Source organism: Cryptomeria japonica, chromosome 7 (assembly GCF_030272615.1).
Source record: "Cryptomeria japonica chromosome 7, Sugi_1.0, whole genome shotgun sequence".
NCBI lineage: Eukaryota > Viridiplantae > Streptophyta > Pinopsida > Cupressales > Cupressaceae > Cryptomeria > Cryptomeria japonica.
The window spans coordinates 757,260,038-757,404,216 of NC_081411.1; the positions used below are offsets into that span (position 1 = coordinate 757,260,038).

Sequence of the window (144,179 nt, forward strand, 5' to 3'; positions counted from 1 at the left end):
AGAGAGGGAGAGAGAGAGAGGAGGGAGGGAAGGTAGAGAGAGGGAGAGAGGTAGAGGGAGGGAGAGAGGGAGAGAAGAGGGGGGAGGGTGGGAGAGAAGAAGGGGTATGGACGAAGGGAGGGAGAAAGAGAGAGGGAGAGGGGGGAGAGCAAGGGGAGGGAGAGAGGAGGGCGGCAGAAGGGAAGGAGGGGGGAGGGTGGGAGAGAAGAAGGGGTGTGGAGGAAGGGAGAGGGAGAGTAGGGGGAGGGAGGGAGATGAGAGGGGAGAGGGAGAGAGAGAGGGGGAGGGAGATGGAGAGAGAAGGAGGGAGACAAAGAGAGAGAAGGATGGAGGGAGAGGGAGAGAGAGGGAGAGAGAGAGGGGGGGAGGGAAGGTAGAGAGAGAGGGAGGGAAGGTAGAGAGAGAGGGGGAGGGAAGGTAGAGAGGGAGAGAGTAGAGGGTGGGAGAGGGAGAGAGATGGGGAGTGGGTAGAGAAGGGGTGAGGGGATGTAGAGAGAGAGAGAGAGGAGAGAGAGAGAGGAGTGAGAGAGAGGAGAGTGAGAGAGGAGAGAGAGTGAGAGAGATGAGAGAGGAGGTAGGAGGAGAGAGGGGAGGAGGAGGAGGGTGGGAGAGAGGGTGAGGAGAGAGAGGGGGTTGGGAGAGAGGTAGGAGAGAGAGAGAGAGGAGAGAGAGAGGAGAGAGAGAGGAGAGAGGAGAGAGAGAGAGAGAGAGTGAGGAGAGAGAGGAGGAGAGAGAGGGGGGAGAGTAGAAGGAGAGGGAGAGAGGAGGGAGAGGGAGAGGAGAGAGGAAGGGAGGGAGAGATGAGAGAGAGAGAGTGGAGAGAGTGGAGAGAAGGTGTAGAGGAGGAGAGTGAGAGATGGACGAGAAGGACTAAGAAGAGGGGGAGGAAAGGAGGGAGAGGGAGAGAGAAAGGACAGCCTGACCCACCTTAAGCTGCTCCCTCCGATTGTGATCTAGTGCACTAGAAGAAATCGATAAAACAGGGAGGGAGAGAAGAAGAGAAAGAAGATGGGTAGGGATGGAGTGGAGGGCGAAGGGACAAGAAGAGAGAGGGACTAGGGTATGAAAGAAGGAAGAAGTGGAGCAGAGCGAGAGGGAGAGGAAGATAGGGGAAGAGAAGCAGGTAGGGGGGGATAGAGGGAGAGGTAGAGATATCAAATCCGGGACACAATATGACACTATATTATCCCTATATTATCCCTATAGCACACCATAGGACCTATAACAACACCAAATGGTGTCCTAAGGGGTCATAGAACACCATAAGACCCTTTAGAACACGATATGGTGTTGTTATGGGTCATTGGTGTCCCAAGAGGTCTTAAGGGGTCACAAGACACCATATGACCTCTTAGGAAACAATACAACCTCTAATGACACCTAAGGGGTCATATGGTGGGCTAATAAAATGATATATTAAATTTAAAGTTATGAATAAAACATCATACAACGAGACTCCAAGCTAACAAACAACGAGGCTTCACTAAAAAGGAAGTGTAAGAGCTGGACCTAACCCTAAGACTACTGCCTAAGTTCTAAAATATATGATGCTATTAAATTTACAAGGTTATAAGACTGATCTCAATTGTGACTATAGGAATTACACACTTGATTTCTTTCATGGGTATGTACCATTCCAAGATGTCTGATAAGTGATCATCATCATATACTACCACTGCCATGCATACAACAAACTTTAATTTCTTTAGGTGACAGGCATTGTGTAACAACATGGGAACTCTCGCATACCCACCACTGTCATTCTACTAGACATCATCTTGGTTACTCTCCCTCTTTCTCTTCCTACCTGTTGTTTCCTTCTCAAAAACATATTGTAGGTACTTTGATTCATCATGTTGCTTTGTTGACACTATTATCCATATCTGCTCTGCTCATTAAAAACACATTCAAGAATAATATTGCTGCAAGTTTCCTTGTTTGTCATGGTAATACACTCATGGTTCAATTTCAAACCTTATTCCTCCTATTCAATATACACACACAAATCCATCAATCAATTTTATTAAGAGAGCATACATGATAAAAATCAAAGAGGAAGTTGTAGACAAGAAATAAATTCACTTACTTCTATAGAAGTCCAGACACAGTTGAAGTGGGGTATGGAGGGAGGGATGGAGAGAAGAAGAGAAAGAGGGATGGGGTATGGAGGAAGGGATAAGGGGAGAGATCGAGAGAGAGAGGGATGGGGTATGGAGGAAGGGATAAGGGGGGAGAGGGAGGGATGGGGTATGGAGAAAGGGAGAAGGGGAGAGAGCAAGGGAGAGAGAGAGGGATGGGGTATGGAAGAAGGGAGGAGGGGAGAGACAGAGAGAGAGAGGCACCTTGTATGTGTTTGAGAGGGGGAGACAATACACTTACATGTGTATATATATGTTTAATATATTATATATTATATGTATATACACATATTATATATACAATATCATATTATACATATATTATATGTATATACACACATATTATACATAGAATATCATATTATAAAAGAGCGCGTATGCACTGTTTATAGGAAAACAAGTGCGTACGCGCTGCTTACACCATAAGTATCCCGTACGCATTTTTTAAACTTATACTATCCCATATGCGCTTTTGACTTTTTAGGATTGGAAATAGGCCTGGATGACAAAGCTACGGTTTGCAAGTTTGATTTCCCTCCATTTCTCTCATTTTTGACATGTTTTATTTTATCAACTTTGTCATCATCAGGTTTACACTTCATCAAGTGGGTTTTTCTAAAATTCCCACCATATTTTTACCCATCTTCTGAGCTTTCTAACCATATACTTTTTTTTCAATTTGAACAACAATAACATATTATTATTGAATTTCTTTTACTAGTGTCTCCATAGTTCTCATAGACATAGGTGCACCATTTGTTGGTATTTTGGTATGGTTTTTTCATTGATGTCAACACCTACTAATACACCTACTTTGGAGATCCAACAAGATTCACCGGCAAGCAGTAAACTATGCAACAGTTACTGGTATATGGTTCACCGGCAAGATATATTGTTCACTGGTACTTGGAATGATATGGAAGACACTTGGCAATGTCAAAGACATCACGTGGACACTTTATTTTGAAGAAATAATCATTGGTATATTCATATTTGCTTTTACTGGCAAATAGGTCCAGGTTATCTAGGGTTACACCGATAGGTTTATCTTTTCCAGATCAGCATGGCACACTATGGAGATGATTTATTATTGATGTAAATACATTAAGCCGACATGTTCAATCGGTTATTGCATCGGATATTATATTGTTTGTAAAATAATTTTATTGTAAAATCCTTTAGAGCTGACCTACTAAAATTGGTTTTAGGGTATGGTATAAATGTAAGATCTTATTTGTAAGATCAAGTGTGGAATGCGAAAAAGAATTGTGTGAAGGTATATGCGAGATCAAGCAGAGGAATACACGAAGATATCATTTGAAGGTGAAGTTAGGTTTTTATAGAAGCATATCAGCATTACACCGGTACTGAATCCAACATATGAAGATGCTATTTTGTGTAGTACATTCTTATTGGATATAACCATCCAACTGTAGTCAGTGTGACTCCCATTTTGTGATTGAGCAGTGAGCTTTCCCACTGTGGTTTTTCCCCTTATAGGGTTTCCATGTACAAATATTGGTGTCGTGTGTTGTGGATGACTTTATGTTTATGTTTCATGCATTAATCCTTACCGGTATAGCAATTTACTGTTAACACTGTCTACTGACATACTTAACTAGTTTACCGGTATTAAGCATTAAGTTGGTTAATAAGTTTTTGGTTCAAATTTATTTGACAATTGATTCACACCCCCCCCCCCCCTCTCAGTTGTCTCCGGGACCTAACAATTGGTATCAGAGCCTAGTCCTCTTTTGCAGAAGTTTAACAACTTGAGGAGATCCAATGTCTACTAATCATTTCAAGAAGGACAGTCCTATACTTGATGGAACCAACTATGGGATATGGAAGATCAAAATGGAGACATATCTGAATTGCAATGACAAAGACATCTGGGAAGTTACTAAGAATGGTTATACTGCTCCAACTACTTTAGCCAAAGATGAAGAGAATGATTGCAAAGCAAGAGAAGCACTTTTGAGTGCATTATCAGATAGGTCTACTGCTAAAGCTATTTGGGATCATTTGGAAACACTGAATGAAGGAGATTCCACAGGTAAGATTGCAAAACTTGAAAGCTTCCGAGTTAGGTATGAACATCTGAAAATGGAAGAAGATGAAAGGATTTATGCTTTTATGGAAAGAGTAAATGAAATTGTTTTGGGTATTAAATGTTGTGGAGGAACCTTGAGTGAGGATGAAATTGTTTCAAAAATCTTAAGAGGTTTACCACTGGCATATAAAATGAAGGTTACTGCTATAAATGAGTTAAGAAAAATGCCTAATACATCAGTAACTAGGGATACATTGATTGGAAAACTTTTATCTTTTGAAATTGAGGAATTTGGTCATGTTGCTACTATAAAGACTAATTTGGCCTTTAAAGCATCAACATCATCTGCTCCATTTGACAACTCAGATTGGACATCCTTTTATGCAAGAGAACTTGAAGAATCCAGAAGGGAGAATGAAGAGCTTGAAGAACTTGAAGCACTATTTGCAAGGAAAATGCCAAAAGGTCCAATTGGAAGTAAGTATGAAGGTAAAGCACCTTTTAAATGTTTTAACTGCAATAAGATTGGTCATATGGCTTCAAGATGCCCTGATAGACATGCTAGACTAAGAGAAGAAGCTAGAAGAACATACAAGCCTAATCCTAAATATCAGAGATACAAATTTAAGAAGAACAAAGATAAATCTTGTTACATTATTTATGAAGGTGTGACTAATGATTCTGATGAGGATCCAGCAGACAATGGATGGGTTTTTGTTGCTATAACAGAAGATCAACCGGCACCTACTGCTCAACCGGTAGAACAAGCCCTAGTAGCTAAAGTTGAATCAAAAGATGAATGGATTATTGACTCAGAATGCTCACATCATATGATTGGAGACAAAGGTAAATTCTTGAACTTTCAAGAATACAATGGAGGTTTAGTAAGATTTGGAGATGACAAAGCCTGTTCAATCAAAGGTAAGGGTTCAATATCTCTTGATGGCAAACATAACACTGACAATGTCTACTATGTTGAAGGATTAAAGAATAATCTTTTAAGTGTTGGTCAATTAGTTGAGAAGGGATTTCAGTTACAATTTAAAAATGGAAAATGCAAAATCATGAATAGAACTGGTTTGGAAATTGCAACTAGTAATCAGACTAGAGGCAATATCTTTCATTTGAATAGCAGTGAAAAGGCATGCTTAATTGCACATATAGATGAAAGTTGGTTATGGCATAAGAGACTATGTCATGTAAATTTTGATTGCATGGTAAAAATCAGCACTTCTAAGGTAGTTAGAGATCCACCTAAAATTGTGAAACCTCAGAATACAATTTGTAAGGAATGTCAATTTGGAAAACAAGTTAGAGCTAGTTTCAAAAGTATTCCAGAAAAATCCAATAATGCTCTTGATTTAATTTACACTGATTTATGTGGTCCAACTAGAACTAGAAGCTTACAAGGTGATAGATATTTCATGCTAATTATTGATGATTATTCTAGAATGTGTTGGGTTACTTTTCTCAGAGAGAAATTTGAAGAACTTGGTAAGTTCAAACTATTCAAAGTAATGGTTGAAAATGAAACCAGTAAGAAAATCAAATGTTTAAGATCAGATCAAGGAGGAGAATTCACATCTAAGGACTTTAATACATTTTGTGAAATGAATGGAATCAAAAGACAGTTATCAGCACCTCAGACACCACAGTAGAATGGAGTTGTTGAAAGGAAAAATAGAACTATCTTGGATGCAGCTAGAAGTATGTTATCTGAAGCAAATCTACCACATGTGTATTGGAGAGAGGCAGTAAGAACTGCTATCTATACATTCAACAAAGATCACATCAAAGGTGAAACTAGTAAGATCCCTCATGAACTATGGTTTGGTAATACTCCTACTCTTAAGTATTTCAAAATTTTTGGAAGTAAATGTTATATTAGAAGAGATGAGTATATTGACAAATTTGATCCTAGAAATGATGAAGGAATATTTCTTGGTTATTCATCTAAAAGAAAGGCATATAGATGTTTTAGTAAAGGATTGCAAAAAATTGTTGAAAGTACAAATGTAAAGATTGATGAACAATTCAGAAGAACTTCAAGGTATATAGACTCTGAATTGGCAACAAAAATTGTGACAAGTGAACCTATATTAAATCCACCAGTACAAAATGAAGATCCAGGTACCCCGGTATCATCAGAAGATTCCACAATAATTAAAGAACAACAACAAACTAACACACCCCGATATGTAAGATTGAATCATTCTGAAGATCAAATAATTGGAAACAAATTCAAAGGAGTTATGCCAAGAGGAAGATTGGAAAATGAAGAGGTATGTCTTATTTCTCAAATTTAACCATCATCTATCAATGAGGCATGTGAAGATAGATTTTGGATTAAAGCTATGGAAGAAGAATTAGGACAAATTGAGAAGAATAATACTTGGACATTAGTACCCCAGCCTAAAGATAAAAATGTAATTGGAACTAAATGGGTATTTAGAAATAAAATTAATGAAGATGGTAAGGTTGTCAGAAACAAAGCAAGACTAGTGTGTAAGGGATATTCTCAGAAAGAAGGAGTTGATTACAATGAAACCTTTGCATCGGTAGCCAGAATTGAGGCAGTTAGATTATTCTTGGCCTTTGCAGCTCACAAGGATTACAAAGTTTATCAAATGGATATTAAATGTGCATTTTTGAATGGAGATCTTGAAGAAGAAGTATATATTGAACAACCTAATGGATTTTCTTTGATAGATGACAATGATATGGTTTGCAGGTTAAGAAAAGCTCTGTATGGATCAAAACAAGCCCCAAGTGCTTGGTATGCAAGGCTGGATAAGTATCTTTTAAAGATTGGTTTTACTAAAGGAAATGCAGATAGCAATTTATACTACAAAGTAACTAATGATGACATCTTTATTATTGAAGTATTTGTTGATGATATAATCTTTGGAGGAGAAGATGGATTGTGTAAGGAATTTTCACTTGAAATGCAGCAAGAATTTGAAATGTCTATGATTGGAGAAATAAAATTCTTTTTAGGTTTGCAGATTTCTCAAACTGATAAAGGTATATTTTTGAGTCAATCCAAGTACTTGAAAGAATTACTAAAGAAATTCGGGATGGAGAACTCTAAACTGGTAAGCACACCTATGACTACAAATGACAAATTATCTCAAAGGGATGAATCTACACCTGTTAATCCAACTAGATACAAATCTATGATAGGAGGTTTACTGTATATGACACAAACTAGGCCTGATATTATGAATGCAGTATGTATTGTTTCTAGCTTTCAAAGTAATCCTAGGGAAAATCATGAATTAGTAGTAAAAAGGATTTTTTGATACTTACAAGGCATAACAAATATTGGATTATGGTATCCTAAAGATGAAAATTTTGATCTATGTGCATACACAGATGCAAATTGGGTAGGAGATATAGATGATAGAAAAAGCACCACTGGAGGAGCATTCTTTCTTGGAAAGAGATTAGTTTCTTGGTTAAGTAAGAAACAGAGTTGTACATCTTTATTAATAGCAGAATCAGAATATGTTGCACTAGCAACTAATTGTACACAGGTATTATGGCTTAAGCAAATGTTGAAAGATATAAAGGTAAAATGCAAGGAGCCTATTACTATATACTGTGATAACACTACAGCAATTGATATATCTAAGAATCCGGTATTACATTCTAAAACAAAACATGTTTCTATCAAACTAAATTTTCTAAGGGAAAAAGTTGAAGAAAAAGGGATAAAACTGGTTTATGTGAATACTAAAGAACAACTTGTAGATATTTTCACAAAACCTTTGCCTAAGGAGACTTTTGAATATCTTAGAGATCAGCTTGGAGTCATACCTCCACCGGTAGAGACTTAGACAGTTGATGATTTTCATCAACCGATAGAACTAAAGAGAAAAATCTTTTATTCTGGTATTTGATGAGGAAGCTACTTCTTAGGGGGAGTAGTTGGTATTTTGTATGAACTTGACTTTTGTGACTTTTTGTGACTTCGGCATTTGATGTCAAAGGGGGAGAAATATCTATGGAAAAACACATTATCCTTTTTGGGAGAGATTTTGTAAAATACATTTAAGGAGAGACTAGTATTAAAAATAATCTTTGGATAAGCACATGTTACTCCCAAGGGGAGAAATGGAGATTGTTGGTTTTTGTATTTGGCATTTCTATTTTGGCACTTTGATGGTTTTTCCATCTTGTGTTGCCAAAAATTCCAAAGGGGGAGATTGTTGGTATTTTGGTATGGTTTTTTCATTGATGTCAACACCTACTAATACACCTACTTTGGAGATCCAACAATATTCATCGGCAAGCAGTAAACTGTGCAACAGTTACTGGTATATGGTTCACTGGCAAGATATATTGTTCACTAGTACTTGGAATGATATGGAAGACACTTGGAAATGTCGAAGACATCATGTGGACACTTTATTTTGAAGAAATAATCATTGGTATATTCATATTTGCATATTTGCTTTTACCGGCAAATAGGTCCAAGTTATCTAGGGTTACACCGATAGGTTTATCTTTTCCAAATCAGCATGGCACGCTATGGAGATGATTTATTATTGATGTAAATGCATTAAGCCGACATGTTCAATCGGTTATTGCATCGGATATTATATTGTTTGTAAAATAATTTTATTGTAAAATCCTGTAGAGCTGACCTACTAAAATTGGTCTTAGGGTATGGTATAAATGTAAGATCTTATTTGTAAGATCAAGTGTGGAATGCGAAAAAGAATTGTGTGAAGGTATATGTGAGATCAAGTAGAGGAATACACAAAGACATCATTTGAAGGTGAAGTTAGGTTTTTGTAGAAGCATATCAGCATTACACCAGTACTGAATCTAGCATTGAAGATGCTATTTTGTGCAGTACATTCTTATTGGATTTAAACATCCAACTGTAGTCAGTGTGACTCCCATTTTGTGATTGAGCAGTGAGCTCTATGTTGGCATGTGGACACTCCAATGAGACATTGTGTGTGATTGAAGGTTTTGTCATTGATGGCAACCTTGCAATCCTATGGCACCGGCAAGACATTTTACCGGCAAAGCATTATTCAAGCAAGACAGTGCACCGGCATCAGCAAGACCACTTTACACTGGCACCGACACCGGCACAGAAGAAAAGATGTATACCGACACAAAGGCCGACAGGATTTTTGATATGTAATATTTTGTTTATTATTATAAGCCGACTTGGAAAGTAAAATGACTCTTGTATATAAAGGAGATCATTATAGACATTTGTAGGGATAGGTAAGCGAGCATAAAGAAAATTGTTAGACAGACCTAATGTGCGAATTATAGGTCAAGGGTATATGTAAAGAACAGAGCAAGAACCGGTACTGAATCTGGCATTGGAGATGCTATTATAAAGTAGTACAGATCATTGGATTAGTATAATCCTTATTGTAAGTCACTGTGACTTCTCACTGAGCAGTGTGCTCTAGGCAATTGGCCTTCCTGCATGTGCAGGCCCCTATTGTAAGTAATATTCTCTTATTGGCCAGTAAGTGAATATTGTGGGTCACAAATCCCACCAAGTTTTTCCCACACTGGGTTTCCTCATTAAACATCTTGTGTTATAGTGTTCTTTTCATGTGGATGTTTTTTATTCTATTTATTACATTAATTCTTGCATACCGGTACACTGTTACTTTATGTTCTGCATGTTTTATCTTAAGAAAATTTATTACTAGTCAGATACTGATTCACCCCCACCCCCTCTTAGTATCTGTGGGAACCCTAACAATTGGTATCAGAGCTTGGTCCTCTATTTTTAGTAGCCTAATAGCTTGAGGAAGATATTGACACCGATAAAGATGGAAAATCTGATGAAGCAACTTGAAGGAGCTCTTACTGACTATGATGCAAAGAAGTTGAAAAATATCAAATTAGAAGATGATTTAAAAGCAGCTCAGGATATCATTCAAGCACTTCAAGAAAATCTTATTGTTACAAGAAATAAGAGAAGAGAACTTTGTGAAAAATTGCAAAATGAGAATGATGAAAAGGAATCACTTAATGATATGATAAGCAAGTTGAAACAAGAGATCATGACAACAAAAAATGAAATGCAGGATATGACTATGAGATTTTGCAAAGAGATTGAGGACAGAAAGAAGAATGAAGAAGAATTGACCAGAAGACTAAGTTATGTAGCAAATGATAACACAAGACTTAGCTATGAAAATGACATGTTGAAGACAGATCTGATGCATACTTAGAATGACTCTAATGAACTAATGAGACAAAAAGAAATCTTGGAAAGGGAATTGGAAACTGCAAATCAACACAAAGAAAACTTCAAGAAAAGCTTAGAAGAACTTGGCACCTTATTGAAGAATCAAAAACCCAAAGGTGACACTTCTGGAATTGGATTTGAAGTTGGAGAAAGCTCTAGTACTGCAAATACTCAGGATCATAGCAAACCAGTAAGACCTCCTAATACTTATAAATTCAATGGAAAATACTTTAACTGTAATAAATATGGTCATAGGGCAAATGAATGTAGATCTAGGAATTATCAGAATATCAATCCTACCACCGGTCAATGCTCCAAATGCAACAAAGTTGGTCATAACTCTGAAAACTGCAGAATGAATGTAAGATGTTATGTTTGTGGAAGATTTGGACATCTATCAAATCAATGCAGAACACAAACCGGCATAGGTTATGGGAAAGCTATTCAGAAAAATAATGTAACTTGTTATGCATGTTACAAGATTGGGCATATTGCTAAATTTTGTAGAAGTAAAGGTACACCGGTAGACAACAAAAGTACTAGCTTGAAAGGTAAAGAAAAGGTTGAAGAGGTTAAGCAAGAATTCTCAAAGCAATGGATTAGAAAAGCTGATCTAAATATTGGGAATACTCCTCCACGGGTAGAACCAACAAATGCTCCACTGGCAGGACAATGTGATGCTCCACCGGCAAGATAGAGCAGTGCTCCACCGGCAGGAAGTTCTTCATCTAATTGAAGAAAATTATCTTGAGGGTTTGGCAATCTAATGACACATGTGCTATTATTCCCTCAGTTAGAGAAAAGAAGTTGAAAATCACTTATTACCGGCAAATAAAGTTAAGTGAATACATTACCGACAAGCAATTAATGTGGTAGGTAGCAAAAAAGACTTTATAAAATAAGGTTTTGGCTCCATTTCATTTCACCGCGATTTCAAACTTTCAGAGAGCGCGAAGATTTCCGAGCTAAGGCATTTCGAGCAAGAAGCAAGCACACTCCAAGCAATCATTCATCCAAGACAGAAAATGGTTTTTTATCATGGCATCCACCTCTACAATTGAATACATAGTGAATCCTACTATTGTGGAAGTAATTAAAAGAGCTAGGCCCGTATTTCAAATGGTCCCCGAAATAGCAAAGAAAGATGATACCTTAGGTGCATTCTCTCAAATCCCTAAAGGTATTGTATATGTTGAAGACCCTAGAATGTATATTCACTGTAATATTGAAGAGCTAGGAGATGAGGAAATCAAAACCATGTACAAAACCGAGATATGTGATGATACCGACAATATCAAAGCTGAACAAAAAATCATTGAAACCCTAGGATTCACAGAAATCCTTAGTATTCCTGAATTTCCTAAGGATGTGATTAGGATAGTATTAAGCATAGTTCATGGGGAATTTTTCTGGTTAGATACAATTCATAAGATCACCAAGCAAGCGGTAAAGGTTGTCACAAGGTTACCAGCCACCAATAAAAGATCAGATAAAAACAAGAAAGTTTCAAATGATTTAGTCATTGACCTAACAGGTGCAACATCTGATAAAAGATCTTTAAGGGTTAATGATGTAAAGGATACAAATGTGAGATTCATAAGTATGATATTAGGTTACAAAGCCACTCATGCCAATAGACTCAACTCAGTTTCAAGTTTATGCATTAAGAGTGCTTATGACTTAATAACCAACAATGCAAAAATTGACATCTGTGAATGGCTAAAGGATGAACTGATAGACAACCTTGGAAACATAAAGAAGGATAAGAAAGGAACCTTCAGATTTGGAAATCTGTTAGTGTGTCTAATGCTTCATTTAACAAAACAAGTTCCCGGTATAGGATATAAAGAATTCGGATATGACCTACCGGTAGGAAAGCAATTGACAGAACTGTTCAATAACATGGGTGAGAATAAGGAAAACAACATTCATGACTTTTTCCAAGCACTAAAGACGAAAATGAAGAAAAGGACAAGGTTATCACAGAAGATTGTAGACAAATACAAAGATGATATATGCTTTGTTATCAAAAAGGATGAAATATGGATGGAAGCAGTCATCCCTAGGACAATCTGGGTAACAGAAATTGGCTATGAAACAGATGACCACTTAGTTGAAACTTATGCCAAAGCACTTTTGGAAGCCCCCAATGAACCTAATGAAGAAATATTTGGTAGTGCTGAAACCATAGAAAGCCAAATTCAATCAAAGAAAAGAGTGAAAAAGGTTGAGGCAGTTGTGAGGAAAGGATCCAGACAAGCAAAAGCCATTAAGGAAGATGTATTAAAGAAAACCGGCATAACTGAAGATGAGTTGGCAGCCCCACAACCTGAAGCTCATCTATCACCAGTAGGTACTTCCTCAGAAGGAGATATGCCAGCAACTTTTAAAAGAGTTGTTAGGAAAAGAGATCCCTCATCGGCAACCACTCCTTCACCTAGAAGGACAAGGTAGAAGCAACAAGCAGTGAGATCTCCGGTCAAAAAGGTCACACCTAAAAGGAAGCCGAATCCTAAGAAAAAGAAAAAGGCAAAAACTGACTTGGCACCTCTAGACATTTTGTTAAATGAGATCACAGAGGAAGGAAAACTGAAGAACATAAGGAAAATTTCTGACACTCTATCGGCTGATGAGAAAGGGCAAGTTGAGGAGAGTGTAATACTACACATGGACATGTTTAAAAAGGTTTTGATGGAAGTCATAAATGAAATTCCTGATGACTTATACAAAAGACTTGAGGCCAGAAGGCAAGGAGTAATTGAACTGGAAAAAAAAATAAAAGTAGAAAAACTAATTGCTGTATATCTGGTAAATTCCCCAAAAGAAATTGATGATCTAATAGCTCAGGCCAACTAGATAGTTTTTTCCATTGCACACCGACATATTTCACTAATGGCAGGTACAGTTACAGAGGTTTCAAAGGAAACAGAAGATGGCTGGGACATATTTTTGGTTGAAAAAGAAAAACAAGAAGAATATAGGAATCCCAAGCCTATTAAGGTTTATCAGAAGGATAAGGACAAAGGGAAAGGGAAAATTGGTGGACCTCCAAGCATAAAGGTTAAAGATAACCTACCTCCACCTGTAAAAATTACAATCCTTGAAAACCAACCGGTAGCTGAAAGCATGGATGCAGAGGATAGCAAAACAAATCCTGAAGTCCTATTCACTGTAAATGTTGATACCCAAAAGATCAACATAATAGTTGATAAAGACCAAAGTGAAAAATCAGATATGGCCAAAGAGCCTCCGGTAATAGGAAATACAGAGCAACTGGCAGCGGATACAGGGAAAAAGATGGAATCTGAAGCACAAACAGAGAAACCGACAGAGCTAAAGGCTCCAGAACAGATGCCACCGGTAGGCAATGCAGCAGGAAAACCAGTACTAAAGGAAATGCAGACACAAAATGACCTACCAGAGGTCAATACAAGCATGGTCACTTCCACCGGTACTCAATTTGTTGGGTCACCATCAAAGTCAACAAATGTGACTGAGGTATTACTTGAATCCATCAAGAAAATAACTGACTATAGCTCACAAGCTTACAAAGCAATAGATGATTCAATACCAATTTTGAAAACAATAGCTCCTAATTGTAATATAGATAATAAAGATTCTTTAGGACAGTTGGATACACTATGTAAATACATTTTTGGAAATATTGAGCAAATAAAGGTAGAATCTATAAAGGACATTATAGAAAAGGAGAAACAAAAATTCTTTGAGGAAGAAATTAAGAAGTGTAACAAAGATTTTGACACACTTCTATCGGAACTATGTAGTTTGTTAAAAGAGTACAAAAACCTATACAAAGACACATGCAAAACAAACTTCTTGACTATAGATATAGACAAGAAAATAAGCAAGACACAGGAAGAGATAAACAAGCTTGCAGACAATTTTGTCAACTCACCAGATTCATTATCTAGTTTTGAAGATAAGTTAGCAATTTTTGAGACAGAATTACTTAAACAGGAGAAAGAGAAAGAGACAATAATAACTAAGGCAAAATACTTGAGATCTAAACTGAGTCCAAGATTGGATTATCTAGCATCTTTACGGAAAGAAATCTCAGAGGCATTAACACTGGGAAGTAAAACACCGGCAAAGCAATTGCAGCATCTCACCAACACTGTGAAGAGAACTAAAACGGTAATAAAAGATAGCAAAAAGTTTATGGATAGTATAAACTTAATTTTGGGCAATCTTTTTCAGATAATAACTACCCAACTACAAGGTTGAGGTTATGGACTGGTATAACTACAAACTCTACTAACATCTTAACAACCTTTGTCATTGATGCCAAAGGTGGAGTAGTAGGATGAGAAAATTCAAAACACAGGGATCATATGCTCAGGGGGAGTCCCTCTATTATAAAGTAGTACAGATCATTGGATTAGTTTAATCCTTATTGTAAGTCAGTGTGACTTCTCATTGAGCAGTGTGCTCTAGGCAATTGGCCTTCCTGCATGTGTAGGCCCCTATTGTAAGTAATATTCTCTTATTGGCCAGTAAGTGAATATTGTGGGTCATAAACCCCACCGAGGTTTTTCCCACACCGGGTTTCCTCATTAAACATCTTGTGTTATGGTGTTCTTTTCATGTGGATGTTTTTGATTCTGTTTATTACATTAATTCTTGCATACCGGTACACTGTTACTTTATGTTTTGCATGTTTTATCTTAAGAAAATTTATTACCGGTCAGATACTGATTCACCCCCCCACCTCTCAGTATCTGTGGGAACCCTAACACTCTAGGCTATTGGCCTTTTTGCATGTGCAGACCCCATTTATGTACACTTACTATCTGCAGTAGTATCATCTAATTGTGGGTAAGGCTTCCCACCATGGTTTTTCCCCTTACAGGGTTTGCACATACAAATATTGGTGTCATGTGTTGTGGATGACTTTATGTTTATGTTTCATGCATTAATCCTTACCGATATAGCAATTTACTGTTAACACTGTCTACCGACATACTTAACTGGTTTACCGGTATTAAGCATTAAGTTGGTTAATAATTTTTTGGTTCAAATTTATTTGACAACTGATTCACCCCCCCCCCCTCTCAGTTGTCTCCAGGACCTAACACCATTTTTTGAATAACTTTTGATAGACTTATCGAAATTTTAAAAAATTTAAATATTATTGTAGTGCACTTGATTCTTTACAATTTAAAATAAAAATTGTATTATCAATTTGTTTAGTGCAACTTATGCTTCGCGCACGAACATGTACCTAATTTTCAAAATGTGCTCGATTGGAAAAATCATAAAAAAAAAAATACTCAACAAAAAATTACAAAAAAATACACATCTTCTAGCGCTTTCTCTTAACTATCTTTATGCCAAAGGATTTTTCAAAATACTAAATCTAATTATGACTTTTCTGATGTGCACGTCGGACACTATGTTATGTTTTTCAAAAAAAATCAGGGTCAGTTTTTCGTGCGCGAATGATTTGACCCCTTTAACCTTATCCAATTCGGAAAATGTTTAGTAGTTTGGAAACTAGATTCAGAGTACTACAATATTTGTTCTTTGATTATCTTCATATCTTGAGTGGATGACTTTCAAATTTTGCCTCCAAGTTCCGGTTCACCTAATTTTAGAAGAAAAGTTTCCACTTATACCCCCCTTTTTTACCACCATCTTTGTGCACTTACCCCTTACTTCTATAAAATTTTGCAATATGTCCAATTTTTTTCCAAGCATAACATGTCACATTGTTCTTCTGAATAGCCTTTCCATATCCTATGCCGGTATGTGTTCTGCACTGATTAGATAGGTGTCCAAATCTTCCACAAACATAACATCTTACATTCATTCTACAATTCTCAGAATTATGACCAATTTTGTTGCATTTGTAACATTGATGGTGGGTGTATTAGTGTTCTAATAGTTTCTATATCTACATTGATTTTCTCTATGACCATACTTGTTATAGTTAAAGCATTTCCCATTAAATTTGTAGGCATTAGGTTGTCTTACTGGTTTACTATGATCATGATTGTTTGTAGTACCAGAGCTTTCACCAACTTCAAATCCAAGTCCATTAGTGTCTCCATCAGGTCTCTAATTTTTGAGCATGTTATCAAGTTCTTCTGAACTTTTGTTGAATTTCTCTTTGTGTTGATTTGCAGTAGCCAACTTAGTTTCCAATATTCCCTTCTGTCTCATAAGTTTAGTTTTATCATTTTGTGTTTGCATCAAATCTATCTTCAACATATCATTTTCATGACTAAGTCTTGTATTTTCAATTCCAGCATCATTGAGTCTCCTATTCAAGTCATCTTCTTTCTTCTTTATTTCTTTCTTCAATGTCCTTACAAAACCTCATAGTCATATCTTGCATCTCATTCCTCATAGTATTGTTTTCTTGTCTCAATTTGTTCATAAGGTCCTTAAGAGTTTCCTTTTCATCATCATCACTCTATATCTTCTCATGAAGTTCTCTTCTTTTGTTTGTAGCAATAGAGAGATTCTCTTGAAGTCCTTGAATGAATTCTTGTGCAGTCTTAAGATCATCTTCAAGTTTGATATTCTTCAACTTTTCTGTATCATAATCTATGAGAGTTGTTTCCAATTGCTTTCTCAAGTTTTCCATCTGTACTGGTGTCAGAATCTCCCTCAAGCTATTAGGCTTTTGAAAATAGAGGAATAGGCTCTGATACCAATTGTTAGGATTCCCAAAGATACAGAGGGGGGGGGGGGTGAATCAGTATCTAACCGGTTTACACATTTTCTTACCTTATTAATTAATTTGCATTCCAAAACAGTGTACTGGTAAATAAAAATTAATGCAGTAAATATGAACAATAAACACAACATAAAAATAACACCATTACACAATATTTTTGGCGAAGAAACCCGGTGTGGGAAAAATCTCGGTGGGATTTGTGACCCACAATATTCACTCATTGGCCAATGAATGGATATTACTTACAATGATGTGTGCTTGCACATGCAGGAAGGCCAACTGCCTAGAGCTCACTGCTCAAATACCAAAGGAAGTCTCACTGACTTACAAAAATGGATTATGGAAATCCAATGTGATGTATTGCTACAAAAATCATCTTCTATGCCAGGTTTAGTAGCGGTTGAAGCTCATACGATAACCATTAACCTTACTTCAAAATCTGCCTTAGTATTTGCTCTACATATTCATCATATCATGTCCTTCTTTTTCTCAAATGATCTACAAGATCTCATACTTATATATGAGTCTTATTATAATATGCCATGCCGGCTTACAAAAAGATATTACAATTAAATACAATATGCAATAACCAAAATCCTATCGTCCAGTGTGCTGGTAAACATTCTTATTGCTACTGGTGAACTATTTGCCAGTGTAGAGTCTGTCGGTATCGGTGCCTGTCGGTGCCATAAGATTGCAAGGTTCCCATCAATGATAATACCTTCAATCACCTACAATTCTCATTGGAGTGTGCAATGCCAATAGTATTCTTGTAGGAGGAATTGGTGTTTCTTAGATTTGTTGTTTCCAAAGGTAATCTGAGAATGGATCCATCAAAGGTGGAGGCAATCCTCAATTGGTGCACACCTATATTTTCAAGTGACGTAAAAAGTTTCCATGGATTAGCAAGTTTTTATTGGAAGTTTATAAGAAATTTCATTGGAGTTAGTACTCCTATGATAGATACCATTAAGGGTGGAAGAAAGTGTCAATTTGATTGGAATGATGAAGCCAACAAGTCTTTTGAGTATTTGAAAACAAAGATTGCAGATTAGCCCATCTTAGTCCTTCCTGATTTTCATAAGGTATTCACTATTCAATGTGATTAATCTTAGAAAGCTATAGGAGGATTCTTGAGCTAGGAGGGTAGGTCTGTGGCCTTTTTCAGTGAGAAATTAAATGAAGCAAAAAATAAGTATTCAATCTATGATCTAGAGATGTATGCTTTGGTACAATCTCTTAGGAAATGGAGGCATTATATATTACCAATGGAATTTGTTGTTTACACTGACAACCATGCTTCAAGTTTTTTGAACCGGCATTAGAAGCTCTATCACCGGCACATGAAATGGATGGAGTACCTTCAAGATGTCACATTCACTATCAAGCATAAGAAGTGAGTGGCCAACAAAGTGGCAGATGCCCTTAGCAGGAGGAACTTGGTAATCCAAGAGATTCAATTACAAAGCATAGGAATCACTGCTATGAAGGACATGTATCAAGAAGATGCAGATTTCAAGGAGGATTATGAGGTTTGTCAAGATATGAATGAAAGGTATCATACTGATCTTTTCTGAGTATATGCTTCAAGAAATTTACTTTTCAAGGGTAGTCAACTTTGTATTCCTAATTTCTAAATGAATAAAAATATTTTCAAAGAAAAACATTGTGGGAGTTTGTCAGGACATTTTGGACTTGATAAGACACTTGAGTTGGTTAGAAGGTTTTATTTTTGGCCTAGAATGCAAACAGATGTGAGGAAATTTGTTTTAGAATGTGTGGTGTGTCAAAAGGAAAAAGGTATAAGTTCAAATATAGGCCTTTATACTCCTTTACCAATCCCTACAAAATCTTGGGATTCGGTTAGTATGGATTTTGTCTTAGGCCTTCCTAGGACTAAATCGGGTTATGATAGTGTCTATGTTGTGGTAGACCGGTTTTAAAAGATGGCACATTTTTTACCATGCAAGTTTACACATGATGCTTCAAATATCGTAGGTTTATTCTTTAAGGAAATTGTCAGACTTCATGGGTTACTCTTGTGCATTATCTCAGACGGGGATTCTAAGTTTTTAGGACACTTTTGGAGAACTTTATGGTATAAGTTGGGAACTAACTTGTGTTTCTCTTCTTCTTATCACCCTCAATTTGATGGGCAGACCGAGGTAATAAATAGGTCCCTTGGAAACTTGTTATGGTGCTTGACCAAGGAACATGGAACTACTTGGGATACCATTCTTCCACAGACAAAACTTTCCTATAATGACTTTGTGAATAGAAGTACAAGGTTAAGTCCTTTCCAAATTGTGTATGGTACACATCTCAGGGGTATTCTTGAACTTAGAGATGTGAAGAATATTGATAGAAGAAGTGCTCAAGCAGATGAATTTTCTGACATAATGAAGGATATACACCAACAAGTCAGAGATAAACTTATTCATACCTCTACAAAATCCAAGAAAGCAGTAGACCTCAAAAGGAGAGATGTTCAATTTACAATAGGAGATTTGGTAATTATCCATCTCAATAAAGAAAAAATCCCTAAGGAGAAGTCAATCAAGTTGCACATGAAGAAGATAGGTCCTTTTAAGGTCCTCAAATGATGTGGGAACAATGCATACAAAATAGACCTACCCCCTAAACTGGGGCTGTCACCTATATTTAACGTTTTTGATATATATGCATATAAGGGTGTTGTTGATGATGTTTGTGATGTAGGTCAATTTCATTCCTCTATTGTAGACATGATAGAGGGACTTCCCCCACAACCCAAACCAGAAATTGAATGTATTTTGGATCAAAGGATCAACAAGCAAACCAGGAGGAAGACTTACTTGGAGTACCTAGTCAAATGGAAGAATCAACCTTTATAAGATGCTACATGGATGAATTTTGGGGCCATTGAGAAGACTGGAACCCGCTTTACAGACATCCCAACTCAAGGGACTTGAGTTTCTTTTGGGCCCGGGAGTATGGTGCAGAGCACATTTCATTTCACAGCTAATTTTCAGGCACATGGTGTTGTCTACAGGTTCATTTATGTTGTAATTGTGGGTTGGATCAATGATCAACCTTGATGTAATTGAATGCCTATTTTGTATGGTCAATAATCTCTCAGGTGAGCATATAAACCTAGAGGTCTATTAGGTCATCAAGGCTTGGAATTTGGATTTTGTCAAAGTTAGTATGTCTAGGATGTTGTCTTAGGTGTTGGAGTAAATAATGACCGGTCTAGGTAGTTAATAATCGGTGTTGTTCTAAATTGCAAAATGTTGCATTTGTTGTCAAGCAACTTTTCAAAGTTGCTGGTAGGATGACAACTACTTCTCCAACGGTCCTAACTATTCAAAAGTTGGTTATGGATGTTGGGAGAGGTTTATATATATGTGGACAACTATAGGAAGGCATGTTGAAGGTTTTTGTAAAATTTGGTGGAGAAAGTAAATAAGACAAATTTGATTTCACCATACAAAGATTTTTTTGTACGATTCATACAGAGTGTGAGAATTTCTGATGAAGTTTTGAATTAGTTAGGAGTAAATTTGGAACACCTTTCTAATGCACCAAGTTTGACCTCTCAAAGTAAAGTTTAGTAGAAGTTACAAACGTTTATTTTCTACAGGTTGAAACCCTCAATTTTCAAGGGTTATAATGCAAGTAAGACCCTAACTTGCAGTCTACTCATTGGGATCTGATGGCCATGGGTAGAATGCTAGTTAGGGATGTATATTTTGATATTTCAGAGGAGTGAGGTTAGAGGATTTGGTTGGTATAGTGCCACCAATCCCTAGTCTAAATTAGTGGAGCGTTTAGATTTGATTACATGAGTTTCTTTGAATAGATAATGAACAATGATGAGAAGATGAGTTGAAGTGTTGAAACTGGGTATTTGACCATAGGAGAAACTTCCTGAAAAGTTGGAACCTTCCTGTGATCCCATTTTCCACACCTCTTTTGTGTGACCAGTCTAACTTGATCAATTAGGCCTTTAACCAAGTAGGTGTTGAAGAGTGCGGGAATAGGGTGGAAAATCCAATCTTTTCGAATCTGATAGTGGTCCCAAAAGGGTGTTTGAAACCTAAATTTGGGTAAAGTGTTGTTTGGTGTTATTTAGAGAAAAGACCCAAAAGACAGTGAAATAGGGCTAATAATCGATGTACCTGTACCGGTAAGTCTAGGAAACCAGTATCGGTAAAACTGTGAAAGTTGTATTGGTAGACCTATACCGGTGGGCTTGTCTAGTCCTCAAAAAACTAATACTTGTCTTGTATTTCAAATGAGCATTGTGGAAGATCTTGATAGGTCTTAGGAAGTGGATAGTAGTGTGTGTCAACCCGGTTAGTGGTGAGAAGTTGATTTCACCGTTGAGGTGTGAAACATAACCATAAAGAGAAGACTAGAGGTGTGTGTTTGTGGGTTTATCACCCTACTGCTGCTGACCTCTACATCAATTTTGCGTATCTTGCAATAATAGCATTCTATCAAATAGTTTGTGTGTCTTGTCAATGCTTACACACTTTGGATACATGGGAAAAAATTACTCTATCTTCTATCATGCGATGAATAACCATACCTTTTTCCAAAGCTACCATTTTAGTGCAGCCTAAAAGGATGCTAAAAGAAGTTGCAAAGCCTTGATTTTCTCTTGCCAGTCCCATTTGGCTAAAAGTTTCTAATCCTTTTCAAAAATAGCATATTATCTATATAGCTTGTACTCATTTATTCCATGAGCTCACATTTATTAGACACATCTAGTTCAATAGTCACACATCATGCCTATGCTTAAACATTTTGCATGCATTCCTTTCAAAGTATTTCAATATACAATATCTAATGAGTATCCCCTTTCCATTGTGCTTTAATGGATGTCCATACCCTATTCCAAAGCTACCATTTTGGCACATAGTAGGAGTATGTTGGCAAATGATGGGGGTACCCTATTCCTTTTTTACTTATGACCTCCACAAAAGTCATGCACAAAAACATAATTTGTATGGAAACATTAGTTCATGGTAGTTTGAATGAGAGAAATGATTGTTTGCTAATAGAAACCAAAAATGGGAAGGGAGACGAGTAGGGAGGGGCTCACACCAACCACTTAAGCAGTCAATGCATAGTGTGTATTGGTTAAGTTTTGTCAAATTAAGGTGTCCCAATACTAAAATCCTATCATCTTGATGATTTATTATTTTTTGCACTCACTTTCGAATTCCTAAAATTTAGGGGACTATAGTCATAGGTTGCTATGTTGGGACAATGACAGTTTGTTTATGATTACTAGTTTAGTGGAAGAGTCATGAAGAGATTTTTTTAGCAACTAGTATTTATCATGGAGTTTGTTTGTGACAAATAGTGTAAAGTAAAGAATATGCTAAAAACGGATGTGGCAATTTCTATGTAATAGTTGTAGTACATATGGCATGATGACCATTATGGGAGAGTCATGAGTGAGGGCTTTGGAAAGTTGCAATGTGTCGTGGAAATGACTTCTTGTTTTTACAGCACTTGCCTATTGAGCATGTGAGTTGGTTTTGGAAACCATGGCGGCTTTCCGCTCAAGTGTTGAGCTCTATAAATATGTGGCTTGTTAGTGTATTTTGTATGATGAGGTTGAATATTTTGTGGCAAGCTAGTATATGTTAGAATTTGTGTTATTTTGATTACTCCCAAAGAGCATTGACTTTGTGCATTGTATTATAACTGTTGTTGTTGTTAATAATTCAAATCAAACTCTGACTTTTGAAGCATGAATTTTTTTTCAAAAACATTTTCCCATATTTATTTGTTTAAATTATATCTCATACTAGATTTAACATTTAAAAGCATTATTTATCAAATTTGGTTTCTTTCATAAATGCGACTTTGTGAAATGACTAGCATCTAAGGTGCCTTGTAGCAGTGCCTGACTTAATTTATATGTATAAAATACTGGAAAAGATCCCTTGTAAGGCAAGACAAAAGGTAGTCCATTTCCTACTGTCTTTGAGAAACATTTTATAAACACCTTCGAATACAAATCTTGGAACATAACTGTTTTCAAATAATTACCATGTAATCTGAAGTGTAGTGAATGAAATAGCAGTTGTCAGAAATCATCATCTCCTCGTGATCCTCTGCGAATCATAAGCAATTGAATCTTCCAAAAGATAGACCTGATTGGAATTTCCAGGTAAATCGAGAACACAAAATATAGATAAAGGATAAGGTCACTTCCAAAAAATCTGCTAATTCTTAAGATACACAGATCTACAAATAGCAAATTAGCAATAAGAGGGATCAGCATCAATCAACCAATTAGTTGGGTTCCGGGCTCCTGCTCTCCTATACATGTTCACATCGAAGTTGAAAACCATTGTTTAGAATGTGGTTAAAAGGCTTGCATAAAATGGAGAACCCATTGAGATCCTATCCATGTCTCTGTCTCTGCATCTTCCTAACCATGGCGTCTCTCTGCGCTGCAGGTGAATCAAAAGTTTGTTACCACAAGAATCAGAATTCTCATTATTAATGGTTTCTCCTGTCTTATATGGGATGCGTCTATTCTGGCTTCAAAATGGTAAATGTGAGTTAGTCGCGCGTTTTACACCATCCATTTTGTAATAAACAGTTGCGATTGACTAACACGTCACTATCACACTGTACAAAAAATCTATTTGGAAACCAGAATAGCTTCACCCTCTTATATATACTTATTCAATAGTTTGCAGATGAATCGTACAAAAAGACCATTAAAGTGGAGAACAACTGCACGTTCCCTGTGTGGCCTGCGATACTTTCAGGGAACGTACCAGATGGGTTTCGGAATATTCTACAACCCGGCGAAAAGTACTCCCTGAAAGTTCCTCAGGACTGGGAGGCAACCGTATGGGGAAGGTTTGGATGTTCTTCCGAAGGGAACGAATCAACCCGATTAGTTTGTGAATCTGGTGATTGTGGAAATTTGCTACGGTGTGAGAAAGCTCCGGATCAGAATTTGCAGCCGTATACACGGACCATATTTGATAACCGCAGTCTTAGTGTTGATGTCCAGATGGGTTATAACCTCCCAATGTATGTGGGTTTTGTTAACGCTTCCTGGGAACGTTTCACGTGCGGTTCGTTCCACTGCACAGGATTAGTTGCTGACCTTTGCCCGAAAATTTCACAGGTGAAAGTGAATAATAAGGTGATCGGGTGTAAATGTTCTGACTGCGATACATATTCGGGGCATTGCAATCCGGAAGAGTACAATGCAGCTTTCTACGCAGCCTGCCCAAGTGCTGTTCCTTTCAACCCAGACTTTTGGTGCCCAGATTCCAAAAATTACTTGTTTACTTTCTGTCCAGCATAGTCACCCAAATTCCATGCTTCTGGGATTTTTCTGCAATTGCATGGTTCTGTTTGCTGCGTTTTTTTAAGTGATGTAATAAAAACTAGACCATCTAGTTGGATCGTGGTTTTAAGAATAAAAATGAAAATAAAAATTTATGTATTTTGTATTTTTCCAAATGTTGTGTTTGCATAATCCGTCGAACAAGAAACTTCTCAACGACTTAAACGTGTCGGTTTCCATGACCTTCAAGAGGGGTGATGAATGATGAAAGTAATGTTGAGATTATAAAACGAAAGAAATATGTGAAATCATAAATATGTAGTTTGCAACAAAATAGTAAATACTACAAGACAATTTCATTGTCATGTATCTATTCTAATATTAAGATTGGTAGTTAATGATGAATAGGTGAGTGTTGAATATTAGAAACCAACGTCCTTTAATGGTGGTAGTTGTATGTCATGTGTTATTGTGCTAATTTTTTCTATATTAAATTCTGATGCTTATAAATAATGTCAGATAAATTTTGGGCGAATAATATTGTTTTTATCTCAGTGATGATAATATTCTAAACCTGTTTAGATATCCATGAAACAGTGGAGGTTGAAATTAAAATATATTTTGTGGGGGTTGAACTTAAAATATATATATATTTTTTTGGTATTCAATACATTTAAGAGAGGTATGAGCTGGTAAAGCAAATTAAATTTTTTATTTTTCTATTCCACATCATTTTGTGTAAATTTTGATGATATTAACATTTAGTATATTTTTTTGTTTCATGCTCTTTATAAGTGATTACAACTTCAATTTTTACACATACCTTTAGGTGGATTATCAACTTGTGGTTAGCGAATTCACTTGTTCTTGTATATTTCCTATTTTAAAAATTAATGTGCATATTGTTTGAGTGTATTAATATGTTCGACATAAAAAAAATTGCTAAAGGTCTAGTCAATGGGCTTGAAAGAATAAACAATCAATCATCTCTACATATTTGCAATGGATAAATACTCATTGACTCTTCCAATCTAGTCGATCAGAATAGTTCTATGCCTACAGAAATTTGTTTCATGAATATTTTTCATTTTACCAAAATTTAACATTGTATTCCTACATGAATTATTTGGAGATACATATGTATTTTATTAATGTATATCATTAAATTACTTTATGCCTTTTCTTTAATGTCCATGTACTAAATATTTAACATATACACCATATGGTATTATCATAAAATTCACATGGAAACTTACATTACATATATTAATTTTTTCTCATATTTATTATTGCTATATGCGGAGATATTATATTTATTTGTGGTTTGATGTGTATAATGAGTGCATATGAAACATGTATTAGCCAATGTGAATTAGTTCAAAGAAATTAATCTTAAATTTATGTATTTATTAGTTTACAAAGTTTAAACTTCGTTCTCCTTTAAGCTAATAATATTTATCATGTGTTAAGGGAATATAAGGATCCAATGAAAGGTCACCTAAAGCATTGATAGCATAGATACGAATTGTGATAAGGCAACATATATTGGTTTAAGATACCTTAAATATAAGTAGATAGTCTTGTTTAGCCAACTCATGAGTGCCCTATCTTGGTCATAAATCTATATGTATATAGTTTAATTTTATTTCATCAACCTCTACCATTTTGCTAGTGTTTTATAATGAGCTATAATGAGCCATCTCAATAATATTTATCATTCATATTTTTATCTTTTGGGTAATTCAATATTATGATAGCATCAAGGCATTTAAAAAAAAAATCTCAAATCTCATGGTCCAATGTAACCAAGGAGGATATAGAAACCTAATAATTGACCAAAACATCTAGTCGAATTTACCCACCAACTCTATAATGTGCTAGCATAGTCAATTCAATATTATAAGCTATGAAAGATAGAGAAATGACTATTACAACCTTTGGACTATGATGAATTAAGATATTCTATAAAAAAAATTATTTATCATTTGTATAGCGGGAAGGTTTGAAGTTGAATAACTCAAGGGATGGTATTGTAGAGGGGGCCAAGATCACCAATCAAATTTAAAATTTACATATTAATAATTATTAGGATTTAGGTGTCATCATCATTGTAAATATTTTTTAATTATTTGTTCTACTAGTGTTATCTATAATTTAACCATAGGAGGTGAAACAGTTTAACCAACAATGGCAAAGGAACTCATGTAAAGACAAAGTTGGCATTACCATTTGCACTTTTGGAAAAATGATAAAAAGTCTAAGTGTCCCCTATGGAATATTCTATTTTGAGTTTGTTGGGCACATGTAAGGAGTTATAAGTGCATGCACAACAACTATGACAAATATTGTAGATTATCATGAGTCACCATGGATGCAATTATGAAAGAAGAGTGCAATATTGGGCTATTTTGGTGGGTTGCATTTGATATCTATAAGAACATCGATTAGTGGATAATTTAGGGTTAATTCTTGATTCCAATAAGGTAGGCATTGATTTTTTTGAAGCATTTTTTCTTCTTGTTGTATTTTGATACCACAATGATATTTCACTCTAAATAGATTTTCTCTAAAATGAAGCCATCAGCTAGTTCTTTGTATCAAGCTTTTCATATATGTAGGTAAAAGGGTGTTGTTGCATTCTATAGAGTTCTTTTGAGAGATATATTATTTTTGTTGTTTATCTTTGGATTAGTAATATACTTGTCTCTTTTTCTATGGTTTAGTATTTTCCCTTAGATATTTCTCCACATATATATGGTGTTAAATGTTTATGATTCTTGTTGCAATTTGATGCTCCCATCAATTCTAACTGATCATAACCAATTTGATAAAACCTTGGTGATCCCTCCCTTAATGCTAAACCTTGGTTAATACCTTAAACCCTAAACCCTGATTCCATCTTTCTAGGCATCCATTCTATTTCATCATTGATCTCTAATGGAAGGGCACTGGTATTTGAAGCCATAGCCTATGCACCCCTTGCATCAAATCAAATAGAATCATTCCTAATACATTACCTCTTAATTAGTTGTCATATGTTTTTCCCTTAGTCTAAGGCTCACCATTCCTAACACATTACCTCTTAATTAGTTGTCATATGTTTGGCACTTAGCATAAGGCTTCAAATTATCATTTAGCTTTCCACATGCTCACATGTGCTGTGTTTCCTTCCTTTGTCAACACTATAGAACCACGAGAGAGAACCACATAGAAAAATAGGCTATAGTTCTATCAAGGACTATATTTAATGATCAATATCTATCTCCAATATGTTAGTAGTATATGGTAATTTCTACCACCTATTAGAATTAAAAACACTATCTAGAAATATGGATCAATAGACAATTCTAAGTGAGCTTAAGAAAAATATACAATATACTCTACCTTTCTGAATACCTCTATAAAATGACGCAAGTATAAATTATTCCAAGCAAGTAAATAAAGTGTCTTTATGTAGCAACATAGTTGCATAAAAAAATTGGTTTCTACATATGTGTTTCTTATGCATTGTCAATTCATGTCGATCCACCACCAACAAGTGGTATTAGAGTAGGTTGATCATGGTAAATCTAGAGGGTATGCAATTTGATGATGGAGTAGCTTTGTGGAAATTTTGAAGAATAAATCGTATGATTGAAGGGTTGCAATAATGCTAGGTAAATTTTGTGCAAACAATATTGTTCTATCTTAGACCGATGATATTAATATTTCAAACCTATCTTGATATCCATGAAATAGTGGAGGTCAAAATTGCCACTTTTTTTTTGTATTTGGTACCTTTTGGAGAGGTACGAGCTAGTAATGAAAATACATTTTTTTATTTTCTTTATTCCTCATCATTTTGTGTAAATTTTAATGCTATTAATATTGAGAATGTGATTTTGTTTCATACTCATTACAAGTAGTTACAAATTCAATTTTTACACATCCCTTAGATAGATGATAAGAACTAGAGAATGATTGAGCTTGAATATCAACTTGTGCTAAGTGAATTCACTTCTCATTGTATATTTCCTATTTTCCATATTAATGTGCATATTGCTTGACTATATTTATGTGGACATCAAAAAACATGTTAGAGAGGAGGTCTAGTCAACGGGTTTGAAAAAATAAACCATCAATCATCTCTGCATATTTGCAATAGATAAAGACTCATTGAATCTTCTATTCTAGTCCATAAGAATAGTTATATGCCTAGATCAATTTGTTGTATATACATTTTTTTAACCAGCATTTAACATTGTATTCCTATATGAAATATTTGGACAGACATATTAATTTTATTAATGTATAACATTACATTACAATATGTATTTGTTTAAATGTCCATGTACTAAAGATATAATGTATGCACCATATGGTATTATCATGACATTATCCATATGAAAACTTATATTACATATATAAAGGTTTTATCATATTTATTATTTTTATATGAGGAGATATTAGATTTATATGTGGTTTTATGTGTATAAGGAGTGCATAAGAAACCTGTATTAGCCAATGTGAATTAGTTCAAAGAAATTAATCTTAAATTTATGTATAAATTATTTAAAAATATAGATTAAGGTTAAATCTTCTTTTCTCTTTGAAGCTAATAATATCTAATTGTGATGCTAGAAATGTGGTATATAGAAGGCATACGCATATGATGAGACAATAAAATGTAACTGAAAAGCTTAATTAAAAACTAGATTAGAAATGCAAACCATAAGCCTTCCTTGAAATGTCCCATTTTCCTCTATTCTTGAGGACCTTGAAGGTGTTGGATTTATTGGTTCTCTGTGGAGCAACGACCTCCAAAGTGGCAACTCAAGAGTTGAGTAGCTATTTGATCATGATTGACTATGGAGACGATATAAAATGCATGATTTAATAAACTAGATTAACATGCTATGATTAATCCAAAAGCTAATTGCTACATAATTGATATGAAAACTAACTATATTAATGATGCTAAGAATATGAATGCAAGGGATCCTTATTGCTAAAAAATGGGGAATATTAATAGGAATTCCAAGGCCAAAGCTGAGGTGGCAGGAATCGACGGTCCAAATCTGATTTGAAGATATCAAGGGCCAAGATTGAGGAAGTTGGAGAAGAGGTTGGAGGATGGGACACTTGTCATCTCTGTGGTGACAAGTGTCAAGGAGCCTTGCTCATGAGAGGGCAAGTGTCCAAGGGAGGAGACATGTGGCAAAAGTGCCATGTGTCTCAAGGGGAGAATATCCACACCATAGAAGGTTAGGATAAGGAGGTTAGGATGTGCAAGATAGGATAGGGTTAGTTAAGATAGGATAGGGTTAGGTTAGGGGATGGTTAGGTTAGGTGGTTAAAAGCTAGGAGCCATGTGCTCATTTGAATTTAGAAATTCAAATAATTGGAAAATGATAATTAATCTCAACAAACTTGAGTTTGTTAATCTTATTAAGGGATTAGAAGAATTCATTTATATGGGGGGACATTAATTAATTTAGAATTAATTAATCAAAGGGGGATATGAAATGAACTATATAAATAAATCATGTAGATTTATTTACTAGTAGATGAATAGAGATATTAATTAAATTGCTTGTGAATTCAATTAATTGGGAAGGGGAATTAATCAAATAACTGCGTATTTAATTAACTATTTTCAAACCATTTTTAGGTGTATACATTTTTCCCATCTTTAAAGCGATGTGTGACGATGCACTGGTTCAAAGAAAACTTGATTGATGATGTTGCTAATATTAATTTCGAAAGGATGCAAATTTGATCTTGATCTGATGTGGATTTGGTTTCGATATGATACTAATTTGATTTTGAGATGATAAATCTCAATATGATATAGATTTGGTGTGGTTTTGATCTTTGAGATGATAAATCTTGATATGATGCCCCAGATGCTGATTGATATATATTTATGTGAGGATGCCCCCTCAGGAGATGAATCAAATAAATTTTAAATATTTTTGAATTTTTTGCGATATTTGATTTTTTTGAAATTTTTGAAATTTTTTTTATTTTTTTATTTGTAGATTATTATTGATTTCTCGATTTTTAGAGATTTTCAGAGTCAATCTGATTCATTTCCTGATACAAAAAATTGAAAACGTTGCCTTGCCAGGTTGATTAGGTGATTAGATGATTTAAAAATAGTGGAATAAAAATCTCACTTAAATGCCCCAGTGTGAGTTTAAAAATGTGAATTCCTTTTACCACTCCTCATTTGTGCACTTCAATATTTTTGAGAAAATTGTTCTAGAGGAAGAAATGGCGATCCCATACCCCCAACATAGGTTCGAGCGAGTTCGATGATACGAGCATCCTCCGACATATGATCCACCAATACCTACTTCGAGAAAACCTAACTTTGTTAATTTTTAGTTTGTTTTTGAAAAATTTAGCTGTTTGCATAAAAAATCATTTTTTAGTGTTTTCGCTAGATGGCTTGGGAAAAAAATTATATTTTTGAGATGGGTTTTTTGATTTATGAAATGGGTTCGTAAGATTTTTTTGAAAATTTTCAATTCATATTCCAAATTTTTTTATTTATGCATGCATTTTTAAAAAAAATACATCAAGTTTTAAAAAAATTAAAAATGCCACATTTTTTATTTTTTGATTTTTCTTTGATTTTTTATTTTTGGCGATTTGTTGAAATTTTATTATTATTATTATTGATGGGTTGATTTGGTAAATATTTTTTTATTTTTTGTTGTCCATTTGATTCGATTTTTTATTTTGATAGTGTAAGATTTTATTAGCTATCTAATTGATAAAATTAGATGCTCTTGATTGATGAATTTGATGATCAGTTCTGATTATCTTGATGTACACACAAGATGAGATAGGATTGATAATGACCTCATAATAGATGAGCATCATTGATAGCGGCCCAATGAGATTTGATAAAAATCACAATTAAGCAAGATAGACTGATAGATAGATTGATTTTATAGATAGATAAATCAAGAAACTGATATGATGAAATTATTTTATTGCAGGAGCACTTTACTATTCTCCAATCTCGAGAGTGCTTCCCGAAGACATGGATACTGATACCCCACCTTAGCCAGGCAAAGCAAGACCACATTGATAGGTGTTGTTTATCTTCCCTTCTTGACATGCCCTGACCCTTGATAAACCGAGGATTATTGACAATCTTAGCAAAGCATTGGCATAGCGAGCACAACACTTTTCATTTGCCGAGTTAGTGTATTACTATCTCAGCGAGTAGGCTGGGACAGATGCACTTTGTCGAGTGTTCGAGGATGATGAGATAGGTGGATATGATATTGTGTGGCAGGAGATGTTAGACCTAGGATATGCCACATTACCTATTATGTTGGCCAGATTCATTGGAGGTTTCCTTTATCTTGATCATAGGTCAAAGGGATTATCTATTGGATGGGGTCATCTCCTTGACAAGATGGTGACATAGGGGACCTGATTTGCATGGGGGTCATGCATGTTGGCGCACTTGTATCATGACCTACACTGAGTTGTGTACCAGAGATCAGTTGTGTTATCAGTAGGGGTGACTGTGCTTCAGATATGGGCCTGGGAGCACCTGCCTATATGTTGACAAGTATCCAGATATCATTGTCCAGCAAAAGCTTGGCAAATTGGAGTACTAGTGATGGACTTTGGATGATCCGGATACTATGATATGGAGACCATACAGGGATTGTGAGGTTTGGCCTGAGGATGCAGTGGATATGCCATATGTATTCATGATGCAATATTTGATTGGATCAACACCCTATGTCATCAAGTGATTCATTTGTACGAGGGTGTTGAGACAGTATGGCAGGATATAGGGGATACCATAGGATACGACTCATTATGCTCGTAGGAGATTGGATGTGGCTACTTGGGGGCCTTCTATTTCATATGACCATGCATGTGCAGAGTATCGATCATTGGGTCCACTGGATTGGGATTATCTTCCAGGTGTGATGGATAGCAGGATGACACATGAATACATTGTGCATTGTACTGTACACAAGTTTCTGAGGTTGACATGTCCGGATGAGCCATAGCTAGTTTTAGATGAGGATGATGAGAGGCTACCACACAGAGCTCCTAGATGACAGAGGGATGGTGGGGGGGAGGAGGTGGAGGCAAAGATGATGGTGGAGATGGAGATGGATATGGAAGAGATGCAGGAGATCATGGTGTTGGAGATGACAATGGAGAAGATGATGATGGAGGGATGGGGAGATGGTCGAGCAATGGCAGTGGCAGTACCAGGCACACCAGGAGCTAGATCAGGTTAGACGAAGATGAGATCAGGTCAGACAGGGATGACCAACATGGTTAGATGGAGGAGATCAGGTCCAGGGGATCAGGGGCATCAAATTCCAGAGCAGGTACCTATGACAGTATCACAGGATGAGAAACCATAGGTAGAGGTGCCTCAATAGATCTTCATTAGGATGTTGTCTCATCAACAACAATCTTAGATTATGGACTTACAGGCTCAGGTTCAGCAGCTAGAGAGTCAACTAATAGAGAGGGATTCTTAGATGGCCCATTTGGAGACTCAGATGACTTCTCTCATAGTCGAGAGAGATGCATTTAGGGATAGGTATCGACAGGTCGAGGTACAAGTATCATTGTCAGGAGACTTTATTTCAAGGAAGACTTCCCTGAAGATGTTGCGCCAGGGGATCTGAGAGGCTGAGTATTACAGGACCTTATAGTTTATTGTTGTTCCTGCTGATCAAAGGGCTCTAGGATTTTCATAGATGAGCAGGAGATCAGGATAGATCCAAACCGAGAGTTGAGGAGTGATAGGGTCACTTCAAAGAGATCCGGAAGGTGGGGACTAAGGTATAGGGGTACAAACTAGTGTTACTATACCTGCCGCATCAGGATAGAGTTTCGCTCCACATCCTAGTGGTCAAATTGATATGGGTCATTGATCCATTCATGTACACACCTTTTTGTGATGAGATACTGATGATTACTATGATGTATATTTGTGATGTATCTCATATATTTTGTGATATAATTATACCTTGGACATTGATCTTGTTTTGAGGATATCATATGTAGTCGATCCTATTCGCTCTACATGACCTATGAGATGATGGATGCATTCTATTTGATATATGATTATGTTGTGTAGTTTACTTTCATGATGTATGCTTTAATTTCTACATTCTTATGGATTCTAGATGATGGATATGATGTGGCAATATTTACATGATGTATGCAAATACAAATATGTATAGTGATGCTTATAAGTACTATGTGATGTATGTGCAATGCAATGTTTTCTATGTTAATGATATTTTTATGATTTTCTCATGCATGCTAATATGAGATGGATGAAATGCAATGCGATGGTGCTACCTTTACATGATTTGAGATTATATTAATGCTATGCATGATCTAACTAAATGAATGAATGATTGGATGCTTTATATAAATGACGTCTTAGTATGCAATGGTTACATGAGATGAACTAACTTATCATATAATATGAATGAATTGATTATTTTTGTTATTGTCCAATGTACTTAATCACGTAATAAGAGAGATAACACCATGTTAGGCTTTGGCCTTGGAAAATATGAGCATTGCGATCCCATGCAAAATGAAATGCAAATCTACTTTAAAATGCAAATGCAAAAATGAAATGCAATGTAGTGATTGGATAGGTCATGGAGTCATTGATTTGTTTCTTCATTAAGCCTTTAAAATGTGGGAAGTGAATGCAAACATCAATGGTATAATTAAACCATGATGACCTGAGCACTACTTTCCTAGGTTTTGATATTGCAAGTTAGCACAAGCATCGAGGTATAATTAAACCAAGATGACCTGAGTGTTGCTTGTGTAAAATAGGTAGTAATAACCATTCATATATGCAAGTCTAAAATGTCTTCTATGATACTCTGATGATCATGTCCCGAGACAACTTTGCACATATTAACTATCAATTTACAGAAAGTAGACAAGAAAAATATCATGTTCCTTCCTTGTTCCTCTAGTCAAAGACATCTTGGAGTTTTTTCTTTTTCACTATTTTTGGATTTTTTCTTCTTTTTCACTATTTTTGTATTTTTTTTCTTTTTCACTATTTTTGGATTTTTTCCTTCTTTTTCACTGTTTTTGTACTTTTTTGCTTTTTCACTATTTTTTATTTTTCTGCTTTTTGAGACATAAAAATTCTTTAGATGAATGCTATTGATAGGTTCCTCAAGTTGATCCCCGTCCTATGCTAATATTTGATAGGCTCCTGACCCAAATACTGTTGTGACCACAAACGAACCTAACCAGTTTGGTTCAAACTTTCCTTTCTTTTCTCGATCTGGTTGGTTTCGTGGATTTTCCTTTAGTACTAGTTCTCCAACTTGAAGGACTCATGGTTTGACCTTGTGGTTATAAATTCGGCACATTCTTTGTTGATATACCTTCAAATGATCAAAGACATTTTGTCTTCATTCATGGATCAATTCTAACTCTTGCAATCTAGATACTCATTGGTCTTTATCTTGGATAAGACCTTTTAATGATACTCGTAGAGAAGTTATTTCTACTTCTATTGGCAGTATTGCTTCTAATCCATAAACAAGAGAGAAAGGTGTGGCACTTGTTTGTGTGCGGATACTAGTACGGTAGACCCATAGAGCAGGGTTCAATTGAATATGCCAATCTCTGCTAGCATCATTCACTATCTTTTTAAGGATTTTCAAAATAGTTTTGTTTGATGCTTCTGCTTTCTCATTCCCTTGTGGATAGTAGGGTGTTGAAAATATATGTTGGATCTTGAAATTCTCACATGGCTCTTGTACATCCTGATTCTTGAATGGTTACCCATTATCAGTGATAATGGTCATGGGTATTCCATAGCCACAGATGATGTAGTTCAAGATAAATGCAGCAATTTGTTTTCTTGTAATATTTGTGAGAGGTACTACCTCAATCCATTTTGTGAAATATTCTGTAGCTATAAGGATGAATTTTGTCACCATTGGATGAAGAAGGATTTATCTTTCTTACTAGATCAAGACCCCATTGGTAGAAAGGCCAAGATCTTGCCAAAGCATGAAGTTCTTATGTTTGTGCATGAATCAAATTCCCATGGATCTGACATTGTTTGCATGTTCTAGCCATCTGAAAAGAATCTCGTTCCATAGTTGGCCAATAATAGCCCAAGCATATGAAGTTTTTTGAAAAGGTAAGACCACTTAAATGAGTGCCACAAATGCCATTATGGACTTCATGTAAGGTCTTCTCAGATTATTCTTGTTCGAGACATCTGAAAAGAGTACCATCTAGACCTCGTTTAAATAGGGCATCCATGACAAGAGTAAAATGTGAGGATTGGCGAATAAAGTTGGTCTTTTGGTTCTTTGATAAATCGGGAGGGAGGGTATTATCTTTCAGGTATGTATAAGTTTTTCTATAGCGGGAGGAATCATGCCCAAGAAGGTGACATATAGTTTGGGAATCAGGATAATTATAATCGGGGTAAAACAACTCTTCCACCAGGAATTCATAACGCTCTTGATTTTCCTATATCTGACGTAGAGAAGCAAGTGTTGCCATGGCATCTGCTGCTTTGTTGTCATTCCTTGGAATTTTCTCAAAAGTTATTTCTACAAAATAATTCTTGAAATCATCTACCATGTTTTTGTAAGGCATTAATTTATCATCCTTTATTTGGTAATCATCATTAATTTGATTGATGACAACCTGAGAGTCTCCAAAGACTTGAAGTTGTGTAATCTTCCATTCTACAGCCATTTTGATACCTATAACCAAAGCTTCATATTCTGTTGTGTTGTTGGTGCATGGGAAGCTTAATTTGTATGCTTTCAAAAATGTATGACCTTGTGGTGTGATGAATAGAATACTTGCTCCTGATCCATGTTCTGTATATGAACCATCAAAGTATAATTGTCATATTTTTTTGGTGACTATTATGATATCAGCATCGGGAAACTCAATGTGTAAAGACGATCTTCTTGAAGTGGTGCCTTAGCTAGTTGGTCTGCAATGACTTGTCCCTTGATAGATTTTCTGTCTACATACTCAATATCAAACTCACATAGAATCATGATCCATTTTTCTAGTCGTCCTATTAATGTTTCCTTGTTGAGCAAATACTTTAATGGGTCAATTTTAGCTATCAACCTGATGGAGTGAGATAGTAGATAGTGTCTTAATATTTGACAAGCAAAAACTACTGCCAAGCATTCTTTTTCTATTGGGAAATAGTTGAGCTCGTATCCCACTAGTGTTCTGCTAATGTAGTAGATGGCCCGCTCTTTTCCTTCATTATCTTGTTGTGCGAGCAAAAATCCTAATGATACTTCAGTGGTTGATACATAGAGTAATAATGTCTTTCCTAGAATTGGTGACATTAGAATGGGTGGTTGCATAAGATATGCCTTGATCTTGTTGAATGCGTCCTCACATTGATGGTCCCACTTGAAATGAACATTTTTATGCAATAGATGAGTAAATAGTTGACATTTATCTACTAATTGAGCAACAAATCTTCTGATTGATTGGAGTCTTCTTTGGAGTGATATGAGTTGACTTATATTCTTTGGAGATGCCATTTCCATTATTGCTTTGACCTTAGCAGGATCTACTTCGATACCTCTAGCTGAAACAATGTATCCCAATAGCTTTCCAGAAGTGACACAAAAGGCACATTTCTTAGGATTTAGCTGTAGCTTGTACTGTTCTAACTGGTCAAAGATCTTTTCCAGTATCTCTATATGTTCTTCTCTGTTGTATGATTTGGCCAATATGTCATCTACATAGTCTTCCATGAATATATGCATCATGTCATGGAATATCATTGTCATAGCTCTCTGATATGTGGTACATGTGTTCTTTAGTCCAAAAGGCATGATGTTCTGGAGCAAAAAGTACCCCACGGCATGTGAAAATTGTCTTCTCTTGATCTTCAGGTGCTATTTTGATTTGATTGTATCCAAAAAAACCATCCATTAGAGAAAACATGGAGTGCCCAACCGTTAAATATATAATGATGTCAATGTTAGGCAAAGGAATGTCATCCTTTGGACATGCATTATTTAGATCTTTGAAGTCTATGCATACTCTGATACTTTTGTCTGGTTTTGAAATAGGAACAATGTTTGATACCCATTGAGGATATGCTACAGGTCTGATGAATCCTACATCCAGTAATTTCTTTAGTTCTACTTTGACCAGGAGAGCGATATGTGGATGCATCTTCCTTAATTTCTGTTTGACCGGTTTGGATCTTGCACTAAAATTTAAGTGATGCATAATAAGATCTGGATCCAATCTTGGCATGTCTACATACGACCTGGCGAAATTGATTTGCTGTCATTTGAAGAATTTTATATATTGTTTCCTTTCTTCTTCTGACAAAGAAGTTGTTGGATGTAGAATCTTTGGTTGCTCTATTGTCCCAATGTTATCTGCCTCTGTTGGTTAAATTAAAATTGATGACTTTTCTTGATAGTACTCTGGTAAAGTGTCAAATCTCCCATCTTTTTACGCCTCAAGGAGGTTTTCACTATTAGATGCATCCTTTCTTTTTACTTTTTCCTGATCTAAGGTTGCCAAGAAATGGTTTTCAGCATTAGACCTGATATTGTTTTCTTTATTTTCCTTTTTGCGACTAGGAGATTTGGCACCCACTTGACTGGAAGATGCGTTGGTGAAATTCCTGGTGAAAGTTGTTGCGGGTTTGATTGTATTAAGATATATGGATATGGAATGGTCATTTGGAAATGTATCAATGGTAGTATGTCCTTCATTTTCCCAATCAATAATTTCAAGGTGGATTAGAGGCAAGGGTCATCTGGTTGAGATGTTTCAGGAGTATTTAGGGTCATGATTAAGTTATCAAAGTTTTCGATATGTATGTCCATGTCTAGAACAACATCCTCATCAGAATGATTTCTCTCAAGGAGCTCTTGATCATCCTCAATTAAATCCAAGTCAGCCGGATGTCATTCTAATTCAAGTGGAGTAGTTCCTAACATTTTCCTTGCATACATGTGAACTACATCAACTCCTACATTTTCTTCAAAGAATTTTTCTTCAGCTGATTCTTCAGAAGATAGGAATCCCATTCACATTCATTAGAATCTATCTCACTAATAGCTTGCAATCTACAAATTTGTTCATATAGCTTCTGATGTGTTTTTTTTTTGTTTGTCTTGCTATATCTTTTCTTCTTTCATATTCAACTTCTTTCAGATTGAGATTGAGTTTTATCAACTTTACGATCAACTCGCCTTGATTAGTACTAGGTTCATGCTTGTTTTGATTGAGAGTTAGTGTTTCTTGGGAGGTATCATTAGTTTGTTTCTCTTGTTGATTTGAGGATTGCTTCTTTTCCCATTTCATGTTTGTTTGTGCTTGTTGCTTAGCAGATGCTTCTTCCCTTTCAATTGCAAGTTGTTTTTTTTTTTTTTATATTCCTCTTGGTGTTGGTTAGAGGATGTGTTCTCTAGTAGAGTAACTTGTCCATACCCTAAGCCTATTTTGTTTGTAGCCTGTTGAGTATTAGGTTGGATAGGTTTTGAGATACCTTCTTGTTGTTTTCCTACCAAACCTGTTCCAGTGTATCCCATTTTTTGAAGAATGTAAAACTCTTTTCCATACTTTTCAGTGGGTATTCTAACATTGTTGATCTTTTATTGGACTTCTTCATCCTTATATAGCCACTATAGCACATATTTGTCTTTTGTTTCCTCTGATAAGGTCCCACCACTAACAAATGCTCCATCAAATATTGGAAGATATTTCACAATTGGTTGTTGTTTAGAGTTTGATGGTTTTCCATAGGATTTAGGAGAAAGTGGCAATTGGGATATTGAATATTCTCCATTCCCTTGATCTCTTAGCTACATTTGTTTTTCCATACTTGACAAAATTGAGGCAAATGATTTTTCTTTGGTTTGTGTGTTTCAAGATGATTCCTCCCTATTATGAGGAATAATGACTTCTTGATCTGGTTTGAGATTACTACAATACTGAAATGGATTTGAATATGCCGAGATGGAGATTTCCTACCCATTGTAGGGAAACTTTAGGCATTGATGATATGTGGATGGAACAACTTGTATGCCATGTATCCAAGGTCTTCCCAAGAGTATGTTCTATGATAAGTCCAAGTCTAGAACTTGGCATGTTGTGTATTTTTGCAAAGGTTCCACTCTGATGGGTAATATCACAATTCCTTTAGAGGAACGATCTTCTTCATCATATGCTTTGATGGTGATCTTTTTTCGGGGATCAACTGCATCTTCTGAATAACCTAGAGCATGAACAAGACTCAATGAACAAATATTTAAGCCATCTCCACCATCTATTAGGACACGTTTAACACGCATCTTGTGAATAAGGAATTCAATATGCAAGGGAATGTTATGGAGATGTTGCAAGGACATGTCATCTTCTTTGGTAAATGATAAGAAGTGAGGGGTTGTGATGTGTCCCACCATGGTTTGGAATTGATCTATATCAAGATCTTTGGATATTGTTGTATTGATTAATGCTCTTTCTAGAATTTCTTTGTGTGCAGGTGAAAGCTTTAAAAGTTCTAAGATGGATATTTATGCGGGTGTTTTCTGTAATTGATCCACTAGATTGTATTGTTAGGTAGTGGATGATGTGTTAGTTGTAGGACCCAGAAAAACCACTTTGGCTTTTCTTCGTGTGATGACATGAGCGGGTTCTTGATGTTGTTTCTCTTTAACGACAATTACATTTACCACATTGTCATATGCATGAGCATAGTTTACCTTTTCTTTACCTTTACCATTTTGCCCTGTTGATGATTCACCCTTCTCATAGTTAGGAAGCAGAGTTTTGAAAGTCGTGTGAGATTCATTTGTTGTATGTCCATCCACAGTTATTACTCTATTATCAATCAAATCTTGGATGACATGTTTTAATCATTGACAAGCATCTATTTGGTGTCCTTTGTTTTGATGGAAACCACAATAATGGTTGTCATTCCACCAAGCAGGTTTTACGTTGGGTTCAAAGTTTCTTTCTTCAAGTAAAGTAATCAAATTGTTTGTGATAAGAGTTTTTAATGCAGATCTAAGGGGTTCACCAATGTTTGTAAATTGCCTCTGATTTTTTTTTCATAAATGCTTTTTGGTGATTGTTGTTTTGCTGAGCCGTTGCTGAGCGATTGGATAAATTAAAAACTGGTTGCTTTGGTTTCACATTGTGGTTATCCACTATCCCATCATTGAAGACATTATGATTTTTGTTCCAAAACTTTGGCTTATCATTGTGATTATTGTTGTTAGTGTTGTTAGGAGTGTGAACTCCTTCTTTGTATATTTTCAACTCACCTTACTTTATCATGGCTTCCTCCATTCTGATTCCATTATCAATCATTTTTTTGAAACTTTGTTTTCCTTGCAGTTTTAGATAATAACTCATTTGATCATTTAGGTTGTCGATGAATATGTCCATTTTTTTATATTTTGGCACTGTATGAGGATATCATCAAGCTAACTGTCTCCATTTGTAAAATTTCATGAAAGGTTCTCCACTCTTTTGTTTTGCATTACATAGGTCTATAATTGTTACTTCATGTTGTATGTTGTAAGAGTATTGTGAAACAAACTTAACCACCAATTCTGAGAATGATCTAATTCCAGGTGTAAGTTTGGAGAACCATTCCATAGCTAGTCCAGTTAAGCATTTTGGAAATAATCTCATCAAGTAGGTATCCTAATGTGAAAACTCCATACTCATTGTGCAAAATTCCCGTATATGATCTTGGGGGTCAGTGCTTCCATCATATTTTTTGTATCTAGGAGTTTCAAAACCTATAGGAAATGGTCTCATGTCCATAAGGATAGATTTCTTGAAGTGAGTATCTTCTAACATTTCCTCTCTGCATATCTTGAATTTGTGTTTGCAGTGTTTGTATTTGTTGTGCGAGAGTTGTGATAGGATTATCAACATGAATTTTTCTTGTATAACCATTATTTTGTATTCTAGGAGGATCTTGATCTCTTCTTATAGCATCTCTACCCCCTCTTGTATCCTCATTGGATTGAACATTATTTACAATTTCTACGTCATCCCTTTTGGGAATGTAAGTTTCCTCATTGGTTCTGGTGTTACTAAGAATTGAAGTGTCATTGATTTTAATACAAAAAATGTCCTCGTATTGTTCGTTATTAAGGGGGGGGTCACTTCTCTTTTGTGTCAATTTGTTCACATCAAAATCTTGGGGGAGTTTAGCACCAGATTTTGATAACATTAGGAAATATTTTTCTTTTTCTCCCTCCAATATTTTCTCCATAAATTTATTGAATTGAGGATCTTTTTTTGTGTCTCTGACATGTTGTTATGTTATTTCCCCTTCATCTTGTATTTCATCTTCGTGCTCCATGTTTCTACAGTCTTCAGTTATTTCAAATGTTTCTGTTTCTGTTTCTGCAATCTTTCATCTCTGAGCCTTGGTTAGAATGAGCATACACGTGTTTTGAATGTTTTACAAGATTTAAGTCTTGAGTAATGTGTGGCAATAAGTGATCAATTGTTGAGGAAAAGATATTTTCAAGTATTTTTTTGTTGGCAAGTTTTTTGATCTTAGTTTTGGAGTGCAAATTTTGTGATTTTTGATATGACCAAGTTCAATAAGAATGATATATCCTATGATTAAGAATGAGGTTATTTTGATCAAGCATTGTTGTTTCGTAATTAAAGGATGATAGATCCCGATGAGAAACTATGTTTGCACGATCATTTTATCAAAGAAAATGTGTTGTTGCAAATTAAGGTGTTAGATCTTTAAACTTGTTTGAGGTGAATAAATTGAGACCTTCAGCATGTCTAGCTCTTGAATCTTCTTTTGACAAAAAATAACCTGATTGAATGACTCAAGAAGATAACCTAGTCTCTATGTTTGAGTGTTTGAAAAATGGGTTGTTTTTTGTTTTCTGATTTTGATGTATTTTACCATAAACACTGACAAAATGACTAGGAACTCTGCTATACTGACCAGAAATGCTGCTATATGGACTAGAAATGCTGACAAACTAACCAGAAACACTGAGCAACAGACCACAAATGCTGAGCAATAGACTAGAAACACTGACAAACTGACCAGAAATGTTGAGCAATAGACGAGAAACGTTGACAAACTTACCAGGAATGTTGAGCAATAGATTAGGAATGCTATTCTGCAATGCAGTGACTCTAAAGTTCAAAATAATGATGTGTAGACTTAGAAAATTAAGTGTTTGAACTTAGGAGATTGCAATTTTGACCCAACTTTATGATTTTCAAACTTAGAGAATGGATATTTAGATCTAAAAATTACAAACTAGGAGATCTAATGCTGCACCATGAGCAATTTGACATTCAACTTAAAAGAGTGGTTGATTAGACCAAGAGAGCTGACCTTTAGACCAAGAGAGCTATTTTTTGGATCAGGAACTCATCTGTTTAGACCAGAAACTCTAATGTTTAGACCGGGAACTCTAATGTTTAGACCAAAAACTCTAATGTGCTAAAGCTTGGAAAGTTAATGTTGAAATATGAGAAAGTTAATATTCATACCAAGAGAGTTGATGTTTGGACTGAAAATGCAACTATTTGGACCGTAGGTGTGACTATTTGGACTGACAGAGCTAATGTTTGGACTATGAATGCAACTATTTGGACCGTAGGTGTGACTGTTTGGAGTGAAAGAGCTAATATGCTATGAAACTTGTGAATTTGACAATTTGAGGTTTGAGTTTTCAATGTTTGTTGTATTTCAATGGATGAGATCTTGACTTGACTTACAAACACAGAATTCAGATTGTATTTTTGTCCCAAAGGACACATAAAGTGTATGTTCAAGAAGATTTAAAGAAAGCCCAAGTTTTCACAGGTTTTAAACAATTGAAAACACATCAATCGGTCTATCCTAAGGAGATTGGCTTCATTATTAGTCCTTAGCCCACAACTTGGTACCTTGTCAGCTCACACAACCTTTTCACCCCCTAAAGGGTGCCCATATTTTTGCCTTTGCAAGAGCTAGAGGAGTCCCATTATGAGCCTACCAATAATGTGTCAAAAGGGGAGTTCGCACATACGCTCAAAGGAAAAATAGTGAGTATCTTAACGAGAGATTCATCCCCCTCCATGCACTAAGAATTTAATAATGTTTAGAGGTAAACCGGGTAGCTTCTAATTTAATTGGAACTAGTAAGGGATCCATTTGGCGCGTCAGGGTATAAACTCAATTACGTGGTCTCCCAACCTTGAAAACCAAGGTTTGATATACCCGAAGGTATGAAGGAGAGCCATTCCCGAGCACTATCATTGACTTAATTTTCATCAAATCATATTTATTTTATAGTGGGTTGGAGTACTTGGTGTTAGCCATTCCCACTTGGGTTGTTCCCCTCTCACCAGCCTTAATGGCTTAGAGTTATTAGCTCCTTGGGAGGGTAGGCCCGCTAAAGATATTCACTATTGAAATAAAAATATGAGTCGGGCTTTCTGATCACCTAAGAAAGGTGAGAGCATACTCGCCTATCACCAGCACACATAAGACATGTTTGTTTATTTCCATTGTAATTAGTCTATGTGCCTAATTTAACAAAAATAAGTGCAAAATCCTACGGCTGCAAACAAAGTTAGTAGTTTATATTGCATTCTTTGACAGTGAAATAGTTGATGCCTCCAGTCTCTCACAATGAAATGAGTACCTGCAAAACCAACAATCTGCAAATTAGGTTTAGGAAATTGACAATCGAGAAGCAGAAATAAGGAATGCAACATACAATATTTACAAAATCAATAAAAAACTAAAAACACTATCAAATTGACCAAGAAAACTATCATATGTGCCAAGAATGCTATCAAATAGACCCAAAATGCTACTCTACACACCAAAAACACTGCTTTGCACACCAGAAATGTTGTTCTGCATACTAGAAACGTTGTCAAATAGACTGAAAATGGCAACAAATATGCCAAAAATGCCACAATATATACCAAAAATACTAAAGTATAGACTGAAAGAGCTAAAGAAGAGAAAAAATAAAAACAGAGTTGAGGAATCTCCCATAAATGCCATTTGAGGTGTCAGAACGCTACAAAAGAGGCCAAGAACATGATTTGGGAGTCCAAGAGAGCTAATCAACCTATCAATGAAATTTCCTTCAAGCAAACTTGTTAAAGATCAAAGGGGCTAGGCCCCACAGTGGGCTCCAATTAATGTGATGCTAGAAATGTGGTATATAAAAGGCATACACATATAATGAGACAATAAAATGTAATTGAAATCTTAATTAAAAATTAGATTAGAAATGCAAACCATAAGCCTTCCTTGAAATGTCCCATTTTCCTCTATTCTTGAGGACCTTGAAGGTGTTGGATTTATTGGCTCTCAGTGGAGCAATGACCTCCAAAGTGGCAACTCAAAGAGTTGAGTAGCTATTTGATCATGATTGACTATGGAGATGATATGAAATGAATGCTTTAAGAAACTAGATTAACATGCTATGTTTAATCCAAAAGCTAACTGCTAGATAATTGATATGCAAATTGACTATAGTAATGATGCTAAGAATATGAATCCAAGGGATCCTTATTACTCAAAAATGGGGGATATTAATAGGAATTCCAAGGCCAAAGATGAGGTGGTAGGAATTGATGGTCTAGATTTGATCTGATGATATAAAGGGCCAAGATTGAGGAAGCTGGAGAAGAGGTTAGAGGAAGGGACACTTGTCAACTCTGTGGTGACAAGTGTCAAGGAGCCTTTCTTATGAGATGGCAAGTATCCAAGGGAGGATACATGTATAAAAAGTGCCATGTATCTCAAGGGGAGAATATCCACACAATAAGAGGTTAGGATAAGGAGGTTAGGATGTGCAAGGTAGGATAGGGTTAGTTAAAACCCAAGGTTAGACGGAATGGGTTAGGCTAGGGGATGATTCGGTTAGGTGGTTAAAAGTTAGGAACCATGTGCTCATTTGAATTTAGAAATTCAAATAATTGGAAAATGATAATTAATTTCAACAAAATCGAGTTTGTTAATCTTAATTAGGGATTAGCAGAACTCATTTATATGGGGGGACATTAATTAATTTAGAATTAATTAATCAAAGGGGGATATGAAATGAACTATATAAATAAATCATGTAGATTTATTTACTAGTAGATGAATAAAAAAATTAATTAAATTGCTTGTGAGTTCAATTAATTGGGAAGGGGAATTAAGCAAATAACTACGTATTTAATTAACTATCTTCAGACCATTTTTAGCTGTATACACTAACAATGTTTAAGGGAACATAAGGTGTTGGTATTCTACACTCTAATGAGAATATTTGATGTTGTCATTGATCGAAACCAACTAGCAACCCACCAACAATAGATTTCTACATGCCCGACATCACATATATTATACATAGGCAGGCTTCGGCACCAACAGGCACTTCACTGGCATTTAGATTACATTGGCAACAAAGCATACCGATACTCCAGCCGACATGGGATGAAATTTTGTTTATTGTAATATAATTATCTTTTGTAAGATGACATGGTATATTGTAAAAGACTCATATATATATGAGATCTTATAAGTCATTTTTGTAATGTAATAGATAGGCGAATATTGTATAAGGTGATTTAGTGACAGTGAAGGCTTTTTATTAAGGTATCTATCTGACCTTAAACTGGTACTAAACTTGGCATTGGAGATGCTATTTTGAGAATTATATTGTATTGGATTTAATTATCCATTTTGTAGTCAGTGTGACTCTTCATTGAGCAGTGAGCTCTAGGTTGTTGGCCTCCTTGCATGTGCAGGCCCCTATTGTAAGTAGTATTTATTCATTGGCCAGTGAGTAAATATTGTGGGTTACAAATCCCACAGAGGTTTTTCCCACACCGGGTTTTCTCATTAAAATATCTTGTGTTATGGTATGTTTCTATGTTGTCTCTGTTATTTGTGTTTACTACAATAATTCTTATTTACCGCTACACTGTTTTGGGTTGTAAAATTATCAATAAGTTCAAATATTCTATTAGCCAGTTAGACACTAATTCATCCCCCCCTCTTAGTGTCTTTGGGATTATCATTGAATCTAACAATTGGTATCAGAGCCTAGTCATCTATTTGCAAAATCTTAACAGCTTGAGGAAGATTGTGACACTGGTATAGATGGAGAACTTAAGAAAACAACTGGAAGGACCTCTTGAAGATTTTGATGCAGAAAAATAGAAGAATATCAAACTTGAAGATGATCTGAGGACTGCGCAAGAATTCATTAAAGGACTTTAGGAAAACTTTGTTATAGCACAAAATAAAAGAAAATAATTTCATGAGAAAATGTAGAATGATGATGATGATGAAAAGGAAACTCTTAGAGACATTGCAAATAAGTTAAGGCAAGATAACACTAATATAAAAAGTGAAATGCAAGATATGACTATGAGGTTATGTAAGGATATTGAAGAGAGAAAGAAGAATCAAGAAGACTTGGCTAGGAGACTTAATGATGCTGGAAATGAAAAATCTAAGGCTTAGTCATGAAAATGATATGCTAAAGATTGATCTGATTCACATGAAACATGATAAAGATGAGCTTGTGAGACAAGTCAGAATTCTGGAAAACAAGTTGGTCACTGTAAATGAACACAAAGATAAATTCAAGAAAAGTTTAGAACAACTTGATGACTATTGGTAAATAGATTTGTCCCTTTCTTGAAACCTTAACAATTATCTTCTTTAAGAAAAATGTGAGTCCATTTTATCCTTTAGAAAGAAACAAATATACCAACAGTTGGAAGAATTAATGAAAATTCAACCTCTGCATTAGAGGGAAGCTCCTCATATGATTTGCAATGAATTTATTATATAGTTGATATGCTAACACTTTTAACCAGAAAGCATCGAAAGGCTTCAACATTTATCCATCAACACAAATAAATGCTTTCAAAACTGCACACATAGGAAATTTCTGAAAAGAATATTCAAAGGAGAGTTCGCAAACTCTGATTCATAACATTCTTGTTATATAAATTCAAAGCAAAATAAGGACTCAGCAATGACTAATGGCTCGATCAATACTCTCTCATGCTTCATAGAGCAAGGGGGATCAAGCAAATCAATACAATGTGAGTTGTCCAACAACCAATAATAAACATGAATTGAAAAGGATTACAGTGGTAACTGATCATCAAATTATATTGTGTCCATAATCAGCTTAAGAAAGATTGCAAATCTAAGAACACACAGATTCAAAGATAACACAACATTTCATTAATAACCAGTCATTCTATCATCCAATTCATATCAAAATTTTATCTACTACTCCCAAACTCACAGTTTTCGGAACCCGCATCTGATGAGTCTTTTAATTCTGAATTTGAACTTTTGAAATCGAACCTTGAACCTGTGCACTTGAACCTGTGGGCTTGAACCAAAGAAGGTTCAAAGTTCAAGTTCAAAGACCAAAAATTACAATGAACCCGAAATTTAAACTTTGAACCTTTTGAACGTTTTGAACCGCTTGAACCTTTTGAACTTGCGGGGTTCAATCAGAAGGTTCAAAAACACAAATTGCACCCACATTATATTTGATTTATCACTTTCTTTTCATATTTGGCTGCGTGTTGAACCTTTTGAACTTTAGTAGGTTCAAGGTTCAAGTTCAATGATAATTGTTCCTTTGGGCTGCCATAGAAAAACCTGTATAACTTTTTACTGAAAGCTTCGTTTCTTGTGAAATTTTAACTGTAGAATAAATAAGCTAAGTAGAGCATAACCCACAAATCGTATTTGCATGAGACAGATAAAAATTGGGATTTAATTGTTTGGGTATATGGGTAACCCAAAAATAAAACAATTAAAATTTCCCAACCGACATGAAGTTTGGCTATAAAAACTTCAGCATTAAAACATTAACAATAACTAGTTTTTAGTTGATTATTTGGCTTTAGGCATGAGCAAAAATATAGGGCTAACAATGACATGCTGAAAAGACAGAAACCCGATGGAGGCACAAATGGACTTGGATTTCAAATTGGAGAAAGTTCCGGTACTGCAAATAATCAAGATCAAAACTAATCAGTAAGACAACCTAATGCTTATAAATTTAATGGGAAATGTTTTAATTGCAACAAATATGGTCACATAGAAAATCAATGTAGATTTAGATATAATTAGAATACAAACTCACCCAACAGTCAATGTTCCAAATGCAACAAAGTTGGTCATAATTCAAAAAATTACAGAATGAATGTCAAATTCTTTGTTTGTGGAAGATTTGGACATTTATCTAATCAATGCGGATCACAAACCGATCAAGGATATGGAAAGGCTATTCAGAGGAATAATGTAACTTGTTATGCATGTAACAAGATTGGACATATTGCAAAATTCTGTAGAAGCAAGAATACACCGGCGAACAATAAAGGATCTAGTTTCAAGGGGAAATAAAAGGTAGATGAAGTAAAGGAATAATTTTCAAAACAATGGATTAAGAAAAGTGATCAGAGAACTGATGAAACTATCTCTGCACCAGTAGAACAGAGTAATCCTCCACTGGCAGGAGATTCTTCATCTAACTGAGGAATAAACCTTAGGGGGTTTTGCAGCAAGTTGAAAATCATACATTCTACCCTCGGTTGATGGTGAGAAGATAAATTTCTTCTTTACCAGTAGGTGTGCTCAGTTTTCACTTAACTGACAAGAATTTAATGCAGTTTTAAAGAACCCTTTTGGCTATAAAGCACCAGAAACACTCATTTCAACTCACTGAACATTCAAACAAATCAAAGAGTGTGAAACTGAGCAATGACATTCTAAGGCAAAGCTGTGAAATGATTTTTAAGCATTCAAAATTTCAGTTAAGAGGTATTTATCTTTTGAAATGGCATCCTCATCTTTAGTTCTTGAGTTTATTTTGAACCCTACCATTGTGGAAAATGTCAAATTCCCTAGACCCATGTTTAAGATTATCCCCAAGATTACAAAATAGGATGATTCTGTTGGATCTTTCTCAAAAATTCCCAAGGGTGTGGCATTTGTAGAAGACCCTATAATCTACATATATTGCAACATAGAAAACCTACGGACTGAGGATTTGAAGAAAATATTTAATGAGGTCATTACTGATAAACATGGTGTGATGAAATGTGAACATAGGATTATGGAAGACTTAGGTTTTGTAGAGATTCTGAACATTGTTGAATTTCCAAAGGATGTTGTAAGACTTGTATTGAGCAGATACCATGAAGAGTTCATCTGGTTAGAATCAGTTTTCAAGAGAACCAGGGAAGCAATTAAGGTAGTTACTGGTTTACCTTCAATCGATAGTAGGCCTGAGAAAATGAAGAAAATACCTAACAAGGGAGTTATGGATTTAACCAGAGCCACATATGATAGAAGGTCACTTAGCGTGAATGATGTTAAGGATATAAATGTGAGATATGTGAGTATGGTACTAGGATACAAAGCTACTTATGCAAATAGACTGAATTATGTTTCTAGTCTTTGTATTCACAGTGCATATGAGATGGTGAACAATAATACTAAGATAGATGTGTGTGAATGACTTAAAGATGAATTAATTGACAATTTGAAGAAGATTAAGGGAGACAAGAAAGGTACTTTCCATTTTGGAAACCTACTAGTATACCTAATGCTATACTTTACCAGAGAGATACCTGACATAGGTAACAAGGATTTTGGTTATGACATCCCAGTAGGAATGCAGATTCAGGAAGCTCTTTCACCGGTATGGGCACTGATAGTGTTAAAAAATCATAGACTACTTCAAAATATTTCAAACTAAGATGAGAGAAAGAGAGAGACACTGCAAATTTTTTTTGTCATTAAGCGAGATGAAACTTGGATGGAAGCAGTAAACCCTAGATCATAATTGATAAGTATGACAAGCAATTTTTTTTTGTCATTAAGCGAGATGAAACTTGGATGGAAGCAGTAAACCCTAGAACTATTTGGGTTACTGAGATGGGTTATGAGGTAGGCCTACCCTTTCTGGAAACATATGCTAAAGCTCTACTTGATGCACCAAGGGAACCATCTAACAAATTCTTTGGTAATGCAGAAACTATTGAGAGTAATGTATCTATGCAGAAAAGGGAAAAAAAAGAGAAAATTTTATCAGAGATCCCTCCAAGAAGGTGAAAGAAATCAAAGAAAATTTCATGAATATCAGTGGTATATCAGCACATGAGCTTGAAGGACTGCAACTTGAAGCATGTGTTTCACCGGTTGTAACATCTTCTGATGTTGACAGTGGGAAGGTTGTTGAGTTTAAGAGAGTGGAAAGGAAAAGGAAAACCTCACCGGTACCTTCTCCTACTCCTAAGAAAACTAGGAGACTAAGGAATAAACAACAAGCAGTTAGGGAACCAAAGAAGAAGCTTACACCAAAGAAGAAACAGACACTAATGCAAGGTAATCTATCTAATGCAAGTAAATGGTATAATTTTTTTAATGATTTCGACAAAAACATAATGGACGAAATCATTATTCTACATTTGGATATATACAAGAAAGTTTTGATATAAATGATTGATGAGTTACCCAATGATTTATAGTTAGATTGAAAGCTAAAAGGCTATCTATGATGGAACTGGACAAGAAGTTGAAAGTTGAAGCACTCTTGGCTATACATCCGGTAAATTCTAAGGAAGAAATAGATGAGCTTATCTCTAAAGCTAACTGGTCAGTATTTGTCAGTGGACATCAATAAGTAAGCCTAATGGATGGAAGAGTTAAGGAGATTATTGATGAGACTGGAGATAAATGGGACATATTCTTTGTGGAGAAGGAAAAGCAAGAAGAAAGAAGTAGACCAAAAATGGAAAATACATTCAATGTATATTAGAAAGACAAGGGAAAAGGTAAAATAGGTGGTGTACCTTCTATAAAAGTAATAGATAACATCCCTCCACCAGCTCAGGACACCCCTCCTACAACATCACCAGTTCATACAACTAATCCATTGTACATGGCTATTGTTGGTATAAATCATGATGATACTAATCCAGAGTCTGAGATACTCTTTACAATGAATATGGATACTCAAGATATAAGCATTGTTGTGGACAAAGAAAATACATAGGTTAAGGCAAATAGTGTTGAGGACAACAAGATTTCAGAAAAATCGGTACAAACTGTTGACTCTCAAGAAACTGAGATACCAGCTCAAGCAGAGCAACCAGAGACTAAGAAACATACAAAGGACAAGACAACTAGCATAGGGCCACCAGAATCCAAGAAACTAGCAGTGGAATAGACAAAGAAATAATCAGAGGTAGACGTTCATGTTGAGACTAAGACACCGATAGTTATAGAGACACTTAATCAATCTGAGAAACCATAAAAGTTATACATACACACACAAATCCACCAGAATAAAAAATAAGTAATGTGGATACATTTGATAGAAATAAAGAGGATATAGTGAAGGTGATTGGTCAAACATCTATTGAGATGAAATCTACAGCTGAACCGAGCACATCTACAAGTGAATTCAGACCCACTAACATAACTAAGGTTCTATTAGATTCTATTAAAAGGATAATTTATTATAATGCATTATCATTTAAGGCAATTGATAACACATTACCTATTCTAAAGATGATTGCACCTACATGTCAGATAGATCACATTAAGGATTCTATAGGTAAATTGGACACATTGTCCAAATTCATTGCTGATAATGTTATAACTATAGACAAGGTGAATAAGGATATCATTAAGGAGAGAGTTGAAAAAGAGAAAAACACATTCTTTGAGAACACCATAAAGAAACGTATCAATCACTTGGATACACTTTTACCGGTACTTAATTCTATAATTTTGGAGTATAAGGAGTTATATAGACAAGCATGTAAACCTCACTCTTTGACTAAGGACATTGATGAGAAAATAAAAAAGACATAGAAAGAAATTGATGACATTGCAGACAACATGATAGGTTCATCTGGACTTATATCAGTTTTTGAGTAGGAAATGACAGTCTTTGAGGAGAAGTTGGAAAATTTTGAGAAAGAGAAGGCAAGGATAAGGTCTAATGCTCGGGAACTAAAGGGTAAACTTGGTCCAAAGTTGGATAGTCTGATTACTCAGAGAGTTGAAATATCTAATGCAATAGTTCAAGGAGAGCGATCACCAGAGCAACAAATGCACTATCTCATGTGTATGATCTAGCAGACTGAGGCAACTTTAAATGACAACAAGAAGTTTATGCAGAGTCTAAATCTAGTTTTGGTGGACATCTTTCAGATAGTAACCAACCGATTACAGACCTTGAGGTAGCATTTTTGCACTCTTTTGATTATTTATGACATCCTTGGTCATTGATGTCAAAGGGGGGGTATTGAAGACAAAAATGCATGTATAGAGGCGATCACTTGCTCAGGGGGAGCACATCTTTTTGGATTTCAAGTTTTTGGATAGTAGTTTTGGATTTTTCTCATGAGTGTTGCCATCAATGCCAAAGGGGGAGATTGTTGGCATTCTACACTCTTACGAGAATAGTTGATGTTGTCATATGGCAACCAAATAGAAACCCACTGGCAATAGATTTCTACATGCCCGACATCACATATATTATACACTAGCAGACACTGACACCGACAGGCACTTCACCGGCATTCAGATTCCATCGAAAACAAAGCATATCGACACTCTAGCTGACATGGGATGAACTTTTGTTTATTGTAATATAATTATCTTTTGTAAGCCGCCATGGTATATTCTAGAAGACTCATATATGTATGAGATCTTATATGTCATTTTTGTAATGTAATAGGTAGGCAAATATTGTATAAGGTGATTTAGTGACAACGAAGGTTTTTGGTTAAGGTATCTATCCGAGCTTAAATTGGTACTCAACCTGGCATTGGAGATGCTATTTTGAGTAGCGCATTATATTGCATTTAATTATCCATTTTGTAGTCAGTGTGACTCTTCATTGAGTGGTGATCTCTAGGCTATTGGCCTCCTGGCATGTGCAGGCCCCTATTGTAAGTAGTATTTATTCATTGGCCAGTGAGTAAATATTGTGGGTCACAAATCTGACATCGGGTTTCCTCATTAAAATATGTTGTGTTATGGTGTGTTTCTATGTTGTCTCTATTATTTGTGTTTACTACAATAATTCTTATTTACTAGTACACTGTTTTGGGTTGTAAAATTATCAATAATTTCAAATATTCTGCTAACCGGTTAGACACTAATTCACCCACCCCTCTTAGTGTCTTTGGGACTATCATTGAATCTAACATAAGGGTCCCATGAAAGGTCACCTAGAATATTGGTAACCTAGATGAGAATGGTGATAAGGCAACATAAAGTAGTCTAAGAGACCTTAAATATAAGAGGATAGTCTTGTTTAGCAAACTTATGAGTGCCCTATCTTGTTCATAAGTCTGCATGTATATAGTTTAATTTTATTTGATAAAGCTCTAGGGTTTTGGTATTATTTTATAATGAGCCATGATAATACCATTTTTCATTCATAGTTGTATTCTTGGGTAATTATATATCATTATAGTATTAAGGGTTTAATTTTTTAAAATCTAAAACCTCATGGTCTAATTTAGCCAATGAGGATATACTTGAACCTCAATAATTGGCCGAGACCTCTAGTCAAATTTATCCACCAGCTCTAGAATGTGCTACCATAGTTGATTTAATCATATAAGCTATGAATGATAAAGAAATGGCTAAATTAGAACATTGAACTATGATGAATTAAGATATTTAATAAAAAAATAATTTAGCATTTGAAGAGCTTAAAGGTTTGAAGTTGAATAGCGCAATACATGGTATTGTAGAGGGGCCCAAGATCACCTATAAAATAAAAAATTAAGATATTCATAATTATTGGGATTTAGGTTCCCTCATCATTGTAAATATTTTTTAATTATTTGTTCCACTAATCTTATTTGTAATTTAACCATAGGAGGTAAAAATATTTAACCAATAGTGGCACAAGAACTCATGTAAAGAGAATATTACTATTACCATTCGGACTTTCAGAAAAGGATAAAATGTCTAAGTGTCCCCTTTTGAATTTTTATTTTGAGATTGCTGGACACATTTAAGGAGTTATAAGTGCATGCACAATAACTATTACAAATGTTATAGATTATCATGATTTAGCATGACTGTAAGTATGAAAGAAGACTACTATATTGGTCTATTTTGGTGAGCTTCTTTATGACATCTATGAGAACATCTATTAGTGGATATTTTTGGCTACATGCTTGATTCTAAGATGCTAGGAATAATTTTTTTTGAGGTATTTGTTCTCCCTATTGTATTCAAATACTACAATGATATTCACTCCCAAGAGCTTCTATTAAATGTGGTCTTGAGTTGGTATTTTGTATCAAGTTTTTTTAGCTATATAGGTGAAAGGGTGTTGTCGTATTCAATAGAGTTTTTTAGAGAGATATATTGTTATGGTAGTCTATCTTTGGATTAATAATATATGTGTCTCTATTTCTATGGTCTAGTATTTTTTCGCTTAGAGATTTCTCCACATATATATGGTTTTAATTTTTTTATTATTCTTATTGGCATTTAATGTGCCCATCAATGCCCATTGATCATAACCAATTTGAGAAAACCTAGGTGGGCCATCCATTAGAGATAAAAATTGGCTAATCCCTCAAACCATAAACCCTTATTCCATCTTTGTAGGCATGCATTTTATTTCATCATTGATGTCTAATGGAAGGTCATTGGTAGTTGAAGTCATAACCTATGCATCCTTTATCATAAAATCAACTCACACCATTCTTAGCATATTACCACATAGTCATAGGGGCTATTTTTACTTCCTATGTTAGTGCTATAGAGCCATGAGAGAGAACCACATAGAAAGATATGTTATAGTTTAATCAAGGAATATATGTAATGATCCATATCTATCTCCACTATGTTACTAGTATCTAGTAATCTCTACCATGTTTCATTTGTGGAAACACTAGCTAGAAATATCGATCAATAGATAAGTCTATGCCAATGTAAGAAATATCTAGAATCTACTCCACCTTCCAAAAGACCTCTATAAAAGGAGGCAAATGTAAATTATTTCAAGCAAGTGAATAAATTGTATTTGTGTAGTATCACAGTTGTGTAAACAATTATATCTCTACATCTGTTCTTCTTACGCATTGTTGATTAATGCCCATCCACCACCAACAAGTGGTATCAAAGTAGGCTGATCATGGTAAAGATAAGTTATAAAAGATCTCATGATTGCGGGCATGTAGTTTGATGATAGAGTAGGTTTGTGGAAGTTTTCAAGATAAAATCATATGATTGAAGGGTTGCAATAAGGAGTAGAGAAAAGAGTGCAATAAGAAGATGCAAAGGTGAAGGTAAGTCATTGTTTTATGGTTTTCCTTGCAGAGAGTTTTTTGTTTTTTTTTGAGGCTATGTTTCATTCGCTACCAAATTGAAGAAAAATAAAATATTTGGAATAAAATAATGATTTCTAGAGGTTTTGAATGGAAAGAGAGTCAAAGATTACTATTGTGACCAAGAGGGAGAAGGTTTAAAAGAAGACAAAATCATACGACGAATCGTGATTTTTCTATTTGAAGAAAAAAAAAACTATCAATCAAATGTAGAAAATGTAGAGGCCTTTGAAAATTTAAGGGGAATACCAGTGTCCATAAAGAATAATTTTTAAAGGGGAAATGTGAATATAACAACTAAGGAGAAGTTTTAAGATCAATGGTTAGGAAGATGGAGAGACAGAGGCCTGCAGCGCAGAGAGACGCCATGGTTAGGAAGATGCAGAGACAGAGACATGGACACGATATCAATGGGTTCTCCATAATTCGGAAGCCTTTTAACTACAATCAAAAAGAAGCTTTTTAAGCACAAAGGTTTTCAGTTACGATGCAAACATATATAGGTGAGCAGTAGGAGCGCGGAACCCAATTGGTTGATTGAGGCTGATCTTTCTGATTGCTAGTTTGCTAATTGTAGATCTGTTTGTCTTAAGAATTTGCAGATTTTTTGGACCTAACTTTATCCTTTATGTACATTTTAAGTTCTCGATTTACCCAAAAATTCAATTGAGATCTGTGTTTTCATTGGAACACTCAATTGCTTGACCAAAGTCTGTTTTATGATTCGCAGAAGATCATGAGATGTTGATGATTTCTAACACCTGCTATAACCTTCACTACACTTCATATTATTACATGGTAATTATTTGAAATCAGTTATGTTACAAGATTTCTATTAGAAGGTGTTCATAAAATGTTTCTCAAAGACAACACGAAATGGACCAGCTATTGTCTTACCTTCACACGGGACCTTTTCCAGTATTTTATACATATAAAGTTCGTCAAGGACTGCTAGTTGAGAGACACAAAATGGACCAGCTATTGTCTTACCTTCACACGGGACCTTTTTTAGTATTTTATACATATAAAGTTCGTCAAGGACTGCTAGAAGGCACCTTCCATGTTAGTCATTCCACATGTCTCCTAGAAGGCACCTTCGATGCTAGTCATTTCACAAGATAATAAATAAATTGAAAAAAACAACTATTCAATAAAAATTAATATATAATAGAATAGAAATAATCCTAAACAAAAACTAAAGTTAATTATTAAATTAAATATAAGTAAACTGTGCATGTCAAAGATTGTCCCCTCACAATAGATAATGGTATTCAGTAATATAATCAAAACTAATCAAATTTGACTTAGTCTAGGAGACAAACAAGGATTGATATCATAAATAATAAAAATGATTCTAACCATCCACTAATCAATATCGGTTATGAAGAGGCACGATAAATTAATTTATGATAATCAGACATCGGTCTTGAAGAGGATTAAGAAGGGAGTCTAATCAATGAAAAATAATTGTTATGAAAGGATTCGGGGTAGCGATCTATTATCATAGAGACAACAATTAGTAAGAATCGATAACCAATTGTGTATAAGATAATGCGATTACTATATTAAAGATCGTATACCAATTATAAGGATGGTAATTAATAAAGTCTAATTATGGAGAGTTTGATATTGAATGGAGGTGACTAGTCAATCCTCAATGAATGCCACCTTTCTGATTTAGGAGATATGAGAAAAAATTTCAAGTATATTCCTGGGGCATGGTGAAATTTATATCTCTTTCATATATAACTACTATTGGATGGTTATTTTTACTTGGATCGATATTTGAATCTATTCTCGTGGTGCGTCTGCCTGGGACACGTATTGAGTTGCATGAAATAGAGGAGAGCACCGCACTTCGGGATTAATGTGTTGGCCTTTAGAACCCAAATTAGACTTAGTCCTAGAAACCTAGAATTCAGAACTGTACCTCAATCTCAACAATGGTATGAAGAGAGGAGTTAACCATAGCTTGCTTGGAGGCTCCCAGTTGAGGCATAATATCTAGTTAACCAAATATACGTGCATACTCTAGAACAAACTTCTAGGCTTAGAACACATTGAATTTCATATTTAAGCGACCTTAGGAACATTGTGCAAAATTTTCAAGTCATTCGAGAAGGGCACATTACAAGTGGTATTAGAGCAATGATCCTGCCATTCTGCAGGGTAAACATTCTAAAGATGAATCAATGAATCATTCTAGATAAGGAAAAATAATCTAACAATATGTGTATTCACATGTATGCTCCATGTTTGTAGATACTGTGTATGCTTCGTGTTTTCAAGTGTATACTATGTGTTTGTACAAGTGTATACTCTGTGTATGCTCATGCATTTATATGTATACTTTGTGTTTTTCAAATGTATGCTAAATAGCATCTGTAATCCTCCTTGTGGGAGAGGGCTAGAAGAGTAAGAAATGGGCCACGAGGGGTTCATAAGTGACCTAAAAGTGGATCCTTACAATTAAGGAGTCAAGACACCCCTTACATCTTCTCCCCAATCCTACAATAGGAAATGCATAAAGATTGATAGTATGAAACCCATATTGTGTTGTGGGCTTCAGTTGCAACAAAGTATTGACATTCTCCCCCCAACTTCACAAGTCTTATGTCATCGTCTTGAGATGAAATAGAGGTTTGGCATTCTCCCCCAACTTCACAAGTCTTGTGTTTTGGGCTTGAGATGCAATAGAGTCTTGCCATTCCCCCCCTAACTTTGCAAGATGGCAAGTCTTTAGGGGAATGAGACATTGATGGGAAAATGGCTCTCAGCAAACCCATCCTGTCTCTTCCTCCCAAAGTCTAACATGCTTATGTTATTTATGATGTACTTCCTTAGTCCTTTCAATGCAAGATACATATATATGTATATTTCCATATATTGTTCAAATGTGATTGCAGATCCAATAATCAAGATTATAATATTGCTTGAGGGAAAGCAAATTCAAGGAGGGGAGACTTTGATGTCCCCATCTAAACAATCAAAACATGATGATGTCCACTCTAAAATTATATATATATACCTATATAACCAAAATAAATGAATAGAGTAAACTAAATAAAATATTAATGATAATAATAAAAGAGATTTAATAAATAACTTATATTTATTATATATTAATATTAATTTCATATTTATCAAATAATAATATAAATTTTAGAATATTATATTATCAAAAAATAAACAAAGTAATTAGAAAATAAATATAATAATAAATAAATTCAAATAAACAACTATTCAATAAAAGCAATCTATAATAGAATAGAAATCATCCTAAACAATAACTAAAGTTAATTATTAAATTAAATATAAGTAAACTGCTAGTATCAAAGATCTTCTTCTCACAATAGACAGTGATATTCAGTAATTTGATGAAAATTAATCAAATTTGACTTTGTCCAGGAGGCAAACAAGGATTGATATGATAAATATAAAAAATGATGCCAACCATCCACTAATAATATGAGTTATGAAGAGACATGATATTAATTTATGATAATCAGATATGGATCTTGAAGATGACTAAGAAGGAAGTCTAATCAATGACAAATAATTGTTATGAAAAGGATTAGGGTCATCTATCTATTATCATAGAGATGACAATTAGTAAGAATCGATAATCATAAATGCTACTAATTAATTGTATATAAGATGGTGCGATTAGTATATTAAGGATCATATACTAATTATAAGGATGGTAATTAATAAAGTCTAATTAGGGAGAGTTTGATATTGAACAGAGGTTACTAGTCAACCCTCAAAGGATGCCACCTTTTTGATTTAGGATATATAAGAACAATTTTCAAGCACATTCCTAGGGTATGGTGAAATTTGTCTCTCTTTCATATACACATACTATTGGATGGGTACTTTTACTTGGATTGATATTTGAATATTTTCTTGTGGTGTGTCTTCCTGAAACACATATTGAGTTGCATGAAATAGAGCAGAGCATCACACTTCAGGATTAAGGTGTTGGCTCTTAGAACCCAGCTCAGACCTAGTCCTTGAAACCTAGAATTAAGAATTATACCTTAATCATAACAATGGTATGAAAAGTGGAGTTAACCATAGCTTACTTATAGGCTCCCAAAATAGCCATAATATCTAGTTAACCAGATATACGTGTATACTCCAGTATGGACTTCTAGGCTCAGAACACATCTTATTTCATAACTGAGGGACCTTGAACAAGCAACAACAAATCTTTCTTATGTCAGTCTACTAGGGAAAAGGGATTTGATAAGGGACATTGTGCAAAACTTTGAAGTCATCCAAGAAGAGGACATTACATATTTCTATTAGAAGGTTTTCATAAAATGTATCTCAAAAATAATACGAAATGGACTACCTATTGTCTTACCTTCAAATGGGACATTTGCCATAATTTTATGCATATAAAGTTCATCAAGGAATGCTACAAAGCACCTTAGATGTTTTTGATAAAGATAAACAATTTTTATAGGGACCTGAAACCTAGAGTATTACAAACCAAGGCCAGCAACCAACCAGAAAAAAAACTAAGAAAAATAGGGGGCAAACCCCACACAGACCGCAAGCCAAAAAAATAAAATCAACAGAGCCAAAAAATAGGGCAAAGCAATTAGCTAAGAGAGTGCACTGATTCAGTATTTTTCTAAATAATCCTCTTGTTTATTTTCTCCAAATCCTCCATGATGAATCTGGAGGTTCCCTTGTCCTGGCTTCGGCTCCTACTTCTAGTGCAAGGACTTGAGCTAGTCTTCCCACCAACAACACTCTATCCACCCTCTAAGGCATTCTTTTTTTCTTTTCCCCCAAGGGAGGGTCACCAACGATGGTTCTGGTTTTATAGTCGGCCATCATGGAATTGATTTTCTCCAAACCATCTGCACTATTTATTTATGTTTAAACAAAAGGGGCAAGCCACTGATATATATATTAATAAGAAAACTGATTCAAGAGCTCAATAGGGAAAGAACCAGAAAGAAAACCCTATATCCTTGCTCAAATACAGTGAAGAAGAAGCAAGGAGGCTATGAGAAGAAGCCACCTGATCCGGAGAGATAAATAGGGACTTCCCATAGAATGAGTCTCTTAGGGGCCAAAAAGAGAGTAACTGGTTAGGACGAGACCGAAGGAAACCAAAAATAACCAGCTCCCTTAACCAGTTATCATGGTGATTAAGAAGCGTGAATATGATTGTCGGAGCACTGATGAGCTACGACAACCGGTTTCCGATTATGTTGTCCTGGTGCTTTGATACTGGTATGATGTCCTTATGACCGGTTCATAAAAAGAAAATCCTCCAATATCGGTGGTAGTCAACAAGCAAAGAAGGTGACTCCTCTACCAGTTCGATTGCCATTAGATTTTCCACCCGCCAAAAAAAAGCATATTCTGGGTAGTAAAAAACAAAGCCAGAATAACTTTACTCATTCATGGCGGTATCTTCCAGGGTCTGAATTGTAGGGGTATCGAAAGTAGGCAGAAGGGAAGTAGTCCATCCCATGACTTCATCGTTTGTCGGTACGTTGAGGTCTGGAACCCTATATATAGTCCAACCCCTTTCCACAGGTTGTGATATTTGCAAACAGGGGTCAACATTTTCTATTTCTAGGATTTCCATTAAAGCCCCAATTTTAATTTTGACTCTGTGTACAATGTGGTCATCCAATTGTCTGTCGAATTGATGCAAGCCATTCTTCACATGGCAAAAAAATTTCCATTCAATGGCATGCTTTATTCAACCATAGAGTACCATGTAAGCATGGCTAGATTGAATAAAGTGACATGGAAAGAGGCCCCCAAGGAGAGTTGACCCCTGCCATAGATTATATTTTGCCAAGGCTTCATGGAATGGGGCCGAGGGAAGCACATCTTGTCTTACCAATTTGAAGAATACTAATTCCAGCAGAGGAATAGATTGCAAGAGATCCATAACATTTGACAGAAAGAAACTGAGAAGTTGATGGGGATACAGAATCCTTTAGCTTGCAGGGATAACATATCCTCACCATTGAAGTCTTTGACAACTCTTCTCAATTGTAGATTGTGTAACAAAAAATGTTGGTCGAGGTCCCCGTCATTGATGTGTCCATGAAAAGCCGCCGAAGGTTCTGGAATTTGCACTGAAATCCAGTTGTTCCATGGCATATACTCCCAGGGAATTTGCCTACATCCTCCACAAGAACCATTTTCCATATTGCAGAGCATTCTGATACTTCAAAAATTTAAATTTTTGAAAATTTCAGCTGAGAAGTGTGTGTGTAAGAGCAAGCTGGTTCCATTTATAAACAAAAATTATTATTTCAATTTGCAGTAAATGATCAAATTTTAGGATCATGTTTGTGATCCTTGCATTAATTTTGTGACTGTAATGTAGTCGAGGGGATGTGTGAGAGGCCTAAGTCTATTTTGCCCCATGTGAAGTGACGTATTGAGAATCCCCGGGTACTTCGCACTAAAGTTCCATACATACCATCTACAAAATGCATTTGAAAGCATAAATGCAAGTGTCCTGTCAGCCTTCTTGTTCACCGGCACTGGTTATGTACTTGCATGCGAGTATTTAATAGGAAGTAGCTTGTGATAAGAGTGTTGTACGCTCCTTTTGTACTAATTTGAGCAATTTGGGAAAAGAAGATAGTTTAGTAGGAATTGCGATTGACTCCACAAAAATGCCATCATCGCCCATGTTTGCTAACAAGTCAGCAATAGAGTTGCCCTCTCTTAGTGTGTGACTGACAGAGTAGTCCGAAAAAGTGTCAAGAAGATCCAAGGTATACTTCAAAACATAAGATAGCTGTCAGGTCTTAGATCTTTTCGAGGTAATTGAGTTGATAATGACTAAAGAATCCCCTTCTATGTGTATATTAGAGAAGACACACTTCCTTGCTAACACCAGACCAATTAGTAAGGCATTTGCTTCTGCCAAGTTATTCGTACTAGGAGGGATGGGTGAAACTTGGAAAGCATGCATTTTGCCAAAATGGTCTTGTATGCAAACTCCAATTCACAATTTCCTAGATTTTCACGAAAAGAGCCGTGAAAGTTGATCTTAAAAAAAATTGGAGCTGGGGGTGTCCATTTAATAGATGACCTGTCTTTCACATGGACTGAAGACCAGTTCTAGGGAATCCCTACTGGTAAAATAATACCATGCCAAGATTTTGCAATTGCCTTATCCCACCAGGTAAATGACTGGATGTCCTTGGAATTTGTAAGAGAAGAATTTATGGTTTCTGCAACCGAATTTTCCAATTTGATCAAAACTTGATCCAGAGAAGAGGATATTTTTTTAAAGATTCTTTTGTTCCTCTCCCACTAAATTGCCTAAATAATGTGAGCAAGAGTACATTTCCAAATACCTGAGAAGGTTGATGTAGAGAATAAAAGAGGCCAAGAGTTAAACATATCCTACAGTGATTTCTGAAAGGGCAACATGAGTTGGAGTTTATTCATGATGAAGAACCAACATTGGGAGGTGAAAGAGCAGTGTAAAAATAAATGATCAACTGGTTCTTCCTCTAAGTCACAAAATACACAATTAAAAGCTTGTGTAATACCTAGTTTTACTAATCTCACTATTGTTAAGATTCTTTTATTCAATGTTAGCCACACAAACCAACCTGTTTTTGGTAAGACAATGTCATTCCAATAGAAGGAGTATGCCCAACTACTTGCCTTACTGTTGCAACCCTGCTGCAAGGCATTGTAACCTTCTTTGATTGAATATTACCCTAATTTTGAAGTTGCCCAAAATAACACATCATCTCTATTAGACATGATAATTGATCTATTCAATAAAATGTTGGCCAATGAGGAAGCTTGCTAGAGGGATATTGGGAGAAGAGTAGGATCTTTCTAGATTATTTTCCCTGAAAATATTTCTACAATAGACACAGAGTCACTCAATTTTGTACCCCAATGGGCTATGGTTGTATTCATAATGTCTGCCATGTTATCCAATTGAGCAATAGGAGGATGCCCACACCATGAGTCTATCCAGAAGTTATCACTGAGACCATTGTTTATTTCCCATGAAACATACTCGGATATTAGATTCCTTGAATCCATCATGAAATTCCAAATAGAAGACCCCTTTGGAGGGTCTAAAAGTGTTAATACTCTTGATGGTTGAGTGTTGTCCAAATATTTAGCTTGCATAATCTGGCACCATTTGGAGACCGGGTTAGTGTACATTTTCCAAATCAGTTTCCCTCCAAAGGCCTTTTTGCGGTGCTTCAAATTGTGAAGTCCCACTCGCCCTTGGGATTTTTGGCATGACATATTTTCTAGAGAGGTTAAGGGGATTATCCTTTCATTTGTCATATTATTGTTCCAAAGAAAATCTCTAAGGTGTTTCTACAATTGTTGGATAACGGATGAGGGAGCCTTGAGGAAAGACATGTAATAGTTTGGTATTGTTGTTAGCACTGACTTGATGAGAAGGATTCTACCTAATAGTAAAAGACACCTTACTTTCCAAGCTGAGATTCATGCCTGAATTCTACCAATGACAACAAACCAATAAGATGGTTTGTTTGATCCCATAAAAAAGGGGATGCCAAGGTAGGAGGATGGCAATTGGTCCATTGAGAAGTCCAAAGTCTTGTATAGTCTTAGTGATAAGATTGAAGGTGTGTTGAAAATGAAAATCTTAGACTTGGTAGCATTAATTTTCTGACCCGAAGCAGAAGAATAGATATCTAATGTTTGTTTGATGAGCTTGGCTTCTTTTAGAGAAGACTTACCGAATAACAATGTGTCATCAACGAAGAGAGAGTGAGTTACTGTTATTGAAGTACCTTGAAGGGTGACCCCAAGACAAAGTCCTTTTGAAGATTGAAAATTGATGTATCTACTAAAGGCATCTACCATGAGAATGAAGAGAAAGGGTGACAGAGGGTCACCTTGTCTTATCCCATGTGTACCCTGAAAAAACCCTGAGGGATGACCATTTATTAGAATAGAAAAATGTGCGCCTGAGATACAATTTTCGATCCATTTGCACCATTTGTCTGAGAAACCAAATTTTGATAATACTTTAAAAAGGAACTCCCACTTAACCCGATCGTATGCTTTCATCATATCAAGTTTGATAACAAAATTTTCTTATTGGGTCTCATGGACAGAGTGTAAAACCTCATGCGCTACTAAGGCTCCTTCCATAGTCTCCCTACTCGGGACAAAACCCCCTTGTTCTTGTGAGATGATCTTAGGTATGAGGAAGTGCATTATAAGGTAAATGGCCTTAGTTACAATCTTATATATTGCGTTACAAAAAGAAATGGGTCTGAACTCCACGAATGAAGAAGGGGAAGGGGTTTCTGGGATAAGAACAATATTTATTGCATTAAAACCTTTTAGCATAGCTCCCCTTTTCCTAGATTCTTCCATTACCTCTAAGAGGTCAAAACCAATCACATCCCAACACTTTTGAAAGAAGAAGGCGGTGAACCCATTCAAACCTGGGGCTTTATCTAGGGAAAGGGAAAATACCACTTTGTGGACTTTGTCCAAAGTGAAGGGGGCCAGAAGGGCTCTGTTATCCTAGTCGGAGATTAGAGGTGGAATAGATTGTAGTAGAAGCTCAGCATTGTCCTTCCAAAAAGGATCTAAATTAGAATGTGGTGGGGCTAGGAGATTCTTAAAAAACTTTACTCCTTGATCTTGGATATCTACTAAATTTTTAATCAATTCCCCTGAGTCCTCATGCTTGATTGAGAATATAACATTAGATTATTTTCTTTGTTTTGTGGAAACATGAAAGAATTTTGTGTTCTTATCTCCCTGTTGCAGCCTGAGCTGTCTTGATTTCTGTCTCCAGTACTCTTCTTCTCTCTTACAGACCTCTTCCCATTCACTTTGAAGGCCCTTTTGTGTAGAGTGAAGGAATTGATCCAAACCCTTGGAAAATATGTTTTGGTTAACTTCTTCCAGTTGTTGAGCAATGATTTTTTTGAGAAAAAACATTCTTAAAAATATTTCTTTTCCATTCCTTAGCCTGGATCTTAAGAAACTGAAGTTTCTTAAAAAATTAGAACATCTTCCTTTCACTACATGTAGGAGAAGATACCCACCATTGTCTTAATAAAGCCTTAAAATGTGGGTGTCTAAACCACATGTGCTCAAACTTGAAGTAGGAACCATAAACCAGCATGGGGTACTATTTTTGCCATTCCAGGATAATTTGGACTAGGAAGTGATCTGATTCATAAATGGGGAGAATGTTTGAATGATAACTGACCTGATTAAGGGGCCATTCCAGAGGAATGGAAAACCTATCGAGTCTCTATGCAATCTGAAGGAAGCCTGATCTCTTGTTAGTCCAAGTAAAGAGACCATTATTGGGGATCACATCCAATAAGTTGTTTTCAATGGTGAAGCTTAGAAAATCCTGCATAGATTGTGAGGGTGGGAAGATTCCTCCTTGTTTTTCCTTATGAGACAAGATTGCATTAAAGCCTCCTCCAATGATGAAATTTTGTGCTTCCTCTTGTTGGAGTAACAAAGTCAGCTTATCCCATAGGCCTTTCTTTTCCAGAGTAGGGATGGGGCCATAAATATTAAATACCGTAAAGGTCATGTCATAGCATACTACTTTCAACATTTGCCAGTTAAGATCTTGATCTAATAAGTGAACTTGGACTTTTATAGTATTTCATAATGTAAGAAATCCACCCAAGGCCTCAACACCTTGCATGTGGGCCGATCCAAATTGTGTCCATTTAGCCACTATTTTGTGATACATTTCCTATGATAGATTCATTTATTGGATTAAAAAAATGTCCGCCTTTGAAGAATCAAGGTGAGATTTGATTCTCCCTCTTTTGTCAGCCCTGAGATTGGAAAGGAAGAGTCCCATCTCATACCACAACTATCAACCCTGCTGGAGTGAAACTGGTGGTGTGAGGCATTAATGCCCTTGACATTCAAAGAAATCATTTTCATTGTGAAGAGGGAGTTCCTTTTGCACTCCTTGTAATTATTTTTGATACTTTAAATTTTTCGTCTAAGGTACTCTGCACACCTGCCTCTATTTCTTCTTGAATTTTCACAGAGTTTGGTTTTCTACTTCTCTTTTTTGGGGTTGTAAAGTCATTTGATTTCAAACTGGGGCTTTGTTCAACTGATAAGGATTGTGCATAGTCAAAAATAATTTTTTTTTCCTCACCATCTTGTGAAGGGGTTTCCACTTCTTCTTGCCTAATTTCTGAGGGGAGTTCCCCTTTATCCGAGATGTGAGGAGATGAACAAACACACCTTGTTTCTCATAAGGGAAACATTATGTTTGTTATACTAACACCTTTCTCTTCTACAATTTCCTCAATCATAGTGGCACCTAGAGTGGACAGGATATCGTTTGCTATTTCCTAGATATGACCCTCCTTACTTGAGACAGCTATCCCTAAAACTGATAAGCTTTGCATTAAATTTTGGATATTGATTGGGGATTCATTGAACATTAGGTCCCAAACTATAGCTTCTCTATCATCAAATGTTTTGTCACATAATTGGAGAACCGGTGTGGGCATGGAGGTAGATTTATAGCTATAAAGGATCTAGTATATGTGATATAAAAATGGGTTAGTTGATTAATCCATTGAACATAAGATGGTTCAAAGGCATCCTGAGGTTCAGGGGGATCATTACATGATTGTACATGATCGGAAGACAAAACTACCTCATGTTGGCGAGCAAGACACAAAAGAGGATCTAAGCAATGATTTTTACAGACTAAAAGCTCTGGGCGCTCATGACCACTAGAGGAATTCATGAAGTGGCCTAATTGTTGTTGATATTTGCAGATGACCTCAGCATTATCCAATGCGATGTCTTGATGCCACAAAACCCATTTTGATGAAATGGTTAAATGCTTTGGCAGGGTCTTTTTTGAGGTAAGAAGAAGACAGACCCTAACATCTCTTTGGTTTATTTCAAAGGGTATAAGATCGTGAGAGACAAAGATGCCTAGTTGATTGGCCATGGTCTCCACAATATCTAGGTTTCTATAATCCAAATGCAAACCTGGAAAGGAGATCGAGTAGGGATAAAATCTATAAAGATTAGCATCTGGTTTAAAGTTTGGAATCCAGGATAACGTAAAAAGACCAGCCCCTTAACAAAACCAGCCTTTGTTTTTGTGTACTGCATCTCTATCTTCTGCTAAAGAAAATAAGGCTATAAAAAATTCTGAGTGATTGTCGATGAATAGAATATCACAAAGACCCAACCAGTGACTATTTGCCCATGAAAGCAGAGTTTGAAGTGGGATTGAAGAACTAAACTTACCGATGAGAACCGATTTCTGGAGAAAAGAGACCGACTGGGAGAGAACATGGTCAGGAAAGGATATCTTGACAGCAGAGGTGTCCTCAACTAGAGCCCAAGCCGGAATGGGGAAAGAGGAGTCCATCTCTTTAAACTTTGCCAATTTTCTTTTCCACACAGAGTGCGTTGGTTTCGACTTTCCATGATCTCCTTGTTGATCTGCTCCAATTTTCCCATCATCAAAGCAAGCTTTGAGAGGGGGTTGGTGAGGGATGGAAGGAGATGCTTTGCAGATGTCAAAAATTGGTTGTTTCTTTTGGAGTTTTGTTCGGAATGGATTCAAAAATGGAGGCTTTTTGATAGGATTTTGAAAAAAAATTCCCGCCCAAATGAATTTTGAATTTTTTTTCCCAATGAAGGTGGATGGTGGCCTGGGTGTCCGGTGAGGATAGTATGAGCCCCATGGTTGAAAGAAGCTCCTTGGATGCAGGTGTTGGAGTTCAAATGATTCTGAAGGTTACCAACTACTTTATGGGGATGGGAGTGAAATGAGCGGGCCGGATGAGCAAGAGGACTATTGAAAAAAGTGTCGGGGCTATATGGTTGATCTTGTAGACATGCAAAATGATTTAACCATCAGTTTCCTGATGGTAAATCTTAAGCCGGTTTGATGTAAGGTTTGTCCCTGAAGATTTTGACGAAGGGGTTGATGTCAAATTTTGAATATTGGCTAGAATGAGGGGCATCCTTTGACTGTCCTTGGCGAGCCTAATGTGGGACACTGAAACCTTGCTACCATCTACTGTTCCCTGCGGCCCTGCTTTGAGGCCTTGCCCTGCCCTGCCATGCTACACTTTCATCTTGCTGCCATCTTCCATTCCTTGGAACCCTTTTCTGAACCCTAAGAAAATTTGGACCTCCTCCTACCATGTTCTCAAAACCAAAAAAATTTGAACCTCCGCCCATGTTGATCACCCCGGCTTAGAGAAGGAATGTTGTGTGTTTTATATTGTTACCTATTGTTCCAACCATCAACACTATTGTTCATCGCCTCCCTACTAATTTCCACCAAATTGTTCAGGTTTTCCTTGATAACACTCACATACTCTTCTAGCTTCTCAATTTTGCACTCATGGATGACCTTGAGAGTTTCAACATCCTGAGATATCTTCTGGATCATGCTTATGATATTCTCATTTTTACTGGGCCTAGGTGATTTTGTGAAAGTATCAATAATTCCCTTAATCCCATCTTTCAGGGATCCAATTTCCTTATCCACCCACTTCCAGTGGTTCTCTTGACTTCTAGTAGCCTCAAAAGATAGATTTCCCAGTACCGTCTCCTCCTTTTTCTCACCTTTATTTTCCTTATTCACAAAACCCTCTTTGTTATTATCCACATTGATGGGTATGTCCAACCTAATCTCATGGTCTAGGACTTTGGACCCACTAGATTTGGTTAATTTTGTTTTCTTTTTGATGGGGGGCTCCAGATCTTGCAATTTACTACTGCTAGATTTGAACTTACTTTCTGTCCACCTTTGAGGATTGGTTTCCCTACTATTGTTAGTTCCTAGGGTAACCATAATCTTCTCTTATTTCTTTGGTCTCTACTTAGGGTCCTCTGTATCCTTGATGTCACACCAATCCATGGGAGTGCCATTGGCATCCTCATCCATCTTCATGTCAGAAAAAAATTGCACATTAGGGTTAGAGGAGGAAATGTAGGTTTTATCCTTCAGGGAGGGTAAACTACTTCATGAGCTTGGGCAGATTTTATAATTAACAAGATAAGCCCTTCATGAATCGGAAGGCTATCCTGGTTTTGAAAATGTTTAACTAAACTATTCTCCAAAGATGAAACCAAGTAGACGGGGATGGAAATAATTCTACCATGCCTAAAATGATTTAAGATAGTAAAATGATATGATAAAATTCTAGCATATTTATCATCTAGGGTGATGTACCTCATGATGAATTACACCATATCAGCCCAAAGGGAAATCAACTCTTTCTTGTTATAGCCACCGTCCATCTTTTTTTGTAACCCTCTGTCATTCCTTTTCCTTATCATAAAAGGAAGAAATAGCCTCCTTGCTCGACTTCCTATCTCTATAGAATTTCCTCCCTATCATATCCAAACCAGTAATAGTGGCAACCAGGGTTTCATCAACTTGAAACTTCACACTGAAGGCAGTCAATGCAGCCTTATTCCAACCTTTGACAAAACTTTCCATAAATGGTAAAATGACCATGCAGTCTCTCCAAAAAGGGCACAATCCCACCATCAGAAATTTCCTCCCAAATCTCCTTATTCTTCTACCATTTATCATAGGTCGTGGGTTCAAACCTATTCTTTTCACCTCCCATTCTATAGCTTGAGCAATTCAGACAACAAGAATCAAGAAAAACCAAGAGGAAACAAAACCAAAAACAGAGCAGACTGAAAGTTCTAGAACTTCTCAAAGTGATAATAATTCAAAATACCACCCCAATGGCTCCTATCCCATCATAATCTATCATCATTAATTTAATTGAAAAGGTCAGAGATCTCAACATCATTTCTTGTCAGGTCACATAGAGTTTTTGGGAAAGTTTCCCTTCCTCTCCACCATTTAACCGCCACGTTATCAACCACCAAGTTGGCCAAATGATCCACCGATTTGTTTTCTTCTCGAAAAATATGCAAGATATTGAAATTCTCCAGGCCAAAAATCATTTCAAGGCAATCCTTGATTAATTTTGAAATGTTCTAGGTAGGGACCATACATCCCTTAATACATTTGACAATTTTAAGCGAGTCACTTTCTAGCCAAACCCATTTGAACCCCTCCTTGCTCGCCATATGTAGACCTATGCAGGTGGCGTTGGCATCTGCAAAATGGTTAGTCTGGGTGCCCAAAGGGAGTGCCGCCATAGAGACCAACAAACCCAAATGTTTCCTCGCCACTCCTCCACAGTGAACCAACCCAAAATTTCCTTTAGCCACCCCGTGGATATTAATTTTGATCTACCCCAGAAGGGGCAAATTCCAAGAAACATTCTCTCTGGTATGTTTAATTTTATAAATAGTGATAGATATATTCTAGCATATTTGTCACTGCTTGATAATATGATCCCATTCCTCTTGGCTAGACTCAAGTGGAGGATCATTTTTCCTACTAGGACAGTAATTAAGAAAGTTTTCCTTAATAGCATTTCGTATTCTGTTAGCCACAACAAGAGCATTGCACTCCATATCTCTAAAAACCTTTTATTTCTTTTGCTCCACAAACCCCATGCAATGTGAGGTAGGGATAAGTTTCATAAAATACCAATCACATGGTTGCCATATGGGCACTTCCATTGGTGTGAGAAGTTTTGTATAGAATCAGGGGGGCCCAAATAATATTCCACGGGTATAGAAAGAAGGCCCAAATGTCCCTAGCATAGAATAATGTAAGAGCAGATGATCAACATTTTCAGATTCTTCTTTGCATAAAAAACATCTATTAGTGATGGGGATCCCACGTTTATAGAAATTATTAATGATAGAGATCTTGTTTTACATGAATATTTAGAAGAAGATATTAACTTTAGGAATTAAGAATTTATTCCAAACTCCAGCCCAAAAGGGGGGAGGAGAAAAAGACCTATTGATTCTGAAAGTATCTGGCACCTTCTAGATGTTAATCATTTCACAGTCTCATTTGTGAAAGAAAGAAAAGTTGTTAATAATGCTTTCAAATGTTAAACCTAAAATATAAAATGTAGTTATTGATCATTTAGATGAATTATGGTTGTCATTATTTCCACACATTGCCAATTGGCTCTTTCTATTATCTATATGAATAAACATCTTTTCTTTAATGTGTCATTCATTTGTGACCCTACATTAGTAATAAGGTCTAACACATTGTTCATGTAGGAGTATGAAGACCATCAATGCAGGGATCAACAAGTGGAGGCCACTGATGGTAATTTTTCTTTAACTTGCATAATCCTTAAGGTGAGAACTGACAATGGATGCCATATTTCATTTTCCTATCATCTTGCTAAGTTAATTGAGGCTTGATGTGTCATTCCTTTGAGCTCATGGTGATTGTCGATATTGGTTTCTTCGTGGTGGATGGGAATGAAACAACAATGTGTAATAAACACATATGTAGAAACAATATTGTTTATGAAACTATGTTGCTACAGAAATACACTTTATTCACTTGCTTGAAATATTTTGCATTTGCGTCCTTTTATAGAGGTCTTGAAAAAGGTGGAGTAGATTGTATATTTTTTTTATGTCAACTTAGACTTATCTAGTGACCGATATTTCTAGATAGTATTTTTAATGCTAGTAGGCGGTAGAAATTACCAAATACTACAAACACTCCCCCTTAATTTCTACCAAGAATGCTTTAACATTCTCAAATTCTTTTGCTAATTATTGTTGTCTTTTCTCTTCTTTGTCTTGTGGTTGCAACCAAGTTTTTAGAATTAACTATTTTATTGTATGATATCTTCAAATAATCTCCACAATTCTTTAAATCTCTTATTCAACTATGATCCATTTCTCTTGGATTCTCCCACCTGCTACAACAATCTTTCAAACATTGGTTTTAGAACTTTGTTCTGAAATTTCTTAGAACTCTTCTTTCTATAGATGTCAAAACAATGATTTCTCCTGACCAACAATATTTTGCCTTTCTACTTGAATAAATTCTTGAACATACATGTAATTTTCTGCCAACTCAATCCATAGCTCCATCCACAATTCATTTTTCATGTGTTCTATCATAGATTCATTATTTATTTTTTTATCCCAACATATATTTTTGGAGTGATTCCTCAAACAACAAATACTGCAAGGATGAATATTTCAACACTTATCTTTTGTATGACCTATTTAGTTACAATATGAACATTGCATAGTTTGAATTCCTTGAAATGATTGTCTTTTAGTTGGAATACTTAAATCATTCTTTCCTCTACCTATGTTATACCAAAGGCCTACATACTTTGGCCTCATTGTCTACTCAATTGGTTTTCTTTTTCCTTGTTCATGTTTTCCTAATCCTTAAACTCTATAACCCATTTTTTTTATGATTTTAAAACCAATATTCCTTTTATTATCACTTTTATCAAGATTTGCAGATTTAATAACATCTTCATCAGAAACAACTTCAACAAAATTACATTTACCAAATGACAAATACAAATCTCTTTTGTCACATTAAACATTACATATTGATTTCTTTATCTTTAAAAATTCATGGATTTTTGCAAGTGATTCTTCTTTTAACTTTAGTATTTTCTTCTTCTAATCTTTTCAAATTTTATTCTAGATCTTTATTCCTTTTCTTAATCTTATTAAAAAATTTTACTCTTTATGACAAATTTTTTATTTTCACCTAAATAACAATTTGGAGCAATGAATGGGAGCATGAGTATTGTAATGGTTGGAAGGGTTTTGCCTAAAGAGGGGGTTTTTGAAGATAAGGGAGATCCAAACAACTCAAAGGATGATATGAAGGCTTTTAAAGCTACCTTTTTGCTTGTGGGTATTCCTTTTCGTGGGTTTTCCTTCTTTTGGTCTGCTTTGTTTTTTTTTGGTGTCTCTGTTTTGGGTCATTCTTCTTTTGCAACGTTTTTAGAGCACTTGGTCTGTACTTTCATTGTTTGGTGTGGGCTTTGGTTGTCTCTTCTGATGTCAGCAGTGTGTGATATACCCTTCGCCTCTTTTGCGGTCTTGTATTACTTTCTTTATGGCATGTTGTGGCTGGTGTGTTCTTTGGTTTCCGGTATTTTTTGGAGTTACTACTTGTTTGTGGAGTTTTCTTTTCTTCTCCAAGGTTTTTGGGGATGTCATTTTATACCCCTTCTCTGGTCATGCTCCCATGCAGCTGCTTAGATTATTTTGGCTAATAGCCGCAAATCAATATTTTTAGGAATTATTTGTGGAGCAGTTGGCCCCACGAATATTTATCTTTGCTGCTTATTTTTAAACAAAACATTTTAATTACTTATTCATAATATTAATAATAATTTGTGTACTTAAAATTTGAAAAACAAAAGAGAAATAAAATCTTTATAAAAAGAGGGAGAGCAAATTGTGAAGCCATGTGGCACTTTTGTAAATAAGCAATCGCTGCTTATTTCCAACCCCCCCTTTTCTTCCATGGCTTATTTTTAATTCCTAAACAATACCTTCTCCACCAAAGAAGGGAAAGATTCTGAATTATCCTCTTTTTCACAATTTTAAGGTTGCACGGGAACACTTAACTACTTAAATTTAAGCAGAAAATAGAGTTAAGAAGCCGCATGGGAACATGATGTTTGTTGTGATATTTTTGTCTTGGAGAGGGTTGCCCATGCTTTTATCTTTGGCCCTTCTTGTTCTTGGCAAGAGTGATCTAGATGTTTGCCTAGTTTTTTATGGACCGAATGGGGATCTCATTAGTAGCGGTGCTTGGGTTTGGTTTTTGTTTAGCCTCCTTTCTAGCTTTTGTGCCAAGTTCTTTTCTCGTTTTAATTTTTTCTATTGAGGTTTTCCTATCGTAAGTTTGGTTTTATCATTCTTCTCTGCTATTGAGGTAGAGATCGTGTTGGTGAGGATAACTAAGGTTTAGTTTTCCTTCCTTTCATGTCTCCTCTTTGTTGATCGCATTGAGGTGGATGGCTCTTATATTGAGGTGGAGAGTGGCTTGGTGGGTGATGTCAAAAGGAGTTTGATGGGGGATTTTCCTTCCCTTTTCTTGATGGTTGGTTGCATTGATGTGGTCTACACTTTTCTTTCATTTCTCTCTCTTTTCTCTTCTTTGGAGGTGGAGACTTTGGTGTAGTTCATTTGTTTGGTGTTTGATAGGTTTGGGTTTTAGTTCCAGCCCAAGGTTTTCGTAGCCTTTCTAAAAACCAACCTTCCAACTTTATTTTGACTCTAGAAGTGAAGGTTATGGGAGCCTTTTCAAAAACCATGTTATTGACGATTATGTGATCCATTCTGAAACCCATTGAGATAGTTTATGGTACCTATAAAACCCTATGTTACTACTCTCCCTTATGTTTTTGGCTATTCTTGAGGAGTAGGTATTTCCTTTACTTCAAATTTCATCGGATTTTTTCCAAAACCCAATCACCTAGATGTTCTATAAATGTTACTGGCCTTTTTTTCTAGGTTTTGTGGTCATGGGAGTCTTTCAAAACCCTTTGTCTATGTATCTCCAAGTTATGGAAGCCTTATCAAAACCCATGCATTTAGGTTATGCGAGCCCTATAGAACCCTTGGTTTAGGTTATGGGAGCCTAAAAATACCTTTGTCTAAGTATCTTTGAGGTATCTTATTTGACAGCTTTGATTTCTTTCGTGGTTTACCCAGTTCTTTGATGTTCATATTTTGGTGTTGGCATGTTTGTCTTCTGCTATTTGTTGAAAGGATAGCTTCAGTCAGAATCCTAGATCAAATGTGAAAGTGGCCTATCAGCCTTTCACATTTGATCTATAAATTAATCTTATTTAGACTTATCATATTCCAACCATATTGACCATTTTTTGATTATGGTTAGATTAATTCATCATGATTTGTTAAATACCAGTCATATAATCAACTATGTTGATTATTGATTATGCCTATCACCAACTCTATTATCGGGTTAGTTAATTGTTAGTGAATTATTGTTATAGATTATTCATAGTTAATTATGTGAATTTTGTTTGATTATATAAAACCTGATTATATAAATCAGTTTGTATTAAGTAAATAGTGAATTGTCTTCATGGCTGCTTGTGGAAAAGTCACGACTCTATTGGATACTTTAGAAATGATATATTTTTCAATATGTTGTCCTTAGTAAAGGTAATATATAGAGAACGATAATATTATAGTCTTTGCAGACGGTGAGGAAGTTGAAAACATACACACAGTTGATATACATTTGCTGGTGCAAGCCATGACACAGAGACGGTATACTTTTGTTGGTGCAAGCCGAGGCAATCGATGTACATCTATTAATAGCCATGAAAGTCGATATTCATCAGTTAGTAAAATTTGTGAGAAATTTGACAAGCAACACTTGGTCATCTATCTTTTGTAGTCATTCGAGATAACAACAGTGGATAGATAAATTTGGATTAATAACAAAACTGATATCCAAAATTAAATAAGAAGATAAAATACTTGCTTATATAAATTTGATCCAAAAGTTAACATGGTATTAGAGAAGGATTGACCAAAGATTAGATCAGATTGATATAAGCAAGGTTATCTTCTATTGTTGTCTTCAAGTTCATCTATTTCTATCAATGTCAAGATGATGAATGGAATTAGAGTTGAGGACAAACTTGAAGGAGCATTAAACTTCGTATCTTGGAAGTTTATAGTTATGCTTTCCTTGGGGAAAAATGAATTAGATGAATTCATGAAGGATGCCATACCGAAACCAAAAGAAGAGGATGAGAAGCTTCAATGGAAGAGAAAGAACAACAAAGAAATGAAAATGTTGGTTGATTTTGTGATAGCTCACATTGTGCCAATCATCTCCAAGTTGACGAATGCATGTGACATGTTCAAGACATTAGAGGACATATATGAGATTAAAAAAATGTGTCGAGCTCTCAAACTAAAACAACAACTTAACCACATCAAGATGACAAAAGGAGAATCCATCATGTCTTACTTCTTGAGGATTAGTGAATTGAGAGATCAACTCTCTACCATTGGACACACTATCAATGGTAAAAAATTAACCATGTTGGATCAAAATGGTATGCCTTCATCATGGGAGTCATTTATTCAAGGGATAAGAACAAGACTAAAACTCCCTAAGTTTGATCGATTGAAGACAGACTACATTCAAGAAGAGTCAAGATTGGCTACAAGAGGAATTGGCCAAACCTCCATAAATGAAGTCCTCACCTCACACTCCTAAAAGAAGAAAGGACATATCAAAAGGAAGAAAGATAAGGAATTCAATGGTTCTCTTACATTGAAAATAAGGAAGGACATTTCAAAAATCCAGTGCTTTAAATTTGACAAATATGGTCACTACACAATGAAATGTCCAACCAGGACTATGCCTCAAGCTTCCATTGTGGATGTTGGTGAGACTATTCCAAAAAAGGATTTAGATGGAATCATATTCTAGTTTGAAAGAGATAAGTTTTCTTTTTGGTTAAAGAATGTTAATGAATTTAACATGTATTTTTTTTTCTTAATTCATGCAATTACATTATGCGTGCTATTTGTGAAACAATTTTGTCAGTAGATGTTCTCTTACAACAAGCTGCATTTGGATATCTTGTGTTTTAAATTTCTTAAACTTACTATGAGAAATTTGTCCCTTACATTTAGGACATCTTTAGAATCATAGTTTGTTTCTTTTCAGGGTATAGAGTTTTGAAGTTCTATTTGTGATGAAGAGATTGAAATTCAGGAGGAACATGCAGAGGACTTTAGTGGAGATTCTGAGATTTTGCATTTTTTTCTTTTAGAAAATAAATATCTACATGCAGAGGTGCAACAATTTACTTGCGAAAGCCATAGAGTCACTTGTGCTGGTAATGATAGCATCTAGGTATACAAAGAAAATATTGATACAAGAGGGATCTCTCAATGAGAGGGAGCATACTGAAAGGGGATTTTTTTTGAAATCTCACGATAATCATATTCCTGGCTAGGGCTCGATCTTATGGCAGTAGATCTAGATGGTAGTTTTGGATCTAACACTTGCATTTCTATGAGGATCATACTAGATGATGAGAGTCTCCTGAAATAAGATATCTTCCATAATTGGGACCATGTGAGCAGGGGATGCTTCCTTGACAGACGGAGAAGCTAAGAGGATGTTCTTCTATTGATATTTGAGGATCTTAGTCATATTGGTTCAGAGGGAGTGGACCATGTCAAGATGGTTTCTCTAGTGATCAGTTGAAGGACTATGATTCATGGGATGGAGACCTATGAATGTAAGGTGGAAGGCCTTTATGCTGACTCTTAGGTCATGATATTCCTGGATAGATAAATACTTGGTGAGCTTGGAATACACCAAGTGTGATGCAGACTCCAACCTTGTTTTTTTTTATGAAAGGTCAAAGCACATGGAGATCAAGTTAGAGACATGGTGAAAAGGTATGCTATTCAATAAAGATACATTAATACTAATGAGAAGACAACATGAATTATCACAAAGCCTCTCTTAAGAATAAAGTTTGTGTACTTTCGAGGTAGGCTTGGTATGGTGGAGAATGAAGCCATAGCTGAAATTAAGTCTCAACATCATTGATTTAGTTATATGTTATACTAATGTATTCTTCTAATTGAGAATTGTTTTTTAATGTATAAACTCTTGTTAATGCATTTCTCCTTGAGAGACTTGAGGTGAAAGCCCTTATCTCCACCCCTTGATATGGTTCATGGTGGATGATTTTCTTGTACTTGTGTGCTTACCCTCTTGACGAGCCATGGTGAAAATCATTATGAGGTGACATTCTCACAATGATGAATAATTGTATATCTCACCATTATTGTGAGGTGTCAATCTCACAATAATAGTTGATATCTATGGATATGCCATAATTGTTGATATGATGTGAGGTGATATCTATGATTAAACCATAATGGTGGATGTCATATGAGGTGATATCTATGGATATGCCATAATGGTTGATATCACGTGAGGTGATATGTATGATTAAACCATAATGGTGGATGTCACATGAGGTGATATCTATGGATATGCCATAATGGTTGATATCACATGAGGTGATATCTATGAATAAACCATACTGGTGGATGTCACATGAGGTGATATCTATGAATATGCCATAATGGTTGATATCACATGGGGTGATATCTATGGAAAAATCATAATGTTTGATATCACATGAAGTGATATCTATGGATATGCCATAATGGTTGATATCTCAAGAAGTAATATCTATGGATATTCCATAATGGTGGATATCATGTGAGGTGATATTTGTGGATAAGCCATAATGGCAGATATTACCTAAGAAGATATCTATGATGGATATCACGCGAGGTGATATCCATGGATATGCCATAATTCTTGGTATCACAATGATATGATATTTTTTATTTCAAATATAGATGCAACTATTATGGTCAATCATCTCAATGGACTGATGTAACCGGTAAAGAATAAAAGTGATTCCTCCCTAGCTAAGAGGGAGTGTTGAAGGAATAGATTTGGTCAGAATCATAGATCAAATGTGAAAGTGGCCTATCGGAATTTCACATTTGATCTATAAATTTATCTTATTTAAACTTATCATATTCCAACCATATCGACTGTTGTCTGATTACGGTTAGATTAATTCATAAAATGATTCGTTAAATACTGCTCATAAAATCAACTATGTTGATTATTGATTATCCCTATCATTGATTTTATTATCGAGTTAGTTAATTGTTAGTGAATTATTGTTATCGATTATTCATAATTGATTATTCCAAGTTCGTTTGATTATATAAAACCTGATTATATAAATCAGTCGACATTAAATAAATATTGTATTGTCTATATGGCTCCTTGTGGAAAAGTAATATATAGAGAATGATAATATTATAGTCTTTCTAGATGGTGAGGAAGTTAGAAGAACACACACAGTCGATATACATTTGTTGGTGCAAGTTGTGACAAACAAACGATATACATATGTTGGTGCAAGCTGAGACAATCAATATACATTTGTTGATAGCCGTGAAAGTTGATATTCATCCCTTAGTGAAATCTACGAGAAACTCGACAAGAAGGAGTCGATCATCTATTAACAACAGTAGATAGATAAATTTGGATTAATAACAAAACTAATATCCAATATTAATTAAGAAGATAAAAAACTTCCTTATATAAATCTGATCCAAAACTTAACACTATTAGTCTATTTCATATTTAGTTGCAGCAATGCTCTTTTTGTGGGTTCTGGATCCCCATAAAATCCTTTTGTAAGGGGTTCCAGGTCCCCTCAAAACTTTATTTACCTCATCAAAAACTCTTCATTTTCATCTATAACTTTGTCCAATTCTTTCTCAATATCAAAAATTTCTTGTTAAAGTTTACATTTTCTACTTGCCTCTCTTTTATAATTGTTATCATTTCTAGAAATTTTTTCATTATTTCTATCAATTCTTAGATTCTAGGCTATTTTTCTTCTTCTTTATTATTTTCCCAACTTTTCCCATTGATACTAACTACTGAAACTCACCTTTTATACTTAGATTAATGATTTATCTATCTTTTGGTGGCTTTCTATGTCAACCTCTATTTTGTATTGTCTTCATACTTCTCCTTAGTTGTTATATTGATCTTCCTCCTTTTGTATTGATATTCAAACTTCTCCAAAGTTAAAAAATGAGGAAGATCAATATAACAACTAAGGAGAAGTTTGAAGACAATACAAAATAGAGGTTGACATAGAAAGCCACCAAAGCATTGATAAATCATTAATCTAAGTATAAAAGGTGAGTTACAGTAATTAGTATCAATGGGAAAATAATCTAAGTTGTGAATAAGGAAAATAAAGGTGAGAAAAATGAGGAGAAGGTGCTGGGAAATATATTTTTGGAGGCCACTAGAAATCAGGAGAACTGCTAGAAGTGGGTGGATAAGGAAATTGGATCCCTGAAAGATGGGATTAAGGGAATTATTGATACTTTCACATAATCACTTGGGCCTAGTAAAAAATGAGAAGATCATGAGCATGATCTAGAAGATATCTTAGGATGTTGAAACTATCAAGGTCATCCATGAGCGCAAAATTGAGAAGCTGGAAGGGTATGTGAGTGATATCAAGGAAAACCTGAACAATTTGGTGGAAATCAGTAGGGAGGTGATGAACAATAGTGTTGATGGTTTGGAGAAAATCAATCCCATGATGGCCGAAAATAGAACCGGAACCATCGTCGGCGACCCTCCCTTGGGGGAAAAGAAGAAAAGAATGCCTCAGAGGGTGGATAGAGTGCTGCTGGTGGGAAGAATAGATCGAGTCCTTGCACAAGAACTAGGAGCCAGAGCCAGGACAAGAGAACCTCTAGATTCATCATGGAGGATTTGGACAAAATAAACAAGACGATTATTCAGAAAAATATTGAATTGGTGCACTCTCTTAGCTAAGTGCTTTGCCCAATTTTTTGGCTCTGTTGATTTTATTTTTTTGGCTTGCGGTTTGTGTGGGGTTTGTCCCCTGTTTTTCTTAGTTTTTTTTCTGGTTGGTTGCTGGCCTTGGTCTGTAATACTCTGGGTTTCAGGTCCCTGTAAAAAAAAAACTCTTTATCAAAAACAGCTAAGGTTCCTTGTAGCACTCCTTGACAAACTTTATATGTATAAAATACTGGAAAATATCCCATTTGAAGGTAAGACAATAGGGAGTCCATTTCCTATTTTTTTTGAGATACATTTTATGAAAACCTTCTAATAGAAATATGTAATGTCCTCTTCTTGGTTGACTTCAAAATTTTGTACAATGTCCCTTATCAAATCCCTTTTCCCTAGTAGATTGACATAAGAAAGATTTGTTGCTACTTTTTCAAGGTTGCTCAGTTATGAAATCTGATGTGTTCTAAGCCTAGAAATCCGTACTATAGTATACATGTATATCTGGTTAACTAGATATTATGCCTATTTTGGGAGCCTATAAGCTATGGTTAACTCCACTTTTCATACCATTGCTATGATTAAGGTATAATTCTTAATTCTAGGTTTCTAGGACTAGGTCTGAGTTGGTTCTAAGGGCCAACACCTTAATCCTGAAGTGTGATGCTCTCCTCTATTTCATGCAACTCAATATTTGTCCCAGATAGACACACCACGAGAACATATTCAAATATAAATCCAAGTAAACATACCCATCCAATAGTGTGTGTATATGAAAGAGAGACAAATTTCACCATACCCCAAGAATGTTCTTAAAAATTGTTCTTATATATCCTAAATCGAAAAGGTGGCATCCTTTGAGGGTTGACTAATAACCTCTATTCAATATCAAACTCTCCATAATTAGACTTTATTAATTATCATCCTTATAATTAGTATATGATCCTTAATATACTAATCGCACCATCTTATACATAATTAATTAGGAGCATTTATGATTATCGATTCTTACTAATCATCATCTCTATGATAATAGATCGCTACCTCTAATCCTTTTCATAACAATTATTTGTCATTGATTAGACTGCCTTCTTAATCATCTTCAAGATTGATATCTGATTATCATAAATTAATATCATGTTTCTTCATAAGCGATATTATTAGTGGATGGTTAGCATCATTTTAATTATTTATGATATCAATCCTTGTTTGCCTCCTGGACAAAGTCAAATTTGATTAGTTTTCATCAAATTTGATTAGTTTTCATCAAATTATTGAATATCACTGTCTATTGTGAGGGGAAGATCTTTGACACCACCAGTTTACTTATATTTAATTTAATAATTAACTTTAGTTATTGTTTAGGATGATTGCTATTCTATTATAGATTGCTTTTATTAAATAGTTGTTTATTTGAATTTATTTATTATTATATTTATTTTCTAATTACTTTGTTACTTTGTCAATAATATAATATTATAAAATTTATATTATTATTTGATAAATATAAAATTAATATTAATATTTAATAAATATAAGTTATATATTAAATCTCTTTTATTATTATCATTAAGATTTTATTTAGTTTATTCTATTCATTTATTTTGGTTATATAGGTATATATATAATTTTAGAGTGGGCATCATCATGTTTTGATTGTTTAGATGGGGACATCAAAGTCTCTCCTCCTTGAATTTGCTTTCCTTCAAGCAATATTATAATCTTGATTATTGGATCTGCAATCACATTTGACCGATATATGGAAATATACATATATATATGTATCTTGCATTGAAAGGACTAAGGAACTACATCATAAATAACATAAGCATGTTAGACTTTGGGAGGAAGAGACGGGATGGGTTTACTGAGAGCCATTTTCCCATCAATGTCTCATTCCCCTAAGTACTTGCCATCTTGCGAAGTTAGGGGGAGAATGTCAAGACTCTATTTCATCTCAAGCCCAAAACACAAGACTTATGAAGTTGGGGGAGAATGTCAAACCTCTATTGCATCTCAAGACGACGACACAGGACTTGTGAAGTTGGGGGGAGAATGTCAATACTTTGTTGCATCTGAAGCCCACAACACAATATGGGTTTCATACTATCAATCTTTATGCATTTTCTTTTGTAGGATTGGGGAGAAGATGTAAGGACTGACTTGACTCCTTAATTGTAAGGACCTACTTTTAGGTCACTTATGAGCCCCTTGTGATCCATTTCTTACTCTTCAAGCCCTCTCCCACAAATAGGATTACAGATGCTATTTAGCATACATTTGAAAAACATGAAGTATACATATAAATGCATGAGCATACACAAAGTATACACTTGTACAAACATAGAGCATACACTTGAAAACATGAAGCATAGACAGTATCTACAAACACTAAGCATACATGTCAATACACATATTGTTAGATTATTTTTCCATGTCTAGAATGATTCATTGATTCATCTTTAGATTCTTTACCCTGCAGAATGGCAGGATCATTGCTCTGATACCACTTGTAATGTCCCCTTCTCGAATGACTTGAAATGTCCCTAATCAAATCCCTCTTCCCTAATAGACTGACAAAAGAGAGATTTGCTGCTACTTGTTCAAGGTCGCTTAGTTATGAAATCTGATGTGTTCTAAGCCTAGAAGTTTGTTTTGGAGTATGCACGTATATTTGGTTAACTAGATATTATGCCTCAACTGGGAGCCTCCGAGCAAGCTATGGTTAACTCCTCTCTTCATACCATTGTTTTGATTAAGGTACATTTCTAAATTCTAGGTTTCTAGGACTAGGTCTGATTCGGGTTCTAAAGGCCAACACATTAATCCCAAAGTGTGGTGCTCTCCTCTATTTCATGCAACTCAATATGTGTCCCACGTAGACGCACCACGAGAATAGATTCAAATATCGATGCAAGTAAAAATAACCATCCAATAGTATGTATATATGAAAGAGATATAAATTTCACCATACCCCAGGATTGTGCTTGAAAATTGTTCTGATATCTCCTAAATCAGAAAGGTGGCATTCTTTGAGGGTTGACTAGTCACCTCCGTTCAATGTCAAACTCTCCATAATTAGACTTTATTAATTACCATCCTTATAATTGGTATACGATCCTTAATATACTAATCGCATTATCTTATACACAATTGGTTATAGATTCTTACTAATTGTTGTCTCTGTGATAATAGATCGCTACCCCTAATCCTTTCATAACAACTATTTTTCAATGATTAGACTCCCTTCTTAATCCTCTTCAAGATCGATATCTGATTATCATAAATTAACTTATCGTGCCTCTTCATAACCGATATAGATTAGTGGATGGTTAGCATCATTTTTATTATTTATGATATCAATCCTTGTTTGCCTCCTAGACTAAGTCAAATTTGATTAGTTTTGATCATATTACTGAATACCATTGTCTATTGTGAGGGGACAATCTCTGACATGCGCAGTTTACTTATATTTAATTTAATAATTAACTTTAGTTTTTGTTTAGGATTATTTCTATTCTATTATATATTATTTTTTATTGAATAGTTGTTTTTTTCAATTTATTTATTATCTTGTGAAATGACTAGCATCGAAGGTGCCTTCTAGGAGACATGTGGAATGACTAACATGGAAGGTGCCTTCTAGCAGTCCTTGACGAACTTTATATGTATAAAATACTAAAAAAGGTCCCGTGTGAAGGTAAGACAATAGCTGGTCCATTTTGTGTCTCTCAACTAGCAGTCCTTGACGAACTTTATATGTATAAAATACTGGAAAAGGTCCCGTGTGAAGGTAAGACAATAGCTGGTCCATTTCGTGTTGTCTTTGAGAAACATTTTATGAACACCTTCTAATAGAAATCTTGTAACATAACTGATTTCAAATAATTACCATGTAATAATATGAAGTGTAGTGAAGGTTATAGCAGGTGTCAGATATCATCATCATCTCATGATCTTCTGCGAATCATAAAACAGACTTTGGTCAAGCAATCGAGTGTTCCAATGAAAACACAGATCTCAATTGAATTTTCGGGTAAATCGAGAAATTAAAATGTACATAAAGAGTAAAGTTAGGTCCAAAAAATCTGCAAATTCTTAAGACAAACAGATCTACAATTAGCAAATTAGCAATCAGAAAGATCAGCCTCAATCAACCAATTGGGTTCCGCGCTCCTACTGCTCACCTATATATGTTTGCATCGTAACTGAAAACCTTTGTGCTAAAAAAGCTTTGTTTAGATTGTAGTTAAAAGGCTTCCAAATAATGGATAACCCATTGATATCGTGTCCATGTCTCTGTCTCTGCATCTTCCTAACCATGGCGTCTCTCTGCGCTGCAGATAAATCAAAGCAATTATACCACAAGAATCAGTTTACTCATTATTAATGATTTTGACTGTCTTATATCTACCTATTCAATTTGTTTGCAGATGAATCGTCCAAAAAGACCATTAAACTGGAGAACAACTGCACGTTCCCTGTGTGGCCTGCGATACTTTCAGGGAACGTAACTGATAGGTTTCGGACTGTTCTACAACCAGTCGAAACGTACTCCCTGGCAGTTCCTCTTGACTGGGGGGCAACCATATGGGGAAGGTTGGATGTTCCTCCGAAGGGAAAGAATCAACGCGATTAATTTGCGAATCTGGTGACTGCGGAAATTTGCTACGGTGTGAGAAAGCCCCGGATGAGAAATTGCAACCATATACACGGGCCATATTTGATAACCGCAGTCTTACTGTTGATGTCCAGATGGGTTATAACCTCCCAATGTTTGTTGGTTTTGTTAACGGTTCCTGGGAAGGTTATCCATGCGGTTCATCGCACTGCACAGGATTAGGTGCTGACCTTTGCCCCACAATTTCACAGGTAAAGGTGAATAATAAGGTTATCGGGTGTACATGTTCTGTTTGCAATACATATTTCGGGCGTTGCAATCCGCCCGAGTTCAATGACAATTTCCACGTAGCCTGCCCAAGTTATGTTCCTTTCCAGCCAAAGGCATGGTGCCCAGATTCCACTAATTACTTATTTACTTTCTGTCCCGCATAGTGACCCATATTCCATGCTTCTGGGCTTTATCTGCAATTGCACGGTTCTGTTTTCTGCGCTGTTTTAAGGTGATGTAATAAAACTAGACCATCCAGTCGGATCGTGGTTTTAAAAAAAAAAATGAAAATATTTTTTTTTAAACTGTCTACTTTTCCTAATATTGTGTTTGCATAATCCGTCGAACAAGAAACTTCTCAACGATTTAAACATGTCGGTTTCCATGGACTTGAAGAGGGCTGATGAACGTTGAAAGTAATGGTGAAAATATATAAGGAAAGAAATATGTCAAAGTCCATAAATATGTAATTCACAACAAAATAGTAAATATGCTACGAGACAATTTAATTGTCATCTATGAATGTCAATATTAAGATTGGTATTAACTGATGACCAGGTAAATATTGGATCTTACAAACCAACACCCTTTAATGGTGTTGGTTGTATGTCAAGTTTTAATGTTAAGTCTCTCTATATTAAATTATGATGCTTATAAATAATGTGAAGTATATTTCAGGTAAATAATATTGCTATATCTTAAATTGATGATAATATTTCAAACCTATCTTGATAGCCATGGAACAGTGGATGTCAAAGTACTACAATTTCATTTTATTATTCAATATATTTAAGAGGGCTATGAGCTACTAATGTAAATCTAATTTTATATTTTTGTATTCTATATCATTTCATGTAAATTTTAATGATATTAATATTGTGTATACTTTTTGGTTTCATTCTCATTACAAGTGGTTACAACTTTGATTTTTATGCATATTCAGATCGATGATAAGAAGAGAGAACGATTCAAGTGGATTATCATCTTGAGCTATGTGAATTCACTTATCGTTGCACATTTCCTTGTTTTCATTTAAATGCACATATTGTTTGATTTTATTAAAATGTGGACATCAAAAAAATTGTTAGAGAGGAGGTCTAGTCAATGGGTTTGAAAGAGTAAACCATCAATCATCTCTCCATATTCGTAGTGGGTAAAGACTCATTGTCTCTTCCATTCTAGTTCAGAGGAATAGATCTATGCTTAGATCATTTGTTGTATATATATTTTCATTTCACCAAAATTTAATATTGTATTTCTATATGGATTTTTTGGACATACATATTTATTTTATTAATGTATAACATTACATTACCATATTTAAATGTTCATGTATTGAAGCTATAATTTATACACCATATGGTATTATCATGACATTATGCATATGAAAATTTACATATATAAAGTTTTTCTTAGATTTGTTATTTCTATATGAGGAAATATTAGATATATATGTGGTTTGATGTGTATAACAAATGCATAAGAAACATGTATTAGCCAATATGAATTAGTTCAAATAAATTACTGTTAAACATATATACAAATTACTTAAAAATATAGATTAATGTCTAAAAAAATTTCATTGAAGCTAATAATATTCAACATGTATTAAGACAACATAAGGATCCCATGAAAAAGTCACCTAGAACATTGATATCTTTTATGAGAATGATAATAAGGCAATATAAAGTAGTTTAAGACACCTGAAATATTAGTGGATAATCTTGTTTAGCCAACTTCTAAGTTTGTTAGCTTAATCATAAGTCTATATGTATATAGTGTAATTTTATTTCATCAACCTCTAGTATTTTTTCGTACTATTTTATAATGAGCCATCTCAATAAAATTTATCATTAATAGTTGTATTCTTAGGCAATACACTATCATGATAGAATCAAGGAATAATTTCTTTTAATTTCAATTTTTATTGTCTAATGTGGCCAATAAAGATATAGAAATCTACATAATTGACCAAGACTTCTAGTCAAATTTACCCACCGACTCTAGAATGTGCTAGCACAATCAATTTAATGCTATAATCTATAAAATATAGAGAAAGGACTATTGGATTCTTTGAACTATGATGAATTAAAAGATATTTAATAAAAAAAAACATTTATAATTTGTATCACCGAAAGGTTTGGAGTTGAATAACTCAAAATGGTATTGTAGAGGGGCCCAACATCACCAATAAAATTTATAATTAAGATATTTATAATAGTTAGGATTTAGGTGCCATTATGCTTGCAAATAATTTTTAATTATTTGTTCTGCCAATTTTATTTGTAATTTAACTACAACAAGTGAAATTGTTTAACCAATAGTGGCAAAGGAACTCATGTAGAGACAAAGTTATTAATACCATTTAGACTTCAGGAAAAGGATAAAATGTTTAAGCATCGCTTTTGGAATATTTTATTTTGAGATTTTTGGGCACATGTATGGAGTTATAAGTGCACACTCAATAACTTTGACAAAATCCATAGATTATCATGAGTGACCATGAGTGTAATTATGAAAGAAGAATACTATATTGGTTTATTTTGGTGAGTTGCCATATGACATATATTAGTGGATATTTTTGGCTACATGCTTGATTCCAAGAAGGTAGGCATTGAATTTTTTAAGGTATTTTTACTCCATGTTATATTTTGATATCACTCTCAAGAGATTTTATAAAATGTGGCTTTGAGCTAGTGGTTTGTATCAAGTTTCTTCAGCTATGTAGGTAAAAAGGGTCAGGCTAAACCAGCACACTCAAACTTGATAGTTTAGATGATCAGGCCCACAACTCCCACTTAAACTTCCTTTCCATTTTCGATTCTCTTATTGTCATTTCCATTTCCATTCACTAACCCTTTCAAATGATTTTCTTATGCTGTAAACGTTAGGGAATAATAAAAATCCCTTGAAGTTCCTCTCCTTTAAACGCATTAAACAACAATAAAAACATATTTAATTTTTTGATTAGCTTTGAGAGTTTAATTTTTAAGATTTTAATACGATTAACAATAACTTATTAAAAGTTAGTATTATTAAGACTAATTAAATTTATTTTTTAAATTTCAAATTAAATTATTAATAAAATATAATTTCTATTTAATAATAATAGTTTATATTTTGTACTAATTAATTTTAAAAAATAATTAAGATATAATTTTAGTTTTTAAAATTACTAGTTAAAAATTAAATTTAAATAATAATTTTTATTATTTTAAATGAAACTTTTAATTTTTCTAATGGTTTTTAATTCAATTTTATTTAGAAAGTGTACTAAATATTATATATTATGTATTTATAAGCTATCTTTTACTGTTGTATTGTTGTATGCTTTTATGTTTTCATATTGTTTATATTCAACAAAATTACTTTTAAATAATATTTTATTACAAATATTTTTTTTTAAATAAAAAATAATATTAAGTATTTTATTAAAAGATTAATCTTAGATTAGTTTTTTTTATAAATTTTCCGTAATGTATTCAACTTTAAATAAAAAATCACTTAGTAAAATTATTTATATATATCTATCATAAAATTAATTTAAATTTTAATAACTTCAAATAAATATATTTAAAAGAGCCATTATTAATAACTAAAATTACTAGGAAATGTCATGATCTAACCCAAGACTAAACATGAAGATCTATTTTGCAAGTGAAAAGCACAACTTGTTGAAAGAATCTATTTGTATAATAAATGGACTTCACAAATAGTTATTTCCAGTATATATTTATTTTTGTATATTGTTGTGGCATATGTAACATGAAACAAATCTATATCTCTATGGAAATATAACTCTTTCCAATTACCACCACCTTTTTTCTTAATTATTTATCCAAATCATAAAAGAATTATATCATCTTGACAAAGATTCTTTTCTCTACTGCATCATATTTTTTTTAATAAATTTTAGTATTTTTCCTTGATAAGATAATCAACCTTATATTATAGTGTTGATGACCTACTTTCAATAAAAATAAAATATAATACATAAAAACTAATTAAAATATTAAAGATATATATTTTGTAAAATTCACTTATAGATCTATAAAAGAGTATTTTTAGATTTCAAAAAAAAAATTATTTATAAGAGTAGGAGTTGTTGAAACATCGAGTTTTATTTTTTTTGGTAATTAGACCAAAAGTAGTATAAAATTTATATTTAGTAGACACATCCAATTGGAAAAGTTGTGGCCCATATATAACTTAGTTATAATGAATCTATATAGACCATATGTTTGACTAAAATTAATTTTTAGTTAGAATTACTTAAATTCACTTTGTGGCGATAAGTGAGCCTGAAACGTGACACAGTTTTGTGCTTTTACCCTATACCCCTCCTTTACCGAATAGGAACCTGAAGCACTTTTAGTCCACACCAAACTATCTTCTTTATTTTGGAACATAAGAGTTCTATTATGAAGCTAAACCTCAAAAGCAAGTCTAAGTTCATTCTCAATGGGTAGAAAAGCAATAGAATTCCATCAAGATAGTGGATAAGGGCCTGAAGAATCAATGTCAAAGTAATCAGCAACAAAAACCCCCTAGAGATCAGACAAAATATGAGGCAATAAAGACCAATCTTGAATGGAAAATAATGCAGGATGACCATTCCAGACTTCATCCCAAAACCTAGCCATTTTCCCATTATAAACAACCTAGGAAAGGTGCGAAAGAATGACCGAATGACAACTAACCAGAAAATTCCAAAAAGATGATCCTTTCGAAAGGGATGAGGTTGTTAAAATCCTCTCTTTAGGAGCATCCCTTAAATACTTAGTAAGAATAATAGAAGCCCACTTACTCGATGAATCCTTATATAATTTCCAGACAAGTTTAGCCCCTAATGCTTTATTCTAGGACACTAAATCTCGAATAACTTCAAATAAATATATTTTAAAGAACCATTATTAATAACTAAAATTACTAGGAAATGTCATGACCTAACCAAAGACTAAACATGAAGATCTATTTTGCAAATGAAGAGCACAACTTGTTGAAAGAATCTATTTGTATAATAAATGGACTTCACAAATAGTTATTTCCAGTATATATTGATTTTTCTATATTGTTGTGGGCATATGTAATAGGAAACAAATCTATAACTCTATGGAAATTTTTGTTCTTCAATATACTATGTCTACTAAACCTCTTATTATTTTGCACAAATAAATCTCCATCATCTTAAATATAAGATAGCTACAAATACAAATATATGCTAACTTAGTAATAGAATATGGTGGAGTCTTACTTGAGTCATTACGTTTCTTAGTAATTCATTTTGATATAATTTTTTTTTCAACTTTATATGTCAAAATGATCAATTTCACATAAAATCATAAATCATGTTATCAAATTCTAAAATGACAAAATTATGAATTGTTGTTGAATACTTTTAAATAATTAATAATCAATAATAAAAAAATTAAAATTTTTAATTAAATTTGATTTTAAATTAATAATTTAATATTTTTTACAATTAAATTTTTTATTTTTAATAATTACTAATTACTTAAAAGTTTTGTAAACAATTAAAATTAATTTATACTATTTTTTAAAATAAATTCTCATAAAATATAAATTATTCTTACTAAATAATATTATAATTTATGAATAACTAATTAATTAATATTTTTAAAATCTAAAATAAAAAAATAAATTTAATTATTTAAAATAATATTAAGTATTACTAATTTAACGTTAAAAATTATTAAAATATAAATAATAAAACTATGGAGAGTCACTAAATAAAAAAACATCGCACCTTCTTTGAATTTATAAAAAAAATGCTAAATATGAATTATTGGTTGTTTGATATGTTGTATGGAGAGTTGCCCCCAGCATGTGGGATTCAAAAAGTGGAGGGCAAACAAAATCATTTGAAACGGCGCAGCAAACGGAACTGGGAACCGCTATTAGAGTATTCGGGTATTTACTTGATTAATTAAACAATATTTGTTTAATTATTTAAGTTCCCTTTATCTCTTTTACACTTAAGCTAACTTTAGGTGCATATAATTAATTATTATGTGCAAACCTAGGTTTTCCCTTTTAGGGTTTCTTGACCTATTAAAGGTTGAGTTCTTTCTTTTCATTGTATGAAGAAGGATTATTATTGACAATACGTTTTGGAGCATATTTTTTCTGTGTATTCTTTCCTTCTATGATTTGCTTCATTGCTTCTCCTTGTAACAGGTTTTTCAGCTTGCAGAGATTATTTGGGCTCCTATGGTGTTGTATTTTCTCAACTGCTATATGGTATTAGAGCTTCAGATCTACAACTACCTGTTCTTGTTTTGAGAATTTTGCTTTGGAAGCAGATCTGGGGTTTCAGGAATTTTTTATGTACCTAGGGTTTTACCTATTTTTTTGAGCACTTTGGGCCTAAACAGACCTCGCCATCGTGCTTAGAAGGCCCGAAAACCCCTACGATCATATAAAATTCAACCTATTTTGGTTCCTAAGCCTCTAGGTGAATTTTTTTCTCAGATCCAGGTCGTACAGCCCTGGCACGCAGATCGAGAAAAAATTGAATTTTTTTTTTGCCTTTTTACAGCGTGCAGGCCAAAATTTGCTTTTAAAAAAAAATTTCTTGAAAAAAGCAAAAAAAAGGTTTTTTTTTAATTTTTTTTTTGTTTTGGCTACATTTTTTTGGGGAGGGGGGTTCCCCATGGTACGCAGGGTACCGTGGGGTCCCCTGCCACCACGCAGGTCCTGCAGGTTGCTAGTGCATGTATGCCGCATGGACACTGCCCTGCCTCGGGCCCCCCACCAACCTCTGCATGTTAGCTCCCAGCCCCGCTAGTCCAGCCCCCTGCCAGCCTCTCTGCACCTCTGGTACCACCGGCCTGACCCCCTTCGGCGACCCTCCACTGCCACTGCCTGGCCCCCAATCCCCACCGACCTCTCCATGCCAGTCCCTGCCAGCCGTCACCACCTGCAGACCTTGCCTCCACCATCCCTCTGCAGCTCCGCCACCAGGCCCACGCTTGACCTCCTCTACCGTCGGGAAAGCTCCGCTCGGCCCAACCTCCTCTGCCGCTGGGAAATCTCCGCCACCCACCAGCCACCCTGGCTCCGCCCAACCACCGGACCACCACCAAGCTGCCACCCATTGGCCACCCACTGGCCACCGGACCACCAAAGAGCCACCAGACCTCCTTTTTCAGCCTTTTTCAGGGGGGGTTTGGTTTTTTGGCTCTATCTTTGACATTCAGAGTCATTTTTTCAAAAACAAATAGGCGTCAGGAAGCTGGTTCCGAGCCAGACCTCATGGTGTTGGTAATTTTTTCCAATTTTGCTATTTGACTATGTTTGTTTCTAGTCAAAGTGAGGTCTAGTTTTTGCACTCCGGGAGCCATAGAATGAGCATCCGAACTCCATTTTTTGAAAAGTTTATATTTTTGGAAAGTGTGTGATGTGTACTTTCTAGCCATCAAAATTTTATTTCCATATTTTTATGCATACATATTTTATTCAGTTTTTTTCTTTTCAGCACTCTGGTGGATATCATGGTTGTTTCAGGTCCTGGGATCTCTTCTCTGAGTAGGATGTCTCTATTTTGGTTCACGTTTCTATTTCTAGGCTTCTTATCATTGTAGCTTGTATTTATGCAAACACACTGAGATAAAGTGCCATCATGCATTGTTTACTTGGAATCTTGTATATCTTGTGTCTTGTTGTACATGCACTATTGATCAAGTGCCATGAGGGGGTTGATGTTTTCCTGTTGTTTGCCATCTTCCTTTGTCAAGTGAGTGTGTCAAGTGAGTGTTCCTTCCACGAAACCATGTACTTGTCTCAATACCTTTGATGTTCTTGGTTCTTCATCATGCAGTTTTTTTTTGCTATCCTTTTCAGTGTTCCTGTCCTTCTCCCACTTCCACATTATGGGGAGGTTTATCCTATTGGTTCTAATGCTTCCATGGTTCGATTGATCAACTCTTCAAGCTTTGGTGTCTCATGCCATCTGTATCTTCGATTTTAGTTGTTTGCCTTTGTTTGCCATTTGATTCGAGTAGTGTCATTTGAGGGCACTCATGCAGATTACAGTCTTCTCTACCTGGTCATGTTCTATTTCAGTGGAGGTTTTACAGATCAGCAGTTATTCTTCAACAGAGTTTGCAGGTTCTTCATGCTTTAGCGGTGTTCTTTTCCATCTCTTTTTGGAGTAGAGTTTTGTTCCCATGTGGTTTTCTCTATTTCTCCAGTTCATAGAGATTTCATTGTATTTGGGTACCCGATCAGGCCTTCTTGTCGGGACCCATCTTTATTGCTTTCAGTAGTTGTTCTAGGTTTTAGCTTCTCCCTAAGTCTAGCTTAAGGGGGGGTGTTAGAGTATTCGGGTATTTAATTGATTAATTAAACAATATTTGTTTAATTATTTAAGTTCCCTTTATCTCTTTTACACTTAAGCTAACTTTAGGTGCATATAATTAATTATTTTAATTAATTATTATGTGCAAACCTAGGTTTTCCCTTTTAGGGTTTCTTGACCTATTAAAGGTTGAGTTCTTTCTTTTCATTGTATGAAGAAGGATTATTATTGACAATACATTTTGGAGCATATTTTTCCTGTGTATTATTTCCTTCTATGATTTGCTTCATTGCTTCTCCTTGTAACAGGTTTTTTAGCTTGCAGAGATTATTTGGGCTCCTGTGGTGTTGTATTTTCTCAACTCCTATAAATTTAAAATTGAAAGAAAGATTTAATGAGAGCTGTGGGCCCGGCCACAGAAGCTGTCAGATTCGACTGTTCTAGTTAAGATCGGTCGGTAAAAAGGTGTTGTTTAGAGAGATATATTGTTGTTGTAGTCAATCTTTAAATTGGTAATATACTTAGTTTTTATATCATTTTTTTTTCTCTTGAAATTTCTCCACATATATATAGTATTATTTATCTTATATATCTTATTGACATTTCATGCCCCCATCAACGCCCACTAATATAACCAATTTGAAGAAACCTGGTTGTGCCCTCCCTTATGGGGAAACTTCGGTTAATCCATTAAACCCTAAACTCATATTCCATCTTTCTAGGCATGCATTCTACTTCGTCATTGACCTCTAATTGAACATCATTGGTAGATTAAGTCATAATCTATGCATCCCTTGTCATCAAATCAACTAGTGTCATTCCTAGCACATTACCTCTTAATCAGTTGCCATATGTTTGGCCCTTAGCCTAAGGGTGGGATCGATGTCATGAGCTTGGTAGTAACAAATTTAGTTTTCTTTTTCTAAAATTTATGTAATTGACAAATGACATAATACATTCCTAAGCTAGTGGGGCAAATTCCAGCCCCACCCCATTTTGACCAGCTTAGATTTTCAAGCCTAAAAGGTAGGGACTCTATTTTTTAGGAAAAGATTCTATTTAATCCCGTAGCCAAAATTTTTTTTTCATGAGACCGCCTCTTCCTTAAAAATAGAGCTTAAGCCCCCTCCATGGGACCCCACCCTAAGACTTCACATTATCCTTTATCTCTCCACATGCCCACGAGGGCTATGTTTCCTTCCTATGTCAGCGCTATAGAACCACCAGAGAGCACAACATAGAAACACAGACTATAGCTCTATCAAGAAGTATACTTAATGATCCATATCTATCTCCACAAAGATCGACAGTACTCACGAGCTCATAGGAATGACACAACAGGGCTCAATTAACTTAGTGGGATGACAAGCATATGACATATGGCATCCATTATCACCTCCCACCTTGAGGATTATGCAAATTAAAGAAAAGTTACCATCAATGCCCCCCACTTGTTGATCCATAGATCGATGGTCCTCATGTGCCTACATGACCAAAGTATTAGACCTTATTACTATTGTAGGATCACAAATGGATGACACATGGAAGAAATAGTTCTCGTTCACATAGATAATAGAAGGGGCCAACTCCCAATGTGTGGAAATCATGACGACCATTCATCTAAATGATCCACAACTATATTTTTTATTTAGCAACTAAGTGGCTACATCCACCAGAAATGGAGGGAGAATTCTTATTAACTAATATCAAATTACACCGTACATCCTGTATGGGCTGCACATAGCCATTTATATAAATATATCAAATACAAAATGAAGAGTCTTCTGGGGAAGACAAACAACCATGTGACTAGTGGGCTTCATATACCCAACAATCTCCCCCATGAAGTCCAATTGGCATAGCCTTTAACATTCCCTGCATCTCCATTCCAAGGCTCATAATACAACTAGCTCTTGAGAAGATTTTAATATCACCAAACTCTGTTCATGAATAGTGTGAATTAATCTTCTCCAAGTCAGATCAGAGTTAAAAACATATTCTCTAACTACTTCATCTGGTAATCCATAATCAGGAACACTACTATCTGTTGATGCATAATACACTCCTCCATCAAAGTCTCTTGCTCTTGTGCTCCCCCATAATAAAATATCTAGATCACCATTATCAAATTTTAATACCCGAATATAAAACTCTCATACAGATGTGAATAGCCTACAAACGTCACTCCCAATTCTCACGATTGCCTCACTAAATGAATTTGTTGTATTTTGTGCAGAAATGTGTGCAGTACCTGCAATCAATACATTCCACTCTGCCTCCACTAGTGCAATCTGCAACAATAAATCAACACTTCTACATTCTGCCTAATCTTCTTCAAGGTCATCCTCATTCGCTAGATTGGAGACTACATCCTCCTCACCCTGGGAGGCATCCTCCTCATCTTGGAAGGGAAACAAACCAGTCTCTTCTTCAAACAGTGAATACAACAAACCCTCTTCTTCTTCAGCCAAAGTCTCCTACTTTTTCTAGCCATCCCACCAATGACATTTGGTTTCAACCTCCACTTGGACATCACTCTCTATCGAGTCTAGACTGCCAAGAAATTTTTCGATGACTGATTCGGCCTCATCATCTGAAACTTTAGCCTGTTTATTGATAACATAAAAGCACCCAACTCCAGGATCAGCTATCCAATTAGTTCCCATCTCTGCTCAAGCCAACTGTGGTTCTGATACCAATTGTTAGTTTAAAAACGAGCAGAGAAAACACATAATAATGAATAGAAAATAGTAGAAAGAATAATAGACACAACAAAGAACTCAAGACACAATATTAACGTGGTTCACCACTAAGTGGCTACGTCTACCAGAAACGAGGGGAGAATTCTTTTTAACCAATATCTAATTACACTGTACATCCTGTATGGGCTGCACACAGCCATTTATATAAACATATCAAATATGAAATGAAGAGTCTTTTGGGGAGGACAAACAACCATGTGACTGTTGGGCTTCATATACCCAACACATCTAAGGTGCCATGTAGCAATCATTGACGAACATTATGTGAATAAAATACTGGAAATGATCCCCGTGTGAAGCTAAGATAATAGCTGGTCCATTTCTTATTGTCTTTGAAAAACATTTTATGAACACCTTCTAATAGAAATCTTTGACCATAAACTAATTTCAAATAATTTCCATGTAATATGAAGTGTAGTGAAGGTAATAGCAGCTGTCAAAAATAATCAAACTCAAGATGTCAAACTCATTGAATTTGAATGAGAATAGTTTTCTGTTGCAATGGTTGGGTGTATTTAATACAAGTCATAGTCGACAAACCATGCATTATTGGAGGGAAGTCGACTAGGCATCATAGGAACTTAGAAACCATTTGCAAGGGAGTCAATATTAATATTGACCACATAGAAAAAAAAATTGGTAGTGTTCAATTAAATATAGACTTTGTAAAGAACCACAATCACGTTGTGAAGTTTATGGGTTGCATGCGGATTGTATACCATTTTAACAAGCCTACATGGAAAACTAAATTGTTAGACGTGGAAGTAAACTGATAGACTAAGCAATTTCCCAGCCCACAGAAACCCACTGATATTAATATCTATGAATGACATGTGCAGTGTGGTGCAACATAAGAAGTTAATGAATAACTTTGCATGGTGAACACTTAAATGTTTGAACCCGATCAGGACTGTTATGTTGCAATTAAACCATGTGTGGTATCTTTTAGAATCAATCCACCACTAGGAGAGATTGGCTCGAATATAGGAAAGAAGGTAGATGAAAACACTATATATAGACCATCGAATTGGAAGAGAAGGAGACATGCAACAAAGGATTAGAGAATGAAATGCAGAAGAGAAAAGTATTGGAGATTTAGAAGTATTATGACTAGTCGTAAAATATCGGTGATGATCATCTCAGATTTAGCGTTGAATTTTAGAGAAAAGAGTCGAATACCAGAACAAGGAAGAGTAGAAAACATGCTAGAGGAATAACGAACTTCTTGAGAACTTGGTGAAATAGAAAGAAGACAATAATACACCGAGTAGAGATCATATACAACGATAATATTAGTCAGAGGTAGGCTCTGTTTTAGAAAATTTTGTTGTAGATATCTATAGAGAAAATGTTCCATTTGGATTAAACTTAGATGATAATCAAATGAAAGAATTAGAGTCATAGTTTTTAGATTTCTAATTATGAGAATTTTCTCGAATGACATCAAAATACATTCTTTAAAAAATTTATATTCTATACATAAATGTATTAAGGAAATATATTCTTAAAGATTCTTGATAAACATAAGTGTAGTTCATAGAAGTTAGACCACCAAACCCTCTAGAAACAGAGTAAGAGGATAGAGTGATTGTGCATATAAAACTTGAAATTTGAACCACAAAGCTTGATGAAATACTAGGGTGAGGAATTATTAAATATTGAAGCTTGTTTTGAGTTCGTGAAGAAACGAGTTATACTTGATCCTTGCATTAGAAGTAATGAGGATTATTGGGTATCTCATTTGAAAGCCATATAGATACGCGCTTTATGAATTTTCATCATGTTAGATGTTGTTATGGAAAATTAGTAAATTCAGTTAGTTGAGTTCTTAAATCATGAAAAGTCACATATTAGTATTAAACTAAATATGTTATTCGAAAAAAGAGGTAGAAAAATCAAAACACATGGAAAGATAGAGAGCTTAGATGATGTAAGCATGGAAATTTTAAACCATAAGAAATAAAATGCAAGTTGATGATTATGCTATTTAAATGTTTTGATAATTGAATAAAGGAATGTGTACTCATTTTTTATTCAATATTTATGTAAAGATACATACATGTGTTACACCTTCTAATATTTAATTCTTATCTTTAATTGCTTGAAAGGTAGAAGTGAAAGATTGTTTTCTTTTCAGATATATATTTGTTTATGCATGAAAGATTGCTTTCTATCAGATAGGATTGGTTGTAACAAAAAATTGATTCTTTCTATTTCTATTCAATGAAAGATTGTCTTCTCTAACATTGTATTTTTATCTTGTGAGAAATAGGAAGCTAGAATTGGAAAGCAAAATATTGTCTTCTGTATATATTTATTCTAATATCATATGAACAAAGCTAGATAGGCTTGTGTTTGTGGAAATTTACCTTCCAGGATGGGTGCCGAATTTGGAATTATAGAGAGAATAGTTTTCTTTTCCAAACTATCTTTTATTTCTATGCATGGTATTATACTTGGCCGAGTAACTTATTGACCATTGAAATAGATGGATTTATTTATGCTCTCTACCATATCCTTGATTGATCTTTCTTGTTTCTTAATGGAATTAGAAACTTGAAAATTCATGTATCATCTAGGCACACACTAGATTCCATCTTGTCTTTCAAATTTTTTTTGCTAAGCAATTCGTGCAAGGTTGGGTATTCTTGATTGAATAAGAATTTCAGGGAAGCGCAAGCTTCAAGGTTGGGCGGAAAAAGCACCTGATTCTTGTTCTCGTCTTCGTGCTAAAGATTGCATTGAAGATAACTTGGGTTGCAGATCAAAGGATGCATCTCACCATTTACTTTGTATTCTTTCGTTATTGAACTCACGACAATTTGAAAAGCCTAAGTATTGTATCATTGAGATACTACTTATATCGATTTATTCGATGAAGAATCCTTATCTTTTATAGAAATTTCATTTTATTTATGATATATATGGAATGATCAAATGAATCTATGGAGGGAATAGTGGACTGAAATAGACTTATTAAAGGAACTATGAGTTTATTTAAGAATAAAGAGTATTTCATTTATTATTGAAGTTAGCACGATTTACGTCTTTACAGTTATAGCTAACTTCACATACCTTAATTTATTTAATGGTACATCAATTTTTATTGTTTTCTTTCTATGCATATTATGTGTTTTGAATCCATCTTGATGATGTTTTAGCCACGTGCACAATTGTAAGCATATGTATATGTTGAAGATTAATGACCAAATGTGCCATAATATTGAAATGAAAAAATGTTATAATATTCATTATGTATTAGATTGAATTTGAATTCCTCATTCATTGGAGTGAGATGAGCTTAGGGGGTGTTAGAGTTGGAATTTGAGGAGTGACTCTCAATGAGGGTCAATGAATAAATTTGTAGGAGGTATCTAGATTTCAGTTAAATAATATTTTATCCCATGTCAATATAGTATCAAATAATAATAAGTTGTCACAAAATTTGATTTGATGTTACATGGTATCCATCCATCCATTGATGATTCACAGATTGGCTTATCTCATGAGACATACATAATTGATATGAGTTATTATCAAAGTGTATGACAGGATCTTATCGCAATCCATGGTGGTACGTGTTACGACTCATATGAAATGCTAGTGTGAAAAACTTATAACAACAATATTATTTCTCACTTTAAAATATTTAGATTACTTTTCATCTAAAAAATTAATAAAATTATTACAATTATTTAATGATCTATTTACATATAGTATTTTAAACAATTTCAATTTATTGTTTAGAAGTTAATAAAATATAATTATATATCTTAAGTTTTAATAGAATTTATAATAGATGATATTTTTTCTAATATCCATATTTATTGCCCTCCTAACTGGAAGACAAAATTTGACTTGAAATGGGGATGACCGAACATGATCACTAGATATCTGGGTATTCCTTTTTCCATCTCCCCAAATTTGAAAGAAATGTGGGAGTGGTTCAGGAATAAGGTGGATAAAAACCTCACCAAATGGAATAGGAACTTCCTCTCCCTGGCAGGGCAGTTTTAGGTAATTGAAAACCTCATATAACATCTATTGCTCCTCAGCCTGGCTATTTAGTAATTACTAATTCAATTATCTTAAAAAAAAAATCAGGAAATTTCTATGGTCGGATGGGAAGGGGAACAGGAAGCAACATGCTATAAAATGGGAGTGGTGTGTTATATCTAAGATGCAGGGGGGTATGGGCCTTAAAGACCTCAAAATTTAGAGCATTACCCTGGCTACCAAGTGGATTTTTAAAGCCCTTGATGGCAATGAACCTTGGAGAGTTTTGATCAGAAATAATATACAATGCTCCACCCCTAAAAAGGCAAAGAACTGGAAGAACTTTCCCATGTGGGACCTGATTGCTGGTAATTTCAAGATCTCTCCCACGGGATTAGAAGTCTTCAAGTCTATATGGATGGTGTGGAACAATGTCATACAATTCATTAATAATAGGGGCATTGTTGATAATAAGGGTTCTCTCAACTTGGGCAGATCTATAGGGTGGAATACCTTACATAATGGAAAGCAGCTGGGCTACCTTCAAAGATGCTCTGCCTTGAAGTGGCACAACTTAGGATTCGTTACTTTTGAACACATCTTGAAAGACGGTTCCCTAATCTCTTGGGATGCCCTTAGCTTGGAATTCAACCTCCCCGTTATCCAAGCCATAACCTACAATGTCCTCAAGACTGTACTTGAACCCATCCTCTCCTCAGTTGCCCCTTCTTCACTCTCCCCAATCTCCTCCCTCTGTTGGGGCGATGGCTCCCCCCTCCCTCTAATTAAAGCCAAACTAATATACTTTACCCTTGTTAAATCCATAGATATCCTAACCCATCTCAACAATATCTGGAACCTCACCTAGGATTCTAAAACATGGCACTCTAATCTCTTAAGATTTTGGTCTGCTCTGACTGAACCAAAAAAAACGTTCTTTGCCTGGAAAATTTTGCTTCACATTCTCCCTCTTAAAGACAATAATGGCAACCCCCTATTGTATAAATTGTGTCATCTCCCTAAGTCTGTGCTACATATTTTTTTTTAATGTCATTTCGCCAAAGAGGTGTGGAAATTGTTTGGTTTTTTAGTTGATAATAAATGTCTTTCTATTGATGAGGTGGTACTTGGTTATATTAAAGGTGGAAAGAAATGTGCTAATCTCTTTTGGTATGTTCTCTCTTTGGAAATTCTTTGGATCACTTGGAAATCTATGAATGATGATGTGTTTATTGGAAAGGGTAGATACCTCACTGAGTCTTAGGAGACTCATTCGTTACCTTATTGCTATGCAGGTCATTGTGGTTCTATGACTTGATGAGGACAAATTTGACAGATGGTTTAATTATGGAACAACACATGTCTTCATCCGAGAACTATCCCATGGGTTCACTTGGGACTGAATGGGAAGCAACAAGTCACACTTTGAGCAGGTGCTAATGAGATTTATGCAGGAGATGGAGACAAGAAAGTAGGGAGAGGATTTCATTGAGATGGAACTGAAAGGATTTCCTACCCACCCCTATAGAGGCCAGTTCGCCAAAGGAAATGCACTGGTGTGGTGTGAGGGAGATTTAGGATGGACTGCGTGGCTCCCCCCCTTGGGAGATAATATTGATCTTGACTACTCCTTCCTCTTTAGTTAGTTGACAACATGTTTCCTCTATGATATATTTTGTATATGGGACATCCAACTCTGTAATTCTGTTATTCAACCACAACCTGTGTATAATGCTCACATGATATGGCTCGTTGACCTTCCTGCCATGGTTTTTTTGTCACTATGAGATCTATCTGCTAGTTGGCTGTGTATTTTCCAGCCTAGTCTACTGAAATTTGTAATGATATTTTATGATACTTAATACAAAAAAATATCCATATTTATTTATATATACAAAGATGTATATCTTTAAGATATGTTTCTACAATTTCAATAGATTATAAGTAAGGTGTACACAAAAATTTGAAAACAAAAGTTAAGGAAAAATAGTTATAAAAGGATATTAATTTTATAATATAATTTGTAAATAATACATTTACTCATATTTTATCTAGTATAAATTTCTTCAATGAATAAAATAAAAGGTTCCTATTTTAGTACAAATAAATTTATCCATTTCCTTTCAATGACATTAGTAATTTTCTCCAACACATTTAGAAAACAATAAGTTTTTTATATGATTTTGGAATTATTGTGCATCAGTGTAAAAACATTTTACTTGAGGGAGTACGTCCAAGTATATGGATAGTAGAGTTTTAAAAAATAATCTTATTTATATTACAATTTTTTATTTTTCACAAAATTTTCAAATTAATATCTATATAAAATAAATTTTGAATTCTTAAATAAATATCACAAAGAATTAATTTTATTTCAAGTGATATGTACACAAAAATAAAAAATATTTCATGTAAAATTAATTATGCCGAATGCATTTTCTTATATGAGATGGGTGACCTGCTTTTTCAAATCTATGATTAAGAATCATTTAAAGGTACTGCAAGACCATTGCAGTCATATTAACCCTTCATTTTATATCATTTTAACTCGTCGATTCTCTTCCACGGGATCGCAATTTTTGCATGCATCGCTTTCGCGTATCATCACTTTCACATATCTTCTCCATGCACACACATGGACTCCTACATACTTTTCAATTCTTTCTAACACTTTGATTACATCTTCTGCAACGATCAACGATTAACATTATCCAAGTACATTGCAAGACAATTGGAATATTTGGTGTCGTTGGATATTTCGTCGTTTTTATTTTCTGCTTCCACTTTTCTTCTATTTTCCGCTTCCACTTTCCTCCATTTTCTATTTCAACTTTCCGTTCATCGTCAGTCGGATATTATTGTTTACTTGCGTTGTCGTGCGAATATTTATCCCTTTTTTTTTGGTCCACTTGCGTTTCTATGTAAGACATCGGGAGAATTCTTGAAGTTGTTATTTTTCGAGGAAACCAAACTTCATCGTGCGTCAATTAGCGTAATCCTTTGCTACAATCCACATTCCACACCTTTGCTACAATCCATGTAGCATGTGTTTGCTTTGAAATCAGCAACGTTGATTTGTTTTCATTTACTTTTAATAAATCAAAGAAATACATTAGAAAAAGAAAGTTTTTCACTTTTCCCATGCTATGTAAAAATACATTAGAAAAAGATAGTTTTTCACTTTTCCCATGCTATGTGATTGGACGAAGTTCTCTATAATTTTCCAGATAGATAATTTAATACCTATTTATTATTGATGATTTCTTTTTTAAATTCTTTAAAATATATATTAACTGTTTTAAAATCAAATTTACTTCACTTTTATGATATTAAAAGATGAAAATAAAAATTACTTAATCAAAATTAAAAATTTATTTACTTTTTAAAATGTTTTATTTTATTTTAACTTTCTAAATTTGGTTTTATTTTGATTTTTAATATAAAAATTAAAATTTTAACTTTAACAATTTTTGTATAATTTATTTTTATTTGAAGTATGACTTCCCTTTTGAAACTTAATTTTTTTTAGTAATTTTTAAATTTTATGATTCAATCTATATTTCTTAATATTGTGTGTAATGTAATAATTATATTTTTGAAAGTCCTATTTTTTAAATGATAATTTTTTTTAAATGATTATAATTTGAATATAATCAAAATATGTTATATTTAAATATTTCTTAATTTAATATTATAAATTTAATGTTTATATAAATAATGCATTATTAAGTATAAATTTAATATAATATATAGTTATTATACAAAATAATTATATATTAAGTATAATATAATATATAACTTCTACTTGTAATATTAATTAAAATATTAAATATATTATATGTTTACTATTTATCTTTAGGATATATTACTAAAATTATTGAAAGATATAACAACATTATATTTATTATTACATATTATATGAAATATAATGCACAATTTATTTTCATAATAATTTAGATAACTTAATCTTCAATTGTTAGACTTACTTAGGTTCTTTCTTGGATTTAATATTTTATTTACATTTAAGTTTAAGGTATGTATAGAAGGGCTTAATTTCCTTGTATTTTTATCACAATTTTTTTATTAATGTTGATCTTTTGCGCTTTTTTACCTTTATTTGGAAAAATCTTATATAAGTTAAAATAATTTTGAGACAAAAGGGTGATATCTCTACCTTTTATTCTTTCTATTTCTCTCTCTCTATCTCCCCCTCTTTTCATCTCTATTTTCCTATAGATCTACTCTTTTTTTGTTTGTCTCTATCTATTTCTCGGTCTCCCTCTCAACATCTTTATCTATCTCTATCTCTCCCTCTTCGTCTCTCCCTCTATATATCTCAATCTCTTTCTCTTATATGTCTACCTATATCTTCCTCTCTCCCCCTTTATATATCTACTTCCCTATCCTCTCTCTATTTCTCTCTCTCCCTCTTTGTCCTTCTCTACCTCTATCTCCATATCTCTCTCACTCTCATACACACAACCATTGTTTCTCTCTACCTATATCTATCTCTATTTTTCTTTATCTCACTCATTATTTCTCCTTCCCTATATCTATCTCTGTCTATCTCTCACTCTCTCCATTACTTACCTATAGATCACCTCTTTTATCTATCTCTCTTGCCCCCTCTATCTCTTTATGTCTCCACTATCTATATCTCTCCCTATCTATCTATTGAGATATCTTTCTTCCTCCCTCTCCCCATTTATATATCCTTATATCTTGATCTCTCCATAACTCTATCTCATTATCTATATCTATCTCTATCTCTCCCCTCACCTCATCATCTATATTTCCCTATCTTTATCTTTATCTCTCTAGGTCTCTCTCTATTTCTCTCCATCCCTTTTCCTCCCTCCCTCTCTATTTCTATACATGGCTCCTATCTATCCATCCATCTCTCCTTCTCTCCCTTAGTATATAATTTTTAATCCAAATTAGAATTCTGGTTATATTTAATTAGAATATGTTTGGTTAATCTAACTAAGATTTAATTTTAAATTAGGTTAATATTAGAATTGAAATTATATAGATTATTAAGTTATATAATTATTTAATTTTAAGATTTTAATATATATATAAATTATCATTATAACTTATTAATTGTTATTTGAAAATTCAAAATAGTTATAAATATCTATAAACATTTTAATTAATTATATTTGTAGCCAAACTAATTTTGACTAAAGCAACACTATATTGACAAAAGGAATAAAATAAGTGGTCCATGTATGAAAAAAATTATATTTATAGCCAAACTTATTTTGACAAAAGCAACACTATATTGCCAACAATGAAGCTTGATATTAATGTTTTCATTATATCACATCAATATCTACAAAAAAAAAAAAATTTAAAAAAGATATGAAACTTATACATATAAAATTAATTAATTTAATAAATTTAAGGTTATCAACTTATAAAAGTGAGGATAAATTAATTAGTTATCTCTCCATCCCTCAATCTACACCTCATTATCTCTTTCTACCTATCTCTCATGCTCTCTCCCCGTCTCTCTTTCTCCCCATCTCTCCCTTCTTCACTCCCTCCCTATCCCCCTATGTATCTCTTCATCTCTACCTATTTTCTTCTCATATACCTTTATCTCTCTTCCTCTCCCTCTCTTTATCCTTCCATCTCTCCCTCCCTCTCCCTCTTCCTACATCTCTATATCTATAAATATTTCATGTCTATCTTTATCTCTTCGTACTTCTTCTTCCATTTCTCCCTATATCTCTATCTTGTTATCTCTTCATCCCTCTCTAGTTCTATATCTCTACCTCTCTTTATATCACTTCATATCTCTATCTTTATATTTTTAACGCCCACTCTCTTATTATCTCCCACTCCCCCTCTTTTATTCTCTCCCTCCCTCTCACTCTCTATATATTTATTTGTTCCATCTCTATCTATCCATCTCTCATTAATTTATTTATCTCTTCATCCCATCTCCATATCCCTCTCCCTCTCCCTCTCCATCTCTATATCTAACTTTTTTACTATCTATATCACTTATCTCAATCCCAACCCCCCGTCTCTCTCTCTCTCTCTCTCTCTCTCTCTCTCTCTCTCTCTCTCTCTCTCTCTCTCACACACACACACACACACACACACACACACACACACACACACACACACACACAAACACACACACTTCCCCTCTTTATCTCTCCATCTTTCTATCCCTATCTCTTCCTCTCTCCCATTCCAAATATAACATGAATGTATTGGTAGTGGAACCTTATTATCTTCCCAATTTAAAGGTTTTGTTTCAATCATGCATGGAACCTTATAAGTGAATGCATAGTTGATTTGAATTTATCACTTCTCTATTTATACTTTTGTTGCACAAACACCATCACTTGCTAAATAGTTTGCCAATTGTCCTCATGTACTACACAAATGTGTGCAATAAATAAATCAAAAAGAATTCTTGGTGACCTTCCATACCTTTTCGGCGTACCCATTGCACACCAAGGTACGATTGCTAGTTATAAAATGATAACATATTCAAATGTAAATAAAATTATTTTTCCTTTTACTTTTCATAAAACTCATTACTATAAATAAAATATGATCATTTTCTTTCTTAAATTGATTTGTGTTTTAACCCTCCTACCAGAGTTGTCACATTTCTTTATAACATAGATGATGACAAAGATTACTAAATAATATTATTATTCATTAATTACATTCTTAGTATTTATTAATATAAACCGCCTCTTTCTTTTTTTTAATTATTGACCCACTTGCTCAGGTTTCTATCAACTTATTTCTTATTATCCATACAATATATAATACTATTATATTTTAACCTTTTTAACTTTGTAGCATGTGAATCGATACACTCTATAATGACCTTGGTGACGGTAACCAAAATTATGCAATGAAAATGTGGCTTAGATGATCATGAATAGAGTAGAATGCCAAGTAGTAGGCAAACAAAGAAAGCAACAATATTATGTCTGATACTTGTCGTGAAGAATTTCAAAATAACACTTAAATATTTTTATCAAGATAATGACATGGCCATTTGTTATTTAGCCAGAATAGACATGTCCATATAATCCGGATTTAGCTGAATATGCAGTCATATAGTACGATAGCTTTATTTAGGTTATACACGCAACGGATTTGTGTCCTACCATCAACGGTGCGAAGAAAAATTAAATCTGACACGACAAATCAATAAAAATTTAAAAAGACATTTTTACAAACAAACGTGGACGTCTTTTCCGGCAACAGTTTTTAAGATCTAACATTCATGACATGAAGAGAATCCTATAGAGGGTTCTACACGGCTAATGATCTATAAATTAAACATGCACAATACAAAACTAGATAATATAATCATAATCACATATAAAATGAAAACAATAAAATTGAACCACTTTAGATTCGAACATATAAAATCACAATATACATATATCTAGAATACATAATTAAACATATAAAGAAGAATGCAAATCATCATTGATAAATGTAACATATTATTAGAAAAATCAGAATCAAAGAAGAATTTAATATACGCATGCTTGAGGGCGCTACGTGAACTCTCCTAAAGCCAAGCTTATTATCAAAATCTGCACAACAAATATAGCTACAGGATAATGTTCAGCATATAGCTGATAAGAAAGGTTCCAAAAAATCTGCAAATTCTTAAGAGACACAGATCTACAATTAGCAAATTAGCAGTAACATATCCCAGTATCTATGAATCAATCAATTGAGTTATGGGCTCGTACTACTCTCCTTTCCATTCACATCTTGGCAGCGTAGAACACCTATATATTCCTTACGGATCATACTTTCTTTACATTGTAGTCGAAAAGCTTTGCATAGAATATTGTAGTTGAAAAGCTTGAAAGAAATGGCGAGCCCATTGAGATTGTATCTGTGTCTCTGCATCTCCCTAACAATGACATCTCTCTGTGCTGCAGGTAACTCAATGCACGAGAATCAGCTTTGCGATTGTTAATGGTTTTGCTTGTTCTATTTATATCTAATCTGGGCTTTGTTTGTTGTGTGGCATGAATGGACAAGATACTGTAACGCTGGAGAACAAATGCTCGTTCCCCGTGTGGCCAGGCATATTTTCATGGAACACACGTGGCTACGACGTACCTGAGGGGTTTAAGCCCCTGCTAAATGCAAGCGAGTCATACTCCATGGCCTTTCCTCATGAATGGCAGGGATCGATTTGGGGAAGGTTTGGATGTTCCTTCGATTCATCAGAGCGAGGATCTTGTCTTTCGGGTGATTGCGAAGGACATCTACGGTGTGAGAGTGCTGGCCCAATGGAGCCAAATATTTCAACGCCAGTTACACAGGTCTCGCTAGATGGTGGGCCAAATGGTGGGTTGTATTCTATTGAGTTGGAGAAGGGTTATAACCTCCCAATGTCAATTAAGACCTGTGAATCTCAGGAATGCACTCCACCTCTTGCTGACATTTGCCCCACAAATTCACAGGTGAAGGTCAATAATGAGGTGGTCGCGTGTAAAGGTGAGTGCGATTCATATCTCTCGAAATGCACTCCGCCTGAGTTCGATGCCGCTTTCAGGAAAGCCTGCCCAAATGTTGATCCTTTTGGCCGAGAAGTAATATATTGCCCAAATCCATCTAATCTCACCATTACTTTCTGTCCTCCACAGTGACCTAATTTTCACGCTTCTCGCTTCTGTTTTTTTTCTTTATGATGTATGAAAAATACATCATCCAGTTAGATTGTCCTTTACATATAATAAATGAAAATCAGAATAAAATAATTTCTTTTTCTAGTTTCTCAAATATTGTTGGTCAAACAAAATAACTTTTATAGTTCATGATGTTAAACGGTTGTAAATGGTTCTTGGGATGCTCCTTGAAAAACACCTAACTACGATTTATAAGGGTAATGTGGAGATTATACAAGAAAACAAAAAATTATTCATATTTGTAACTCACAATTTTCTAATATAACTCCCTAGCACTCCTTCTATTTTATATGTTCAGAAGCATGATATGAGTGCAAAGAATCTAAATATGGAAAAAAATCAAATATAGAAAATACAAGTGACATGTGAGTCATTGTCTTTTGGAAGATACAATATGAATTTTTTAAAATAAGATTATCTTGAATAATTTTTAATTTAAAATTAGAAACATACTTTTAATTCAATAACTAGTTTACGAAAAATCGTTATATATTTAACAAAGACTTTTTAGAGATATGTTTTTTTGATAGATTAAGTAGGGAGAGGTTCATGATCCCAAGTTACAGGAACACAACCATTAGAAGAACAAGTGATTCATATGGGAGCCACATCTAGTCAAGAAGATAAAAGCCTTAAATAGTAACAAAATGAAAGACAAATAAATAATTAATGGTAGAGAAGTACAGTCCTGATAACCTCCAAAATTACTCATAGAGCATAACTGATAAAAAAAAATTGTCACATGGACCAATACTACCAACATCATTAATAACTATTAAAAATAACAAAAAAGAGTGATAGTATCTAGAGACCACCTTCATTTTATGAGATTTAGATAGATAGTAGTGATGGAATCAAGGTATTCCTCCCAAGCCTCCCCATTTGTCTTTGAGATCCTTTGTATTTTTTTCACTTATCTCTTTTCTTTGTTTCTTAAGCTTCTTTCTAATCTTGACCTTCCTAATATAGTACCCATAACTTATTTATTCATTATACCATTGGTAACATCAATAATAGAATTGAGGCCATGTTGAATTTTGGTGTACTTCTCCTAGTTAGTCTTTTTCGTCCTCTCTTTTAGCTCTACCATGTGCTCCTAAAGTTTAACAACTTAAGTTTTTAGAGAAAGAATAACCTTATTATTCTCTCATAGCCTAGTACCTTCATACAATTTCTCCCATTGATAACTAGTGTGTTGCTTACCATAAGCCACTTTAATACACATATAAGTCTTTATCACTTTCATCATCTTCCTCTTCCTCATTTTTATTCTCTTTGTTGTTATAATTTTCCTCATCTTTAGCATATTCATACTCTTCATCCTATATGTATTCTCCCTCTTGACCTTCCTTTCTATCCTCGACCACATCTTCATTAAGGTGGGGAGACTAATTTTCTTCTTGAGGGTTCTCTTCTTCATTAGGGCAAGGTTCTTTTATATATGTTAGTTTATACTAGGTTCCATAGATCTATCAAGTGCATATATGGTTGCATAATGGGATAATGAATAATTCTTAGTGTTAGTATGTGAAGTGGGCTCATACATTTTCCCTCTGTTTATACTATCCATCGCATTATGTGTTGTATAATGGCTAAATGGGTAAATGAAAATCACATGATAAAATAAAGAGTTAAATATTTTTTATTAGAATATTTAATGATGTTGTAATTAATTTTTTTTAATATTTCATCTCTTTCTTTGCATATTCTAATTTTAGTAAAGTTAATGTAAATTAAATTAGATAAAATACAAGTTATACAATATATGTATAATGGACCATATAGATTTTTAAATAATAATTTTATTGTAATGTAATTAGACACTTGAGAATTATTGGAGGATTCTTCGAATGCTAGGTATGAATTATCATGAGTTGCAAAGCCCAAATGAGTTTGTAGTCTTTTATTGGCTATTTTGTTAGCTAGTTTGTTAATCATTATTCATCATCTTGGAACCTACCAACTATGCGATGCTCCAATATTTTACACCACAATAAAAGTCAAAAAGAATGATTTATTTAAAATATAATTGCAACATGAATGTGTCAAAATGCATGCTTATGTACTAGAGATTTAATAAAATATTTCAATGGCATGCCTAATGTAAAAAAAATATAAAAAAATATAATTATACATATGAAAGACATGCACTATCATATTACAACATCATCACAATGACCATATAAGAGGGTAGAGTTTACTCTAATTGTAGAGAAAGAGTAAAAATAACTAATATCAATGTAATCATGTAGAAAATACCTAATTTATCTTACGATACAAAATATAATATAAACAAAAATATTAAATTAATATAAGAAATAAAATAATACCAAACTAGGGTGGTGCACAAAGATGGGGGATTAAAATGTTTCCACAACCACTTTTGATGCATGAAAAGAAAAATGCAAGTGCATTATTTCTATGTTAAATTAGAAAAGAAATAGATGTCAATCTAATTGGAGGTTTAACCCACCTCTAATAATCCATAACATAAGTGAGGAAAAGATTGATCTTATTTATGATGCTTTGAAATGCCCATATTTTGACACTAGGGCAAAACCACCACTAACATTTTTTATTACTTGAGTATGAATGGGTACTTATATTTATGTCCCATAATAAACTAATCCAACCATACAAGGAGCATAGTGGATGATTCAATAGTTAGTCACTTTAATCCCTAATTAAATTTTGCGATGCCTTAGGCCTAACAAGGAAATTTTCTCAGTAAATTCTCTTAATACTCAAATATAAGAGCCTTTTCCTACATAAAATAAACTTGGGTCTAGCTTGACTTATTCAAAAAATATTTACGCATTTCTCTCTTAGATCAACCTTTTAATCATATATTGCTATTTAAAAGGCTTCTAGTATCAAAATATAAATGAAACTTACTCATTAACCATAAATATTATACCTTTGGAGTATTATCCAATGAGTATTCATAAAAACACTTAATTTTCTAATATATATAGTTATTACTTGAGATCCTATTTTGGGAGCTTGTATATATTAAATTTATTTAGTTAATATATTTTCCTATCAAAATAATAAAATTAATCGATCTAATTATTATAAATTTACATAAATGTTGATCCCCATCACTAATAGATGTTTTTGATGTAAAGAAGAAGCTGAAAATGTTGATCATCTACTCTTACATTTCTCCCATGCTAGGGACATTTGGGCCTTCTTTCTCAACCTATGGAATTTTATTTGGGTCCCCCCTGATTCTATATAAAACTTCAAGTACCAATGGAAGTACCCAGATGGAAACCATGTGATTAGTATTTTATGGAACATATCCCTACCTCACATTGGTTGCAGTTAATAGAAGGAAAGAAATGATAAGGTTTTCAAAGATATGGAGTCCAATCCTCTTGTTGTGGCTATTAGAATAAGGAATGCTATTAAGGAAAAAATTCTTAATTACTGTCTTGGTAGGAAAAAAGATCCTCCACTTGAGTCTAGCTTGGAGGAATGGGATACTATAAGTAGTGGCAGATATGTTGGAATATATCTATCCCTATTTAGAAAATTAAACATACCAGAGATAATGTTTCTTGGAATCCGCCCCTTCTGGGGTGGATCAAAATTAATATCAATGGGGCGGCCAAAGGAAATATTGGGCCAACTGGCTATGGGGGAGTGGCAAGGAACCATTTGGGATTGTTGGTCTCTGTAGTGGCACTCCCTTTGGGCACCCAGACTAACCATTTTGTGGAGGCCAACACTGCCTATATAGGACTACACATGGAGAGCAAGGAGGGGTTCAGACAGGTCTCGTAGGAAAGTGACTCGTTTAACATTGTCAAATGCATTAAGGGATGTATGGCGCCTAGCTGGACTATTTCAAAGTTAATAAAGGACCACCTTGAAGTGATTGCTGGTGTGGAGGGTTTCAAGATCTCGCACATTTTTTGGGAAGGAAACAAACCGACAAATCATTTGGACAACTTGGTGGTTGATAACGTGGTGATTAAATGGTAGAAAGAAAGGGAAACTTTCACAAAAACTTTGTGTGACCTGGAAAGAAATGATGTCGAGATCTTCGGCCTTTCCAATGAAATTAATGATGAAAAATTATGATCGGATGGGAGAATTTGGGATGGTATTTCAAATTTCTACCACTTTGAGAAGTTGTAGAACTTTCAATCTGCCATGTTTCCTAAGTCTTGTTGTCTGAATTGCTCGATATATAGAATGGGAGGTGAAAAGAGTAGGTTTGAACCCATGACCTATGATAAGTGGCAGAAGAATAAGAAGGTTTGGGAGGAAATTTATGACGGTGGGATGGTGCCCTTTTTGGAGAGACCGCATGGTCATTCTTCTATTGTTATAGATAGCTTTGTCAAAGGTTTGAATAAGGGTGTGCTAACTACCTTTGATGTGGACTTTCAAGTCGACAAAACCCTAGTTGCCACTGTTATTGGCTTGGATATGAAAGGAAGTAAATTATATAGAGATAGGAAGTTGGGTGAGGAGGCTATTGCTGCCTTTTGTTATAAGCAAAAGAAATGACAGAGGGTTATAAAAATGGCGGACGATGGCTATAACAGGGAAGAGTTGATTTCCCTCTAGGTTGATATGGAAGAATTCATCATGAGGTACATCACCTAGAATGGTAGATATGCTAGTATTTTATTGCATCATTTTACTATCTTAAATCATTTTAGGCATGGTAGAATTATTTCCATCCCCTTCTACTTGGTTCCATCTTTGGATAATAGTTTAGTTAAACATTTTGATAACCAGGTGAACCCTCCGATTCATGAAGGGCTTATCTTGTTGATTATGGAATACACCAAAGCTCATGAAGTGAAACCCTCTCCTAGGGATAAAACCCACATTTCCTCTTCTAACCCTGATGTGCAGTTCACTTCTGACACCAAGATGGATGAGGATGATAGTGGTACTACCATGGATTTGTGTGACATCAAGGATACAAAGGACCCTAAGTAAAGACCAAAGAAATAAGGGGAGCTTATGGTGATCCTAGGAACTAACAGTAGAAGGGAAAACCAATCCTCCAAGGTGGGCAGCAAGTAAGTTCAAATCTAGCAGCAGGAAAATGCAAGACCTAGAGCCCCCACAAAAAAGAAAACAAAATTAACCAAATCTAGTGGGTCCAAAGTCCTAGACCATGAGATTAGGTTGGACATCCCCATCAATGTCGATAATGAGAAACAAGGGTTTGTGAATAAATAAAATAAAAGCAAGAAAAAGGAGGAGAAAGTTTTGGAAATCTACATTTTTGGAGGCTACTAAAAGTCAGGAGAACTGCTAGAAGTGGGTGGATGAAGAAATTGGATCCCTAAAAGATGTGATTAAAGGAATTATTGATAATTTCATGGAATCCCCTGCGCCAAGTAAAACTAAGAAGAGCATGAGCATGATCCAGAAGATATCTCGGGATGTTCAAACTATGAAGGTAGTCCATGAGTGGAAAATTGAGAAGCTGGAAGAGTATGTGAGTGATATCAAGGAAAAACTAAAAAATCTAGCAAAAATCAGTAGGGAGGCAATGAACAATATTGCTGATGGTTTGGAGAAAATTAATTCCACGATGACTGACTATAGAGCTATAACCATCGCCAGTGACCCTCCATTGGGGGAAAGGCATAAAAAGAATGCCTCGGAGGATGGACAAAGTTCTGCTGGTGGGAAGACCAGCTCGGGTCCTTGCACTATAACCAGGAGTCGGACCCAAGACCAAGGAACCTCCAGATTCATCATGGAGGATTTGGAGAAAATTAACAAGAGGATTATTTAGAAAAATACTGAATTGGTGCACTCTCTTAGTTGAGTGCTATGCCCTATTTTTTGGCTCTATTGGTTTTAGTTTTTTGGCTTTCGGTATGTGTGGGGTTTGTCCCCTATTTTGCTTAGGCTTATTTTTCAGTTGGCTATTGACCTTGGTTTGTAATACTCTAGGTTTCAGGTCCCTGTAAAACCTATTTATCTTTATCAAAAACTTTACATAAATAAGAAAGCAAAGTAACACATATTAATATTGTCCAATCGATTATTTGACATAGATTTATATATTTCTTAACTCCCTTAATTAAATAGTCTAAACACATTTTATATATAATAATCATATAAAATCGTGATAGACCTACTTCATCTATTTTGTATTGGAAGGGACTATATAGATTAACCAACGCAAGAATATAAGACAAAATTTATTATCCTAATGATTTCATTTGTAACATAAAATGACTTGATTTGATTAAATTATCTAATAAATTTAATTCTAATAAAAATTAATACTTAAAAAGATCAAATTCTTGTTTCTATATATACGAAGGGAATGAAGGAGAAATGTCATATTCCAATTACAAAAAGATTTAACCCATATCTAAAAATGACATTTAAGTAAGGTAGATATGGGAAACAATAATAGATAACAAGATTAAAATGGTTAATATCTTACCCTAACACTATGGGTCTAGAATAGCCTATTCACTAAGACATCCAAGACAATTTCTATAGAATGATTCTAGTGTCGATGTATCTGTAGATTTACAAGGATGGCTACCAAGATTCATGTCTCTAAAGATAGAGAATATCTTGCCACATTTTCTTGTTATGTTTTGATAATATAAATGTGATTACTCAATTTTCAATTATAAATCCTCCATATGAGGCAAACAAGGAAAATCACTTGTTGCAAGGTACAAATTCTTCATTCAAAGGTAATTAATAAATTTAACAATGAACACATTATACAAGGGAAAACCTATCTAATATTACTAGTTAGTTTTAGTGAGATTAATCTATTACCATTTTTTCTATTAAGATAGTATACAAAAATGGTACAGATTTAAGTAAAGCTAGGCCCAAGGCCAACCAAAATACTGACATAACCCCCATAAGAACCAGAAACTTGATAGGGGGTAGAACGAGAAAAAAGCATCACATCATCACCGAGAAAGTATCAAGGGAAGATAGAAACATTATACAAAATATAGTTGTGAATCAAGGACAACAACATGTAAAATCTATCCCCAACCATCATGAGAAACCACACTAGGACCAACAACATCAACCTGGTGAGTAACAACATCATCATAAGGAACAATAACAATATTAGACAAAAAATGGACACCCCAGTTAACATCCCAACCATCATTCTCAATAACACTAGGAATAGGAGCATCTGAAAGGGGAACTGTAGAGGCACCATTTGAAGTACAAGTAACAGGGGTTGAAAAGATGTCTTACCAAACACCCCATCCTGAACTATCATCAGCAACAGACTGGGGTAGTCTCTCAACATGGCACCCTTCAAGCATCTAATTGAGATCATCTACCTCACTAAGCTGAAGAAAGGACTGATACTTTTGGATATACTAAGCATATTGCACCATTTTCAACTAGCAGGGAGAAGAAAATATTAATGTAAAGAAATTTTTTTAAAAGGAACAAATGGATCCCTAAAAGAACAAAGCCAAAATTATATTGTAGAAGATGGGAGTTGCCACCATCGGAGTGATAAACCTCAAGGAGAAAACCTACCTTCACTCTACCTCACTTAAACTAGAACTAAAGGTGATCTAGGGGATACAAAGTATAAAACTAAGGAAATGAGATGCAAATAAAACTTCTAGATGACTCTGCTAAGCCTATGTCTTTAAGATGAAAACACAGAACTAGGACACTAGCGTAGCTCACTAACATTCTATACAGACATACTATAGAAACCATATAGCGGTCATAGATGTGACAGTACAACTAAAATAATAATACTATGACAAGTAAAATAATAAGTATAGAATGCAAAACGCTAATTGCAGATGAGAAAAAGTGAAGGAAGCTTACAACTGGACAATGATTGAAGCCTCCCAAAAGATGAGCTCCTTCCCTTGATTACAAACCTGCACACAAGCAAAAAGTGAAAAAGTTTTGAATTGTGTTTAGAGGTCTACCTCAGTCAAACCCCCATTTTGGTGTTTCCACCCCCATGAACAACCCAAATACTAGCAATGATTGAAAGTAAGAGATTAAAATGAAATAAAATAGATAAGTGATTGATAAAATAGATAGAAGTTATAAATATATGAAAGCAAATAAAGAAAGAGAGATAGAAACTCCTCTTTAGCTCTCAAAGAACCTTCACCTAGATGAACAAAATGGACTTCCAAAAGATTTCCGAAAGATCGTGATAGTGGTGGAAGTTGGATAGAAAACCATTAATGGAGATGTATAAGTGTGCTCGAAGCTTATAAAATTGATCAAGTGATCAAGAAGCCCCAAGAAATTTTCAAATGAGTGAGATATAGCCCTCAAAGGGGAATCTTGACGTTGATGGCCACAAACAAAGGCGTTACAAACTCTTATGAGTGCAGACATAATTCTTAAATGACCACCTATGAACTAACATATTCTCAGGATTCTAGTGTGGTGCATAGACATATTCACAAAACACTAGAGTCCATTGGTCAAACGGTTAGTATGTTTGCTAAGAAGCCAAATTCTAAGCTGACAAGGTAATCCATCTAAACAAAAGGACAAGTAGGCGATGAATGATTCCAATCAGCCTGAAGAGAAGGTGCTTATGTGACGTGGAATTGTACGAGGTGAAATTTAGGATGTTAAATTTTACCTCCACTTTAGCAAGCATATCATTATCAAGAGATATGAAGCTAAATTAGAGAAATGTTATCTAGACTTGCAAAGGGGAAGCACAATTCACCAATCAAGCAAAGTTGTCCCCAGTGAGATAAATTTGAGATTGTGTTAGACTTCACTAGGTTGTTTCATCACAAACATGTTAGTTCTAGACTAACATGTTAGATGAAAAAGTGATCAAACACAAAATAGATAAGATGGCGTAATAGAAACAAACCCCGCTTTATGAAGGAAAACCCCTATTACGAAAGATATAGGATAGAAATTGCTAAGATAAAAAGGATGGCATCGGTATGGGTAGAAAAGTGTGTTATCCTAGATAGCCATACGATAGGGTGATGATTTGCAAGATTTCGCTGGTATGGATAGCAAGTTGTGTTATGCTAATAGCCATATGATAGGGTGACTGTAGATTGATTTTATAAGAAGGGATTTGACCCCCACAAAAGGCAAAAAGATAAATAGATCAAGTGATTTGGCTCCCACCAAGGAAAAAATAAGATAAATAGATCAAGTGGTTTGGCCCTCACCAAGGTAGAAAATAATGCCAAGATAAATAGATACAAATGCAGATTATGGATATGATAGACCCCCCTTAGAATGATATGCATGAAAGGCATGCCTTTCTAAGGAAAAGAAATTTTGTGTCACGTCAAAATAGCAAGATATTTCTATGGAATGCCATCTTCGATAGATGACACATAAGATGCACAACATCAACAGAAATGCAAGAGCATAGGGGGATCTAATTATTTGTCATAAGAACCCATAGCAAGAAGATAAAAGTAAATAGTATAGCTGCAGATGGGTGTTTCATCATAATTCAAAATATTTTGGATTTGAAGAAGAGAAAATGAAGACAAAGATGAAATAAAGATTTGTGTCAACAAGGAAGAAGGCCTAAATGCCCCCAACTCTTTGCATTGTCCTCAAATATCGAAAAGAAAGATATGACATAGAGAGGAAATAGATTAACAGATAGAATAAGGTGTACAATGGAAAATCCCTTGTAACCAAGCACCTACAAAATAACTCAGGACCTCTAGGAGAGAACAACAAATAAATACAGTTAACTTCCTATTTCGAAGCACCCATGCAGTAGCTTGGGTGATCTAGGAGGGAACACAATTATGCACACATGCTAAGCTATAAGATAAGAAAAAAAATTGTCCTAAAGGTTATCCCTAAGTAGATCATCATCCTCCCAAGCCAGATCATATGGAGAAGGAGGATGAGCTCAAAAAGGAACCATCATAAGGGCAACACCAACCACCTCAGCAACAACGAGAGCAAGGTATGAGGCATCTTAAAAATTTTGCGTCCCCAAGCTTTGAAGAGGCAAAAGTCAATGTTCATTTAAAGATCATAGGAAACTTTGAGATATCCTCCAAAGAGTCGAACAAGAATGCCCCTATAGACGAAGCAGGTGACTCAGTTTGAGGAGGTGATATGGGAGTTGGACTGCTAGCCTCCGCAAGAGGGGTAGTGACAAACTCAGGAGAAAGAGGGGTCTTCTCAACAACACAAACAAAAATAAGCAAATAAACAAATATTGAAGTAGTCAAAGAGCTAGGGGAATACATGAGCTGATTTGAACTCATAAAACTTCAGAATGGGGCCCTTCTCAAACTTACATTTAAGTAAGATAAGAGACACAAGACACCTATCAACCCTAGTAGGCTAGAGGACCTTAGGAAATTTGTGATAAAGAAGTGGTTGTGAAACAAGAGGATTAGACAAAGAAGCACTATAAACCACCTATGTGTGAAACATATCTAAGGGTTGAGACAATGGAGGTACATCCATCAACAAGGTTCAATAAGAGGCAGCTCCAAAGAATGAGCAATGAAGACCTGCACCCTTTTAGGGGGAGGTTTATCAAGATTCCTAGAAACAATCAGAAACAAGACCAAAGATGATGTAGAGATCGAAATGTTTGAAGAGATAGGAACACATATGATAGAAGCAGGTACCAAAAGTACACCATCAGACTATAGAGAAACATCACATTCTCGAGCCATCGCCCATCAATAGTACATACGCTCACGTGCATGTTGATTAAAAAATAGATGGGGACTAGGGGATAAATCCTAAGAAGAGTTAGGAGTGCATCATGCTCCACAGGAGAGGTCTCTCAGACTGTGTTGAGAAAAGGATAAGGCCTAACCAATCGAACAAGAAGTGCACCTGAAAGAGGTACTACATTGACAATAACAAGCGCCCTACCTCACTTTGCTCAAGAAGTAGCTAGACGAATAGAGTGTGCTCACACATGCTATGAAGTTTGAGCAAGGGGTGACAAACAAGCATGAGGGGAAATTTTCCCCTTCTCATATCGACAAGGCCAAGGGATATTGATCAGGATCGAGAGTTCGAAGGGAGGACATGTTGTAGACTTTGAGATCACAGGCGCCTTTCTTTTATCTGCACTAGGTGCAGTCACAGAAATAGAAGACACCACTAGAGGTTGTGTAGTTATGGGCAGATGAGGAGGTCTACTTGGAGGAACATGCTTAACGTCAACCTCCAATGATGAAGAGGCATAAGGTACTACCCACTCTAACACAATAATAGATGGAGAAAAGGTTGATGTAGGAAGTGGCAATGAATAACTAGGCTAAACCGACTTAGGGGCTAACTCCACCATCTTATACTAATAATATTCTCTATACATTAAATCACCATGAGGAAGGATAGGCCCCATCGGAGTAGGCATGGAATGATCAACGAAAATTCTCCATGGGCTACCAAGGGTCGATATCCAATATCTTAAATGAGATGCACCGAAGCCTCTTGAGGAAACTTCAAGAACTTATGAACTAATAAAGGGACAAAATCCACAACAATAAACCAAGGAATACCTAGTTTAACACAAAAAGGTTCAACTCGGGAATGATAGAAAATGTGGATGAAATAGACTTGGGTTCCACAAGAACAGTCAAGGTGATATTGTCCAAAGGAGAAAGAGACAACCCATTATGCATTCTCAAGGTAGTACGAAACCAATCCTATCTCGTCCTATGGCATCCATTTACAAAGAAAGTATCCTTTGTGATGACATTGACTCTGCACAAAGGGTCAACCATCACACCTATAACAATTTGACCATTAAGCTTCACAGGGATGTGTTGTGACCAAATCACACATCGCCCCATTTTAATGGGGATCCCTCTTTTCTTATCTTAGTTGTTGTAAATAAGTGTCTTAGTTTAGTATAGTTTAATGTGTGTCTCTTAAATTAAAAAATCCCAAAAAATCAAAATATTAAAAAATCAAAAAAAAAAAAGAATTCAAAACATACCAAAAAATTGAAAAAATTTAAAAATCCAAAAAATTGAAAAATTTCAATAAAATTAAAAATTGAAAATCATAAAATTTTGGCTAAGGCATGGAAAATAAGCAGTGCCTTTCAATAGCACTGTGCTTTGTAGCAGTGCCACTGTTGCGTTTCAACAGTGCCACCGTTTCTTTTAAGTTGCTTTTAAGTAGTGCCTTTTAGTAACACTGTTGCTTTTAAGTATTGCCACCTCATGTCACTGTTGCTTTTGAGTGGTGCTTATTTGCTTCTTTACTGCTTTTAAGTGGTGCTTATTCACATTATTACTGCTTTTTAGTACTGCTTTTCAAAAACATTGCACACTTCCTGTATTGCTCATCATTGCTCCTAGCAATGCAAAATCGCTTGATTAACTGGAAGTTCAAATCGATAAATGAAGGTGGCAAGAGCACACAATACCAATGCTGGAGTAACAATGGCTTAGAAAACTCCCACGATGCAATGTGTAAAAGACATTCAATGATCACCTTGAAATCGATGATTAAGGCACAGAGATAAGAATTTCTCATGAAAATCAAATAAAAAGGGTTAATATTAATTTATAAGTTGATTATTTAATAAAGAGTGATTTTGAGATGTTTAATTGCACAATAAGAAATAAATTCGATACATCTTTTGGGTGATTAAGGAGAGTAAGGGCAATAAATTGGCCAAGTATCAAAGGTGGCGAACTTGATGGTTGATAAATCGAAGCTCGCGAAGGTCGCCTTCCACAATGCAAATGGTAAAATAAGGTGAACCACATTCAATTATAATATTTTGAGGTTCGAGGGAAATCGCATTTATCAAAGGCGACTATCACATAAAATTTGCAAGACATTTGGTTTTTCATAACGGAACCGCTAATATTACTACAGGGCATTTAGTATGGGATGCCCACATTGGGCGAATTGAACATAGAATTCGGAGCCCTTTCACGTTCAATATTGAGCTTGATGCCTTTCTAAATTACGTGAAGGGCGGCCATTTGATTCGCTATGGAACACGGGTTTGCAACTGCCAAGGTTAGCTGACCATGCAATGAGGGTGTGAAATGGGCATCATCGACTAGCATTAAATGGCCATTATTACAAATTCAAGCAACTAGGTCGATGCCTTGAAGCGATGTAGGGATCAACGTCAAATACCTGAAGCGATGTTCTAAGTTTGCAATTCCATGGTCAGCAGTTAAGAAGCATTTGATGAAGGCGGCCAATTTTGAAGATCGATAAATCTGCACCAACAAAGATCGATTGCGATGCATTTAAAATTGTCACCTCGCATTCGCACAAATCAAGGTGGCAACTCGAGAGAGATATGCCACTCATTTTGAAACAGTGATAAAAAGTTTGAATCGACCATTTCATTTAGTCGATCATGTTCTTTTTCTCTACAAACGATTTTGTCAAATAAACTGCATCAGCGAATTCATTCCAAAGAGATGGCGATTTGACTTCAGCAAATTCAATCTTTTTCATCAGCGATTCCATTTTGCCAGGGGAAATTACGTATTGGATTCCAGCGGTCTGATATTTGATTTGATTTGATTAATTGAGGTTAGCGACTTCACCTAAATTCTGAGTTTCGATCTAGAGTTACTTTTTTTGATCAAGTAATCTCATTTGTACTGATTTCGTGTATTGAAATCGTGATATGTCAAAATCCTAATCACCTCCTAAGGCGGCAGGATTGACAAGGTTTTGAGGTTTGAATACAATCAGCAAGAACTTAGTCAAATTTTTATATTTTTATCAGTCTGACATGAGACAAATAAGACCTCTAGTTAATACAGATTTGGTTTATTTTGGGGTCTTTTATCTTAAGTTGTCATGATTATTGAAGTTTAATTCAATTAAAGACGAGGTTATTCTTATGAATTTGATTTAAGCTAATTATTTATTTGCAATAACAGCATGACTAACTTAATCAACTCTTGCAGGTATTATGGCGACATCTAGGCAGACGCTGATTAGGGAGGATTCAAAGAACCCCATCTTTGAGACAAAGATCACGTCACCGTGGAACAATGTTGGAGATCTCAACATCAAACAGATCGATATCCTGAAGTTTCCAGGACCGCTCTATACCACCGCACCGACAAGACACTCTCAAATGACAATGGACAGTGGTATCATTAAAGCAGCCGGCTTTTCCCTAGCAGTGCAATACAACGAGCTCATAATTGAGTGCGCTAGGCACTATGATTCTGACAGGAGGATAATCACTGTACCTAATGGAAGGGTAATAGCTTATCCTTCCGAGGATGCAATTGCAGAAGATTTCCGAGTACCTCAGTTCAGGAGCATGATGTACAAAAGCATTGATAGTGCAAAATCAATCTATGAGGATGATCCCGATAGATGCCAAGGGATAATCAATAAGTACTGGTTATCAAAGACTCGACAGAAATCCAGACTTCCAGACAAGCTCATCAAATTGATTTCAAGGAGGAGTCTGCTGATTTGATGACACTCATTAGCCGAGTCTTTGGGATACCATAAGCATTTCAGTTTGATATTTGGTTGTTTTACTTCATGGAGATGGTATCAATGGGAAAAGAAAGAATTCATTGGGCTAAAATCATCAGCGACAACATTGATTTGCAATTCAGGAGAATTGAGCAAACAAAAACCTTTTACATGGGCTCATATATCATGTATTCACTTGCTTGGGTTTATGAGTATGTAGGATTATCATATAGAGGACCGGTTGGTTCTAAGTCGGGACAGATGAGGGCTTGTGATTCCTGCACACAGCTGCACTACTTCAATCAAAAGCATTATAAAAGAGTGAATGATGCTTTTACAATGCATATCATCAGGTTACTACAAGGAGGTATTCATCAAAGATTGACTTCTGAGGCACATAAATTGATAGAGAGATTTGGTGCTTGGTTCATTCAATTTCCTAAAGTCACCTATATAAGAGTTCAAGGCACCTCATGCACCCCTCTCATGTTACCCAGATATCCTACAAATAAGTTGGTGTTACTTAAACTTCCTACAAACAAGTTGGTGTTACTTAAACCGGTGAGGCAATTAATGTCAAACAATAAAGTGCAGAAAAACAAAGTGAAGGAAAAGATTTCTATTCCTTTGGCATTAGGAGATTCCTTAGAGTCTTGCCCATCTTTGAAGGTAGCAGAGAAGGTTGACGAAGAGATGGCAATTTACCATCTTCATCCTTATTTTCCAAGAGATAACTTTGATCCCTATGGCAATATTCAAAAGATTGGTGGAAGGAAGCATGGACATAGATTGAAGTTAGAAGATCACTTAATGAATTCACTTGATGACTTTGAGGTGAGAAAGAAAATGAATTCATAAGAGCAACAAAAGGTCTTTGACGTTGCTGATCAAGTACAAGATAGTGGCAAAAACTCTCTTATAAATTTATGATAAGCAGAAGAACAAAGAGATAAAAGTCAATTGGATTAAAGCAAAAGTTACATATTTGAGGGAACTCATGAGAACTATATTGATCAATACCAGGAAATGGGTAGATTCACAGATGCATAAGCTGTAGGATAAAGGCATTGAAAGAAAATTTTGAATGATGGGAAATCAAAAGATGTCGGATGGAGAAACAAAAGATGAGAGTAAACATGCTAGTGATACTCATTCCTCTCATTCAAAGGAATCATAACTAAAGGAGAATAATAAAGATGAATATTCAAAGAAGAAGCTTAAACCAAGCAAGGAATATCGACCTTCCTCTAGTACATTATCTATGCATCAGATGGATGTAAATTAAGCAATTGAAGGGAATGCTACCAACAAAGGAAAACAACAGGTTGCACAAGACAAAGCAGGTAGTAACACATATATGCACATTGTAGATGATGAAGAACAAGAAATAACATCTCCTCCAAGAGAGGAACAACAAATGGAAGAGAGAGAAATTGAAGAAGAATGATTAGCTGTACCAGATTGGCTAAAGGAAAGATTATCCAAGAAGGTGATCGTAGAGTAGAAAGAACCATTCGATTTAGGAAGCTCCTTGGATAGGAGTGAAGAACATGAAGTGAGAAATGCTACAAGGATGTCTAAGATAATAGGAAATGAAGACGGATCCAGATTAGTGCATATTGCTATTCCAAGAGTTGATAAGCCAGAAAATAAAATCACAACAGATGAATTTGATGTGCAAACAATCAAGCTAGTTTCTCCCACCATTGATGAACCAATAGAAGACATGAATGATGCAATCAAAACAGTTAATGACATGCTCAAGTTGGAAGTTGAAAAGAGCACTAGGTTGGAGAAAGAGAATGGCATATTGAGAGAATACCTCAAACAACTGAGGGTTCCATTGAGAGAACATGATCCATCTACTTCTTTCCCACCACCTCTAGATGTAATTGAAAATTTTGAGAAGGCCAAAGAATCAAAGCAATTGATTGAAACATGGATCATCGTGACATATAGGAAAGCAAAAGCATTTATTAGAGAAATGGTAAAAAAATTTAAGAAATTTGTGATGATTCTTGAGAGGATTCAAAGGCTCAAGGCAGCTTATGAGATTCCATTTATGCTAGAGATATCATCATTCCAGTCTTGCAAGCAATGAAAAAGGTATCAATAGAGACCTTGTTGAATGATGGAGTACTACATGAAGGTCAAACACCTAATTTTCAACAGTGGTGGAATTCGCTTCGCTTGAGGAGACTTATGTTTGAAGACATCAAAGAAGGGTACACTCAAGTAGATTTTGTAGCTACTACTATACATAATAAAATCCTTGAGGTTGTTGAGATCATTCTTAGAAAAGGAAGGAATGAAGGGATTGATCTAGATGCTAGAGATTTATTAGATAAAGTGAAGATCAATTTCTTTGGAGAAGATGGAGTGAGAACTAAAGTACAACTTGATGCTGTAGTCATTCTCAGTTCTCACCAGCAAAACAAAAGAATTCAAGTTAGATTGGGAGAAGAATTTCACTACAATAATGAAGGAGATTAGTTATTTAGAGCATCATTTGGTGAATCTTCCAAAAGAACCTATTTCAAAGATAGAATCAGTAACGTCCAAATTCATTGAATTTGCAAGGAAGGAGAAGGATAAGGGCAACTTGGTTCTAGAAGAAGGTTTGTTATGATCCTACATGGCATTATTTATCCTCGTATTTTGTAGCAAATGGGTGTCACATTCTCATTTCCTAGTCATTTAATGCTTTGCAATGAATTAGGTATGTTGTAATTATAAACCCTAATTAGGGTTTAGGTGGCAAGATCTTGGCCATTGATTCTATTTTAGTCTTGTCCATCCATTGTAATAAGAAGCTCTATATAAGCCCAAGCTCATTTCATTTTGCATTATTATAAGATTAGAAATTAGACAAATTAGTGAAAAGAAGGAGATCAATAAAGAGACTTTTGAAGAATTGTTGTTCGATGTTTTCAAAATTAATAAAATTATTGAAGCATTGGTGAAATTCAATTGTGAATAATTTGCCTGGTTCTTCATATCTTTTTTGAGACCTTATTATTGAAAATACAAAAAAAATTAGAATAGAATTTTCTTTTAAGTTTTAGATGAGTGAAAGATGCATGTGTGATTAAAAGTGAAGCTCTATTATCCATACTACTACCAGTATGTTGATTGCATAATTTCCTTGCGTAGTCAACTATAATTGTTAAGCTCATACTTAACTTCAATTTCTATTTCATCATTATTATGCTTCGTCTTGAGAGTGTCTATGTTTGAAGTTAGTGATTTGAAAACCATTAAGCACTCCTTAGAATATTGCACTAGCATTATGGAGAAGTTCAAATATGTTGAAGCACATCTTAGTTGAGCTCACTTAAGATTGTCATTCTCTTGAATTCTAAGTTTAGCATAGAATTCCTACACCTTATTCCTTTTCACTTTTTTTTATCAACCATCAGTAGAGATAGGAAAATAATGATATTGAAAAATCATTTGAAGAACATCATAACCAGTAAAGTGGAAGCAATAAAGTACATAAGTCCCCTCGTAGGTATAACAAATCAAAGCAACACCATTGAAGCTATCTAATACGTTAAGACCTAATATAAGAGAATCTTTGAGTCATCTCAAGTGATCCTTCACAAAAATTTAACATTTGAGTCTTTTTCTCAAGAGAGGATAGAGTACCTTTGGTATTTTATTTCATGTTAAATAGTGTTTCAAAACACCATCAACAAGATGTATAGAGGAGTAGGCTCTCCACAATATGAGGCATCCAAAAGGGTGAATGATATGTCAGAGATTTTCATATTTTGGCTAGGAGGTGAGATCAGAGTGATAGTAACCATGTTAACATATGGGTCATCATCTGGTATTGGACCTAAATTTAATGTAGAGATAAAGTTAGATGAGTGTAGCGGGAAAGGATCTGCATAAATTTGTAACTCATTGTTCATCTTATTAATAGACTTTTGATTTATGGTTTCTTTCACCAACCATTATAGCTCCACTGTTGATGTGGTCTTGGACTATATGTCTAAGATCATAACAAAACTTAGTGTCATGACCAGGTACATGGTGATATTGGTAAAATTTAGAACCATGATACCAATGAGGGTATGGTCTATTGTCAGAAAAAGGTCTAATCTCAGGAAGTATAATGATATTTTCTTTCAAAAATCTTTGAATTATACTCAAATAGGAGTTATTCAACTTGGTGAAGACTCTATTACACTATAGTTCTCGTGCAACAAATATTGGAGGTGTACCTATGGAATTAACCATAGCTTTGTTCTTTCTAGACCCTTCCATGGACATACCCACTAAAGAATGAGTATGAGGGTTCAAAGTAAATTCTCTGAATTGAGTCATCGTATTTTGGTAATTAGTGAGTGCAGAACACAAATTAACAAAGTTCTAATAGCGATTAAGAGGCAACTTCTCCCTCAATGCTGTAAGTAAATATCCAATGAATATTCTCTACAAGTCACTATTAGAATTTTGATGAGAGAATGTTGATGTCTCTCGATATGGCCAAGAGATATGATACTAAATTTATACATTCTCTTAAGAGTGAAGATTAATATTAGCTTTACAAAATAAATCATGGGGAGGAAAAATTCCTTTTTTGTGAAACCATAGGGCATGAACCCAAGGTAGATAAGCTAGAGGGAGCCCTTAAATTTGAATAAGAAGATGCCACAAAAGTTTTTGATGATGAAAAGATAATCCATCACAAAATATAGAACCATCCCACCAAAGTGAAGGCTTAATGGCTTCCCAAGCATGTTAACTGATTTTGGCAAAAAAAGTGACCTTGATATGTATCACATCTTTCAAAACCAAAAGGGTTTAAAAAATAACCCACTTCCAAGTAGAATGATTGGTGAAGAAACCAAAGAAAATACAATGCTTGAGGAGAATTTCCTATTCTTCTTTCCTAGGAATAGCACACACAATCTATTTAACAAGAATATCCAACCTCTTCCACTATTTGGAAAGAATCCCATGCTTGCTTGAGTCTCGTGAGAGACAACAAAAATCTTAAGAAACATAGTGAAAACCCTTTGTCTTCCAAGGAGGTCCATAAAGAAAAATGAAAAAGCCTTTCGAGCTTCATATAAGAAGCTTTGGATGGGACCTAACAAGAATAATAATACACATGATTATTTGTGAGCATGTTACTATAAACTTAAAATTAACTATTTAGTGAAAGTGGCTTGGTGATCCAATAAAAAATCTTCTTCTCAATCCTGGAAATGACTATATTCCATAGGTCAATGAAGAAGCTTGTAAGTCAATGAGAACGCCTAGAAATAAAAATACTTTCTAATGATCAATCTTCTTCTAGCCATAGCTAAGAAGCCAAGGAGCCACAAGAAGAATAAACTAATGATAACACTAATTTTTATGCCCCTAATGGGTAAACCAAAAGATAGGAAAACATTATCAAGTCATTGAAGATCCTCATTGATATTTTGCTTCTCAATAAGTGTGAGAAATATGTCATTGCTAAAATGACCATTAAACAACTAATTAGATGACTCAAGTGGGACAATTCCTCTAACTTCCATAAAGGTGATGGAGCTTGCCAAAAAAATAACCAAATCCTTTAGAAGAAAACACAAACAAAGATAGATCAAGTGGGAATCCTTGCTAGATAAACTAGTGGAGCCTAGAAGCCTAAGATTGACAATTATTAATAATAAACATGAGGGCGTTTGTGAAAATTAGTTTAATAGATTGAATAAAGCTAGTGCTCAACCCCAGAACACCGAGAATAGCCATAATAAGGGGCCCTTATATGTGCTCATAATCCTTAATGAAGTAAATTTTTAGGAAGATAGATTTTTGTTTACAGAATCAAACCTATTCCATGCCTTCACAAATGACATTTGTATTATCTAGGAGGAACCGAGATTTCATGAATCTAATTTTCTCTAGTTAAATAATTTGAGACAACATTTGATAAAAATTTAGAGACAAGGCTAGGTTAGCAATAATATTGTAGGCGAGATTAAGCAACATAATTGACTACCGGTTATAATGTCTTCAAGGTCTCATGGTTTAGGTGTGAATTTTTTATTTCCTTAATTGATAAATTTACCTAAATACTAGTTATTAAATGTCTAGATAGACCTTATGAAGGTGGGAGCTCACACAAGGTCCGAGGTCTTTCTAAAACTAAAATGAAAATCATCACACCCTATAAATTTTTAATATGGAATAAAGATAAAAATTTTCTTTCAAATCATCTATGGAAAAAAACTGGTAATGAAAAGAGTATTGAGCCTCAAAAATCCTACATGGGACAACCTGAAGGCATTCTTAAAGGGCATGATCTCACTTAGCAGAAACATCTTGGGTATCATAAATATTTTCATAATGGAAAACAAAATCTCAAAGAATATTCAATAATTTAGATAGAACCCTATAGACTTTCTTATTTTTTCTTTTCTTGGTGAGGAGTGATGAGCATAAAAGCTAGAAAATATTCCTTAGAATATTGGTCACCCACTTCAAGATAGTGAATTTTGGCCTTAATATATCACCTATGGCTACATAGTTTTCAATTGAGTCACACATACATGAAAACTGGGAGAGAATGGGTTTGCAGAGAGTGCCTACATGGAATATTGACAATGTAAGGTTGTAGCCTCATGGGAACACACACAAAAAATGGTCAACTGATGACCATAGATATAGAGAAAGTGGGATGTGCATTAAATAGGATGATTACACCAAGCAATCCACCCAAACTTCTATGTACGATGATACTCCTAGTCCCAAACATTATGAACATGATCTAGTGTGATTAAGTGACTCAAGAAAGAAGTATTAAAAATAACTAGGTTTTGGAAGGTCATTCTAGACCCACTAGTGAATTAATGTTGATGTTGATGAGAAAGTGGTCTAGCAAGGTGAATTCAATAAGAGGAATCACTATAAGATATTTACAAGAGAAAAAAGAGAAAAAATATTGTGTTATTATCATGGAACAATCAAGTAATTTAAGTATATTATGTTTTCCAGCCCAAAAATTACTCCTTGTATGCCAAACAACTTGAGGGTTGCAATAGTGAGTTGGGGTCATAAAGACCTAATTTAATTTGTATGTAAAACCAAGAATCTCCCTTGCCAACCACCCAAAAAATGGAAAAGGACCCCTCTTTATGAGAAGCCACCTCAACCATATTAAAGTCTTTGCACAAAACCCAAGTAAGAAAAGCAATTGAATCCGTGATCCACTACTATAGAGAAAATCTCCAAACGATGTCATTGGAAATATGAAAACTAATAATCTCAAATTAATATCTATCAGTTGACATGAGGATCTATAAAATATTCTATGTAGGATTAGAGCCATGGTAAATCATAAAAATAATTCCACTATAGTTCAAGAACGATGAAGATGCCTCCATGACTAGTCTTGCGATTAGAGGAAAATATTAGGTCGTCTAGCCAAATAACCCAACATGCTACATAAAGCATGAAAGAACAAATTTAAATTTTTTGAAGACATAAGATATAAAGACTATGATAATTTTGTTTAGTATCCTACATAGAATACTCCCTAGTGAGATGTGTGAGACCTTATATGTTTTATGAGGGGAAATTTGTTGATTTAAATTCCTAATATTATCCCCATCCTTTTATAGGTGTAATTTGCATGAAGTTTGAAACCTTTAGAAAAATAGGCATATCATTCCTTCATTTTTCTACAACAAGCTCACCTTCTATTACATGCCAAAAAGGGATGTGCAAATAGTGAAAACTATGTGATAGATAGAGAGAGGCAAGGGTGGTCGAGGTGTTTGCATAAACTTTAGTTGAATATGAAGCTTAGTATTGGTAGAAATGGTACTATATTTACTCTTTGAAGGAGGGTCCCAAACAACATGTTGTAACTATGTAGTAGTAGGCCTTTGGGAGCATGCCTTGCACATTGCTAGATGGGGTAGTGTTCTCCTTACATGTCATTCTGCTCCGTTTCTCCTTTGAATCAGATGCCTTAGGAGCACACAAAGGGTTAGGAAACCTTGGAGGGCTCTTAACCCATAGAACAACTAGTGGGAAATCTTTGATTTTATGATTCGATGATTGATATTAGAAGTATGTATCTGGTAAATTCAAATAGAGCAGACACTAGTTGTGATGAGGGTCTCCAATATGAATATTAATCACATCTTTAAGGTCATGGGATAAATCTACTTTAACACAAACCTATTTCTAGGGTCAAGCAAATAAAAATGATTGAACTCAACACAAATAACCTTTACTAGAGTGGAAGAAATAGCTAGATTAAAATTCCAACTTGGAAACAGAAGAACGAGCGACTCAAGATAGAAAGACACCCTAAGTTTCTTATCATTAGAGATGGAAAAGTATTAAGTGCAAGGTTGAAGAACTAGTAAAGATAATGAAATATAACATAGACTTGAACATGGATGACTTCAAATAAATAGAAATATAAAACCCATGTGGTGAGGCTTTTGACTTTGTTAAGGAAACCAGGTAAAAGCACCAAATTGTGTCACGTTTTAGGCTAACTTATCAGCACAAATGAATTTAAGTAATTCTAACTAAAAGTTAATTTTAGTCAAACATATGGTCTATATAGATTCATTATAGCTAAGTTATATATGGACCACAACTTTTCCAATTGGAAGTGTCTACTAAATGTATATTTTATACCACTTTGGGTCTAATTGCCCCCAAAAAAAAACAAAAAAAAAACTCGATGTTTCAACAACTCCTACTCTTATAAATAATATTTTTTTTGAAATGTAAAAATACCATTTTATACATCCATAAGTGAATTTTCCAAAATATATATCTTTGAATATTTTAATTAGATTTTTATATTTTATGTTTTATTTTTGTTGAAAGTAGGTCATTAGCACTAAAATATAAGGTTGATTATCTTATCAAGAAAAAATACTTAAATTTATTTAAAAAATTTGAAAAAAATAATGATGCAGTAGAGAAAGGAATCTATTGCAAGGTGATATAATTATTTTTTAATTTGGATAAATAAATAAGAAAAAAGTTGGTGGGACTTGGAAAGAGTTATATTTCAGCACACATAATTTTTTAAAATTTATTAAAAAAAATATATTTATAAAAATTGTAAAAAATATATCGATGCACTAAAGTTTCATGTTATCAATATATACAAAAAAATTGATGAAAAAAAGTTAAATTTACTAAATAAAGTATTGTGTCTTGTGTAACTTCAATTTTTAGCATTTTATCAACAACTAAATTATAGTGTTTACTTTATAAAAAACTACATTCAAATAATTTTTGAAAATTTTGTTAAAATTGCAAACATAGAATAGACAAACGAATATAAATTTAATTAGTTTACATCATTTCAAAATTCAAAACAAATATTTCAATTTCTATTGATTTGCTTTAAAACTTTGAATTAGTATTGACCATTTCCTTTATAAAAGTGTGACATGGCTTTGTACTTTTACCCAACCATAATGGGGGCCCATAACATGAAAAACAAATTTCATTGTATAATTTCAAAAGGGAACCGCTCAACAAAATAAACAATAAGAATATGTTTCTCAAACCATTGACATACAAAATCAAATTTTGGAATGGGTAAAATGACATCCACAAGGGTCTTAGAAGGCATACATCACAAAATATATTCAACACAAATTTTTAAGGGTCCTTGTTTGGAAGAGGCATTCGTGAAAAATGAAAAATATTCAACACCCATATAAACAAATAGGTTGAAGTAGGCCAGCCATATAAAATTTAAGCTCCTTAAATAAATATGGTATGACACAAGAAAGAATAATGGTAAAAACCCAAATTTTGTAGAACAAAAATAAAAATCCTAGTAGAGCTAACTAATTTTTTCTTATCATATTTTCACATTTTAAATAAGTATTCAATATAAATTTAAAGAGTTTTAACAACCAAAGTGTCTAGAATTGGAAGTAATTTGAGTCAAGATTTCATAAGGATACACAAGAATTAACTCACAATTGATTATGTGTGAGATAGTGGATTTAATTAAAATATATTTACAAAAGCTAATTATCTATATATTTATCATTTTTAGGGAAACACGTGCCTACATAATTAGTTAAAATATTAAGAGTTTTTGCACAATATAAAAGATAGTGAAAGAATAACATAAGAATAATTAGTATTGTCATAATGTGATGGTTGAATTGTGATGTTTTGATTTATACCACCAAGTTTCAAACTCGCATTAGGGATGAGATTCCCTATATGTGCCCTCACTAGTAAATGGCTTAGGTTTAAAATATATATCTTTAGAAAAATAATATCCAATGTGATATAAAATAACTACACATAACTAAAGTCATCTAAAACTAACATTACATATATGTTAAAAGTGCATGATCAATAACCTACAATGTCAAACTAGATAATACTTTCAATCAGACAATGGAGTGTAATGAGTATATATAAGATGGTGTAGAAAATTAATTAGGAAAAAAATGGTGTATTTTTTGTATACCGTCACATAATACATAAGATCCATTGGTAGGCCATTTAGTACATGAAATTTTTGTGCAACAAAAAATTTAATGCATAAGTGATAGGTTTAAATCAATTATGCATCCACTTATAAGGATATAACCAAAATTGAAATAAAGCTTCTCAATATTGATTATAATTAGGTTTCATCAATAATAAGATCATGAAATATTTAAAATGTAGACAGAGCAAGGGAAAGGGAAAGACAGGAAAGAAAAAGGAAAGATAGTAGAGAATATATATAAAGAGAGAGAGAGATAGAGGTATTTAAATAGAAATAAAGAAGAAGATGGAGATGGATATGGAGGTGAGGAAGGAGAGGGATATAAAGAGAGGGAGAGAGAGAGGAGAATGAGAGATAAATAGAAATGAGGTGGATAGATATATATAGAAGAGATAAATATATAAGGGAGAGGGATGCGTAGATAGAAAGATAAAGATAGAGATATGAAGCAGTATAAGGAAGGGATACAAGGAAAGGGAGATATATATATGATTAGAGAGATTGAGAGATAAAAAGATAGAAGTAGAGGGAGAGATAGAAAAGGAAGTATAAGGAGATAGAAAAGGAGATAGACATGTCTATATATAGAGAGGGAGAGAGGAATATGGAAGTAGATATGAAGATAGAGGGTGAGAGTAATAGGGAGATAAATAGATAGAGAGAGTTGTTTGGAGAGAGAAAGGTACAAAGATAAAGAGGGAGAGATAGAGATGAAGAGATAGACAAATGTGTGTTTGTCTATGTATTTATGTATATATGTCTGTATGTATGTGTATATATATGTGTACATATATATACACATACACACACACACACACACACACACACACACACACACACACACACACACACACATATCACTATTACAAAAACAATAATATATGACTAAAAAAACCCAAAATTTGTAGAAAAATGACTAAATTCGATGACATGGCGATTGGTTGTTTTGATTGATCAATTTGGTCATCGATTTGGTTATTGATTTGGTCATTGATTTGGTCATTGATTTGGTCATCAATTTGGTCATATATTTAGTCACTAATTTAGTTATATATTGGGTCATTAATTTAATTATTGATTGTTGTTAAAAGGTCATGTTTATTTAGTCATTATAGTAATTATTTGTCATATATTTAGTCTTTATTTTAGTCATATATTTACATCCATTGGTAGTATATTTAATCATTTTTATTTATTCATAGTATATTTAATCATTTTATAAGGTAAAACTAATATAACATTAAACTCTAACTAGATCATAAAAGTAAATAAAAATATTACATATATGAACAAGCTACATATTAGAATTAAAAGATTGATTGAACATCATCACAAACAAGGTAATTTGTAATAAAAAAATATAATGCAAATATGTATATATAAATCAAGTTATAAGATGTCAAATTTGTCTAAGGGTATATATGTAAATATAATAAAAAATATCAAAGTTGTCTAAGAGTTTCCAACTCTTTCAAAATATTCAAAGTACTGCATAAAACAATAAGAAACATGATAAACATATTCAACTATATCATTTTCTGAAAATATTTTAATGGCCACCTTGCGAAGGTTCCCTCTTTCTCTTTCAGACAAATGACTCCATCTATTTTGTCTTCATAAAGAAGAGGTATGCTACTTGTGACCATTAAAATATTCACATTTGTGTTGCCTATTCCTTTTAAGTTTACTTCATGTAGAATATATAGGGAGTGAATCCTCCCAATGCCAACATCAAAACTATCAAATAGATCCAACAACATAACTTTATCACCTTCATTGAAATTATCAGTGCATTTCTACAAAAAAAAAAAAAAAGAGGTTATATTAATACATATGTAATGATTACTTTTATTTGCATAATAAAACAACCATTAATTTAATAGTACGTGTGTTAAAATAGCAAAAATTAAATTTCAAAATAATTGCAATGATTCCATTAAGTATTCACATTTGAGTGGAAGCCTATCAAACCCTCATTAGGGTAGCTCGAGAGGCATTAAAATGTAACCAGAAAAGCCTTTCGGTGAAAGAGCGATGTCGAGGAAATAAAAAAGGCACCTATCGAAACTAAAGTTTCATCGAAAACTCAACATCGATGAAAATAACAATGGTATTGCCAAAGAAAACTTTTTCGATGAAAGGATGATGTCGAAAGAATCGAATGAACTCTTGGCGAAGGAAAAAATTCATTGAAATATGTATTGCGATGAAATCATGCCAAATTTCAGAGAAAGAAACTCGTCAATAAAACAAGGGTTTCGATGAGTGGGATAAAAAACTTATCGAAGTAACATGTTCCATTGAAACGAAAAGAAAGCGAGACAAGGACATCAACTTGACCCTCAAAGTATCTACCGAAAGAACAAGTTCTATCAAAGTATCTAGTTTGATGAAAATGGGTACAGTGTCAAAGAGATGGTTTCATCGATGAAAATGACATGGTGAAATCCCAAAAGCATTTGCCGAAGCACGAGACTCATTGAAGTGGATATGAAGTGGGGCCCTCTGACCGGAGTCACAGATCGATGAAATGGAATGAGATCTCATCGAAGTAAAAGAGGTTTCAATGAAAACAAGCTATCGAGTAAAGCATTAGAGTGCATGGGGAAACGAGACCTTTAATAAAAAATCTAATATAGATTAATTCAATGGATAACTCATTGAAATATGGTTGTCAATAGAAAATGCATATTGATAAAAGGTAAAAACACTTGAGCAAAGAGAGAATTTCATCAAAACAAAATAAATTGTGCTGGGTCTATACTAAAGATGGGCATTGATGAAACTAGGGAATCGAAGAAGATGAAAATAAAGTCATCGAAGGGGTAAGTTTCAACAAAATAAGAGTTTCCTTTGAGAAGTGTGGCATACTCATGCATTGAAAGGCAGAAATCAGCAAAAAAGAACAATCAATCTGTCGGGAAATATTATATGAATCCAAATGAGTCACATCATTATAAATTGAAAACAAATTTCTTAATGACCATTGCATTACCATAATTGTTCAGGTAGCTAAATTTGTCAAGGAAATAAGGAATTGGTGCAACAGGGGTCACAAAATTCTTCATGGAAAGAAGTAAAAAATGTATGTGCTTCTCAAATTTTCTTGCCTTCTTTTGATTTGAACATAAATATGGAAGGTTCGTCATGTAGGAAAGCTAAAACAAAGAATAACAAAGAGCCTCACCCTCTTGAAAGCAAAGAATAAAAGATAAAATGACAAAAAAGGGAATGTTGGCCCTTAGACCAAGAGCTAATAGACCAATTCCCTCTCTCAAGTCACTGGTCTAGAAAGATTAAGAATAATGATGAGGGATTGGAAGATAGATACATAGGGGACATTTGGACAGAGGTTCAATGGCATGAATTATTCATTTTTAGCTATGCTAGAAGGTTTGTAGTATAACCGGAGTGCAATATTTGGAAGCTTAATCTAGGGAGACTTATCGTTCCCAACATCTTTGTGAATATAGAGCTGATAATAGTGTTGGTAGACAAGTATGACCGACAAACACAAAACATCTGTGACTATAAACTATAAAGGGAACCGCCTATTGTCAATTGGTAAAGAGTACATTGAGCAAGTTTTATGTCTAGAATGGGGGTATGAGGGTGAAGTTGACGCCAAAAAGTTGGTTGATGCATATTAAAACATGGAGAGAACGTATAAATGATGAAGACTCCCACTACACATACCGAAGACCGAAGGAGCTGTGACTTTGTTTGTAGATACTGACAAAGCCCCATTTGATGTTAACTTGTTTTCTCCCTACTTTAAGTTCACCTATTATTGTACTGCACAAGTGTTGGGCATGGAAGCCTCCCCATTAATGGACATTGTTGCTATGGTGATTTGTGTCAACATCCAATCAAAGGACCCAAGTGTAGACACATAAAAATATCTCATTGATCATGTCCTAATTATTCCTCTAATTTATTAAATATTTCTTTAATTATTAAATTAAATTAAGTTAATCTTATTCTTCTAATTTCATACTTCCTTGTCATCTTACTAATTATTTCTATTTCCTATTCTTTTACCATTTAATCATTTTAACTATCTTCTAATATTAATTAAATATTTATTATTTAATTAATTCTGATTTGTTCCCCAATTTAAATAATCTTTATTATTTAAATAAATTAATTCTCAATTTCTATCTCTAATCATCTAATCATTAACCATTTTCTAAATATTAATTAAATATTTATTATTTAATGAATTATGATTTAAATCATTTAATTAAAATAATCTTTATTATTTAATTAAATTCTATTTCTAAAATAATTAAATAGTTTCTTTAAATTATTTAATTAACTAATTAATTCTTATAGTTCCCCAAATTCTAATTTCATTCAAATTTCAAATTCTTCTAATTCTTTCATTTCAAATACATGTGCATGATTTCAAAAATCAAGTTGAAAATCAAAGTCAAGTTGTAAATATATTCAAATACTATATTGAATTTAAAATAAATTCAATTATTTCAATAAATCTAATGCAAAGATTTAATTGAAAATCTAAGTTAAAGTTCAAGCACATGCTAAATTAATTAATTCAATAAATAAATTAATTAAATAATTATCTCTCCAATCTCTATTTCCATCTTTTAGTTAGCTTTTTCTAAATAAAGCTTTCTTTTTCATCCTCTTAAATTTCCTCCAATCATTCTTTTTCTTCCCTCAGTTAGCTTTTTCTCAATCAGTTAACTCAATTAATCTACTCAATTTATTCTATTTCAGCTCTAAATCAGCAGTTCAACTATCAATCAACATGTGAGCTCACCTAAGTTCCACCTCTTGATCAATCTGTTCCCCCTTTCAATCAGTCTTCTCCCAAAATCTATAAATTGAGCATTCAATCTCTATTCTCAAGAATCACGAACTTTGAATCTTTGTGTCAATTGCAAGTTGGCAGTGCAATATCTGAGAGTCATCATATTATAGAGAAGATAAGAGCAATGGAAGTTATACGTAGTCACAGAATAGGGAGTTTTGATTGATTTAATTTATAATTCCTATTTCTTGCTTCTATGTTATTTCATTGTCTATTTTTTTGAATTCTTTGATTAGATAGGGATTCATGATTTCCCTTTGATTCTAATTGATATATTTTAAAGATGAGTTTATATGCATTACATTTTGGTGAACCCGATGTGAAAACATCTAATTAACCTTCTTTATTTTTTGTGTTATTTTTCCAGATCGTATGGATTTTCTTCCTTTTTTGCAAGTTTCACAGATTTCGAAAAAGACCTTTTCGTCACAGATTTGTGGTTTCATCATCATGCAATCACATAGACAAGACTACGAGATTGACCTTTCAGGGTCATGTAATCGACCTTTTAGGGACACGCAATCACCTTTTCAGGATCACGCAATCGACCTTTCAGGATCACGCATTCGCTTTGATATTATTACGCATTCTGTAGGAAAATTGTTGTTCTGTTATTTTTATTCTTATTCCCTTTCTGTTCTCTGATATGTGTAATTCTGCATAAAATTAAGTAAATCAAGAAAAAAATCATTTTTATTGCATCTTTTTGTTATAACAGTTTATGGCACGTAGGGTACAATTTAGGATTTCCGGTGCCAGAAGGACAAAGGAACAAAGAAGGCAGGCCAAAAGCTATTAGAGAATTCTCAAAGCAGAAAAGCGGATACAAAATTTGGACTTGACCAACCAGCCATCGATAGATATAACAACTTCGTTCTCTCATATGAGGTGAAATATGAATTGGTTAACATTGAATGGATGATGAGAGACCTAGCTAGAGCCTCACAATCTGTTTTGCAAGTTTCTGATCAAAATTAGCTTCAATCTTTAATTTTTTGTGTTAACTACTTATGTATCATGCAATCTCCTTGTTATCATCACACAATCGATCTGTTAGGATCACACATTCTCTTTGTCAGGATCACACAATTGAGCTAACAGAATCACACAATTGCTTATGCAGGGTCACACAATTGCGCAGGTATCATCATGCATTTGTTTCTGTTAATTTTGAGTTCTTTGTTTTTTGTTGATTTGATTTTACTACTAATCATCTATTTGCACCCTATGGCGAATTTGAAGAAAGGATTGAATTAGTATTAGATCAATTGCACTCATGCTCTCATACTTCATCTTTTGGGGCTTAAAATTAACATTGGTTTAAATTGACATGCATGTATAACACTTCAGTTTGGGCTTAAAATTAACATTGGTTAAAATTGACATGCATGGATAACACTTTAGTTTGTGCTTAAAATCAACAATGGTTAAAATTGACATGCATGCCTTCACATTTCAGTTTGGTTTTTAAAATTGACATGCACATGCGCATTCAACACCTCAATTTGGGCTTTAAAATGAATGTGAATCAGGCTGCATATAGATTAAGTCACATTTGATTTTCTTAAGGAAAAGAACTTTTATCATGTTTGGAGTGGACCTAATATTGCATTGACTACCTTTCCACCCGCCTTCAGGGTCTTGGGAGAAAGGAAGGACGTGACAACAACACTCAATTTTATTTTATTTCACGTAGAGAGAGGTATCTTTGACTAGGAATTTCATCACCCCATAGAGGTACTTTGAATTGGGATGCATTGGGGATATCATCTCTCCTAGAGTACTCTCAAGCGATTTTTTCGAGCCGCTATATAAACATACTAGTTAGGCGGCTAGATTTTTGAGTGAATTTGACAAATGTGGGGGCCTTCCCTGCACCAATAAGCTCAACTAAAGTCTTAAGTTATTTTCTCTGAGAATCAGTTGTTGGATCCGGACTCCTCAAAATTTTACAATAAGAACAACTTAGTAGCCCAAAACCCTACATTTGGTGATTCCATGAGTGCGGATCGTACCCCATAAATACCCTTCATGTACCTTGCGTTATGATACATAAATCCCTCGGTTATAAGATCTTTGGATCTTCAGGGTAAGAGAGACTGGCATGCCTAAGAAGTGTGTGTTGTGGAGTGGAGCCAGTGCTGCCCGACTCTCTATCTGTTCATTTTGTTTCGGTATTTCATAAGGGCCTCATTTGAATGGTTTCCAATTTCTAGCCTAAGCTTGTCTTCTGTGTCTTTATATTAATCATTGTATCAGACCAGTATTGAGTTATTCATTTGGGCTATTTCAGGCCCTGTCCTGCCTATCCCTGAATTCTCTGAGATTGTTTGAAAAAATGGTTTAGTCAGTTATATCTACCTCCAAATAATTATTCTCAGACTTGGAAAACCACAAAACTTGTCCTACACAGAAAATTACTAAAAACAAAGTCCATTTTTGAAACGTCAAAACTCAAAGCTTTACACACTTGTGACCATAGGAAGTCCTTACATAGTCCTCATCATCGTCCTAGGTCCTTGCATAGTCCTCATTTACATCCTTATTATAGTCCTGATTTACCTCCTAATTCCTTCCATAGTCCTCATTTACATCCTCATTAGTGTCCTAATTCCTTGCATAGTCCTCATTATGCCCTCATTATCATCCTAAGTCCTTGTATAATCTTCATTTATGTCCTTATTATCATCCTTAGAAGTTGCATAGTCTTTATTTACATCATTATCATCCTCATATACGTTTGTCTTTGTTCATCATCATTTTCATAATCATCCAAGAAAGTCATACCCCAAATGTCCAAAGCACAATCAGAGGATCAATCAAACTCAACCTCAACTCAAACAAGTTTGTCAAGTTCAACAAATCAAACATTGACACATTCAGAGAAATGGAGAAAACATATTACATGTGATCTTAGGTCCAAACCAATTAAGAAAACATCATGGATTGGCATTATATATTTCATAGGGAAGGTGGATGATTCGTCCCTTCCATTCCTATTCCATTGCCACCCATAGAAATATTAGCTCAACAAATCCAAACTTTGCAACAACAAGTGATAGACATGACTAGTGCTAACAACCATAGGGGTTGGTTAGAAAAAATGATGAGAGAAGTGATGACCACAATGGAATCAGTATCAGGCAAACCTCCTTCTTCTTGTGAGACCATTCAAACATGCCAACCTTCATTCTTCAACTTGAAATCATTCCTACCTCAGTTCAATCCAACATTCAAAGTACCTCTTTCAACCAAAATCAAACCCCATTCAACCAAAATCCAAATCAAAATTAACACCCACCCAACATTCAAACCTCATTCAACCAAAATCACACCCCTTTCAACCAAAGTCCAAATCAAAATTCACACCAACCCAATATTCAAACCTCTTTCAACCAAAATCAAACCCCTTTCAACCAAAGTCCAAATTAAAATTCATCCAACCAAAATCAAACCTCTTTCACCCAAAATCATACTCCTTTCAACCAAAATCAAATCCCTTTCAACCAAATCCCAAATCAACCATATCTATCCACCATTTCATCATTCCTTGAAGTCACACAAGACCAATCTATGCCATCTCTATCCAAAAACACAACCTCCCAAGGGCTATCCATCGTACAAATCCAATCTAATTCAAGTCCTAATTCAGAGGATCTCATTCAAAATCCTTCTTCATTAGGAAAAATGTTGAAACATTCCAACAATCTCCCATGCATTTCCAAACTCTTTCCCTGTGTCAAGAGGATGATCGAAAATCAGAAGAAATGAGTCTTGAAACAAATGAAGATCAAGAAAAAACCCTTCCATCCTACCCAATTTTTGATCAAGATCTCACCGACCAAGAACCTTATGATGATCCCCTCGCTCTTTTCTATTCCATTCATAATCAAACCCTTCCATCTCAAGAACAAAGTGTCATTTCAAGTCCCATCCAACATCCACCTCCTAAAAAATATTAGGACATCCCTTCTATCCTTCATAATAAACCCTTTCAAAGACAAGATCAAAGCATACCTTTACCTTCATGTCCTAAACAAGATCCAATTATTTCTCCAAATCTTGATCAAGGTCTCTCCATCCCTTCATCTCCATGTTATAATCCTCCATGTTCTTCACAATATTCCCTCTTAAATGAACTTACCATTTCTCCTAGTCGCCCTCATGATCCTAATCCCTCTACACAAGTTGTTCATGAACCCCTTATCAATGAAATCACAAATCTAGATCAAACTACACAAAGCAACTTGTTAACAATAGTATGTAAGTCATCATCAAATGTCAATGTAGTGATAAAAATAAGCATAACACCAACTAATGAGATCAACAACTGGTTGACTTCATCATCCTCTCCAAGTGCATCAATAGAAACAAGCATAGCACCCGCTCATGTCACAACTTCAAAACTAGAATTTATTTGCCTCATATACCCACACTTGATAGACTAGGGGCAAGAGAATCTAGCACAGTTGGATGACTTTAAAAATGATAAAGCTATAGCTGAATTTAGGGGTTCTAGAGGTAGATTTCCCTCCGATGATCCACAAAATCCAAAAACTAATAAAATCAACATTAGA

General features: G+C 34.5%; 3 protein-coding genes across 3 annotated transcripts; all 3 read left to right on the forward strand.

The window, feature by feature from the left end:
* The first annotated feature begins 23,425 nt into the window (after window positions 1–23,425).
* LOC131030038 (pathogenesis-related thaumatin-like protein 3.5) lies at window positions 23,426–24,614 on the forward strand. Its single transcript, XM_057960719.2, has 2 exons — window positions 23,426–23,691; window positions 23,837–24,614. The coding sequence occupies exons 1-2, from the start codon at window positions 23,637–23,639 to the stop codon at window positions 24,457–24,459; spliced, it is 678 nt and encodes a 225-aa protein (XP_057816702.2). The 5' UTR covers window positions 23,426–23,636; the 3' UTR covers window positions 24,460–24,614.
* Window positions 24,615–32,579: 7,965 nt separating this feature from the next.
* Window positions 32,580–86,242, forward strand: LOC131030042 (thaumatin II-like). The gene is made up of 3 exons (XM_057960722.2): window positions 32,580–32,700; window positions 85,621–85,697; window positions 85,787–86,242. Exons 1-3 carry the CDS (start codon window positions 32,580–32,582, stop codon window positions 86,240–86,242), a joined length of 654 nt encoding a protein of 217 aa, XP_057816705.2.
* Window positions 86,243–108,976: 22,734 nt separating this feature from the next.
* Window positions 108,977–109,943, forward strand: LOC131030041 (thaumatin-like protein). The gene is made up of 2 exons (XM_057960721.1): window positions 108,977–109,096; window positions 109,200–109,943. The coding sequence occupies exons 1-2, from the start codon at window positions 109,027–109,029 to the stop codon at window positions 109,811–109,813; spliced, it is 684 nt and encodes a 227-aa protein (XP_057816704.1). The 5' UTR covers window positions 108,977–109,026; the 3' UTR covers window positions 109,814–109,943.
* The last annotated feature ends 34,236 nt before the right edge of the window (window positions 109,944–144,179 follow it).

Coding starts and splice junctions, on each gene's coding strand:
- LOC131030041 (XM_057960721.1), top strand. CDS start 109,027: ATGGCGAGCCCATTGAGATTGTATCTGTGTCTCTGCATCTCCCTAACA. Junction 109,097..109,199: donor GACATCTCTCTGTGCTGCAG/GTAACTCAATGC, acceptor TGAATGGACAAG/ATACTGTAACGCTGGAGAAC.
- LOC131030042 (XM_057960722.2), top strand. CDS start 32,580: ATGGAAGAGATGCAGGAGATCATGGTGTTGGAGATGACAATGGAGAAG. Junction 32,701..85,620: donor CACACCAGGAGCTAGATCAG/GTTAGACGAAGA, acceptor ATTTGTTTGCAG/ATGAATCGTCCAAAAAGACC. Junction 85,698..85,786: donor CTGCGATACTTTCAGGGAAC/GTAACTGATAGG, acceptor CATATGGGGAAG/GTTGGATGTTCCTCCGAAGG.
- LOC131030038 (XM_057960719.2), top strand. CDS start 23,637: ATGGTTTCTCCTGTCTTATATGGGATGCGTCTATTCTGGCTTCAAAAT. Junction 23,692..23,836: donor CTGGCTTCAAAATGGTAAAT/GTGAGTTAGTCG, acceptor AATAGTTTGCAG/ATGAATCGTACAAAAAGACC.